Source organism: Gnatocerus cornutus, chromosome 2, assembly GCF_029298725.1.
Source record: "Gnatocerus cornutus isolate USDA-ARS CGAHR chromosome 2, icGnaCorn1.1, whole genome shotgun sequence".
NCBI lineage: Eukaryota > Metazoa > Arthropoda > Insecta > Coleoptera > Tenebrionidae > Gnatocerus > Gnatocerus cornutus.
The window spans coordinates 16,955,820-17,066,847 of record NC_142234.1 but is presented as its reverse complement, the minus strand read 5'-3'; the positions used below and the strand labels follow the sequence as shown (position 1 = coordinate 17,066,847).

Sequence of the window (111,028 nt, the reverse complement as noted above, 5' to 3'; positions counted from 1 at the left end):
TGGTGGATGCGCCCAATTTGTAATTTTTATTTTAACTTAAAAACGTTATTCCGCCGTTTTGTTGTAAATTTATCTCATAACAGTAAATTAGATTTCATCTGTACAAATTCTAAAACTGGAAAAATATCAAAAATCTGAGAATTAAAAACGACAAAATATTTTTTTGCAAAACTGGTGGATGCGCAAAATATTAAATTACACTACATCCAATATTTTTATTAATCAGCAGCTTTTTCTTCGAGAATAATAAAACAAATAATATAAACGAATACTTTGAAGAAATTTGCAGCTCAATTTAGAGCTGGACACCAAAATAATGTAGTTTTTGTTCCATTCGCACATTGTCCCTAATTGACCGTCATTTTACGGGATAAATGAGTGTGGAGACAAATGGGAATTTTTTATCTGAAAAAAACTTTTAAGGTTTAGGGATCAAGTGGACATGAGGTCGATCAATGATTAATTAGCCTTTTTTTGTTTTTTTTTTTCAAGTTTGAGCAAAAACATAATGAAGAACATCATCTCTTTGAAACTAATTTTACACAATAGAGTTTATTACACATTAACGTTAACAAAGAATGTGTAGTATACAGAAGCAGCATTAGATACATTAATAAGTAAATATAGAGTACTTTGTGAAATACACTGTATTTGTGAGTACATAAACTGTAATCTTATATACACAATCGTAATAACAAATCCTCATTGAACTTTTAAACTATTTTAAATGTGTACTTAGAGTGCTGAAGATTTGTGCAAAATACAATTATTGTAAAAATTACATGGCAATTTACTTAAAAATATACAGTCGTTTAAAATCCAAAGTTAGATGTTCAGTAACCAACAATGGAGAATTTTATTGTCTCTCTTAGTCCCCCCGTATACAACTAGCGCAGTGGGCGGAATCAACCCATCATGGGTACATTTTGAAATTATTTACAAACATGAAATTACAAGTAACAGTACCCATGAGACCCACATCCTAGTAAAATATTGATAGAAATTCTACATGCGCTGCTAATACGAAACAATTGACCACCTTTAGAGACCAACAATTTTAAAATTTTCAGCAAGTAACGTTTAGCTAATTTTGGACAGATTAATACCAATTGATCTTTTTTATCATACGTATAGTCTAACAATAATTTAATAATATAAATATGGATAACAAACAAAAATATAAAGAAAACATCTTAGAACCACTACTGAAGCCATTATAAAAAATTTATAGATATGAAAATCATCACATTTGTAATATTGGATATGTACATCATTATAACTATTATTGTACCCTCGATTGTAACACTTTAATTTTATTTACAACAATGATGGCATTTAGTGGAACAGCAGCGATTGTTGGCCCATCTGACTCGAGGCATTTGGTACAACGCCCAATGGGCTCATTTGAGGAATCATCGCTGGGGCTGCAACAAGAGGGCGCATTCCCTAAAAATCACAATCTTAGTACCCGTCAGATACCAAAAACCACTGTACCATCATTGGTGGCAGTTGCGGGTACATCTGAGGCTGTAATGTTTGCATGCTCAACGGTGGACTTGACATGGATTGATTCATGGGTTTGTATCCAGCACCTGTGGTAGCCGACATTGGTTGAGGAGTCCAATTGTTAGCCTTTGAGCCGTTTTTCGGGGAGTTCCATTGCCTTAAATAAAAAATTATCACGTCCCGAAAAAAAAACAAGAGTTTTTACTTCATGGAACCCGTTCTACTGTTAATAGTGAGATTCTCAGCCAACGACGCTAGACTAGACTCCAAATCCCCTGTCAGTAGCGGCGATCCTGTCTGTTGATTCAACGTGTTATTGTTGGTATTAATGTTGTTATTGTTAGGAGTGGTCGAAGTTGGTTGCCCTGCAGACACGGGTTGGAGGACTCCACCCAGCGCGTCGAAGCCTGCATCTGAAATAAATTACACTCAATGGATTGCTTATTTTAGAAAGGTTTCATAACAATTCTTAAATAAGCGAGTGGAAAATGAAAAATGCATGAGAAAAAATCCTAGACAATTACAATGAGTCATACGTAACTGGAGGCCACAACCAGAGTTGTCACCTTAATAAACGTAATCAGAATGATTAAATTTCTTTTCTCATGCAACATCAAACGTGTAATTACAATTATCATGCACAACCATCATTCCTAACTCTATGCAAAGTAACATTGTCTTCTGGTTATGAAGACGAAGGGCGTTTCGTTCTATCGGGTCAAGATTCAGGAAAATTCTTATAATTTTCCAATTTGTTAGCACAGGTTTGAAATCTGCATAAACGACATTATCGCAAACTGAACGGCAATTTTAACACTTTATGAGCGCTCATAAAATCTCATAAAATCGATTTATTTTTAGCTCAACTGCTGCATTCAATGTTATTACATGAATCCAATTCCCACCTGTTTTGCGTGTACTGAAGAAAATTTAGCACACATGTTTAAAACTGCCTTGAAGCTATGTGCAAAATTTGCATAATACTCTCGAAACTTGGAATTTTATAGCATGGAAATTTAAACAGCAACCTCATTAATCATTACTGTGTGCATAAATCGTTACTTTGACTTCAAGCGTATTTATTTGAGTTGTGCTCGTTTAGGTTGATATTCCACGAAATTGATCGTAAACACGTTAGGAAATTAATATATTCAGATCCCCAGGTAGTCATCACTCTTGGAATTAATTCCATTAAACGTGGTTCGATACTAAATTATAAGATAACAACAAAAAACTCCAGGAAAATGTAATTGAATAAAAACAATTGTATTGACGAAAAAGTTCTGGTAGTCAACGTATTTGAAATAGCCGTTGGATTCGTTTATAAATATTAATTCGCAGTCATGCATATTCAAGTAATATTTCAGCAAGTTGTGAGTCAAATCAAAGCAGACAGTGAATACCGAACGGTGTCGTATTATTTTACCATAAGATTAATTGATATTCGTGACAAAGGAAAGTCCGCTATCGCATAGATTTCCAAGCAAACGTCAATTTAAAGAACAGAATTCTACTCAAGCAAGTTAATAACGAACTCCACATTTACACCAACAATACACTCTCATACTCCCACACGAATAACAACACATTTAAATTCACCTGCCATTTGCTTATAACCATCTATTATGTGTGAAACTACGGGCAGTCCATCAGTAGCAGTGAACACACAGGGTATATTATTGTCAATGATGTGACGGTGGTTATTGTCATAGGAAACGAGCAAAAAAATTGCCAATCAAACTAAATTCTTTCTACTTTCGGCGCTTTTGATAAAATTCGGAGCAGCTTTGTCGTCGACTTTCTCAGCGACAGTTTGCTGTCCAGAATTTTGTGAATTCGTTTCGGAAAAGTTACTGTTTTTTTGGAAATAGCTGAGCACGTGTTGGATGGGATTCGGGTCGGGAGAGCCGATGTCGAGGAGAAGAGGAGGCTCGGAATCTTCTACTAAGAAAGGATTAAATGAGGAAGCTTTAGTCTCTTCAGCAGCTTGCGAAAAACATAAAAGCGTTCGTTAGTCATGTTACATAATGCACACCACAATGTTAGACGTTTTAAGTTTTGAAAGGAAATGTAAAGAGGACGCGGGAATTCAAGAACAACTTTATAGTTGATAACGATGAATAACGGTCCGGTATTAATCACGACTTGACTTTTATAGAATGTGGAACAAACGCCTTGTAAATTGTCCTTGAATCCTTAAAAATGGAAACCGCTCTACTACAAGTATCTCGATGAAAGTGTAGAGAGAAAGCACAGATTTCATTGTGTACATGTAGTCTTGTGCAACAGCACATGCTAATCAATCATCACAGTGGTGATCGCTCCTGTACATTTAGATTGGCAAAGAAAAACACCTCAAAACAAGTACAACTTACTCTTCGTTTCCGTGTTCCCAAAAACTGAAGCGAAATTGTTTTCCGAAACGAACGCTCCGTTTGACACTACAGGACTTGGGGGCTGCGCTGTAAAAGCTACAAAACCGGTAAAAATATCTTATGATGCTCCAAGGAATTACCATTTCCATTAGCCATCCAAATATTGTTACTTTGCATGAAAGGCTGGTTGACAGCAGGCTGAGGCTGTGTGAACGCATCTGCGAAAGGATTTGATAACTGTAACAAATCATCAGAAGCTCTCAGATGAGCAGGTGCGACTGGTTCCGGTGCAAACAGATCAATTTCGGATGCTGATTGTGGCGTCTTGATTGAAGACGACGAATTGCTCAAGAAAGGATTGACGGATGTATTGACTTTCGACTAAAAGAAACCCATTAGATGGGAAACTCGAGATTGTGGACAAACCTTGAATTGGTTCATGGCGGCCTCCTCTTCCGCGAGCATTTGAAGTTTAAGGCTCTCGTCGATGCCGTTAGAAGGAGCGTCGAAACGGCCGTTGGCGACCACGTTTCCGAAGGCGTTACTAGTCGAGGACAAGGCTGTTACCCCAGATTTGACGTTCTTCTGATTACTAAAACAAACCGATCGTTTACACCATTCAGGAATTTTTACATGCTCACCTTGTTGACTGAGTTGAACTCGCTTGGGAACTCTTCTTCCCATCGAGATGATTCAGATGTTGCTCTAAGGCATCTAGTAAACTGCTAGGTGCTTTCGTGAGGTCAGGAATGTCACCTTTATCGATGCCGACGTTCTAAAACCACAATAATTTATCTTTCCCATCCGATTAGATAAAATATCGATTTTGACTCACTTCTGCTACTTTCAGAAATTCTGCCACTTTATCCATTCTAATGAGGAACTTTTTGTATATGTCCAGGGCTTCCTTGCACTGTTTCTTATTCATATCGAAGAATTTCTCTGTAAAGCACACGTTGAGAAATCTGTGAGACCTTCACCACAATACGCACCTAATAAATTAATAATACCATCATTATAGCATGCGAAAAGTCTTATAAGGTCCTTGAAAAGTAACATAAAACACATATTAATAACGCCGTTTGTAAGGTCATTGGCGGAACATTCAAACTCTAAAAGAGCATCCAACTGGTTCTGCAGAACGGGTAAAGTTTTAAGGAGTTTATCAGCATTCATTGTTCTCAACATTCCATCTTCTTTCCTATAAAACAAAACGTGAAAAACGAACAAAATCACGATGAGAACTCACCCTCTTTTGACTTTGCAAAAATCGAAGGCCACGGTTCTGTACGACAACGCCTTCTCATTTAAATATCTCGAATAACGTCGGATAAACGGCGACATGTCGTAGCCTATAAAATATACACAGGTTAAATTTGCATTGTTGTTGCTCTGAAAAGCAAAAGTAGGGTGCAAAAAGCAAACACTTAAATTTTATCACAACACAAGGAAGTTGAAATTAATATTGCAAAGACAGAATGAGAGTCGATAAATCCAACACAAAAGCCCATTCCACCTCACATGGAAGTCTTACTTACCGGTCCTAACATTCAGAATCCCTTTGGAAAAACAAAATGACAAGTTAGTAACTTCTTGTTTAAAATTTAGGAAAATGGGAAAAGTCGCATCGTCTGTTTAAATAGTTCCCAGTAATATCCGACGGCTTTGGCCTGATAAAATATCGAAACATGACTTTTACATGGGTCACGACATTTGAAACGTGCTATTCATTGGAAAAGCCTTTTACATCGTAACTTTTTAAACAGGCAATTGCAAAGTGCGAAAAACATCGTTCGTTTTAGGAAGTGTAGAAATGTTTTCAGAATCAAAAATTGAAAGGTCACTTGCATAACAATGCATTGAATTGTGCCTACACTTTCTAAAATAACTATCCTAGAGACGAGAAGCTGAAAATTGGCCAATACCGCCAAAAATAACTCTCGTATATGAATTTAGAATTTCCTCTAAAAATAACCCTTAATATCAATTGTCTTAGTCACAAGAGTTCCATGAATGAAGCGATTAGTGCGTCATCGCTGCAGTTTTGCGTGCAGAAAAAATCGTGAGGGTGTAGGTTGGTAATTCATTAAAGATCAATAAACTCACCTTGAACACCACTTTTATCAAGAAAATTGCTTAGTTGGAAGGTGCTGTTACTGGACGCTAAATATTGTGTGAATCTCTGAAAAATAAAAAATTAATTAGATCATTTATCACACGCTTTAACACGAGTGCCTTTAATTAAGATAATTACGTTTTCATCATGTCAAAATATTAATCGCGAAATAAACAATGATGACATAACTGTACAGAGGTCGTAGACTTTAATTATCTATTCGTTATTAAACCGTGATTAATTTAATTTTTGCATTGCTGCAAGACTTCCAGTTGAACTCCGGGAATCCTCGACGTTTCCCAATACACCAAAATAGTAGTGAATCAAAGCATTCCTCGAAGTTTGAACTATTCGATTTTAAAATAGCATAAATAAATAAATTACGTTCATCGCACTATACCGTGACTCACATCCGTTGGTTAGTTTATGCAGACTTGTTATATCATGTAATTATTATGAATTTCAAAGTACTTTCAATACACTTCAAACCACGTATTACAACACGTATTGCCTTTAAATTGTGGTATTTCTTTGATATGCCAACCTGTTATCAAGTTCTTTGAAATACTTACTTCGTTTCCGTAACACATCATGTGATGAACTGTGATGAGGGCTTTATAGACAACAACCCAATTTGTGTTTTGTGATCTTTCTATGAGTAAATTTGCTAATTGTGGGATGGACACGTTGGGTTCGTTCGTGCAGTGTACTAAATCTGAAAAATAAAAAAAACACTAAAGGTTAACATCGTAAATAATTTAAATGGCACACACCCACTCAAAAATTGCACGCAAGTGTTCATTTAATAAAACAAGATTTAAAAAATAGTACAGTCATTGCGAGTGTAACAAACTTCAGAGTGATGACCGTGGAGTTTACAGTTTTAGCCAAATTTTCGCTCTCATTCATTAGTGGTAAATTCCATTAATTAAAATACGATAGCGTGGAAATAGAGGTTATTACGTAGTAATTCCATGCTTATGATCAATTGTAATGTGTTGAGCATTCATTAGCAATGTTTGTTTTGATAATTCAGTTCAGTGCGTTTAAAAAATGCGATCGATATTTCTTTACGTCAATTCAACAAACGTTTTTAATTTAATTACAAAATCGATTCTTTAGTTAATTGTTTTTCCGACAAAAAAGTGCTAACGCTGATTACAACTGATGCCTGATAAAAAACAGCACATTTTAAAATGTAAAATTGCGAGGGGAAATCAGGGGAGGTCGTTGGAAAATCTCTAGAAAATCAAGGGAATCATTAGGACATCAGAGACAATCAGTAGGAAATTAGAGGAATTTAGACGAAATCACAAGAAAATCAGGAAAATTTAGACGAAATCACAAAAAAATAAGAAGAGGTTAGACGAAATCACAAAGAAATTAGGAAAATTTAGACAAAATAATAAGAAAATAAGGAGAGGTTGGACAAAATCATAAGGAAATAAGGGGAAGATGAACGAAATCACCATAAAATCAGGAGAAGTTTTATGAAATTACAAGAAAATAAGAAGTTGGACGAAATAACAAAGAAATCAGGGGAAGTCAGGTCTAGGCCATTTTTGAGAAGTACCATTATCCCTGGTAAACTTGTCTTTCGAAAATCTGTTTTGTCATTAGAAGTAACTAAAGTATACGAAAACAATTGCACAAAACAATAGTTGCAATTAATAGGTACCTCATTTTTTTAGTATTTATCGTTGTTGTCTACCGGTGAAAATACAATATAAATTGCATGTTTAAGAACAGTATTTCCGATTTCTCAACATTCAACGTCGTAGAGCTTTTAACTTTCCGGAAGCCATACAAGCTAAAGAAGATTATTCACTAATAAAAAATCGTTAAAAAGATTCGAGGCAAAAAACCAAAATCCACACAATAATCCAGAAATTATGTAGAAAAACCTATTAGAAAATATTAAATAAAAGTACAAGGTATCAGTTCTACAGCTCGTTTATTGAATTGTTTCTGTAGTCGTTTCTGTTTCTGTTTCTGTAGAGCTACTTATTTATACATATAACTTAAGTAGAGCACAAGAAAATAAATATTTATAGAGTAAATAAAAAATATTTATAGAAAAAAAATTAAGAATTTTTTAATAAATCCGGACCTGATGGAACAACATGAGGTTAAAAATCAATTCCTGCCCACTTCTCTTGTACAAATTTTGAACCAGTGCTAATTTTTGTTTCTCCGTCCTAATAAATATTTCGCAAGTCATTTTAAGCAAATTTCAGTTCCTGCAAAAGTCAGTGTTTGCCCTTCGAGCTTCAGGAAATGTACGTAACAGTTCTGTGTGCGCAATAACAACTCTAGGACAATATTTGAAAAAATGAGCCTCAATTTCCGGAGGATTCGTAAAAACTCCTCTATATAGAAATCTGACAATTCAATTATTAAGTTTAATACACCTGCGATTTTCTGAAATTCCCATCTGAAAAAAGTCCGCTTCCTGTTAACAACAAAAACTCGAATCCAACTAATCCTTTTCAAAGCGGCTGCAACAACACATCAATCTCCAGCTATATACGGTCATGACATAAATTGTTTAGATCTCGTAAATACCGCCGTTTTTACAGAGTTCATAAAATTCAAACTCTTGTTGGAGTTAAGTAACATAGTGCGTAAATGAAATTTGCATGGATATATAAAATGCCACCTTTTGTTGGCAAAATAATGGATATACATTTGTTTTACCTCATTCTCAAAATCAATACAAAACACCAGAATAGCTTCGCAACGTACACCTACATCCTTCTAACGTATTGTTGTTTCAGTACCATTCGTGAAATCTCGTTTCACATTAGATTAACGAGTTTCCTTCCAATTGTTGGTAATTAAACGAATTTTCATATTCCGGTGAACAAGTCATGACAGGCGGTGGATGGAAACAGAATTGCTTCATCGGAAATCAATATTTCAATGTTCATTTCCAACTTGTTAAAATCCAGATAAATAAAAACCATATGTAAGTGACACAAACCAGAAGCTGTTAAAACTAAGATAAAATTTTAAACAAACAAGCCTGCATTGTACGATAACCACAGTGATAACTATAATATCATATTGGGGCCGGAATACTCCCCCTAAAACTGATTAGTTTTTGGTTGCGAATCCACAGAACCTTTTGGAACTGTTGACTTTTTGATAGCACTGATAGTCGTTTAATCGAGGAAATCGGACCGCCAAGTGGGCGTCCAAATTCATGAATTCAAAATTACGTTTCATGAACACCGCAATTATTAGGTGCACAATCTCTGCTTGTCAACTTCAATATTCAACGCTTAGTCAACTTGTTGACCTACACGTTCAGATGTGTTGTTAACCTTTCTTAAAAATTATCTTGTAAGTTCTACCGTTCTACTCATGGAGGTAGGTGTTTGAACCTTCAAGGTTCCATTCTTTAGCCGCTGAGTATACAGAAGAATACTCTATTTGGCAAAGCAGCAAACCATCCTCAATGCCAACAAAAGGACAAATCAAACTCGCTCAACTTCGATATTCTAAATAACTTTCGAAACGGAATACAGTTGCACAAAACAACAGTGTTTCCATAAATCGTTACGCAATCAATTATGAAATTTCTAATTGTCCCACATTGTCGACATGTCGAGTTGGCACTTTATTTTCGGTTTTCCGAGCCAGACGCAGTTTAACGAGGAAATTTAAATGTCAAAGCTAAATCTAAAACTGCAATATCAGTTTAATTAAATGAGCCTTCATTAGAATTAATTGCAAGAGTGAAGAGGCGTGAGTATATCGCATGGCAGAACACAATCATCCGTCACAGCGAATTGAAAACGAACGTGCACCTCCTTAATACCACTGTATGCAATCGTGGAAAGGTAAAAGTTGGAGAGTGGTTTTTGAAAATTAAAACGCTCGGATTACATAACTGGTCTTCCGCGTGGTTAAATTGGTGAATTCTTTCAGGAGCGACAATTCGAAAATTTTTATACGTGGGTCAAAAGCGCGGCGCAACTGGGTCATGGATGTTCGGCGAAACAAATGGAACTTGACCACAAAATGCGAATTTATTACAACTGAGGTTAGACGTCATAAGAGGAAACAAATTGAAATAACAAGACCATGGCTCCAGAATTAACGAGATAAATGAGACTCAACTCCTCTGTTTTACATTTACAATCTCTCGCCATTAATTAAAAAGATGCGTCTGGTGAAACTCTTACTACTGGAATTTTCTCTTCGCCCAAGACAAAAACGGGAATTTCCATAACATCAAAAAAAAAAAATCCAATTAATCTCTACACAGATCGTTGTCCTTTAATTGCGATAGCAAACTGTTTTCGCCGATCAAAACTGTTTAATTCGATTAGTACTTTTCACAACACGATAAGAACAGAGAGATAAATATTTACTCTTCGAAAATAGGATTGGCGAATTGGCGATTGAATCACTTTTTGGGCTTCAGACTTAGATTACCCTTCCAAGTTCAAATGCAAGTCACTCAGTTCTCACGGACCTTGCTGGAAGCGTTGAGTCACTGTAACACGCCATCAGCTTTTATAATGCAAAGTATTTTTCAATGTTTGTATTCAGAAAAGGGTTTCAAAGCACACGTGCTCTAAGCTACACCCACAAAGCACGCAAGCTTTCATCCCCTCGTCCCACGCCACGTGTTTTTCTTAGCGAAAAAAATAGACGTTCCGCATTTCAATTTCACTGCTTTTATTTTGTAAAAATTATACAACTTGGCAAATTTGCATAAAGTGGGCTCAGGAAGGATTACTTTATAAATTGGAGCTTACGAACGAAGCTCACGTTGATTAAACGGTTTAACTAAAAATGATGAAGTAGGAGCAACAAATGTCTTGGTCTTATTACTCGTAGATTTCGCTGGATTTTAATATTAGGACAGATGCTGGATTTTAGTGCCAGTTAGGAATTCTAGCGTTCTGCTCGTGATCATCGTGAACTGTAAGGTTGGTCGTTACCTTACCTTTGCGGATCACGTTTACACGAAGAGTTAACTGACTACTACAAGAAACATTCGTTGTAATGATGGTCTCGGAATATTAAATTCAGACACAATAAATCATTGTAATCACGTGGCAATTTCCTGTGACAACCGATGTTTGATTTTGCTTATAGGGAAACCCATCTTTCGGTTTCTGGGGTAGATAAGCGGTGACAAAAATGGCAATTCCAGACCAAGTGCTTCGCAGAAAAAATAATGTTATCACATTCCTGACAACCACTCATTCGTTCATTAGCGCTGGATTTCGTTATCAAAATTATAGATTGCGGCTACAAATTACCTTCACCCGCATCGGTATTGTTTCATAGTCATAATAATAACATTATCGGTTCACTGGACACAAAAATTACAACCAACACCTGCTCGTTAAAACTCCACCCCATCTGAAAAGTGTCTCGCCACCTGAGCGGATGCGAAACGAATTCCCCAAGAATCATTACATCCATTGCAGTTTCCTCTTGCTCGTGACCTCTCCTTAATTAGTAAATCAAATGCAACTAGTTTCTCTTTCTTGAATGGTAAAAAGTGAAATTAGAATGATGTTGCATCGTGGGACTGTATTTCACTTAATTTGATATTTGGCATCGAAGTTTCATAATCAAAACGGAAACGACGACGCTTGTGAGAATCTGCAGAATCTCACAAAACGAAGGTGAAGGTAATTTTGCACAAATCGAAAAAAAAAGTTGTGCAACACTTCCTATACGAGAATGATTTAACAAAAACGGAAGCTGTGTCCAACCAGATACAAAATTACACATAATAACAAAGTTCGTTGCAAATGAATAGCTTTCACTAGTTGCCACGTGCACCATTCGGAAAGAAATGACAAAATGTGGAGCTTCTTGGACAGGGCAATGACACGGTAAAATAAACAAAATTTATTTATTTAAAACGCTCATTGTCTTAATTGCGTTCATAAAAATAGAAAGTCATAAAACTAAGACGAGTAGCCATTAAAAACTAAATTTATCAAAAAGAGATACCCTGCGAAACTCCCAACACTCCATACTGAATGTCAATACATGTATCGATTTTCCCAGTTCAATGAAGTTGATTTTAGATTAGAAATATTTAATTAAAAAGAGGACAAAAATATCCCCGCACGCGTTTCCGAAGGTGACGGTTGTTTACAAGGATGTACTTAAATTTAGAACCACTATAAATACGTTACACGTGAAAATTCACGACATGTTTGAACCGCCGTGTTGAAAAATCTATAATCCAACTAATTCACTACGAACACGCTAGGGGATTATCACTATTATCGCTAATAACGTCGCCTAGTCTCCAAGTGCACAAATATCAACAAATTTTCTTTGTGCACTTGTTTGTTTATTCAAATAGCTTGGGCAAATATTTTGTTAAAGAGTTTTAGAGATTGTACCAACAGATTACACGGCGGGTCCAAAAAATAATTAATAAAGTTAAAACAAAAAATAGAACAGCCACTTAAAGCGAAGTTCATTAAATCGTTAAAGTTATTAGAAATTATCGAGTCCCTTTTCGCGACTTTCTCGCTTAATCTGAATAATTAGTGTCGTAATCTTTTTTGAACTTTCTTTGCGTGGAAAATTTAAATGACCTTCCAAAACAAAATGTGGAATTATGAAAAAGCTGAGATAAGTTGACTGATATTTTTTGGTATGATAAAGTAATGACCTTATAACGCTATTATTCAACAAAATTGATAATAAACATAACTGTATAAATTGTGGTTTTAGTCGAGACACATTTATCTTCGAAAACAGGCACCTCTGGCTAATTTGCATCCACGATCTTTATCACCTTAATGCTTAAAATCAATACAATTTCAGCGCAGCTACTGTAAGGTCGTTAGCTTAAATCCGTCTGATCCGTAATTACACAAGCAATTATGTCCTATAAGTTGAAAAGACAAGTTTTCGGACGTGATCATCTATAGTCAAATTAACACCGCCACTTATGAAAACCGCTCATCATGTTTTTGTAACCTTATAAGTTGTTTACTTGTCAAGGCCATCCTCAACAAAAAGAAAAGTTGATACTTTGTTACTTGATATAATTTTATATAATTAAGATTCAAAGATCTCATTTGTTCCTCCGGTTATCTCCATCTGCCAACAACCAAGCACTTGAACAATAAATTTATTGTAATGACTGGGAATGGTACTTGATTCGAAATCAGCAACCAACGCCAAAGACTCAACTTCGTATTTTATGCACATGTGAAAGTGAAATGTACGGTCTTCCTGATCCGTCAATCAGTTCTGGTTTTTTAAATTGTTATAAAATAGGCACCAGTAGCGATCAAATTGATTGGAGAACGTGTCGGCTTTAGAAGCAATCGATCGAGTTACGTGACACAATTATTTCATGTTCGGGACTAGTCAACATTCACACTCAAAAAATAGGTCTCTCCAAAATAGAGTATTTATTAAATTGGTTATTTATTATTACTGCAAGATATTGCAACGAATCAGAGTATGAGTTTAAAAGGTGACCTTAATGGAACATTTTTTTATATAAATACTTTATCACCGTTATCTCGCCGCTATCACCACAAATGACTTGTGATTGTTATCTATGACAGCACATTTTCTATCCGCATATCGTAGTTTTATTTATACCTCCAAGTAGACTCAACCATTGGAACCACCATTTGATAAAATCTTTTTAGCATAGAATACGAACAATTTTGCATTAACGTTTTTTACCTAAATTTGCATCGAAGCTTGTACAAAGAGCTAAGACTCAAGAAATTTTTATTGTAATTTTCATAGAGCACACAGACCGAACTGTAACTGGAAAAGAAATTCCTTTACTTTATACAAGTAGTAAATAAAAAGTTCAAATATTCCTTTACTGTATAAAAATAGTATGTACTGCTAAATAAAAAGTTCAAGTTCATGTTCAACAATCCTCGTTCATTTTAAGAATTTGTATGAGCTTTCTTTTTTAACATTGAGAATAGCGAATTTAGAATAATCCTAAAAATCTCATAAAATTTCAGAGGCTTTCAAACAAGTGTAGGAACTCCTGAATAATGTAAAAATGTCTCAGAATTCCACAGGAACACCAGAAAATCCCGGAGGTTCTCCAGAAAATTCCCAACAATGTGTGAGCATCCCTTGAAATTCTAAAAAATCGTGAATTGAGACTACTACACAGAATAATCTGTAGGAACCAAAAGAATTCCATCATAAGTGTACAAAACAGCAAAACAGTCTATTCACGAGTTTTACTAGATCCTATCTAGAACCTTTGATTATTTAGCATTTTCCCAAAATTGTCGCTCTAGTTTCTGAAATGACAGCATTAAAATTCAAAAACCGATTTAAAATCAGCACTTTTAGTTTGTTCCGTTAGTTGCTGAACAGAATGCAAAATTCAGATCGCGGTAAACACGGATAATTTGCCTTTGCAATATGCCCCCATTTCAGTAATAGCTTGCATTTACCTCGGCATTTACATAACATCCTCAGCTTTTTGTGCATAGTGTTGAACTGCAACAAGAAGTACTTTCCGGTGAGTTCTTTCTGCTTTAACGCACTTCTTTTAATTGTAGATTATTTTACACACTTCGCCAATCACTTTACCGGTGATATACAAGAACTGTTAAATCTCTTGATGGCAATTAAAATAAATTACTTTGTACATTCGTGTATAATTAAAAACACATTTTTGTAAAACTTGTTTTTTATTTTCGATTATCTAAATTCCAATTAAGCAAGAATTTTGGGTGCATACCCATCTGATTTAACGGTCAGTTGGAGAAAAAATAACGTTTTTTACCCTAGATGCATGAGTCAACATAGTGTACTGTACCAAGAGTACCCATTGTGTAAACGTCTGCACAGATCATAATAACAATTAAGGTATGAGTCATTTTTTCTAGGAGTGCAGAAATCCTCTCGTGGTTTTTCCCGGGATACAGTTTTTGTCGGCTTTTTTTCCGTTATCAGGTGATTAAAACCCGCGATAATTTATGATTTTTGACTGAAATCATCCTTATCAAAAACGTCACAATTTGCACCCAAAAAACAAACAAAAAAGTCATAAGATACAACTGTCTTTTGGAGGTGAGTCGAGTTAGGCCTATCGGCTCCACAGACCCCGACACAAAAACCACATTCCAAAGAGCAGGTAAATAATTTCCACTCCTACAGGTGCCTAATAACAGCTTATCACTCTGGACAACTGTTTGTTCCCGACAAGCGCCCAGAAATTCGTGTAGGAAAATCTATTCACTTACAATCTAAATGTTTCTTTTTGGGGCCAATCATCTCCTCTGTCGTAGCTTTACAAACGGACTTGGCTAATCCCTGACCGGCTAGACTGTGCTTGGCCGCCAGCAGTCTGTCGTTTATAGTCTGGCCTGCCATTCTCCCCGTCATATTGCACGATTTTTCACTTTTCTAATTTTTCAACATAAAAACCACTAATTGCACTTCACTTTACCCCAAACACAGGCACAGGTCTTCCGATCCCCCTTGATTCGTACAAACTGGACGAACTTCCAACGTCGGACCGCGAACTGTCACTTTACGATTGCGTCAAACTTCAAGCACAAAGCGGCGTTGCCACATTGCCTAGCAACGTGTCAGCCAATGAGCCAATGAGCTTGTGACGGCGGTTGGCGGTCATAGTCGGGTGAAGTTTAAATTTTTTAAGGAAATTTTTTTCAAATTATGAACAAGTATTGAAGCAAATAAAGTGCATATGCTGAAGTGAAACTGACTTGCTAATGCACAAATTATGTAATCTGAGCTAAATATTCAGTCACCTTGAGTGGTTTCGACGGGTTCTCGAATTCGGAACAGTGACGTAGACTAAAAGAGGGCGATGGGTCACATTCCCCTCAAATTTGGATACCGGTTTTTGCGGAATTTTTAAGAAAAGGTGCACAATACGGATCGTTTTATTTGAGGTTTTAGAACGGTTTCGTTCATTCGTGTACAGAAATAGTCTGCTATTACTTAATACTTAAATATGCAAGTGTCATAAATTACCTTTTATCGTTTCGATTAATGTAATTTTTAAGATTGTATCGTATCGTCAGGACGAGTTAAAAAATTTGATATTTTTTTTCAGATATACACTTTTGTATGACCTTATGATAAACAAAATATGTGTAGTAACACCATTATATCAGTTAATACAACTAAATATACATACATCAATAAAACGAAAATGATCACTCATAAAAAAGATTAGATAAAATTCTTTTAATGAAAAACATTCACAGAAATAAATGAAGACGGATATTGGATTAGTTTAATGCAATCAAAAATGATTAATTTTAATCAATATCACTTTTTACCAATGACAAGTGCTCTGACCTCTACTGCAGTGAAATCCCAATTTTGTATTATATATTATTTTGTTCTACTATTAATGATCATTGTTTTGGAGAAATATCAAAACTTTGTGAAACAATAATGCCTTCAAATTTGTCAGCCTCAAGTATTTGATAAAAACCGGTTGATTACTGATACGAAATTCGAGTTTCAAGCGATAATATTTATTTTGAGTTGTATTTTTTTACATACATTTTTCAGTTAATTTTTATAACTTGAAGCAGCCGTTTTTGAAACTAATCGAAAAAGATTCCTTTAGATATAAGGGTCTATTCGTTTGGCCCATTTACTATAATTAAAAATTAATTTTCATTTTATAACTCCAAAACTCACAGGTGGCAAAATAAAATAATCATAATTTTCGAGGAGAACGAAGATAAACTTGTATCTATCACTTGATATAGGCAACCAACAATATATACGCCGTTCAATGTCATGTTTTTTCCGTTCCAACCCGACGATTTTCTGGATATAAAAAAAACTTTCACCCATTTATTACATAAACTCGTTTAATTGTCTTATCCACTGTACATCTAACGTTTTTTCCAAGTAAACTTCTTTCTGGCTTTTTCCTGTCCCGGCTTCTTCCTTTCTTTGGTGCGGTAGTCCCTCGTCAACAATCCAGCTAGCGAAAATCAGTAAATCAGTACACTTTCAAGTCAAAAACGGGCACAAACCTAATCGCATTTTTTCGATGGAATCCTGATCCACGAAGCTTCTCAAACTCCAGGCAATACCCCACCTGATCGCTCCAGCTTGGCTTGAGAAGCCGCCGCCTTCCACCACTGCTTCGACATCGACTTTGTTATGCATATTTGTGAACAAGAGGGGGAATAAGATCTAGAAAATAAATAATGTTGTTGGTAAGTTTGAAGAAGGAAGAGTTTTCGGGCGAGGGAAAAAAGACAACTTAGAAAGACAAGCCATTTAATGTTAAAAACAATACATGTTATTGTCTCTAGAGGCACTTGAATTGACTTAATACTGTAATATCAAGCATTATAAAACTAAGTATGACAATATGAGACGGCGCTATTTGTATAACAAACATAATCTCACAACCACTATTTCACTAATATCACACATTGCTTAATGGCAAGATAAAATTAACAGCTAAATAAAGAATTAAATAATATCTTTTGCGTACGTACTCCTAATCCTAAGTCTTAACACCTAAACTAAAATCTGAGTAATCAAGATTATCAATATAATAAAAATCACAGACTGTACAAACCTAACAATTTGAGCTATTCTTTTTATTAACTAGAGAATGCAACAATTGTTCCATTATTTTTTGATTATTTTGAAGAGCCAGCTTCAATTCCCTAACTTCCTTACATAAATGTTCGATCTGTTCGGTACTTTTCTCGACCTTACTTTGCAACATTGGGAAAGCACTTGGAAACTCCAAAATCTCACTATTCTGATCCATGTTGTTATTGATAATTTTCCGGGAAGCAGTCCCCTGACTTCCATGCGAAGAAATAGTGTGACTATGATGTTTCCTCTTTTTTGCGATCTCATGTGCAGCCTTCAAAATATCCCGAGGTAACCGCTTTTCGCGCGGATTCAACGGTTTTACGTTCAACACCACTCGGTACGCTTTCGGAGACACCAAAGCAGTCCAATGTAACAAATTCAGTAAATACCGCGGCAAGTATCCGTTGAACAACGCTAACTCCATGTACGAAATTAGCTTAGTTTGTCGAACTAACTTAGACAGACCTGCTGTTTTCTGTAGTCCTTGGATGTCGTGAACGGCGATACCCACCAAGAGATTCATTAAAATTACAGTTACGAATAAAAGAAACAGAATGTAGGTAACCTGAGCGCTAATTTCAAGTAGAAAAGGCGGATCCTCCGGATCGTCATCTACCAGTAAATCTAAACTTAACTCGCCCGTCATCATGACAAGAACTGTTATTAACCCGATAAAGGGATTAGCAAAAGTCGATGAATCGGGGAAAATAACACAAAAACTTATTGTAAAACCTATCAGCAAACAGGAATAAGCGAGGAGGAGTTTGGCAAACTCTCCTTGCACTCTCGTATACATAGCGACGTAAGAACCGAAAACCGGCAGTTGGCCGATCATCAGCATGAGGTTGGTCCAACCGAACAAAACTGCGAAGGCACCAATGTGGTTTTGCCAGGTGTATGTTCTTCCGGTGTAAATGAAAGAAATGACAAACACACTTACAATTACAGTCCATTCGATTATGTTTTCTGGGTGCGAAAGATATTGTTTTACTGTCGGATACCCAGCGATACCATACACTTTCCTTAAAATTTCACAACATGTAATTCCAACCAACACAAACCATTGCATTTCGATAACAAACGGATTAGTCCTCAACATGTGACCCATCATTGACTTTTTCTCACACAGCTCTATAACATTTTGAGGCTGAGTGTCATTCATATTCTTCCCATGGTTGTAACAGTTGTGTGCCAGAGCTGTAAGAACATACAGTGACAGACTTAGCACGAAAATGAAGCAGAATAACATCCGAGCGATGTAGTACTTTCGGATTTTCTCCCATTTGAGGTACAAGAACGCGGAACAGAGAGGGTGGAGAAGAATTTCCTTTTGGCCTTCATCGACGAACGTGTTCAAAAAACTGATTTCTCTAGGGTGACAATGTTGGAGGATGCTTCGGAAATCTAGTCTTAATTCCACTTCTCTGTTCGAAGACTCTGGATGGTGGTGCAGAGTGATGGCCGAGTCGAGTTTGTGCGTCACCATTGCTAGAGAAGCTGGAGTTTTTCTTGTAATAATCCCAAGCGCCGTCATTCCAAATTTTGATTTAGCAGTAACATCAGCTCCGTGAAAAATCAAAATTTCGACACACTGTGATAGCTCGTTTAGAGCGGCTATGTGAAGAGGTGTGTAGCCGTATTGGTCTCTTGTATTCACGTCAGCGCCCCAACTTACTAGAATTTCTATGATGTCATAAGATCGCGCTGATTTTACCACAGCGGCGTGTAGCGGAGTTCTTTTATCGAGGTCTCCAATATTGGGGTCGGCATTCCCTTTTCTGAGCAGCATCTCCACACAGTCATACGCTTGGGCTCTTGCTGCTAGATGCAGTGGAGTTTGACCTCTGTGGTTGCGGATATTCGCGTCGGCGTTCTTGTCGAGAAGGGTTTCCACACACTCGACATATCCTCCTTCAGCCGCTAGATGCAGAGGAGTCAACTCTTTTTCTTTAGTCCGAGCGTTCACGTTATTCCCTTTTGCTTCTAACATGATTTTCAAACATTGTGGATGCCCCAAATCCGCAGCCAAGTGAACCGGAGACAATCCTGAGAATTCTACTTGTCCGACGTCTGCTCCTTCCGCTGTAAACAACCGAACACACCCTATAGCGTTGGCTCTGACAGCACAATGTAGGACACTTTCATGACAATTGTTCGGACTGTTGGTCAAAGCTTGAACCTTAGCGCCGTTATTCAGAAGAATCATTGCAGTCTCTGGACTGTCGCCAAAGGCGGAACAGTGTAAAGGTGCGTAACACTTGAAGATGGCATTGACATCGCATCCTTGAGCCAGCAAAAACTCAGTTCCAGGCATGCACCCACTGAACGACGCAAGATGTAGCGCACTCAACCCCTGACTCGGCTCATAATACCGCAATTGGGCACCCATTTTCAACAAACCGTCTAGAAGATCCCACCTCTTCATGAAGGCCGCGTAAAGAAAAGCAATGTTGATTTCGAACTTGGAGGCCCCTTGAAAGGCCTCATTTAAGTTTTCTTGTACGGTTTTCTTGCTCTCGATGTCATCGAGGAGTTGGTGTCTTCCTGAGGTAACTTTCATGTGTTCCAGAAGGTTCATTCGAATAGTCTCTTGACATATCTGCACCGTCAACTCAGTTCGGCAGAACTCTTCAAAACTTTCGTAAATGTTGGGCGTGTGGTCTGCTGGAGGCGACGGTCCACATTCCATATACTCGAAGTCGTCAGAAGGAAACTCTTCTTCCACTACAAATTCGGGGTCTTCTCGAGGTCGACGCCATCTTAAAGCATTCGGAAGAGTGTGAGTTTTGTATAAAGGAAAACTCTCAACTTCCACGTTTACACTGACGGATCTGCCAAGTTTACGCGAGTTGGTCGAATCTTGGAAACCCATATTTTCCATGTTTACAGTTTTTGTGTGGTTCTCAGAGGCGGAAACCATTTACCTACAAAACACTTCTGTTAATGTGACATGATGAAAACGCACTGACGACATTCTTCTGATAAAGATGTTTGTTTTTTAATGCAACTGCTATAAACAGATTTCTGGATTTTGATAATTGTATTCAAAAAAAAAATCTTCCACGGCTTAACTGATAAGAATTTACCTCAGAGTTAATCCGGTAAACATAGAATCAAATGCCACGTAGTAAAAAAGTGAAGCTGGTGCTGCATTAAGTAAATAAAGGTCACTACAGTGAAGAAAATTTCTGAGAAACTACGTAGATATTTATATCGTTATATGCGATTATATTTGAACAATTCGCAACAGTCCTACATTAATTAGCATTACTTTCGTTAGGTATATCTCTTTTGACCTTTGTGTCATCAGCGTTGGAAATAAATGGTTACAGATGCTGACGATGCTTTCTATTAGGTAATTAAAATTTCAAAACACTTCATGTTCAATTTTTCTATTGAACAGGAAATTAATTTTGAAACGTCCAAAAGAGCTCAAAATGTGTTGCGTAAGATATCTGGCTCGTCCAACACTGCCCTAATAACACTGATTGCTTCTGAATTGGTACATTAGATGTTTACAAGCGACAATACTAGCAACAGACGCGTATAGTGTGCTAAAAACTGATCTACAGTTAGGTAACATTCGATTGATGTGAGTCATGCCGAAACAAAAAATCATACTCTTTTATAAGCAATTCAAGGTTCAAGTCACGAAAAAATTCGCCTGTGTTTTTGGTAATTCCGAAATGAAGAGTATTCGTGCCGGAATACATTAACCGCAACCGCTGGTTTAATGAAAGGAATTATGAGTGTTACCGGTTCCAGACTGAAAACTTTACAAAACTGTGTTTTTATTTATTTATAAGTGTGTTTTCCGAACGTAAACAAATTTCTATAAAAAATTTGCTGGAAATTTTGCAGATTTGCTCGAAATGAGGTGGCAATGAACTATAACTTCCTGTCCATTAAGTCAACCGTATCACAAAAAACTGTAAATTAAAATTATTGTTAGAAAACTTTGATGGCAATAAGAAAATTAACTAAGCATTTTGTTCGACCACCTAAAATTTGCTTACTTCTTGAACATTATTCCTTTCTAGGAACTGATATTGTTGAACAGAACTTCACTTGTTACAAAAATCTATTTAAAATGCTTACTTTTGTGATCAGAGTGTCATTTATGTGTCCTTAAAACCAAAAAAAAACTCCCACTACCTGTGTGCAGTATGAAGTCATCAGGACAAATTTTTGAATACTTTTCCGTTAATTTAAGCAACCCAAAACTGGCAGGTGTTAATTGAAACTACAGTTTTTAAACAAAGTATGATTGCTTTTCAAACGTGGACGCATACTAATCGTTTTACGGGATAACGGAAGCGCTTTTATTTATTGAAACTACTCATAACTTTATTATTTTCATGACACGAATTGACATACCTACGACTAACTGCTTTATGATTTGTTTCTTGTTTTGGTCAAAAATAACACTTACAAAGTACTAATCTTTCTACCTGTCACATCTTAAAAAGCCCCTTTTTGATGACTCATCACCCAATCTTTCACCAATTTCATAATTTATTGTTTATTAGCTCTAAGGTCAACTTGTACTCCGAGAAGAATGGAAGAGTACAACCATGACGTACGAGCGGTGAAGATTTTTTTGTTTTAATTTGACTACGTCTTCGCAAGGCGGAAGTTTAATTAATAGTTTGATTTCGATGGCCACATCATTCATGAACAATGCAATTTATGACAAAGTATGTGAAAGCAAGTCGATAAAAACAGTACGTAACATTACAGAAGGAATTCCGAGTGATCTCACTCAGATGGAGACAAAACGAGAGAATTTCAAAGTGAACACAATGTAGGAATTATAATCATATAATGACTCGGCCAAAAATCTGCTTTGCAATAAAAATTTAAGTGGAACGCATAATGTGAAAATAATAAAATGTCTTCCGTTTTCTCACGGATTTAGGTGTTTCTAGAATAATTTCAGAAGCAGTTCCTGGTGGTTGAGTATAATGGTTTCATCGTTTATCAGAAGTGTGTAAAAACGAGGGAAAAAAAATAATAAAAAATTACTTACCATCCGCACCTTCTAAATTTGCCTTCCCACATAAAAATTCCACATGCGATCGCTTAACTAGAGTTGGACACATTAGTTGAGGCCTTTGTAATTGTCGATGCCGTACAATACACTTACACAATTAGATGAAATCATGACAGTAACTGAATCACATGGTTCACCACACCGTTCGTTTAAAAAGCAGCAAAAAAATGTAACACCGGAGAAGCGACCGCAATTGAACCACTAACAGTTCTTGGATTCCTTAGAAAAATCCAACCGGTAAATTCGCAGCCTTTCAAGTTGCGTAGGCGACAGACTGGCATAACTACTGCGAATAACGCAAATTGTTAAATTGCTTCGTAAAGAGTCTCTTTGAACCTCCTAGGAGAAGGGAGCTGGCTAAACGTCGACTACACGTGAGTTCGGAATGATAATGATGTTTATGGGATTGGATCTTCAACGCGATCAAAGAGGAGGATTTTGTGGTCCCCCTCTTCTTCGTGCAAGAAACTGGTTACTTTGAGATGCACTGTCCTTGCATTTGTTTTTTGTTATGTAAGAGAGCTGACCTCTTTCAAAATACACTTCCACGGCAAAAGAAAATTAGACTATCACAACATAGACTCGATTGCGTTATAATGCGTTTAATTTGACCTAAATAAAATAACTTACAAAATGCATCACGCATTATAATGCATCTAGTTCTTAGACACCGTTTCCGGGCCGGTCTGTTAAGGTCGCACATTCGGGATTCGTGGTAATGACCATCAAAGTCAGACTCTTGGATCAGACTTTCTCGCAAAATTCTTGGAATTAGTTAAAGATGTATGCAAATTTGGCAAAAACTGATGGTGAAGGATTCAACCTTGTTTCTTTTTTATACGCCAGGTTTTTGTTACTAGAATTTAAAAAAGCGGATGTAAATAATTAACCACAAATGAGAGATTGATGAATAAAAACTCCGCCTCGTAGACACAAACTAGTTCCGCCCGAAAATCCTTCTGAATTTCATTCAAACTTGTCAACAAAAAACCGGATAAACACGAAAAAACCAACGGAATTATAACAACAATCGGTGACGATGACACATTTTTTCTGGTGAATTAGATAAGACTCACCTGATCTCTTGACTGAGTTTCTTTAAAGTACAAGAGGTCTTCATTATTTACGGTGATTTTTCCCGTTCCAGGAGATCTTATGGTTACATGACCCCGCGCCCGTTTTCTCAAGCACTCTAAGAATAATAAACAATGTAAAAGACATAAAAATGATTTACGTGCCGATTTCAAATTGATTTGCGTCGCAGCAACTGGCAACTGAAATCGGCCCGTTTAAAAAAAGTTACCGTAAGTTGTAATAAAGGCTCTTCCATCAGCGTCGTACTGTGGCTTTGGTGCCTGATAAGTTTGTTCATGACTCATTAAGGGCCTCCTGTATTTGTAAATAAAATCTTTCGCTCTGTAGGAGTATGGTAATTTAAACAGTCTTTCCATGGTGCCCACAAAACACTCGTAATCTTTATCAGTGATATTTTCCACAAGCTCTGTTTCTAAAGACTGTTTATCCAGCCACTGATACCCTGACATGTCCCTATAAATATCCACTTTTTCATTCAGAGATTTGATCACTTAATCATGACTTACAAGGCCAAATTTGGATCTGGTTTTATTCCCTTTCTAATCATTGTATCCTCGAATTTATATTCATCATTCATATGTTCAACAATATCCTAGAAAAAAAAATACAAACACTATCCAAATTCTGCTATCACCTACATGCAGGAGCTTAGAAAAATTGGCTCTTCCAGTGTAAAACAAAAATTGATAAGGTCTCCCTGTTTCATCAAATTCTGCCGCTTTTCTCTGAGGAAACACTTCTTCAGGAGGGCGCAGAAAAGGTCTCGCCTTTTTTTCAAACAGTCCTGAAGGGAACAAATAGTTTATCGCGCTCTAAAACCATTCAAATAAAATTTAAACTAAATAACAACTACTAAAACCTACATCAATATCCTGTTGTGTAAAAGTATCGGGGTTTTCACCCATCATGTTGGCTAAATGCCTCTTCCCAATCTGAAACTCTACAGTCTGTTGTTTCATAAATTCGTCGTGTTCTTTTGCACGTTCAAGGTAGGCTTTCATGGCTTTGCTGACATTTTTCTTGACTTGAGACTCTGAATTTGCAGGGGTTGCAGTACAGAATGTTTTCGGCTAAAACAAACGTGTTTAAACTGAAAATGGGGCTGCCGTAAATATAACCTTAAATCGTGTAGACAGAACACCCATCCATTGGACATTTTGACTTTGTAAAAATTTTATAGAGGGTTCAGCAACGGCGTTGATGTGTCGGAACATCTCTCTGACTTTAAAGGGGGCTAAAAACTGCAGAAAATAAGACTAACCTGACATAACCTCAAAATTGTCGCAATCGCTACCAACTGTTTTACCAACATACGACGTGAAAGTTCCTAATTTTGAAATTTCAAATTAATTCAATTTTTTCATTATTCTAGAATATTTTGAGAGTACAACAATCTATAGTGTCTGTTTAGCAACGAGTCGATATAATATCAATGGTTTAAAAAGAAATAAAAAATATTTCAAAAAAATTTATTTGTTGTGGGTTGGTTGATTTTTGACATTTTTCAAATTTGCTCGAATTTGAAGTAGGCCATGATGTGACCATTATATTCGTTGCAGAAATAAAAATACCATAAAAACAACCCATTGTTAGCCCATCAATTTTACCATTTTGATAGAAAACAGCGGTGGATCCTCCACCCAAACTACCATGGATCTCTTAGAGACGACTTTTAAAGTGATAGAAAAAAAGGTATCGAATTTATTTCACACCTAATAAAACATTAATCTCAACTATGTTTTAGATTCTTACCAAGGAGAATGTATCTGCATTCAAAGAGAATTTAAATCAACATGAACAGTACATAAATCATCTCAAAGAAATTTTAGAAGAAGCACAAGCCATAAACAGTGAAAATGCGGGATTTCTAGAAATCAATAACTTGAGCAAAAACGCTTTCAATGAGAATTTTAAAGAATCAAAATCACTGTGTGGGCAAATTTATGGCTACGTGCAACAGATTGAAGAAAATTTGGAAAATTTGTCTCGGAGAGAAAATTCTTTGAATGATTTGTACACTGAAAACAATGAGCACTTGAAAAAACTAGAGGCCATATTTGCCAGTATTTTACAAATAAGAAACGAGGAAATTATGGATATTTCTGCTGGATTTTTAGAAGAATTCAATAAAACTAAAGAAGAACTAGATAGTGTTATTTCTGCAAGACATGATTCTGAGCAATTGTATGAGAATCTTGCAGAACAACAACAGGATAAACAAAATACATCACAGTCCTTGAAACTAGAAATTGAACTGCTTGAAGACAAACTGGAAAATGAAAATGAAGAGACGGAGAAAATTCAAGAAAAAAATGATTTCAATAAAAACATTTCTGACGTAATTAACAGAAACACTGAGATAAAGGATAAGTAAATGACGCAATCAATTCATTACGTTTTTCTACTATGCATTTTTAGAGTTCTCCTGGCTGAAGAAAGTCTTTTGAATTCACTCCAGAATTTTAAAGAACTCATGGAACAAAAAAATAAGGTTTTTCAAAAACAAAACGAATCAATAGAAATTCTGAAAAATTTAAATGAAGAATTCTCTGCTCTTGAATTCAGTCTTAAAGACTACGAAATAAAGCAAAGAAATATACTGGAAAATTTCACGAGTAGAATTGACGAAAAGAATGACTTATTAAAACAAAATCAAAACATTTTTACAGCTAATCAAGAGAAGATTTTTCATGTTAAAGAAGTACCAATAACAAAATTGAACAGACAGTCAATAAAAAATATTTATTCTAGGAAATCGAACAACTTAGATTAAAGCTAATGGTCGTTGACGAAAAACTTGCATCTCTTCAACAAATCTTTGAAACCGAAGATTTCAAGATGCAAGAAAATAACAACTTGGAGCAACTCGACTCTGAATTCGAAGTTTTGGTGGAGAGTTCGAAAAAAATGTTGAATTTAACATCCGAAAACGAAAATAAAATTAAAGCACTACGAGAAGAACTAGCGATTTTAAAATCTCCAAATCCTGAAGTTGTTGAATTAAAAGACAAACTGCAGGCATTAGAAAAAGAATTTCAGAATAACGCAGCGGAAAAAGAAATTGAAGACATCGAAATGACCAATAAGAATTTACAAAAAAATATAGAACATTATGAAACAACTCTGAAAGAGCTAACTTTCCAAGATTTGAAGTTAGAGTTGGATCTAAAAGAGAATGAAGAAAAACTAAGTGTTTTAACAGTCAAGTGCGAAAACAAAGCGAAGGAGATACTGAGTTTGGAAACTGCAAAACAAGAAAGTGCAAAATTGTTTCCTAAACCAACTTCAAAACGCCAAGAAACACCACCACAAAAACGCACAGCTGTAAAACGCCAAGAAACACCACCAAAAAAACGCGCTGCTATGGATTTTGAAAGTGATAGTAGTAGTGTGGATGGAGAAAAACTCAGCTATGCCGAGTTTATGGCAAAAAAGAGACGACAGAAACAGCGGCAAAAAAGGTAAAATTACATTTATGTAACAGGATTAAAATATTTGGATTATCTTTTTAGGGCTGATAGATCTTCAGACAGTCTAAAACATACGTAAAAATTTATTGAAACAATTACATTAAGAGTTCGTTTGATTTAACCAATTTTATTAATTCGTAGCGGCGGTTTTTGAATCCAAAGTTTTTGTGACGCAATCACAACGTTCACATAGTTCATTGTCATTTTTCGATTGGACCCGTCTGCACCTGGCACACGTAAATAAGTTAGATTTGCGAATATTTATTTTATAGTCTGTTTGTGAGTCACTATTAGTAATTAAAACTTCTGAAACTTGAAAAATATCTTCTAATTCCGTTTGAAAGTTCCTCGGCGTTATAATTTCCTGTAAACACCACAAAAAAGTCATGAAACAGTTAGTTTATACACTTACTTGAAAAGATGGTTGTAACTTTCGAGATAAATTAATTTGGACAACGGAATCCAAAGTACCAGCTCCAATTTCTTTGTTGATGTCTTTTTTCATTTCCAAGATGACATTCATTAGTTTTTCCACTGTTTCATTGTTCCAACATTCTTCAGGTTTGCTGTGTGTTGCTGTAAAATACGTTTTACTGTTTCTTTGTGGGAAGTGTTGATACATTTCTTCAACGAGGTGGGGCACAATTGGAGCAATAGCTTGAGTTACGATCTCAAAAATTTGGAGTAAAACATATTGCGATGACTTCCGTGAAACTGAATCCAAACTATCACAATACAGGCGGTCCTTTATCGCATTGTAATACAGAGCGGAAACTGGAGTAGTCAAAAGATTTAAAACAGCTTTACAAACGTGTTGAAACTGGTAGTTATCCACAGCCTCATTAATCTAAAAAAAAATATTGTTATCGGGAAAGAAAAATTTGGCCCGTACTTGTTGTTGGAATAAATATAACAAGTTGAGCATGTACTTGTCCAATAACGATAAGTCGTTGTAGTTCACAGGAGAGTTTCGGTAATCATAGAGAGAGCCTAGTGCGAAACGCATCGCACTTCGAATCTTTTGTAATTCGTCCGCACTGGCTTGAAGAACATTTTTGCTAATGTAGGCTAATGAGTCTTGGTTCGCATGACAAGCCACCCACCAACGGAGAGTATCGACTCCCAAAGGTTTTGCTTGTTTGGTCCCTTTGACTATATCTATCGGATCAATAACATTTCCAAGAGATTTCGACATTTTCATTCCTCCTTCATCCACCACAAAACCGTGGACGTAAATGGTTTTGTACGGAGCTTTATCTCTTAACGCGACGGAAGTTAGTAACGACGACTGAAACCAGCCTGTAAACTGGTCTACTCCTTCCAAGTACATGTCGGCTATTTTATCGCCTTCCAGGGCGTTTGCCCAGGATATTCCGCTGTCAAACCAGATATCCAAGATGTCCTGTCCCTGTTCGAGGTGTTCCACTTGAGCGCCCTTCCGTAGTTCTTCAGGAACAAGTTGCCCCATAGGCGTCTGCCACCAAAAATCAGTTCCGTGCTTATCAATCAGTCCGCAATAATGTCTAATCAGATCTCTACAAACACAATATGAATACAAAACTCGACTAATCATTACTCGTACTCGGTTATCAAAACCTCATCGTTTAATTTATTAAAGAAGACAGGGATGGGCACGCCCCACTTGCGTTGTCTGCTGATACACCAATACGGTCTCTTCTGTATCTGACTTATTAAATTACGTTTATACATGTCACTCTTTGACCGAGGAATAACTTCAACATCTTCTAGTAAATCCTGCAAAACCACCAGATTAATTTTTTGCTCGTTATGTATATTAAAGAAACGTACAATTGCCCTGCTTTTTATAGAATCGGTGTCGAGGAACCATTGCTGGCTCGCCCGAATAATGACGGGTTTTTTGGTCCTCCAATCGTACGGATAACTGTGTTCATACTCATGTAAATGCACGACATCATTTTTTATCATGTCTAAAACTGCCTGTGTTCCTTCTTTCAACACGAATTTACCTTCAAGAGCGTCTCCGGCGTTCGAATTGAAGCAACCCAGTTCGTTTACCATGTTGTCCTAAATAAAAAATTACAGATTTTGTTGATAAACAGTGGGACATACAATTTGAATTTTGTTACTGATGGCGACCAGAAAGTCTTCAGGACCATGTGCTGGTGCGGTGTGCACCAACCCTGTACCTTTCGCCGCGGTGGCATGCATTGCTGGGAGAAACTTCAATACTTTCTCGTTATAAATGGGGTGCAAATAGGTGACTTCTGATAACTCTTCACTTGGTATTTGGTCAACAATTTGAAGTTGACAATTTAGAGTTTGCGAAAGAGTTTCAATAACATCAGTAGCTATAATATACTGGCAGTTATCTTTGGTGTTTTTCACTAAACTGTAGGGCAAAGTGGGATTGTAGCACACGGTTTGGTTTGCTGGTAAGGTCCAGGGGGTGGTGGTCCAAATTAGAGCATAAATCCTTGAAATTCAACGTTAACAACGACATCAATTAATATTTTAGTTAGTACCCGTCGCTTGGTCTCTTTGGTAGATTTTTTACTTTGAAGCGCACAAAAGAACTTTGACTCTTGTGGTGCTCATTGTACTCCAATTCAGCTTCAGCTAAAGCTGTTCTAAAAAATTAATTTTTGTTAATAAAACCTCGTTAAAAAAAGCTCTTTTTGCAAACCTTGACGATGGTGACCAATAAATGGGTTTAACATCTCTATAAATGAGCTTCTTTTGGTACAATTTATTGAACAATTTGATCTGAATCTTGACATAATCAGGATTGTATGTTGCATAATATTTTTTCCAATCCCCAAGGACTCCCCAAGATTTAAAAATTTCCTTTTGTTCATTTATGGTGCTACTTGCAAAATTCCTTGCTAGAATCTTAAATGAGTAACAGTTAAATTTTAAATTTATTAACCACCTTTTGATCTAATTTCCAAAGGGGTAGCATCAAACTTTGATAAAGCTTTTAATTCAATAGGTAGACCATGACAGTCCCATCCTGGCACATAATGAACCTTATTGCCTTTTAATATTTGGTATCTTAAAATTGTGTCTTTCAATATCTAAAAAAATACAATCACCTAAGCTCAGAAGTAGTCCATAAAACTTACTTTGTTCAGGGCGTGCCCCATGTGAAGTTTACCATTAGCATAAGGGGGCCCATCATGAAGTACAAACTCTGGTTCAGACAGATGACTTCTTTGCCATTTATACAGTTGATCAAATTGTGCGGCCTACATGTAAAATTCATAAATAAACGAGATTTAGTTGGTTATTTACGTACGGCAGTGATTGTTTCATCTCGATCTATCAATTTTTTGTTTTCTAACCTTAGAGGAAATGCAGTTTTTGGTAGGAATATAGTATTACTGTACTTCTTTTTATTTGCAGCTTGTGTGCAGTAATACAAAGTGTTTACACTGCTTCTTTTAAAAGGTAACAGTCGAATTAACATTTTTTTAAATTTTGGTCATAACCTCAAACCACCCTCATGGCAGATGACTAATTATCTACGACAACAAAACTTTGAACTACCCGCCTTAAAGAGCCTGTTTTATTATTAAATATGCCAACAATTAAATTACATAATTGTTGTAAATCGGAAACTACGGTAAAAACTGACACTCTAAATTTAATTAATTAGCATAAATTTGTAATGAACTGTTTTTTGTCGCCAGTAGTAGATAAGTCTGCTCAACCCGGTAGGTCAAACAGCTAATCAGATGACGTAAACGTCAAATTAGTTGACAACTCCTTCTAATTAAAATCGTTATAAAATTAAGAATTTGTGAGACTATTGTTGTTTGTAAACTCTAAATTATTTATTCAACTCTTTAAGAACACGTGAAACTAAGTGTCAAAATGAATGTCATCGCTGCCGTGAAAGCATATGTTACAAAAATGACCGAAGAAAGCGAACCCGGTATGAAAATATTGTTAATGGATAAAGAGACCACTAGTGTTATCAGTATGGTGTACGGCCAGTCAGAAATTCAACAAAAAGAGGTATTTTTACTTGAGCGATTAGATTCACCCAATCAAAGTAATTCCATGGGTCTGCGCTACTTGAAATGTCTTGTATTCTTACGCCCAACTCAAGAAAATATTGAACGGTTGTGTAATGAATTGCGATATCCAAAGTACGGGGCTTATTACATCTACTTTAGTAATATCATTGCTAAAGCTGATATAAAAATCTTAGCAGAGCATGATGAACAAGAAGTTGTTAAGGAGGTCCAAGAGTTGTACATGGATTATCTAGCAGTGAATCCACACTTGTTTTCTATTGGCTTGCACACTTGTATGAATGGACTCTCTTGGAATCCTGCAGCCTTACAAAGAAGTGTACATGGGATTGTCGCAGTGCTACTGTCTTTAAAAAAGAGTCCAGCAATTAGGTATCAAGCTAATTCAAAGCTTTGTAAAGATTTGGGGACGAGAATAGATGAAGTTATGAGTAAGGAGTCGTCACTTTTTGCTTTTGGACAAAACAGTCAACCACTTCTTCTTATTTTGGATAGAAGAGATGATCCTATGACTCCTTTACTAAACCAGTGGACTTACCAAGCCATGGTTCATGAACTGTTGACAATAAGTAACAACCGCGTCAATTTATCAAGCATTCCAGGAGTCAGTAAGGAGTTATCTGAGGTCGTTTTATCAGCAGAACAGGACCCTTTCTACGCTAAAAACATCTTCCTGAACTATGGCGAGATTGGGCAGAACATCAAACTGTTAATGGACCAGTTTCAAGCCAAAGCAAAAAGTCACCAGAAAATTGAAAGCATCGCGGACATGAAAAACTTTGTTGAAGCGTATCCACAGTTCAAGAAACTCTCAGGAAATGTTACCAAACATGTGACTGTGGTCGGAGAGTTGAGTTCCATGGTAAACAGATTCCAGCTGCTTGATGTTTCGGAGATTGAACAAGAGATCTCGTCACAAAACGACCACTCCTCTCACTTGCAAAATATAAAGAAACTGATGAATAACGAGAAAGTTCGAAACACAGATTTGGCGAAATTGGTAATGTTGTACGCTCTACGTTACCAAAACCACAGTAACAACGACGTGGTTGGATTAATTGAGATGTTAAAGAAGAAAGGAGTCCCTGAACGTCTAGTCAAGAACATTGTCAACATCCTAGAATATGCAGGATCTCACGCGCGACAAAGCGATTTTCTCAATGTTGAAAATGCGCTGCAGAGCACCAAACGATTCTTCAAAGGACTCAGTGGAGTTGATAATGTATACACGCAGCACAAGCCGTTGATCCATGAAACGTTGGAAGAACTGGTCAAAGGAAGATTTAAAGACAATCTTTACCCGTATGTTGGAAACCATTTCATTAGTGGGAGGCCACAAGATATAATTATTTTTATTGTTGGCGGCGCTACGTACGAAGAATCTCTAACTGTACATTCCTTTAACAAGAGCAATCCCAGCTTTAACATAGTCTTAGGGGGGACGACGATCCATAATTCCACGAGTTTCTTCGCGGAAGTCGAACAAGCCACCAAAAACGTACCTAGAAAACATACGAGGAATATCCGAAATGTTAGGTTCGATTAGGAAATTATAATTTGTAAGAGAAGTTGTTTATTTATATTTATTTGTATATAATGAGTATTATTAAATAAATGTTTAAAGGAAAAAGCCTTTAGCCCGGCGCATCCACCATTTTTATTCCACCAAAAAACACAATATTGTCAGAATGATGGACCGTAATGTCAAGTGTCGAATTAAAATAAAACGCCGCATTTTGCAGAATCAACTGCGCGGAAGAGTTGTTATCGTCTCACCTCAACCTCTAGCAATCAAAAACGCCTTCATCGAAGTACGTAAACTTCGCTATAATTTTAAAGTGATGAGTGATCTGCATTTTAGATCTCCGGGATTGCCAATTGCAGCTGGCAGACAACCATCCCGGTTTGTAAATTTCCAAGATTCTATGGCGAAAACACTTTTTTTAAAGGTTTTCAACAGTTTTATTATACGCGACATACACTGTGCGGGGGCGAGCTCGCCCATCAACATGAAGGATTAGACTCTTACTCATTTTCGTGTTATTGGCCTTCCCGACTTCCGGGAACGTGGTTTGGAGACTACGGCAGCATCGAGTAATAAATAATTGCTCCCACAAATATCTTTAGACGAGTTTGCAGGTATATAACTAAAGTAACTGTACTGGTAGAAAACGAGACGAGTTTTTATACCCATTCTCAGTTTCTGTTGGTGCGATTTAGAAGACATTTGAACTCTGAAAAGCACCTTCTCTTTGAAGAAAGAGTTGATGTCTCTCGAAGCTTTAACAGCACAAGAAGTACCGGAAAAGTCACTGTGAGCTTGTGGGTGCCTTTAGCTGGAATTGCGGCCGGTCAATCTTTGCCAATATTGTGCTCTGTGATTAACCGCTCAAAACTTCACTTTGGAGGTCTCATATTCGTCTTAACACGGATAGATATTTACAGGTATTATCTATCCTAAGTTTAATTTTTTGGATAAAATTTAAAATTTCAGGAGTAACACTCCTTTTCACGCGACAAAAACCGTACGAACTGACGTTTGTCGCGTCGCCCGATTAGTTAATATCCATCGTGGACGGTACGACTTTTATTCTGTGTTACAAACTGATGAAGACACAGTCCCTACTAATCAATTTTATAAGTGTACATGTTGTCAAACTATTTACGAAGCTTGGGTGTCCGTTCAAGGTTCATTCAAAAGGTATAAACTCTATGGGTATCCCAACATCGACACGCCAGGAATCCCCATCATTATTGGGACGAAACCGTTGAGAGACTACAATCAGTTCGAAATTAGTACCGAAGTTTTCAAAAAGATGTACGCGTTCGATGCCCCAATATTTTTGGACGAGTTACCTGAAGACTTTAAGAAAATTATAGACACGACGGAGGAAGAGTTAAGTAAAGAAGCTGTGGATAATTTGGAGAGGCAATTGTTGCTAAACAAGCAACAGATGTTACATACTCTCAAACCAAAAAGGTTAACTCCGTTATATGACAATTGATTTGTTATATAAGTTTTTATTGCAATCATATTTACAAATCAATTACTAAAAAAATAAATTGTAAACGAGTATCATGAGCGTAAAAATCCTCCTTGCACCAGTACCTGTCGCGCCGCATTGTTTATGTGTTTAAACCGATCAGGTCCCAAATGAATACCGCCGTACCTACAAGAAAATACCAATAAAAGTTGAACGAATTGGGAAATTAATTTACCATCTTGAAATTACAACCATAACATCAGTCAAGTCAAGAATTTGTAATAAATGTAAAACTCGTCCTCCTGCATGAGTTTCCCCATCATCGTCACAGTCCTGCAAAACTGTCCTCTTTTCAGTTAATATTCTATAGGCTGAGATATTATGTGTTGCTTGAGCAATTTTTTTATTTTCCAACAAAAAATTAAGAAAAGCCCTAAAATATCCAATTTAAACCCACAACAGTTTGCTATTTTTGCATGTTTACTTTGTATCTTCCAAGGACTTTACTTTGGCCGCATGTCCTTGAAATGCGCTTTTTCTGTCTTGTATAACATCCCCATGAATCACCTCCAAATTAAATTCTCTTGGAGGTACTGTAACTGTTACATTACAAATTTCCGTTTGCGCTTCATCAGGCAGTGAAGTATTGTCTTGTGCAATTTCTTTTAGTTTTTCTATCCACTGAAATAAAACTGGTCCCCCCATGTTACTTCTAAAAGTGAATTTCAGCTACCATATGTTTTAGTTATTTGGTATTTTTTACTCGTAAATTTGATGAAATTCAGTGGCAATTTGCTCCTTTTGTGTTGCTGTTAACGTGGGTGCTAATAATTCGAAACTTGGGGGTGAGGCAGAAGGGTAGTTTTCGTTTAAAGTAATAAACAACTTTACATTTTTGGTCACTTGCATTGAATAGGCCGTCTCGGTCTCCATTTTAAAGTTATTATCGTAAATTGACTTTAAGGCCTCAATTTCCTCGCACTGTTCTGCTAAATTATCCATTTTTGAATAAATAACTTTCAAAATAACACAAAAAGTGGGGTTATCCGTAAACTGTCATAACAAAATTTTCGGAGGTTTCTCTAAAATCCCTAAACAATAAAAGATTGCAGTCAGAGCTTCTCAAAATGTTTCAATTTCTTTTGTTTAATAAAAAATATTACCAAGAACTCCACATTGTTAAATTCTGAAAGTTCTTCAGTGTTAATACATCGTTATTATGTAATACTTATGTTCCATATCACATTTTAAATGCCACTAATACAGGAGGCAATTGAAATTAAGGGTTTGATAGCCACTGTTTGTTGTCAGGCAACCATGTGGGAGCGAATGTAGGTTATGTTTGTTGTCAGTTTGTGACTTTCCTTTTAACTTCAACATGCAGAATTTTCCAAAGTTAATGGAATTGCGCCCCGACCGATCACTGCTAAACTCCAACTTCGAAGGCTACAAACTGTCTTTAACTCAGATTCCCACAATCACGGAACAACTCAAGGTACCGGTTGATAGATTAGTACCAGACGTGAATCAGTACTCTTTATTGCACGCGAAACTGTATGCTCTCCACAACCATCTAATCGGAGAAAGCGATGAAGTAGAGTCTGTCTATTTTATTGACAAAGAACTGAACATCCAGAAGTTCACTGTAGAGTCTCTTACAAATCAGTTTGCAAGTACAGTTCTCTGGAAAGTACCACTTCAAAGAGACCAGGCACCTGGTGACTACAACGTGTCGTTAAAATTTGCTTCAGATAAAATTGCCGTGGTTGGCGATGGAATGGGATTTTTGTATGTTTTAGATCGAGGTTCAAAAGATATAGACGATAAATGGAAAATATTGTTTTCTGGAGATGTAACAGGTTCTGATCAAAAGTTCGTACTTACAGACGTGGTTTATAAGGATATACAAAAACCACAGTTGCATTTATTACTAACAACTATAAGACAAAAAGGTGAGAATGAAAGACATTCCACTATTTTATATTGGGTAACATTGGAGAAAGACGAGTCGTGGAATCAAGTAGCGTTAAGAGAACTCACAGTGAATGGTTTCGTTCAGTACGCCAACTTGGAGCGTACTTGTGAAGCTGTACATGTAGTAAGCGATGCCGGCTGTAAGTTCACGCTAGATTCAGAAAACGCAATTCAAGAAGTCCAAGAAGTTGAAGTTACCAAAAAGTATAAGTGGACGCAAAGACAGGAAGATGTCACTGTTACATTTACATTCCCCAACACTGTGTGTAAAGATTCAATAAATGTCCGTGCTCAAAACACTCATTTAAGTGTCCAATATGAAAATCAAACACTACTTGAAGGTGATTTGTACCAACGAATAGACCCAGACACGACCTGCTGGACATGCAAAGACACAAGCTTTGCAGTTGTTTTACAAAAAGCTGAAACTGGAGTGATGTGGCCTGAAATTGTTAAAGGAGACAGATTTGGAGAGTACGTTACTAATCCAGCACAAGTGGATGAAATAGCAGAGCGGTTGGCACCTTTAACTAGCAGTGAGGAGGTAAAGCTTCTGATGTTGTATTGTGATCATATTTTACTTATAAGTTTCAGGCGGATCCTCCATCAGGGACCACATTCAACAGTCAACAAGTTGAGGAATGTGACTTTGAAAGCGACAGATTGACGATTTTTGAACGCTTGTCGTGCAGTTCCCATCATATCACTCATAAAATGAATTTAGGCTCACATCAAGTTTTGTTGACTGTTAAGTTGAACAAAGACTCGGCTCTAGCCTTGGGAGTGCGCAGTGATGTAGACACCTGCATTTGGCAGTCAGTCAACTCCTCTGACTTCAAATTGGAGCACAAGGGCACCTTACTAGCGTTAGGGTACATTCAGGTATTTTTGTCAAAAAAGTAGCGACTTCTTTTTACTACAGTTTGATTTACAGGCTTCTAAACAACAAATGAAATTTTTTGTGTGCTCCCCTGACTTGAACTATTGCGTAATTTGTGAATCAACGCGACACGTTTTTCTATATTGTCAGAATAAGGGGATAACATCCAACGAATTACGCAATCGAGTTACGGGACGAAGAGTAACGACGATTGCTCAACAACTGGTGTACAGTTTACCGACAAACGACGAAATTTTGGGTATTTACGCCTCAAATAGTTACGTTTATGTGCTGGGTGAGAATTTCATAACAGCACTCAAATTATAATTTTTATTTTTTGTAACAACATAAATTCTTTACCTTAACAAGAAATCAACGCTTTGTTACTAATTCTCTACAGGCTGATGTAATATCAGGATATTTGTATTGGAATCCTAAACTTGTAGTTCTTTTGGGTAAGACCTTTTGTCCTTGCGTTAACATATTAGCCCTTTCTTCATTAAGTAACAAATTTAAAACAATCTTTGGAACGGGGAATACGGCGGGGCGCCTCATCGCTTTGGCAAAAGCCTGTAAACAAAATTGTAACTTTGCAACAAAATTAGGAAACATACATCTGTGAATTCCTTGTTGGTAACGTGCTGTGGAGCCACTCCATTGAGCGTCCCATGAACTTTCTCATTCCTAATAGCAAAAAGAATTAATTCTACCAAGTCTTGGATGTGTATCCACGGCAAATACTGATCGCCTGGCATCACAGGCCCGCCCACCCCCAAAAAGAACGGCAAATAAAGTTGTTTGATCATCCCTCCGCCGCGCCCCAATACAACCCCGCTTCTTATTGTCACTTGTCTCGTAGAATCATCAGGAAGCTTAGCTGCCTCTTCCCATTTATGACACAAATGGGACAAGAAATCAAATTCTTCTTCGACACAATCTTCATCATACACCTTAGTTTTATCAGGTTTGTAGATACCCACCCCTGAGAAAGTCAGAAAGATGCAGGGCTTCGTTTTGGCTTTGCTAATAGCAGCAGCCAGAGACGAAGTGGTGTTAATACGTGAATTGAAAACGTTTTGTTTGAAGCCAGCATTCCATCGCTGCTTGAAGTCTAGGACGTTTTGGCCGGCTAAATTGATCACAGTCGTTGTTCCTTCAGGAAGTCCGTTGTGGTTTAAGTCATTCCATGTCATTCTCTGGGGGCCCGGCATGCGGGATAGGATGGTTACTCCATAGCCTTGGGCTTTAAGCGCGGCGCAAAGGTGGCTACCTATGAAGCCCGTGCCGCCCCCTGGAAATTTACTAGTCATATTAGTGCTCCCTTTAAAATTAATTGTGTAAACGCACCTACAAGAGCGGTACCTAACACAGACTTCGACATTTTGTGCTTTTTGATCAGTGTTGAGTGAAAATCATTATAACCTAAAACACACTCTACTAAATTTGATTCTGGAAGTTACCGGGATAATTCCTACTTTTTCACCGGGAAGAAAACCACACTGAGGGGCTATAAATCATTCAAAATAAAAGATATTTACATTTTACATAACGTTGTTTATAAATAAAATTCTCCGTCTTCTTCTATACCACAACTTTCACATAAGTCTTACTTCGTTTAATTTGACAGAAGCTACGACTATTATGTTGGTGCACCTGTCGGCACATAACCTAAAAAAGTTTGCAAGAAGTCGTAGTTTATGTTGGTTAGTTATTTAAACGTGCTTTTAATAGTGTAAACAGTATGTTAAAACTTCGTTAATTACAATGTCGGACGTCGTGGAACTTCTCTTCTTTGACACCTTTGCCCACGACAACACTGAGGTAAATCTTTATCTCCCCGTCATTTATTTTTCTCATTGTTTTGTACTAGGAGTTGAATTTGGATTTAGTACAATTTCCCAAGCCCGTGTATGTCACCGAGGTACGGATTATTCCTTTGGGGGCTCGCGTGCAAGCGGACTTTCCAGGGGGCGTTCGGTTAGGAGCCACCAATCCTAGCCAATTTCAGATCGAATTTTTCGTAAACGATTTAGGAAAGCCAGGTGCAAGCACCTTTGAAAGTCTGGGAGGCTTCGAGTACAACCAAAACGGGTGTATCAACCTCAACTGTATTCCCGAGGATACTGTAAGGAAGATTCCAACAGATGGGTTAGTACTAAGAGGATGGTACACCACCATAACACTAGCGGTGTATGGGACCCTTACAAACAACATCACTGAACAAATCATTCAACCTGTAGTTAATCCGGCTTTACCTGCGCAGCCCAACACCATCGCCGACGCCCAACAAATAATTTCTGCAAATACCATTGAGAATGAATGGAATCAAGACAATATAACTAATGTTCCTATTGAGTATAACCAGAACGCTGCATCGTACCAGCAAACATACAACCAGTCGGAAAACTATTCCCAAGAATATGGCGAGTATTACAGCGATGTTCCTAAAGACCCGAGAGGATACCACCACGGCGAAGGAGAATGGGACCCGAAGGTTCGACCTCGAGGCACAGACGCTGAACGTGAACGAGACCGGGAACGAGACCGCGAGCGTGAACGACCTAGGGAAGTCGGGTACCAAAAAACTGGAAGTACCGAGCGTGATCACGCTCGCGTTGATTCCGATCGCCGTGACCGAGACCGCGATAAAAATTATCCGAGGTCTCATAGCAGAGATAGACAATCGCGGGATTATAGTCGGGATGTGAGCCGCGAACGAGATTGGGACCATGAGCGCCCGGACTATCGCAACGAACGAGATTGGGACCGCGATAGAACCAGAGAACGCGACAGGGAGAGAGACCGCGACCGATCGTACAAACATGATGAGAATTACCGAAGATCGTATTCTAGAGACGAACGAGATGAAAGGAAAAGACCGAGAACTCCTCCTATACAGTCACCGAAAAGACCACACACTCCGCACGGCGATAGGAAGGAAACTTCACCACCAGAACCTGATAGTTTTAGCGAAGAAGAAGTGGTTGAAAAACAGAGAAGAGAGAAGGAACAACGGGAAGAACCACCACCACCACCACAGAAGAGTCCTGTTAAAGAAGTGCGCGAAACAGTTACACCTCCTGCTGAGGAAGCTGCACCGATGGATGTAGAGGAGTTTGAGCCAATTTTGAGCGACGAAGAAATCGTAGATGAAGAAATGGACGACGACTTGGGGGCATACACAAACAACGATGACTTAATCAAGTTGTTTATCCCGGGAGTAACAAACTTGCGAAAATTTGATAAAGTACCACCTTTTACTGTGACTAGCGATGGTATCAGTATCGACGAGAATTTGAAAACCACCATTGGCATCGCTGACGATTATTTCAAGTCGAGCATCACGAAGTACGTTTTGGAAGACTTCACCAAACTGAACACTGAAATCAAAGAAGAGTTCATTCATTTGTGCGAAAAACTGATTAGTACATTCGGCAGCGTTGAGCAGTTTTCGGAAATTATGCAACTTCATGTGATTATTAAATCGTTGAAAGATCGCAGGTTCAACGCAGACGATAAAGAACTGGTCGACCAAATTAACACCATTACGAGTACTCTTCTTGATTGGCTTAAAATCGCACTGAATTACGACATGGCAAACATTCAAGACCAACCCGTTTACAAAATTCGTCACATCAAATGTGGAGTCCGACTCGCTGAATGGTGCTGCAGTAGTTCCGAATTTGTGAAACTTCTTTGGGAGTCAGGGTTTAATATCCACGAGGTACTCTTCAATTTGTATGACCAAGAATACATGGCTTTGTCCATAAAGTTAATGATAATCAAGGCGTTGGACACGTACTTACTCCATAAATTTGCTATCGAAAAGTTCTTACTAGGAAGCACAAACAGTTGTCGAGAAAACGGCTTTCACGATTCTCTTTGCATTTCCAAGAACAACGGTTACAAGACTTTGGTAGAAAAACTAAGAAAGAATCCTTCAGTTCGCTTGAAGTTTGCTTTGAACTCTATTTTAAAGAAGATCAATTTGTATGAAATCTTTAATAAGTTGCATTCAGTGTTGAGAGAGATGCGCAATTGTCCTTCGGAGCTCAGCCCAGAAGACATCAATCTAATCGTGAACTCTTTGGAACAAATTTTAAATGCTTCACAAAACGGACAGTTTGTGTTCTCTCAACCTAAGAGATTTTTACCAGTGTCTGCTCAATTTGAGATTGTACGCGGTGACACGAAGAATGTCCTAGTCGAGTACTTTCAAATGTTTGACTTGCTTCAGTGCATTTTCTTGTTGCTAACTTGCCCCAGCACTTTGAATTTACCAGCAGTGAAAACTCCAATTTTCGAGATTTTGTTTGATCTGTTAAAAACACCCGAGGGCTTAGAATATCTGTCTGAAAATCACCAGATCCTGCAACCCCTATTGAGGTGCTTACTAAGAACAGACGAGGAGTTGCAGTACACACTTCAGGATTATGTTGAAATTAAGTCTCACAACTTGGGACTTGAAGCGGCGTATAAAATTGAAGCTCTTTACTGTGTGGACAGTCTGATTAGTATAGGAGAGAAGCAAAATCAAGACTATGATGCTCTTGAAGTTGTTGATCATCTTCACAGTTTGTTTTGCCTGACGTTCACGCATATAGGGCGCATTTGCGTGGCTGAAGTTCTCGGAATGAAAGACAATATCAAATGTTTACTCCAGTTTCTGGGGGATCTAAACCTGAAGGATAAATCCGAAGCTCAGTTGAACAAAATTAAGAAGGCCCCATCGATTGCCTACATTATAGATTTAATAACTTGTGCTGTAACAGCGGTCCCAAACGTGCAGTTCTTGGAGTCGTACTTCAAGCAGATTTCTCAGTTAGTGGAACAATCGGACGTTTTCGACGAGTCACTCCTGCCGAAGCTTACTGAAGTTAAGTTATACTTGTCCCCTCTGGAGAGCATTACGCTGAACTACGACAATATTTCTCACTTCATTGATATCGTTAACAAGCAAATTGACAACGTGACGGCATTTCCTGGGCAATTGATAACAGCATTGAGGGTGATCCATCACTTGGGTATTTCCTCGCACGCTGGTGGCTCTGTGTTATCCGATAATCCGTTGAGCAACTACGTTGAGCTTAAGTATAAACATGTTATTTTACAATTGTTTTCTCTGGATGGTACTACCATCTTGACGAAGCTGTTGCAGAGGATCTGTGAGCATTACGAGCAACCAAGTTTACACACTGCAGTTTTTACGTCTTCGCAAGGTTTTCTGATCCTCAGCGTCACCAGCACGTGCTTAGAACTCTTGAAACAAATGTTAACTTATGTGATACAGTGTCGAAACACGAATTTCAAAGACTTGACGGCAGTACCGGTGTTGTTGCAAACTTACAATTTGCTTAATTCTTTTCCGAACACTTCCGCTGCGTACCATCAAGCGCAAGAAGCTTGTAAAATCATCATAGACACTCTACTGGTGTACACCCAACCTGTATCTGATGAAATCCACGAAAAAGACTCTTTGAACAAGACTCTGTGGACTCTCATGTGTGGCGAAGTCATCAAATACGTAACTTCAGCTCCTTACACATTCATCCCAGGACTGCTTGTTTTATCCGAACTGTTACCACTGCCTTTACCCATCCAGACCACTGAAGAATTATCAAAGGACGAGGTCGCTTGGGCTGTCAATTTAAGGAAGTTATGGTCAGCGCATTTACATCCACATGGTGGAAGCATTCAAGAACTGATCAGTAAGCTGTGTACCACGTCACATTCTCAACTTATCAATTTATTACGAAGAGTTTGTGTGCAGTTGGCGGATTTGGCAGCTAATTCAGCCATCATGATTGCTCGAGGAATTCTAGATTCGGTATATAAAGCTCTTGTCCCGAACGAAGAGAGTAAAGTGGGTGTCTGCAACAATCATGTGACTCGACTGTTAAATTTCTTAGCGTGTCTGGTGACTCATGGAACGCTTAAATGTGCCGTGTTGTATCTAATCCACAGTTCCAACGCAAAGACTGATGAGAAGTACCCGGGTCTTGTACAAATTTTTGCACAAGTTTTAAAAGTGAACAACGGTAGTACCGCTCACATCCAAGCTCAAGAATGTATTTTAAGTATCATTCAAAGTTTCTGCGACATCGAAATCACTCTTTTGCAAAATAGAATTGAAAAGAGCGAAATGAGCTCCGATTTGTATCTAACTAACGCTCTACCAGTGAAGGAGCATATTTTAAGTTTTACTGCCATGATTTTGGACTACTTACAAGTAGATAGTTCTTTTGTTACGTATCTACCAACGGTACGGACGCTATTGTTGTTAACAGAACACGATTACGGTTTTTATCATTTGCGGGACCAGTTGAACAAACGAGGGGACGTCTTCGGGGTGATACTCAATAAATTGGTCAAAAACTTTTCGAAAGATAACGCCGAGTGCCTATCAACGTTGAATACTCTGGTGGAGTTTATTAGAGTGTGTTCTACAACGGAAGAAGTGGATGCCGCTCTGCCGTACACTCCACGAAAGATGAAGATGTCTTTGGTGGAAATCAGGGGCTTCGTAGGTTGGAAGAGTGAAGAGAGTGAAGAGGAGAAACACCCTCTGATCACCCTTGAAGAAATTTTAAAGGTAAGTCCTCGAAAACTAAACTTTAATAAAACTGGTTTTCTAGAAATTGAAAGACGAAGAAATCACGTTTGAAAGTTTATTGGAAGGAGTCAGTGGAGTGGTAAAATCCTTACAGTCCGACGCCCCTGAAAGCAAGGAGACGTTCTCTGAGCCTATTTTACCAGAGCCCGAGTCTCTATTAGTGCAATTTTCCGGTCGGTTGGTCTTCAGTTCGTCCGAAGTTTTCGATGAGAGACTCACAATTCGATACTGGTTATCAATTCCTAATGATGAATCTGAGTATGAAAACATAACTTGTGATCTCGCCGAAATAGCGCGTCAATATTTACCTCAAGACTTCAACATCGCCCGCGAAATCGAAAAGTTGTGCCGAATCTGTCCATCGGAGAACAACAGTGAGAAAGACACCCACGACAATGATCAAAAAACCAAAACGAAGAAGCCGTTCAGTAAGTTACTTCGTATTCCCGAATTAGTGCTTTATGGCGTTTTTTAGTTACTCCAATGAGAGCTAGAGGCTTTCCAAGAACTATTCAACAAAGATCAGATCTGTTTCGTTCAAGACCGCCAAATACTTCACGCCCTCCTTCACTCCACGTTGACGATTTCGTGGCTTTGGAAACTTGCGGGGCACAACCGACTGGACCAACTGGGTACAATAAATTTAGTAGAGAGCTTCTGGCTTCTACACGACTTGCCAGAGGGAGTAGAGGAAGGGCGTTTGTTACGTCGGAACGGTCGGTGCAGTGCCGACAAATGTAAGTTTTCAAGGAAGTTAGTTAAAAAACTGAATTTTAGTTTTCCAGGTCGTGGTGGGGCGTGAATCTTGTTCGCGGGTCCTATTGAGTTTATGTAACATCTGTATTCCAATAAATTTTATTTCTTTGATTGCGTGGCTTATTATTTCTTGTTATCTCCGCTTTTAGAGATGTTATTGAAGATATGTAATCTAAACTCAATTTTTGTACCGCTACAAATAATTTAAAATGTTAGTTTATAGCTGAAACATCTTTAATCGACAAAAAATACTTGAGTGTGCAATGTAGAAATTTTAAAGCAAACAAAACCCGAAACAGCAGTGCAAAGTATTCCAAGTACTTCCTTTAAATGCTGATTATTGATAACTGAGATAAGAATGAAATTTTCTTGCATTTCTTATACTTCTTATTCTTATTTTGTAAGAAAAACATTTGTAAAAACGTAATAATCGGACCCAACACATCTTATCAATTTTTTATTAAAGTATTAATAACGTTTTTGAAATAATCGTTTTTTAAAATTATTCCCGAGCAAACGCAACTCTTAGAGAGCCCAAACTCGTACATAATCAACCTGTAAAGCGGGTTCGTCAGTGTCCACCTTCCACGTCGAATACCACTGCTGTCTTCCGTTCCAGAAATTGGTCCTGGCAGCTTCAGCTGAGTCTGAGTTCGACCATGGCTTTCCGCCCTGATTAATAATTTCATCAGGGAAATAATTCAAACCACCCACAGCCAAATTAATAATAAGATAAAATTCCTTATCGAACGGCGCCAACTTGGATTTGCTCGTCCTCCATGGATTCGGAAGTCCCGTGGATTCAAAATTTCCCCATTCCCAAAAACCACCCGCTGGAGGTTCAAACCTTCCTATAACTTCATCGTCGATTGAAAACTGAATGCTGTTTTGGTCCCAAAATAACTGATAATTATGAAAATCAGAATTGTAACCATTAGGGTTTGATTTTTCCGCGTGGGTTGCCATAAAGCCGTTGACGCTCCAGTCTGGGCCCCAGTGGAGGGTTGAACCGACTACTTGGGTACCAATGTTGACGCCAGAATCGGTGACATAGTCGCGGTTACCACGACTTTCCATGATGTCGATTTCTCCAGACATGGGCCATCCGGAGTATTCGTACCACCGGGGCAACATCCAGATAGCTACAATAGTACCTTGAAGACTGATTCAAAGAAAGGATTTCTTACCGGGCCACAACCAGTCGCCGGCAGGAAGTTTAGCTCTAACTTCCACCTTGCCATATTTAAAATTGAAAGAGTTGACTGTACGGATGCGGGCACTCTTAATAGGGTTTATAATGCTGCTTAGTGTACCATCTCTTATACAACCATTCCACAAAGAATTCGTACATCTAAAAACACAATTGAAAAGACGAATTCAACGAAAAAAAAAAGAATTACTGTTCAGTTGGTACGTCCCCATTGATATCCACATGAGCTGTCGACAAAAATCCTTCGCCACTTTCATCAGCTACGTAAGTAGGCTTAATAAAAAGAAAACCGTTCTCAGCATAACTATTGGTTCTACTATTTGTGTACCATTGAAACTCATAGTTCTGTAAAATTTCTTTATATTAAAAATCTGATTAAAAGACCTTGAAGTATACTTACACCACCACCGCCCATCGTGACTTCATGGTCCCACGTTTTTAAACTCAACTCATCAAAATTGTCTTCAAAAATCAGATCCCCGGAACATATTTTTCCAGTTGGGGCGTTGGTCCCACTAACGGTTGTAGCGCTGGGGGTTGAACAGTCAGCCGCACAGAAGTGCAGAAGCCCCAGTACAAGCGAACTTAGCAACAATATTTTCATGTTAATCAATGATCATTGTCGCAAAACGATATTGTTTATATACTAAAATTTATCTGAATTAAGTCATACTCTTCGCACGTGTATGAATTACTCAAGGTGAATTACCTATCTGTCAAGTGAGCTAGTAACAAGATTAGAAATGAAGAGCACTACTTTGTTTTACAAGAAATAAACTATTCCTAATAGATGATAGCTTCTTCACATTAAGAATTTAAAAATATTACTGGTTTCAAGGCGCCTTCACCAATTTTTATTTTCCTTTGACTTAAATCATAAATAACTGTTTTAAAAATTGACGCTCAGTTTTTCAAATTTACTTTATTTTCACTTTAGCAAATTGCCAACAATCCTTAAATTTCCCTCTACCCATTACAAAAATAGTAAAAATAGACAAACTTCCACAAAACAAAAGTCCGGAAATGCCGGCACACAATAATATTGGAGTCTGAGAAATTGAAGAAAGCACGTTACTTTCATCCAAGGGTAGAATAGGGACAATTATCAACATAAACAGCATATAAAAAATTATCAGTACACTTAACATCAGCATGAACATGCTGTATATCTTATTAGATACTGGCATTTTAAGACGCCATATATTCTTCTTCAAATTTCTTGAAATCTTCTTCAGTAAAGGCAGTTTTCTGTTCTTTCTTCGGCTTCTTTTTGGGTTTCACTGGCCTTCTAGTTACCGCCCTTTCAATAATCTAAAAATGAAGAATGTTAGAGGGTTGTGAGAATTTAAAGATCATACCTTCTCTGTGGTGTCTTTATCAAGCTCAATGGCACACGCTTTTTGTAGTTTCTTCAGCTTTTTTAAGTTGTCTTTAAGAATCTCATCTTTAGTTTTGATCAACTTTCTAGCTTCCTGTATTGTTAACTTTTTAGAAGTAGATAAGAGTGAAACTTTTTCTAAAATTTGAAAAAACTAATCTCCAAATAAACCACCTTTGTTGAATACCTTTCCGTCCTCTCCGTGTTATATTTTTGGTGATTTTTTGGCTCTCTGGCACCAAATTAAATACGTTTTTTGTCTTTTTAATTTTTTTACCACCTGCAACGCAACCATGAGAATTGGTGTCTGGAGATAAAACAATTACCTTGTTTAAACTCTGGGTCTACAAGCTGCAATGCCTTTTGTACTAACAGTGAAGACATTTTATGTTAAATTGTTCCTGAGGGCCTCATTATTGTCAAAAATTGTAGGTTATGTTTCCATTCTGACAGCGTTGCCAACCTGCTAACGTCGAATCCACGTGACAATTTGCGGCGTTGCCATTTAATTTCGGCCATGAATTTTCCTCAACTTTTTGGAAAATACGGATATTTTATGCAAACTCATCATGTTAAATTAACATTGAACGAATAAAAGAAAGCGAGTTAAAAGATTACATAATTCCGCTTTTCTGATCGTATTATTTCGCAATACCGCTCCTTTCACTCTCCTCCACTAAAGTCTAAAAGGAGCTCCATTTTTTGTTACATTTGGAATTTACATGTTTACGACCAATTTCCATGATGTATAATATCAAAGGACCTAGTAAAATCGTTGCAAAAACCACCAGACGAGGTAAATTTCGAAAGAATCCAATTTTCACGAGCTAACCTCCAAGTTCTTAGGTTTGGGGCAAAACATGGATAACATGAGGGAATACACCAGAAATAAGTCAGTTGAAAGTGAAGATAACGAAGTTCCAGCGTAAGTAGAATGTAAAGTTTCATCTCCACAAGTCTGAAATGTGTGCTTTAGGGTTCCCAAGCCCGTTTTTCACAACAAAAAAGTGGCACCACATCAGCACAGACAGGAAGTCATATCACCTCAACACGAGGAAATTATCAAATTTATCAATGACTGTAAGTCATACGGTTGATTTAGAGACATTCTTCAGTTTCTTCTTTCAGCATGGAACAAAGTTTGTGCAGAGATGAGCCCAGAAGATGGTTGTTCAAGCCCAAAAAGTAATACTAGCACCCTTTAAGAGGAGTCTTATCTATTAATTTTTACAGGCGATCATTCGATATACTACGAGGATGAGCCACTCATTTTGGAAGGCTTTAAACCATTTGACCTTGAATCGTGGTGGGGCAAACGCCTGTATGCCTGCATAACAGGTTCTACAAATGGTAAAAATTAATTATTTACTGAAGCAGCTGCGCTACTAGTCACCATTTCGTTAAATTTGTACAATCAAGCCCTTTAATTTTTTAAACTTTTTTTTATCAAATTGTACAGTTTATTATATTATGATTTGTTAAGTGAAAGCCTCTCTGTTGCTATTTTTGAGGTTTTTTCTTTTAAATTTGTAGTGATTAAAAAGAGAAAAAATGTGATATTTGTAATAAATTAAAAACGTTGTTTTATTCCTGTCAATTTGACGATCTCCATTAGTGTCATCCCTCCGCATAAATCGACATTTTTGAGCCCCGCGCAAGATGTCAGGTGTAATTGAAGATGTTAGATTTCCTACTTTTTGTTTCCAGAAGGAGATATTTTAATTTATTCCAGGAAAATAATAAAAAATTAAAATTCCGTGTAAAAGAAATGGAAGAGACTGTCAAATCTCTTGAAGACAACATGAAGGAGTCGGATCGCACAGACAGTCAAATTGTGATGTCCATTCAAAATGATAAAATTAAGTACGAGGGGATAAACAATCAATTACAAGAGGCTTTAAAAGAAAATCAACACCTTTTAAGTGAAACGTTCTCATATCTCTAAAATTGTTTACGTTGAATTCTTTTAGATCTTCTTCAGAAGTGTAGCGAGCAAGACATTTCTCGGACGAATTCTCAAGGGGATGTTGGCCGCTCGTGCTCTACAATGAGCATAGTCCATTTGCAATACAAGTAATTTTATTAAAATTTTTATACTAAATGAAATCGGAGGATTGGAACTTATTATCATTTTATAAATACCTACAGAATGTTACCAGATTTTCTTCAGGTATGAAGAACTTATGGGCAGCCACAGCGGCTTATTGAAGCTCCTAGACATTAAATCCGAAGAAATTAAGAGAGTCCACGATGAGAACGTTAAGTTAAAAGTAGAAATTGAAGAGCTAACACAAAATCTTTCATCGTCCAAAGAGAACTTCTCAAGACTCTCAGACAAATTTTCAAAATTGAAAGGACGAAAAAATGTGAAGGTGAATTATGGTCACATTTCTGAAAATTTCGAGATAATTCTAACTAGTTGTAGATTAACAAGTTAAGGAAACAAAGAGAGACTTTACAAATGGTCCACAATCAGTTGGTCAGCGTTTTGCACAAGCAGTGTATGGAGAAGGACGGTGTTATTTCAAATGAAATTAAAAACTGTATGGACTCGGAAAAAGCATTGTTGCTTCAAGAAGTATAAGTGTGACCGAGAAACGCGATCAGTGACTAAATTTTCTTTCTAGATACGGAAGAATAATATGATGGCTTACGAAAATTTTCAACTTAATCAAAAAGTTGAGTTTCTTAAATCTTTTTTGGGAGAGGACAAACTGAATCATCACTAATTTAATGACTAATTAAATGTGGACATGTTTTATGTCTTGTTTTATTTATTAAAGAATGCTCAAAAAAGTGGAGTTTTTTATATTCCTAAAAAATGATTACATAAAATTTGCATAATCTTTTTTTTTGTTTTAATACATATTTAAGAAAAATACTTAAAAATGGGTATCAATCAGTGTCAGTATCAATTTTTGATAAACCAATAAAGTAATCAGAAAATCAGTTTGCACATTTGAGCATGTTGCCATACTAGATAAGCATCAGCGGAAAAAACTTTATTATCGGGATTCGCAAAATCCGACATTATCCGCTTTTTATACAACTAGGTGAACAATATACAATATCGATATAATTATCAAGAGTTCAAAATATAATGTGATTCAAATAATCGAGAGAAAGAGAAGAAAACATTGAAATAAACGAGAGTTTAAAGGCAAACAGACAATAGTCTGAATAAACAAACCAATCAGAAAAGGACCTAAAATCCACTAACTCCACTTTGAAGAAATATTGTAAAACGAACCTTCCAAAAACCATTTATTAAAAGGCATAAGTCAAAAAAATGTAAAATCTGATTTTAAAGCTATAATGGAATTTTTAAGAATGGCCTGTTCAGAAGTTTTCTGTTTTTCAAATTAACGAGAGTTCGGGAGGGAAAAATTCAAATTATAGAGTGTTGGCGGAAAAAAAGTTTGCGAGTTTACTTCAAATTAACGAGAGGACTAAAATACATTGAAATTTGAAATTAATCGAGAAAAATCGATGGGTTGGAGAAAAAACTTTAAATTATCGAGAGTCTGTACTTTGCACATTAAAAGCAGGTTAAAAATCTGATTAGCATACAGAAGACATTTTCTTTGTTACATCAGTTTTTACACTTCACTCGTTCAATCATGCTATAGTTCTTTTCTATACAATTTTTTTCATATTTTTTTTTACCAGTTTGTTAATTTCAAGAAAATGTATTTAAGGACATTCTAAAAATAAGCGATAAGAATTTAAAAATAATTCAATGTTTAGGTACCTACGTTTTGTACTTTTATTTGTTTTTGATCCAGAATTCCAACTGGAAATTGTAAACACTTCAGCCAAAATATGTATCAGTGATTAAACTTATCAAAGATTTTTTTTAAGCTCCGTTTTTGGAAGTGTGTATTGGCATTGATAGCAATTTTATGTTGAAATATTTTTAATAAAGCAACTTTTATTTTTAATAGCTGCGTATATTTACAAAGTGAATTATAATAGGTACATTATTAACGTTTAGATGGCCCAAACTCGCACATAATCTATCTGGAACGCCGCGGTATCGGTGTCCAACGCCCACGTTGGCAACCACTGATCCCTGCCATTCCAGAAATCAGTAGACGCAGCTGGAGATGTGTTCATCCAGGGTTTACCTCCAGGATTAGTAGCATCATCAGGGAAATACGCCACTCCACCGCAAGCCAAATTAAGGATAATATAATACTCCTGATCAAAAGGAGCTAACTTTGAATTACTCCTCTTCCAAGGGTTATCAAGTCCAGTAGAATCAAAACCTCCCAATTCCCAAAAACCACCCTCTGGAGGTTCAAATCTCCCAATAACTTCATCGTCAATTGAGAACTGTATGCTGGTTTCATCCCAAAGCACTTGGTAATTGTGGAAATCCGTGTCGAAACCGGCGGGGTTCAGTTTTTCGGCGTGAGTCGCCATGTAGCCGTTGAGGTTCCACGCTGGGCCCCAATGGAGGGTTGAACCGACGAGTTGAGTACCAATGTTGACGCCGGAACCGTTTACCAAATCGCGGTTACCACGACTTTCCATGATGTCGATTTCACCAGATATGGGCCATCCAGAGTATTGGTTCCATCTGGGCAACATCCAAATAGCTGAAATTGAAATTAAAAAGTGATCTGGTTAAAAAGATGATTTTCTTACCAGGCCACAACCAGTCACCAGACGGTAGTTTAGCTCGAACTTCCACTTTACCATATTTGAAGCTGAAAGAGTACACAGTACGAATACGAGCGCTTTTAATGGGATTTAACAAATTTGCTGGACTACCATCTCTTGAGCAGCCATACCAAGCTGGATTTGTACATCTAAAATTTCAAATCAAGTTAATATGTTGTTGGATTTGTTGGATTTTACTCGTCGGCTGGTGCACCTCCGTTGATATCCAAATGACCGGATGAGAGGAAATCTTCACCGTTTTCATCTGCTAATAGAGTTGGCTTAAGGAAAAGCATACCATTATCGACGTAACTGTTGTATCTGCTGTTGGTGTACCATTCAAACTCCCAGTTCTGTAAAATTTGATTAAGAAAAGAAGAACTTAATTTTTAATTAACTTACACCACCGCCTCCCAGAGTCATTTCGTGGTTCCACACTTGCATATTCAAGTCATCAAAATTGTCTTCGAAAATCAAATCTCCTGAACATATATCTCCAGTTGGGGCATGGGTACCACTGACTGTAGTAGCGCTAGGGCACTGGGCGATAGAGAACTCTAAAAGCCCCAAAAGAAGGGCACTGATCAATATGACTTTCATCTTGTTGAGGAATCTCAGCTGTTGCGACAGCTAGGTAGTTCTTTTATAGAAAAATTTATCTGAATTTACCCGTGAAGTGCTCCTGTTTTTTAAGTCCACTCAATCAAAGTCAAGATTAGGTTCAAATAAAAATTTCTAGTACACCACAGTGACAATGTAGTTTTGAAATTCATAATAAGAACTTTAAATAGATCTTTCGATTATTGCGTATTGGTGCATACCAGATTTCAAACATTCAAGCGCCTATATCAAATTACAGGATGTATAAAATTCAATAAAAGCTCAAAAAATCAGCACAAATATATATCTTTAATTGCTTGATTTATCATTGAATCCAATCGTGAAAATCTATAATTAGGATTTTGAGAGATATAAGCAGAAAATTAAAAATAAATTTAATTGTTTTTTGCTTGTCCGAAATATAAAAATAATAATAATAGACAATGTAATTGCTGCAAAAACAATTTTGTCATTTGGTAAAGTTAATATAACAAATAACTCAAAAATTGAAATTTCCCCAAATTTCAGAGCTGGAGTACTAAAATTACAAAAACTACGTTTTTTAGTAAACAATATCTAAAATGTTTGTTTCTTTTTCTAAATTTCATAGCTGTAGCAAAAAATTACGGATGTCTGAAATTTTTGCTTTCTTTTGAAAATTAGAATCTCCAAAATTTGTGTCTTTTGTTCTATGAATTTGCAATTTGGTAGGGTTAAGAAACGACTCAAAAACAATAACTTCTCCAAATTTCATAGTTGTGGCACTAAAATTACAAAAATTACGAATTTTCCTTGAAAATCAAAATCTCTCAAATTTGTGTTTTTTCCCCACAATTTTGCAATTTCGTACGACTCAAAAACAGTAACTTCTCCAAATTTCATAGCTGTCGTAGCACCAAAATTATGAAAATTACAAATTTTATTGAAGGACCTACATAGGATAAATTAGTATAAGCAGAAAATAAATTTACTTGTTTTACTCGTCCAAAATATGATAATAAGTTAACATATGTATAGATGTCTAATATAATTGCTGCAAAAACCTTGATTATGTCAAGAACCCAAAGCCCCGAGCAAAATTATTCCAATGAAAATAATAAACGTGCGATTTGCAGAATATAAAAAGTGTATAAAAGAATGTGATTTCAAGAATTTATAAACGTAGATCGTCTACTACAAATTCAAGAAATGCTCAAACTACTCGTTCTCCTGTTATTAAAGTCTCCATTTTCTTCATCAGAATGTGAAAACGTCAGCATTACAACAGTTAGTGGTACCCATGTTCCAAAAGGTCCAATTTGTTCAGGTGACCTTATCTTTGAAGACAATTTTGATGACTTTAATTTGCAAATATGGAATCATGAAATAACTCTCGCGGGAGGAGGAGTGAGTGTACGTTTCTAATTTTCGCCACGCATTCTAATATTTACAGAACTGGGAATTCGAGTGGTACACGAACAGCAGATACAACAGTTACGTCGAAGATGGTTTTCTTTACATTAAACCAACTTTGGTAGCCGATGAATACGGCGAAGACTTGCTTTCATCAGGTCGGTTGGATCTAAACGGAGGAGCACCAGCAGATGCGTAAAACCATACCAATCAAAAATACAGCGAGTATAATCCAAATTTCAGATGTACAAATCCAGCTTATTACGGGTGTATGAGAGAGGGTACCAAAAAAAATTATTTGAATCCTGTTAAAAGTGCTCGAATTCGCACAGTCCATTCTTTTAGTTTTAAATATGGGAAGGTCGAAGTTAGAGCTAGAATACCAGCAGGTGATTGGTTGTGGCCAGGTAAAAAACTCCAGAAAAAAAGTGTTGGTTTTATTGAAAATCCTAGCCATTTGGATGTTGCCCAGATGGAACCAATACTCCTCATGGCCTGTGTCTGGTGAAATCGACATCATGGAAAGTCGTGGTAACCGCGATTACGTCAACGCTTCTGGAGTCAAGATTGGTACCCAGAGGGTGAGCTCGTCTCTTCATTGGGGGCCATCACAGACTTTTGATAAGGTCGCCTTGACGGAAGTTGAAAAATTTAATGATACTGGATTTGATGCCGATTTCCACAACTATCAGTTGCAATGGGATGAAAATAGCGTCCAGTTCTCTATAGACGATCAAGTTTTAGCTAAATATGAACCTCCAACCGGGGGTTTCTGGGAATGGGGTAAATTAAATACGTCAGGAGTTGAAAACCCTTGGAAGAGGAGCAAATCGAAGTTTGCACCCTTTGACCAGGAATTTTACATCATTCTTAATTTGGCTGTTGGTGGCGTTTATTACTTCCCTGATGATGCTAAGAATTCCGGAGGTAAACCGTGGAAAACCTCTTCACTAACTGCTTTCGCTGATTTTTGGAAAGGAAAAGATCAGTGGTTGCCCACGTGGAACTTGCAAAATGACTCTTCCGCCTTCAAAATTGATTATGTTAAAGTTTGGGCCTTGTAGTTTAAAAAAATTGACATGTAAGGAGATAAATAAACGAATAGAAAAATAAAATAAATCGAAGCAAAAAACGAGTTAAATCCGCAGAACGTAAAAATTCTTAAGAACGAATTCAAAGATAAAACGAACAAACGAATGAGTGATCTTAACTTAATTTAAAAAAATAATAAATTTGATTTGAATCTGCATTTGAAGACTCGGAGAATCTTAAGTAGGATCAAAAAGATCGAAATTGAAAGATTTAGAGAATCGTAGAAACTCAGAAATAGGAAAAATTCAAGAAACAAATCAATTTTCAGTTCTTTTCTAGAAGGCAAATTTTCTAGAAAATGATTCCAAGCGTTCGAAACCTTCCATTTGTGTTCTCGAAGTTTCGAAATTCTAGAACATTCAGAGCCATCTAGAAGCTTCCACGCCAGTTACTATAAATCCGCGCGCGCGTTCCATCCACTTCAGTTTGAATTCGACGAGCGCACAGAAAAGCAAGAAGAAAAGTGATCAAAAGTGACCTCTTAATCGTTGAAAAAGTGACCAAAAGTGAAAAAATGGCTCTTTTGTCGTTAATCAGAGACCCCATCGACTATTTCCGCCCATCGCTCATGCTAGACCAGCATTTTGGAATGGGTCTGGACGACGAGGATTTGTTAGCTCCATGCATAAATCGACGACTTCGCCGAACGTTGTCTTCGCCTTACACAAGAAATTGGCGGTCATTGGCGTCCAGAAGAGACAAAGGCTCTACAGTTTCCATCGATAAAGACAAGTTCCAAGTCAGTTTGGACGTTCAACAATTTGCACCGGAAGAACTTACGGTGAAGGTATCAGGGAATACTGTCACTGTTGAGGGCAAACACGAGGAGAAAGAAGACGAGCATGGAGTCATTTCTAGGCATTTTGTAAGGAAATACACATTGCCAGAGGGGCACAACTGTGAGCTTGTGGAGTCAAAACTGTCGAATGATGGAGTTTTGACCATTTCTGCACCGAAAAAGAAAGAAAATAATGCTCTGGAACGTGAGATCCCTATTGCGATTACTGGAGCGCCTTCGCAAGCCTCCATTGAGGTCGGCGGGAACGAGGAGAAACCAGAGAAGAAAGAAAGCAAACGCGAATCGAGGAAGAACTAAACTATTGTGTGGAAAAAATGTCTAATCTATTTTTTTTTGATTTTCTTCAATGTATTGTAGTTTAATAAGTTTCCAATTAAAGTTAATTTATTTTTTTTGACTGAAGACTGAAATTTTTGTATGTAACTATTATTTGTAATAAACTTTTCTTATCTAAAACATTGTTTATTTAATTCACGTGCCCTGAATATTCAGGAGAGAAAATATAACCAAGATTATTTTCTGCGATAAGCAATTTGAATAAATTCCCACGGAAAATTTTCTTTGTGCAGTTGGCAGCGCCCGTTGCATCGTAAACGTCACTAATGTGTCACTTTTGTTGTTTGTCAAAAAACGTCAAATCTAATAAGAAACGAATTAATTTCACTTCTAATACGAAAGTAAACAAAATTTGTGCTTATTTGAGTAAAAATATACAACGTCAGCTATAAAATTGGTCGCTCGCGAAATTAAATCATTTAGCCGAACCCGTAAAGTGGGTGTGCTTAATTACAATAAAAAATACTTTTCCTTTTGAAATGACTTAATTTGCATTTACAATGAATTCCAACAAGTTGAGCCCTACGAGGAATTTTTCTGGTGCGTATTTCATATGTGTTTGTTTATTTTGGGTTAATCTAATCTGTTAATCTTGAAATTTTAGGCAATTTCGTCGATAACAACGACGAACCCTATCCAAGTTTATCGGATTATCACGATTACGAACCTAATCTGGAGTTCGATGATAGCGAACTCCATCAAAATCCTGACGCTGTAGCCCAAACAGGTAAAATATGACCAATTATCTAAATACTTGTAACACGCAGTTTCAACAGCGGAACTGATACAAGTAGAGTCCAACGGTATAACTTCGCCGATCCCAGATTTTACTGATGATAATTTCGAGGAAGAACTTGCTGATCCTAGTGAAGAGACATTAGATAGCTTAATGTATTCCCCTTCATATCCTGAGGTAGATGATTCCCCCACAAGCAAGTTCTCAGAAATTGATAGGTACAAAATTGTCGACGTCAAAGGGGATGATTCTGCCGGAAGAAAAATCATTGTCGTATACGCCCATAGGCTACCACCCATCGCCGAGATCAACCACGGGCTATTTTTAAAGTAATCGCAGCCCGCCCACGCTATTTTTCACTTACAATTTGATTGCAGTTACTTAACCCACACTTTAGACCAGTATGTAGAGCAGGATTACAGTCTAGTCTACTTTCATTATGGCCTGTCCAGTAAAAATAAACCGTCTTTGAGGTGGCTAGTCCAAGCTTACAAAGCTTTTGATAGGAAATACAAAAAGAACTTGAAAGCGCTGTTTTTAGTTCACCCAACTGGGTTCTTGAAGTTTGTTTCCCAGCTTTTCAGACCTCTCATTAGTGCAAAATTTGGGAAGAAACTCAACTATGTCCACAGCTTGAAAGAACTAGATGAGCACATATCTCTGGAAAAGCTGGACATCCCTCAGGAAGTTATTGAGTAAGACTTGTAACTCCCACCATTCCCCACTTACACATTTTTTACAGACATGATAAGAAACTTGGAGGAGCTCCAGTGGTGCCAACAGAACTCGACTCTTCACAGCCTAGATTTCCTACCCAACAATTCGGTGTTACTCTTCCCTTTATTAAAGAGCATTACAAGGTTACACTACCTCCTGTCGTCAAACAGTGCATTGAATATTTGGACCAACCTGATGGTAAGACTTTCTCCATCCCAATTGATTCTAATCCAAAACTTACAGCTTTAGAAACTGAGGGTATATTTAGACGATCCGCTAATACGCTTAAAATAAAACAGCTTAAAGAAGTCGCCAATCAAGGCGAACTTTTAACATTCGCTGACGCCCACGAAGCTGCCGTTCTTCTCAAGACTTTTCTGCGCGAGTTGAAGGAGCCTCTTCTAACGTTTGATCTTTACGACGAGATTATACAATTCCAAAGTAATTAGTTTAAAAGTCGCTTCTACTGACTAAACGCTCCATTTTAGCTTGGCAGAAAGATCAGCAGTTGCGACAAGTTTCGATTTTGGTCATGGAGAAGCTTCCAGAAGACAACTACCAGATATTGAAGTACATTATAAGCTTCCTATCAAGGGTAAGAGATTTAGAAATGAGTTTAGTTTCTGATTGTTTCCACAGGTGATGGAGAGGTCCGACTTGAATAAAATGAACGCACAAAACTTGGCTGTAGTTTTCGGTCCGAATTTAGTTTGGTCCGAAAATGAAACAATGTCGCTCGTGGCTATAGGACCCATAAATAGTTTCACGCAATTTTTATTACAACATTGCAATGCGATATTCATGATTTAAAAATGCTTTAAAGTCTCGATTCTGTGATGTTTATGCATTTTTGTTCAATTCGTTTAAGTACAAAGGTATCTTAATTGTCTGGTTATTGACCATTTAACACAATAACAGGGTTATTTCTACTTATTTCAAAAAAAAGTCAAATCTTGATTAAACTTTAAGCTTACTTGTTGTCACCTCATATAATTAACAATGTTGAATAAAAGAATAGTTGGTCTGGATATATCATGTTAGAATAAAATATGGAAGATTTTTAAGTATCAGAGTGTTGCGTGAAAAGCGACAGTCAGAACATAAGACTTATAGTTGTAGAAATGTAACTGTAAACATGCAGTAACAAATGTAGTAATTTTGTAAATTATATTGCTGGTACATGCCCTTTACTGAATTAGAGTAAAATATTTTATACAAATGTACTTGTTAAAACTTTTCTTTTTCTCTAAAGGTGATGTATCAAATTTTATATATTGAGGAAAATAGTCAAGACGCCAAAGAACCGTATTAAATCCCCGGATTATAAAAAATTGTAGTCTACATTTGTTAAATTCTTTATTCACAACTTGAAAAGTTATAAAATAGTCCCAACTTCTGAGTTAAAATTGTTTCTACCTCCCATATTCATTTAATTACTAACCATTCCATCAAATGTATTAATTTTATTTTTATAATATATTGTGTCTTATAATATCACCAATAAACTATAAAATATCTTCTCATAATTTACTACCATTACCCATTTTCTGTAAAATTTGCTCCACCTGCAAATATTTCCTCATTAACTGAAAAAAAGAAAAGATTTTCTTACAGAAGCAAACCACCACGTGTTTGGCTTGAAAATTAATCTTTGGAGATAAGACATTTCTGCAACTGGTGATATAACATGTAAATGTAAATGAGAAACTGAATTAAAAGGCGGTAAATGGAAGCCTAGACGCAGGTCATCAGTAGTTCCCCCTTTTTCAGTTAAAACTTCTTTTCCTTTGGTAATTAAGTGCTCCACTAAAAAACAACAATTATGTGATTACAAATTCAAGGAACTTTACCCAGCTCAAGGTGATTGGCAGTCAGGTGATTTGCATTTTCTATATGTTCTTTGGGCACTGCTAAAAGATGGAATTGTGTACAAGGTTTAATATCCTTGAAAATAACAATCTTATCGTCTTGGTAAAAAATTTCGGCTGGAGCATCTCCGGCGATTATTTTGCAAAATATACAATTTGACATCTAAAATAACTACTTATTTAAAAAAAAAAACACAATTGCAGTCTTACCTGTCTTAAAAATGTTTTGGAAGCGAAACGAAACGAACTGACGATGACAGGTAATTTATTATTCAAAATGATTGTTGAAACTGTCATTTGAACGTCAACTTGACACCTGTCTGTCAGCCTGACACCAAACAGCTGATTTAAAAAGGAGGTTATATTTACAATTGTGATGGCTTCCGACTATTATTTAGAATTATCGGAGAACCCGGTTCGTTTCGAGGCTGTGAATCAACTAACAAACGTCTTTTTCGATGACTCTAATAAACACGTAAGATAACATTTGCCTTTAAGATAAGTTTCTGATCTCGACCTTTAGGTCTTCGCGGTGCGTTCTGGGGGCGTCATGGGGGTGGTTGTAAAGGGCCCGCGTGAAGTCGACAAACCCCTGAATTTCCGCATGGAAGACCATGGTCCCGTCTTATCAATAAAGTTTTCTTTGGACCAAAAAGTCCTGGCTGTTCAACGCACCAACACCTCAGTTGAGTTCATGAATTTTAACGGTGTTGCTCTCGATTCGGAATACTCGCAGAGTTGTAAGAAAAATTCGAATATTTTGGGGTTCGTTTGGGCACAAAACAACGAAGTGGCGCTCATGACCACTCACGGGATTGAACTTTACATGATTCTGCCTGACAAAAAAGCGTTGAAGTATCTAAAGACTACTTCTGTTACTGTTCAGTGGTTTGTTTGGTGTTCTTTGAATAAAATCGCATTGCTGGCGTCGGCACACGGGTCGCAACTTCAACCGGTGCTTTTTAAACCAGGGTCCATTAGCAAACTACCAAAAGTTGAAAGTAAGTACCTAGAGCGTAACTTGATGTTCTCATTCTCATTTTGAAGCTGAACCTGGACGAATGGCTTTGGAACGCGACGTAACGTTATCTACTTTGTATGGCGTTCCTGCAGTCCTTATTTTACGACATCAAAGTGGCCCCCAGAGCGCTGAAGTTCATATACATACTTTAAGTGGACCTGGACAGACTCCCGTGAAAACGCATGTCTTGAAATTGGGGCTGTCGGGAAGATTTGCGATTAACATCGTCGATGACTTAATTCTGGTCCATCACCAAGTGAGTCTTACAGTTAGTTTTCGACGTAGTCTTGAATTTCGGCCCACTTAATCAATAATTGTGCCAAACTTTGTGTTCATAAATCTCCAAATACCAAAATTATGGCATTTCGAGTATTTTAAGGCGTCGCGGAGTTCCCAAGTCTTTGACACAGCCCTCCCTGGTGAAAGTGATGGAATTGTTAGGTACCACACTACAGTAGCTCCAGCTCGGTCTTTCAAACCAGCGCAAATCACTCTTCCCGGTTTGGTGGAGCCCCAAACTCACATCTGCGAATTATGTACATACGATCAACAATCACTCTGAAATTTTCTTTAATTTGTTCTTTTAAGATTCCCCAAATTGGGTTGTCTTTCAACCGAACATAGTAATAGACGCGAAATTAGGCTGTCTTTGGCACATCAATCTCTGTTTGTCCGAACTCTGTGCCTCCATTCCAGATTTGGCTACCTGTACTCAAGTAGCTCTCAAACGGACCGACGGCAAACAAATTTTAATGAAAGTACGTATAGATTGAACACATGACTGCACACTTTAATTAGATCATTCTAGATGCGGTCAAACAGCCGAAACCTCCTTTGGATAAACTCCAAGAGTCTTTTAATCATATAAATAATGTGTATAGAGATTGTTTGGAGGCGGAATTACAATCCCACACTGCATCTCCTCCAGGAGCACCGTATTTAAAGTCGCCCCCACGTCCCCGAGTCTTGATAGACCAACTAGATATCTACAACGAAATTTTCCAGAAATTGGACATGGAGACTGATTTAGGCAAACTAGAATGGACTTTAATAAGTTACATGACATCACTCTTTGAGCAAGGCATTCCAGCGCAACATAATCTCAACGAACTCTTAATAACTACTCTTGTTAAAAGAAAGAAGTTCACTGCTTTACAACAATTGCTACAATATGGAGTGGTATCAGACTCCAAACCTTTGGCTTGTTTATTACTGTCGTTGGGTAATTTACATTCTGCTGCGACTCAACTCGCTTTGGATATGTTGGCGCGACTCAACGCGAACGAGGAAATACAAGAAATTCTCTTGAGCGAAGGACAAGTTCTCTCGGCGTTGAAGCTGGGGCAAGATAGCGCAAACCCAAGGAAGTTCCTTCAGGCCGCGCAAAATACGGGTGATAACACTTTATTCCACAGCGTTTATAATCACTTTAAAGTTAATTCGTCGTTTGCTGGGTCATTTAACAAAGGTAAGTTACTCCTAATTGTTAACAATTGTTAATTTGAACCCTTCAGATGAAAGACTGAATAGTTTCGTGCAACAGTACAACTCAACGTTTCTAGACAGTTAGATCTGAGTACCAAAGGCTAGTTTGAAACATGTATATATTTTATTTGTACAAATAATAAAAATATAAATATCACAAATTTATACAACAGCATTACATTGATTGCAGGTAGTAAAAGAAACTTCTAGGTCAGTATGACGAATGAGTGAAGGAAGTTGATGGGAAATGTTTTAAAAGTTCTAAATAATACGAGACTAGTAATTAGAAGTGACCTTCTAAATCAGGCCGCGCCTGTGATTTCGACTCACGTGCAGGTTTTTCGATTTTGACTTGTTTTGTTGGAATCTGACTTGCGGTCATTCTACATTGTGGACAAGCGGCGTCATTCTCCGTCATTTTCAAACACGCGACATGAAAACAATGTCCGCAGCCCCATAGAGCAATTGACTGTTCGCCACCAAGATCCTTCTTTACAGCTAAAGCTTTATGACACAGTTTGCAGGAAACGCTTGTGACTGAAACGCCCCTCCCGTTAAGACTCAAAGATCTTGCTAACTCTGTAAAGATAAATTATTAGAAGTTAAACAAGAAACGGAACTTACCATGATGTAGATCTTTGCTTAACAGCTTGAGAGTGGTACTAAACATTTGTACGTCATGGACGTAGTCAATTAACATTCCCTGCAATAAAACTTTTACGTCTCCAAAGCTAGCGTCGGACACCAAACCCAGGAGCTGCGCAGGAGGAACATGAGGAGCCGCGGCATGGAGTAATTGCCTCAGCGACATCGTTTTTGTGCTTTTGTGGTGTTGTAAAAGAGCCAGCCAGAGGGTTTGCGCCCCGTCCGAATCGAGATGTTCAGCTCCTCGGATGCACAAACTTACACCTTCATCTACCATGTCGTGCTGCAAAAGAAGTTGCAACGCTTCCATCCACTCGCCGCCTTGTTCCAAAAGAAGAGCAGTAGCAGAATGGATTTCGTATTTTCTTGTAATTTTTAAAGCTTCGTCAATTCGACAGGAACTCAGCTGCACGTAACTACAGACTTCGGCCCTGTTTTTGACACACAGAAGTTCGAGAAATGTTTCTGCAAGTTCTGGAGGTAGTTTGATATCGCTTGAAACTATACCGCTCAAAAATAAATAGTGCAAATCGGAGTTGTCTTCGACGATCTTACTTAATTGTACTATTAAATCAGGGAAGTGTTCTACTACTATTTCACTAGTTTTTTTGCTATCCGCCGCAACTAAGTCTTTGAAATTGACGATGAATTGTTCTTCCACGCAACGCTCCTTATTACTAATGTAGTTTAGGATATAATTAAAGACATCCAGTTTTCGCACGGGGTCTTTGAGGTAACAAACGATGATGTTTGAATAGTCGTTTTGTATTTCGTACAAATGTTCAGCCACGCGATAACAGTTCGAATCAAGCGCTAGCTTCAGTAAGTTATCAATGGACAAATGTTTCAGTTTCCCGGCATTGAGTAGGTCCAACCAAGCTTGCTCTCTTTCGCTATGGTCTCGAAGACTCAACGGTTCGATCATGTCAGTCAAAGACTTGATTATTGTCTCCAACATTCCCTCATCGATGTTCAAATTATTCGATGTCACCAATCGCGTGATAAAGCAAGCTAAATTGATAATTTGACTCGCTGAAAATTCGGGAGGTATCACAATTTGCATGAGAATTTGTATGAGTCGTTGCCTTTGCAAAAGACCCATTTCTCCGGAAAACTCAGCTTCGGTGAACGCCAATCCGACAACATTCAAAAACTCTCTTATATTGTACTTGAGTAATGCTCGCAAATATGGATAAGTTTGTTCATCATGCGTGCCTTTCATGGAATGAACAGTTTCTAAGCACCTTAGAATCTCGTGTTTGGCTTTGGGAACGTCTCTTTCAGGGATGGACCCGGAAGGATAGCCTAGACCAGCTAGACACGCCGATACGTACACTAAAATTGTATTTCCTAATTTATGGTTGCGTGGAGTTAGTTCGCCCAGAAATTCCGTCAAGGGACTTGCGTAATCTCCGATTGTTTTAGTGGTAATGTGAATCCAAGCGTCGTACAGTTTTCGTTTCTTGCACACACTCAGAGCTTGGTGTAAGTCTAGACATGATATATCCAGAGATAGAAGAACGTGCTCTAACGCTTGGGAATCTCTTTTTTCTAGGTAACTGACTAAAGTTTGCGCCACTATAGGACTTGTGTGTGTTAATAAGCCGTTGCTTATGTGGTCAGTCAAGAGGGTGTAATACCAGTCTTGGTTGCTTTGGTCACTGGAGACGGCCTCCAAAAGCTCGTTGCAAAGAATATCCCTGGAAAATTATCCCTTCATTTACAATAACCCTTCCCCCCTCAACTTACGTCTTATTTAGTTTAACGCAGCAGTTGACGGCGGCCGTGAGGCTATCCTTATCGACAGTGTTTTGGTTGAGATTTTCCAGGTACTTCTTCAGTAAAGTCGAAGTGAAAACCTCTCTATTCATGCCTTCTTCTGCTGCCAAATTAAGAGCCTCCGCCCACCTCCCTTGCTCGCTAAGATACAACAGTCGCTCTGGCCACGACCTTAATTTAATTAGATGCACAGCCTTTGTACCCAAAACCAACAATTGATCTCCGCGACTAGACAAACTGTTGTAGCAGGCTCTCTCGCCTGCTAAAGCGAAGGCTTCGCTGACACCACCCCCTACAGCTAAAGCTTTAAAGTGTGCCGAGCTGTACACCAGACCTGCGTTAGCAAGCTCTAAAACTTCCAATTCTCGTTGATTTCTCACTTCGACCAGTCGCAAGTTCTCACTGGTGTCCAACAACGCCAAATGTCTCGTTCCCAACCAATGCATTGCTGTTAACGTATAATTTAGCTGTAAGTTTCTTAAGGGTAGTAGCCTGACCCGACTGTTGTTACTACTATGAAGAACCACCCTCGTGTAATTCAGTTCGTTGCACCGACCCCATGCCAACACAGGTTGAAAAGTCCGTCCCACTGATACCAACTGCCACGATATCAACGGAAGAGATGTGGAAACTCGAGGTAATTGTTGAGAGAACAGGACTTTTAATCTCGGGCGAATTGATATCACAATTACCTAAAAAACGGAATAGAATATTGCCAACACGTTCGTGAAAAGGTACTTTAGACAGAGTCGCCATCGCGACGAGTACATGATGGCTCAAAAAGTGAATATCGTGTCCCTGGACCAATGGTTCAAAGACACAAACTTCGCCTCTAGCTCCAGAAAAGAGACATTTTGAGTCCCAGCTGCGCACTCCCAGTCTACGGTTGAAAGACAGGGAGAAAACGCAACCCGAAGAGTCTCCACAAAGAGCCAAATTATTGAGGAACGTGAAGCGTAAATGTAAAACGGCAGTTTGTGGGGCGTGGGCGTCGGGCATTCTTCTTATTATGTCACCGTTAGTTGCGTCCACCATGGAGATAAAACCGCGCTCGTATCTGAAACAAATCGTTTTAGCTGTCCTTGTGCTGTAATGTTAATCTGAGTTTTATCTGGCTAAACCATAAACATTTCAGCGGTAAATTAGACGTAATCTTTATCGATATGGCCCCCGCATTTCCTCTGCAGGAAGTGGTTAAAAACCTAAGAAACTAGCAAATTTGTTTTTTGGGAGCAATGGAACCAATTAAAAGCATAAAATAATAACTTTTTTGTTCTCTCTACTTTTTCTAGTTATCTAACTTCATGGGCATAAGACATTAGTTGTCATTTTAAACAATTTTGCGAAGCGTGACGTTACTGAAGAAGTGTAAAGTTTCATGTTTTAACAGGTCTGTGAAAATTACCCTATAAGTAGTCTTGTAGAATCTAGATTAAAGGCTAAAGCTGACACAGCTCCTTGATCACTGAGGTTGGAATCATAACAACACCAACAAAGATTCTGTTCTGAATCAAAATTCAGCACATATCCATGAGATGTACCTATTGCAACATATTTCAGACTATTTGTTATAACAGTTGGTAAACCAGCACCAACTCTTTCCTAAAAAACTGATTCATAGGGGACACCTTTTACAAGTTTTCAAAGTTACCCCCGCTGATGTAAGTTGAGTGGAGACTCCTTGTAATATGCGGTGACACAGCATGGATCTAAACTTTGCTGTCATACTTTGAAATGAGTGTAAAGAGGCACTATCACTGCCCTCCTCTGATTCCATGTCCCACAGGACACTTTCCAGTGAAGGTGCTGCGACATGTGGAATATCAAACTCCAAATCATTGAGCTGAAAGTCCTTTTTATTTCAAGGGAGTATTATTAAGGGCTTGAGTACAGACCTCTCTGATGTCAAGAAGAGAGTCATCTGAATCTTCAACTAAAATCTCCTCACTTTCCGAACCCATGATAGGAATTTTCAGTTAATCTAAAAAGTAGTTTCAAGTAATTATTTGAATACCGAAAACCATGTTTACTGGGGGTGTAACATTTATTTACATTCAATTTAGCTTGCAAATGCAAACAATTTGCAGAGCTACCAACCCAAGTGCACTCCTGTCCAGTTACAAACACACAAAAACTAATCGATAAACCCGCCTCTAACAACACTAAACATTTAATAATCGCATTTTAGTGATAACGATGCCAATTAACGTGAATTTAGCATTGAAATTACCGTAAAATTTGTCACCCAACTTGAGCTTTCCGCATCGTTACGTTGGTAGACGATGACAACTCGTTGACATGTGTCAAGTGAAGTGTCAATCATTTTGATTTTCGTATGCGGTAGACACGCATGAATGTTATTTGAAAAAAATTACCGTTTCCTAAATCTGATTAAATGATGCAGCATCAATACTGGGTGACCAAAAAAAGTGTTTTACGAAAATTGGGCGGTAAAGAAGACGAATGCATCGTTTTATCAGACGCCGAACTCGATGCAAAACTAGAACTGTATAAATCCATCAACGAAAGTTGCGTTCAGTTACAACGAGTGATAGATTTGTACCAAGAAAGATTATGTTATTTGGCTCAAGAGGAAAACGCTCTAGGGCGCTACTTGAAGGAGTACGGTAAAAACGAGAAGAATGCGAGTGCTGGTCAAATTATGTCAACAGCTGGTAAGGCTCTGGCTTATACCGGTCACCAGAGGCTCACTGTTCGCCCCCCACTGGTGCGTTTGCATCACGAAGTCGAAACTTTTCGAGGAAAAGCCGTGTCAGACACCAGAACCACCGTTGTGGAAATGGAAAAGGCTCGCACAGAGTATCGTGCAGCGTTGAGCTGGATGAAGTCTGTATCGTCTCAACTAGATCCTGACACAGGACATGGTTTAGATAGGTTTCGGAAAGCTCAGTCCTACGTAAAAAGCACCAAAACTAAATTTGATAGATTCACATTAGCTTGCCTCCAAAAGGTTGATCTTTTAGCTGCCGGTAGATGTAACATGTTTTCTCAAGCTCTGGTGCCGTACCAAACCGCAGTGTCCACGTTCGCCGCTAAAGCCGCAGAAACATTAACTCTTGCCGCTAGTAAAGTCAGCGACGTGCAACCTTATGATTTCAGCGCCATTGCCGAACTTGCCACCCCACAACACGAGAAAGATAAAAACACCTTTTTCAACGCTGAATATACCGATAAAGAAGCGGCGAAGAAAGAAACGGTCGAAGAAACTAAAGAAGAATCTCAGTTACAAGTCTCCAATTTGTTAGGAGAAGACTTCTCGGCGCCGGTTGCGGAAGCAAATGGGCCTGTGGACGATTCTCCCAGTTCGGCGTTGTTGGATTTGTGTTGGCCGAACAATGCTGACTTTTTAGGGGGCGATTTTATGCCTTCTAAGCTCATTCAGGAAGGGAATTTCGACTTTAGTCAGATCGATCTTGATAAGGCTGAAGACAATACCAAAAAATCTGACGAGAAACCAAAGAAAGGAGGGAAAGGGAATGATAAGAACGGGTCGCAAATGTCTTGGCTCAGCCTCTTTGCCGAATTGGATCCTTTGTCTAATGCCGATCAGGAATTAACCAATTCAGGCGATAGAGCGTAATATTATTTTATACAGTTGTGGTTTTTCTTTAAAAGTATTATCTATACACACTTTAAAGTATTGTATAATGTATATAACATTCCTTTGTGATTTTTTTGCACTAGTCATACTTAAATCTCATTGTTTAAACGTAAGTGAATAAATATACTTAAATATTGAAACATTGTTTTTGTTCAAATTAAAACCAGTTTGTCTCCAACATTGTTCAAATACCGCACTAGAAATTGCAAAGACAAAAAACCATTAAAATGGTAATGAGAATTCCTAGAATAGCGATGAGTATTGACCCAAATTCCATTGACACTTCCACACCTTTGGATTTTCTGAATCAGATAAATGGTGGATGCGCCAGGCCACTTTATAACTCTTAGGATTATGAAACAACGCGTTAACATTGATTAATTTTTAATGTGCTTTTAAATAAGTTTTATAACATAGGATAGGTACTATGTTGTCCGCAATTTGCTGCCTACCATATTTAAAACAATTAAAAAACAAAATGTACATTTTTCAGTCTACACATCACAATAATATCAGAGAGGGGGGTCATGAATCGATAAAACCGAAAATAAACTTCATACATCGGTAAACTGCGTTAAAGCAGTTTTAACTCTGAAACAGACATTTTGTTATCTCGTTATTTAGAGGTCCGAAATTCTCTTACCGGTTGTATAGCACCGTATCAGAAGTACTCAACAACTGTTGTAGAATATTAACAACTCCCATTTCCTTCAACCTCGTTTGCCTTTCCAACGATCCCGGCTCTCCAAGCCTCGACAGATTGTTAATGCAAAAAACTGAAGCTTCTTGTAGACATGGCGCAGGATGGGTCATGTAATCAATCAATTTTTTAAGTACGTCTTCATTCGCCATAATGTGTTCCCTAGCTTTTTCTCCATCTGCTATGTTCCCCAGAATGCACAGAGCTTGCTCTTTGACTTCTGGAGAATGCGAGCCTTCCAGTACCAACACTACACCTTGCATTACTTGAAGACCATGCAGCGACATCATAGTGTCGGTATGTGTCCTCGGAGACACCAAATTTCTGAGTAAACCTAAAGTTTTCATTAAAACTCGAGTATCTGAATCCGCTAGTAATCGAAAAATTTGATCTGTTCCTAAAGTTGTGAGAATTTGGGATTTGACCCGTTGCTCAGCTTGAAACGCAAGATTCATGAGAGCCCAAACGCCATTAAGGCGAAGGGATGGTTCAGGTCGGACCGTCAGAGTGGTCAAGAGTTCCACTACTCCTCGCTGTAACATTGGTTCTTTGGCTGGAGAGAATTCTAGAAGGAGATTGCAAAGGGCCGACGATGCGGCTGTGAGCAGTTCTGTTGATGGGCAGCCTGAAAAAACGGCAACGCTAATCTTTTGCAGAACAGAAAATTCGAATAATTGAAAGACGAGCGGGAACAAAATTTGTCATGGGACAAATTACATAAGAAATGAACAGGGAAAGCACATGGCAGGTCTTCTTTCCAATAAACTTCTTAGCATAGTGAGTCAGCTCCACCAATTTGTGGATAATTGCCAAATATTTTTGCTTTATATTGAAAGAGCCATGAAAAAATTCCGATACCCAGTTCACATTGTCCAAGAATTTAGAGTCCATAAATTACAAAATAAGTTTATTTATCAAAACCTCCGCAGTCTTATCCAATCACAATTAACTATTAAACAATAGTTTTAAATCTAAATAATAACTTATCTAATACGTAACAAACCATTTGATCTTTTTCAATCCGACAATTAACAATTTTTTACATCTTTAAATCCGCGTGATACAACTGGAATGTTTTATTTAGACAAAGCACAAGCAAAAAATCAAAACGAAGTGTTATAATTACCTGTGAGAAGAGCCATCAAAGGGCGCCATACAGAGTGATCTTGAAAAGTTGTGCGCAACTGTTGCACTGACCTACTCAAAGAATGCAGACACCGCACTGCAGCTAATCTGATATTTTCATTTTCATCGTCTAAACCTTCTAGTACACTATCCATAAGACATTTAGTATCGATAATACGTTTCCGTATATCTTCGTCGTTGGCAGCTAAAGAAGCGAACGCCCTGGAATTTAACTTTAGCGATTGCAGTCTTAATAAACAAAGTACCTGAAAGCGGCTTGCCTAGCGGCGACACTGCGACAATTCAATAAATTGACTAAAGCGCTGACTAATTGGTTGCTGATTGCCGCAACTTGTTGTAAATCACTGTCCACTTCTGTTAAGTAGGCTAATGTGTTGGCTGCAGCAGCTCTATGAGGCTCTGAATGTTCAATCTAAAGAAAAATAAATGTTTCTGTTGTTATTCTCGTTTTTAGACATACCTGGCACAGCCTGACTAAACATGGTAGAGTCCTATAAGTAATAATAGGATCATTAGAAGGTATTGCCCCAGCCCTATGAAGATTAGTAAGACATCTTGCAGCCTCCAACTGCATTTCTATCGGTCTATCTCTGCCAATTAGAGTGGCTAAATAATTGGAAACTTTCACGTCTTTATAAGTAGTATTAACAATCATATTTGCTACATTTTGATTATTCCAACACATGGAAGCAAGACACGTTAAAACAGGTATCCTAACAGAACTGTTGTGCACGGAGAGAAGCGCAGCGAGTAGAGTCGGCGCCCCCATGGCACACAATTCGTTTTGTTCCACAGCTGATTTGCATGCTGATCCTAAAATACTGGCTACACAAGCCTGTCTTTGCAAGCTTTCTCCTGGGCTAGCAAAAGTCAGTATTTTCTGCAACCTCTTCACGTCGATTTTATTCTGGTTAGAATCTAACTGGGACAAGGTACGTAAACAGCACAAACAAGCATCTATTAGTCTAGCTTCATTCTCTTCTAGTATATTTAAAAGGAGTTGCATTGTTCCAGAGTTAATCAGAATTTCAACATGATGATTCGTTCCTTTCGCCAGAGAGCCTATAGTCACCGCTGCCTCAACTCGAACCGCCGATTTCGTATTCTTGTCTTGGAGGAGTTGTAAAAGGCGCGGCACTATGCCCTGTGCTATCACACTTTCTTTTTGGCGGTTCGAACCAATTACGGAATTTTTTATGCATATTATGGACGACAAGCATTTATCGGGGTCCGACGAGTACAGATTGTCGACGTAGGACCGGGTACTTTCAACACTCTAAGCATGAAGAAGTGACAGCGGCATTTTTAGGTTAAACTCGTTTACTTACCATAAAAGTCGTAAAAGGCTGCATCGCAAATAACATTATATTCGTACAAGGAAGTTAAATAAAAACCTTCGTTCTAGAATCGAAAAACACGTAAATTATTTACTACACTACTTGAAGCGTATTTAAAAAATTAACCCAAGTTTGACATTTACATAAGCGACATTTTCGGGAATCTCGTTAGCACAAATGCGCATTGGCTCAAATGACATTTAAATGCTGATTTTAAATTTAACCACGAGAATTTCGCAAAAATTCAGAAACTATTCCAATTTCCAAGTCCACTAATACCAGAAATTTAATCCATTTTAATACCAGCAACTATTAATAAAAACACGTTTTAATATGAAATCGCGACCTTGAGTGTTCGATCCAATGACAACTACAATTTTTATTATTGACACCTGTCAAGCTGTCAAAGTGACAATCTGTCTGTCAATTTTACATCGACAATAAATAAACAACGCTTTGGTCAATTTTCTTTACACAAAATTAGCCAGGATGTCTCACAGTGATAGTGAAATTAACAAAACCAAAGGAGATATTCGTAAAAAACTCCATATGGAATTTAAAGGTAAAAATTTAATGAGAGGACTGACGAGTAACCAATACACCAAATTGAAACGAAAAATTCGGACATTAAGGGATGCAAAACTACTGTGTGCTGTTGCTGTGAATAATACAGAAGGGGTAGAAAAGCACCTAGATTTAGGGGCAAGTCCAGATTCTGCAGATATTCATGGAAGGAGCGCCCTTCACATAGCAGCAAGTAAAGGGTACACAGAAATCGTGCGCTTATTACTAGAAAAAGGCGCCGATCCCAATCAAAATGATAAGTTATCCAACACTCCTCTTCATCTGGCAGCATGTACACATAATTTTAACATAATTTCATTATTACTGGCTGCTGGAGCAGATGTAACAAAATTGGACTTTTATGGAAAGAACCCTTTACAGTTAGCTCAAAGCAAATTGCAGCTTCTACAGCGCAGTTGGAGGGAAGGTTCCATAGAAATGATACAGCTAAGAATTGAATTGCAGCTGGTCTGTACCACTGCCTAAACCATCACTTTAATGTAACTGTCTTTTTTTAGATAATAGACATGATGATAGCAGTTTTAAAAAAAGATTCAAAAGTTGGTGTGGATGACCTCCAAATGATGAAACTGTCGCTAAATTCAGAAACACCAGAGACTGTAGACAACCAAATGTCTAAACTACTGAAGGAATTGGAGTGTTTTAAGATATAACACATGGTAACCCAGATGAAATTTATTTAAATATTGCTTTACAATTTATAATCACAGAAATAAGTTTAATACTAGAATGTAACATTTTTACGTTTTACATAAATTTGAGCAAACAAATAAGTGTAACAAATAAACATGGTGAAGTTTCTAAAAAAAGAATTTTTCTGGTAACAATTCACAGCCTTCACCTACAATATTTTTACAACATAATAATTTGTAGATAATCTCACGTTGTCGAGATGATTGTAGGTTTATTGCCTACAAACATGAGCATTTTTGTGCTTTGCACAACTGCACTAATCGCTAACAGTTAAATTACTCTAATCAACAAGTAAATAACAACAGGGCTCTCAGTTTAATGCAAGATATTGACTCTAGACCCCTAAGATACGATTACGACACCTAAGTTCTAAGTCTCAAGTTGAAATTTTTATTTTGAGAGCGCTATAACAATTTTATTGTGAACATTTGTTTTATTACATAATGGTGTTCACAGTATCGTTAAAAAAATGATTGCCCTATTGTTTGGAATCGTTCTAAAATAATATCCAAATTAAACCAAAGTAACTGCATTTTTTAGGAACTGTAGGTTAAAAATATCTTACCTCAAATTTAAGTAGTTTAAAAGCCAGTATGAATGCAACATTCCAGGTAGTATGAATATTCATTTTGGATTAACTTTTTGTTTAATTTGTCGTGTAGTGCGCCGGATTATAGTCTTTGTACACAATAAAAAAATGTCATCTTTTCAAAAAGCCTTAAGTGTTGGAGGATATGATTTTAAAATGGAAGATATTGGAGCACAACTACATTACATAGCACCACATAAATCTCACTGTAACAACAAAATAAAATATAACAAATAAATAAAACAAGTCAGCAAGATCTAACTGGCATAAATTTGACACCATATCTTTATCAGCTCCAAATATTGGAGCGTTTTATATTTACAAATGTTAAATGCTGTCAAGCCTTATAAGTAATGGCTCTAAAGTAGATAAAATCACAACCTTAGATTTATTCTTACTATTAGTGCCCATGGAATGCTCTGATCAGGGAACCATAACTTTCGCCAACTCGGGGAAAATCTCGGCTTGTATGGGCCCATATTCCACATGCTCTCCATCTACCGTCATATATCCCTGCTCATTCATGTCAGGTTCTATCCGAAAAGCGTTCACTGGTATGAGTTCAATAGGCCCGCCTTGAGTCACCATTGCTGTATGGGCCCCCGTACTAAATCCCAAGAGAAAATGCAGCAATTGACTCCGTGTAGTACCACCGTGGACAATGAGCAACCATATCGTACCATCATTGAGTTTTGCGTCAGGAGCAAACAAACAATCTTCCCCTAAATGGGTCTGATAGGATGCATGTACCATCACAAATCTCCCTTCTATGCACTTCCAAGTTGACGGCAGAGGTTGCGTGAGACAAGGCAATTGACTAGCGGGGCCATAAATCCGGGGTTTATCGGGATCACCTCCTGGGTTATCTCCGCCGCCTCCACTATCAGCGGTGGATTGATACGAACTACCAGTCGCCGAAAAGTACGCACTACGTCTAGAAGCTGCACTGTACCAGGAATCCAAACGTTGGCGTCCCGTTTGCGTTTCTAGATGTACTTCGGTGGGTAAGTCAAGAGAACTTCCCGCGTTAACATCAGGTTTGGCTTGCACCAAAGGCACGTTCGCCGGCAAATACCTATCAAAATTACTTTAAAAACTGTTGGACAAATTGAGAAAACCTACCATAACTTCCCACCGTAACTACGCAGTCCTATTAGTTTTGCCACCGACCAAACCGTAAACCTTTGCCCTCCCAACATGCGTAGTCTTTCGCTTTCTATATCGATATCCGACAGAAAGCCCCAACCCACTGATAAAAATGAAAACATTATTTGTGAGGTAGTCTCGACTCGGACGAGGTCCATGGGGGCACAGTGGTGTCGAACAGCTGCCAGAGCCGAAGGTAAAGTTGGTGATGGAAGATACGGTTCTGAACAATGGTAGGCTATACTTCTAGCAAGGCCGTTGCCGGAGCCCCCAGGAATAACTCCGATTGGAATGTTTTTTACCACATCTGCCCAGTCCCAGCGTTCGAAGAGGCCGTTAATGACTTCGAAGACGATGCCATCGCCGCCCACCTGACACAAAAAAAGGCTATTTAAATCACCCAGTTTAGTTTTTACGTAAAAGTCTTACGTAAACTATTTTTTAGATTAGTAAAAGTCGATCGAAAAAGTTACTTCTATGCATACTTTTATAAAATAAAGAGTTGTTTTAATCGTCTGTGTGAAGGTAAAAAAGTGAAACGACAAAGTGTTGTCTGGAAATCTGTTGATATTGGTTTAGTGCAATCTTTAGAGTTGTCTATGTATTTGGTATCATGTAGCTCAATTGCTTGCCATAAAGAATCACTTTCTTATTATTTAATAAATTCTTCTTATAGCATTCATTTACTTAATCACCGTTTATGTAATTTATTACGGCGGATAATTTTCTTATTTAAATCCCTGCCACTTTTGTGTGCCTTTGGTCAGAAAACTTTAAAGTAGGTAATATCTATTCAAAGATTTTGTAAAATAACAAATTTTCCTTCAAACCGAGTTTATGGACACTATATGCTTTTGAGTAGTATATTAACTTTGCCAAATAGCAAAATCATAAAGCGAAAGATACATATTTTAAAATTGTTTATTTTTTTAACAAGGTAAAAATGTTTGTTAAAATTCGGAATTTTGGTTGCTTTATTACTACCGCAACGAAACTTCGGGAAGTTATTATTTTCGAGTCGTGTGTTGTTAACTCTACCAAATTGCAAAATTGTAGAGTGAACGATAAAAAATTTAGAAATTTTAATTTTAAAGACGAGGCAAAAATTTTCGCCTTCCTTCACAAAACCTCGTAATTTTGATAAATTTACTGCTGCAGCTATGAAATTTGGGAAAGGTACTCTTTTTGAATTGTTTATTCAGTCTACGAAATTGCAAAATTGTAGAGCGAAAGATACTAACTTTAGAAATTTTCATTTTAAAGATAAAGTAAAAATTTCACTCTATTCACAAAAATTCGCAATTTTGGTAATTTTTGTGCAGCAGCTATGAAATTTTGGGAGTTACTATTTTTGAGTTGTGTATTGATTCTACCAAATTGTAAAATTGTAAAACAAAAAACACAAATTTTAGAAATTTTCATATTGAAGACGAAGCAAAAATTTCCGACTTCCTTTACTAAAAATCGTAACTTTAACAATTTTAGGGCTACAGCTATGAAATTTGGTTAAGTTACTATTTTTGAATAGTTCATTAATTCTACCAAATTGCAAAATTGTAGAGCAAAAAACTTATATTTTAGAAAATTACATTTTTAAAACGAGGCAAAAATTGCCAAAACTCAGTTTCGATAATTTTTGTGCTACAGGTATGAAATTGGGCAAGGTTACAAATCTCTGTAAACCATCAATTTTTTTCTAGTATTGCAAGCATTTAGTACAGACGTCGGATGTTTTCGGGGTTTATTCCTAAATACGCCGTTTTTATTGATTACATGAACTTCTTTTGTTGGCACAAACTTGCATTTTTTTGTATTGTATAAAACTGCATAGCATTTTTCAATAGATAACTCGCAATGCAATTATTGTGTGCAGCCTTATCGGTATTATTAGTTTAAGTAAAATTTAAATTATTGTAATCTCGAATACCAAATTTTGCAACAAAAAAACAGCCACTTTCGTTTCAGTAAAACCATGCGAAGATATTTCGCATGTAAACAGTAAATTAGTTAATTTTATCAAAGACAGATATCAAATATTATAACAGGTCTTACCGGTAGTGTGGCAAGCAGTCATAAATAATAAATATTACTTCAACCATCGGTGTTATTTTGTAGGACAAAGTTAACATACCAGGCTGACACATATTCAGAATAGAAAAATTCTAAAAAGATGTAAACGAGATGATTATTTACTTCTGTTTGTATCCTTGCATGAACAATAGAAATACGCAGTTGATGATTAATGACACTAAATACAGTCAATTTTCCTTGTACTCTAGGTCAACTTATAAGAAACAAAATAGTCTTCTCGTGAAACTGAATTTCTGTATCAAATAAACAAGCTAACTTTAGCTTCCCTGATCTATTTCTATCAAACTTTCGTTTCAAAACAGAAGCATTAATCTTTATCCATAGAAAAATCCTCCCATTCTCCCATTACATTCCAACCATCCAGAACTACATTATTATCAAATTACGTATCTTATTCACAACAGGATTTTGAAATTATTATGAAACACAATAATACCATGATACTGCACAAGTTTTTTCCTGTCGATAGCCGTGTAATTTGCACAATGCAGTCGCGCATTTTTAGAATGTTTAGTCTTGCACAAGTGCATTAACTTTATATGCTCCATTGAAAAAGTGTTAAAATTTATAAGGTCAACATTGTAAACTTTATGTTCTCCTTCAACTTGGGATAGGTCATTCAACATAAATAAATATTGCTGAGAACTACGATTTCGTGGATGAAAGCAATTACTTTTTAAACACATTAACAAGCACGAATACACATTACTTTACTAGTCCACGTAATTTTTGTTTTTCTTTTTTTAAAAAAAAGGCCTTGAAATGAGTATGTACACGTTTCGTCACGGTAAATTATATTGTTGCTTGTATCTATCGCAAATGTGCAACAATAAAATCTCATTGTCTGCTGTAAATAGGTGCTTCTTTAAGCGTTGAACCCAAGTATACGATTATACCCTTGAAATTATCAATTAGATCTTGAAATATCGATGTTTTAAAGGTCAACTGTAATGTTTTGTAATATTATAATTTATTAGAAATTGATCAGTACGTCATTAGGATCGAACTGACTGAGCAAATAAAATGGGCAAAATTCCTCTTGACAATAAAACAAAATCTCTGTCCCACTTATCTATCTGGAAAGTATGTTATCTATTGGCATTTAGTAGTTTCACGTATGCCACGTTAAGCGATAAGAATTGAATAATTTATGCTTACCACAATAATTCCACTCCACTGGAAAATATTGCTTGTTCTAACAAACTCTCTTGCAAAATTGGCATATTTAGTGATATGTAAATCATATGGGATTTCTGCTTCTTGCAAAATAGGAACGACCTTTTGTTGGAAAATAACTCGCCCTTTTCCAGGTCCACTTTTTGGGTTACATAGCACCAGTAGCCTCCTGCTCTCTTTATATTTGTTAGATACAGAAAAATCAGCAATATGACTTGTAGAAATTGTGTCTCCTTTGATAAGCTTTTTGATGATAGTCCTCCATCTCTGCGCCTCTTTGTTGTTGTCTTCGTACTTATCAAAAGACCGAAATCTCAGGGTAATAATTGTTCTTTCTCTCTTCTTGCTTGACCCTTTGTTACTTGTTAAAATATACGCGTAAATGTATAAGTAGGCGCTGACATCCGTATCGTCTTGATCCCCAGAGTTTTCTTCAACGACTTTCAAATTAGTGGAGCGTGGAATTGACTGACATGCACACGTTTTTGATTGTTTTTTGCTTCGGAGACATCTACAACCTATGATGTCCTGGATGGGAATTATTTGTTCTTTGATGTTATTTTCGCTTTCCTTCACTAGACACAAACCCGTTTTATTCAAACGAACCCGGAAAACACAATTTTTCTTGGTCAAAACGTAGAACGTTTCTTCCAGAAGGACTCTGTTTGGTGCAGCCTCTTCACTTTTGATTTCCATACTCGTGACTTCGTGTTATCTTCCGATTTACCTTCTAACTGAACCCAGTCGAGTTTATGTTTTCATTTTATGTTATGATTTTGCAACCTCAAGGTCTTACTGCTACCAGCACTAAATACAACTTTTCACTCACTGGCGCAATTCATTTTTTAACCAAATTTGTAATGAATTAGCGCAGAGGTACCAACCTAACAAATTTGAAGCGAACAGCTTTTTTCCAAAAAGAGACTATAAAATCTCAAATTGGGAATTAAATGAACACAACTTCTACAAAACGTGTTAGAAGTAGCGAAACAACTTGAAAAAAGATCCAAACTTGCGAAATGAGTGACGACTTTATGTTGTAGGGGTTGCCACCCCTGCTTCATTGATCTATGTTTGTCTTACAGTTTGTAGGTTATTTCAAGCGTCAAAGTTGAAGGTTTCAACAAAAACGAGTTCTTTTGTGTTATTGAACGTTCTCAGTGAAAATAAAATGTCTGGATCGAATCTGTCTAAGGGTACCGCTCTTTTCTCTTCACCCCCGTGGTTTTCTGAAGAGAAATCTGAAGGAGACCCCATTTCGTCGATTTTAAGACAGACGAGGAATTTCGAGATTGTAATGACCAACGCAACGCAAAGTTTACAAGAAATGCACCAAAACAGAATAGTGGCTCTAAGAGAAGAACTTGAACACTTGAAAGAAACAGAGTGGAAATATGAGCCTATTGACAAGTATATAGGGCAGCAGAATAGTTATACATAAGCTAGACTTTCAAAGGTGTTACGTTTTTATTTTTATTTATTAGGTAATTAAATAATAAATTGATGAATTATTTACCTTTCTTGTTCTTATTTTAAAACTCCCGCGTTAAATTATGATGTAAATGACATTTAGTGGTAAACCCAACAAAAAACCAAAATCCCTGTTCTCTAAACGTCGGCATTTGCCATATGCGTGGTTTTTAGTGAAAATTTACTTATTTCTTCGCAAAATAGCACAATAATGGCAGAGTTTGATCTAACATTCCGCATGGGACCGTACCTTGATCGGCATTTGGTATTTCCTTTGCTGGAATTCTTATCAGCTCAAAAGGTGTGTACAAATTTTTAGGTTATGTTGGTTTTTGTGAAGTTAATTTGTCCATAGGTGTACGAAGAAAATGAGCTTCTCAAAGTAAAGTTGGATATTTTGAGTAAGACCAACATGGTCGATTACGCCATTGATATCAGGAAGTTATTATATCCTGATGAAGAAATTCCTGAAGAGTTGAAGAAAAGGCGTATTGATGTGGTAACTCAACTCCACGACCTCCAGGAAGAAGTACATGTAATTATCGAACTTCTAAGGAATGACACCATTGTAAAAAATTTGGAGAACATGAGGGATTCTAAAACTTTAATCAACTTCTTATCAAAAGACTATAATGTAACTAAGAAACTTCTATTTCTTCAGAGTTAACACTTTTTTTTTTAGTTTGATATCGATAAAATTGACGCTTTACAGAAGCTGGCGAAATACAGATATGAGTGTGGTAACTACTCAGTCTCCACTTCTTATCTTTATTTGTGTTTGTTGGTTTTGCCCCCTACTGATAAAAACTACCTCAGTCTTCTCTGGGGGAAGTTCGCCTCTGAAATCTTGTACCAAAATTGGGACTCTGCTTTAGAAGATCTCAACAAATTACGAGACTTCATTGATTCTAACCAGTTTGGCGGAAACAGTCTTCAGTTGTTGCAGCAAAGAACATGGTTGATCCATTGGTCTCTGTTTGTGTTTTTCAATCATGCAATGGGACGCGAATTAATCATCGAAATGTTTTTGTACCGCCCCCATTATCTTAACGCGATACAAACAATGTGTCCCCATATTTTACGTTATTTAGCCACTGCAGTAATAATCAACAGAGTTCGTCGCTCCGCACTTAAAGATCTTGTTAAAGTAATTCAACAGGAAAGCTACACATACCGCGACCCAATCACTGAATTTTTAGAACACCTGTATATCAATTTTGATTTTGACGGCGCAAGGCAGAAGCTCCAAGAATGTCGCAAAGTTCTCTATAACGACTTTTTCTTAATCTCCTGCCTGACGGAATTCGTGGAAAACGCAAGATTGATGATTTTTGAAACATTCTGTAGAATCCATCAGTGTATCAGTATTGGGATGTTGGCTGAGAAGCTTAACATGAAAACTGAAGAAGCAGAGTGTTGGATTGTTAACTTGATCAGAAATGCTCGTCTTGATGCCAAGATTGACTCGAAATTGGGGCACGTTGTCATGGGAGCACAACCGCTATCGCCTTATCAACAATTAATTGAAAAAATTGATACCCTTTCAGTTCGGTCGGAGACTTTATGCGGGTTGATTGACAGGAAACTGAAGGCGAGAACTGATGTAAGAATGATTGTGTAATGACTTGTTTTTACGATTTTTTTGCAGATACGGTGGGGAAATCAGGATTTCTAAGGAAGGGTTTTTACTATGTATTTACATCTAAAATAACAATAAAAACAAATTACATGATCTTGTAAAAAATGTTTCAATGTTGAAGTAGTGGGATAAGTTCGTCTGAGCTACCATAAAATCTTAAACATTTGCGGACAACCGCAACGGGACAGCTTGAATAGATTTTCAAGTGTATATAATGAGGGTTTATTTACCCAAATTTGCACCCTGCGATAAGAACATCATCTCAGGCCAGGGCAGCAGTTTCGTCATAAATATGAAAATACCACAAGCTGTCCAGTTGCGGTACCATTCAAATTTTTATGATTTTATGGTGACTCAGACCAACTTGGTGGAACTATACAAGTTGAATTTCTGGTTTCGCACATTTATTTGATTCATTAAGAGCCCTCTTTAATGCATATCAGCCGAAAAATCATGGATTAATAGGGCCCAAAAACAAACGATCACCCGAAAAACATATTAAGGAATTTATGACAGAAGTTCTATGAGGACGATTCGAAACTCAATTCTTTCCGGTCGAAGAAGTTAATTGCGCATCTGCAATCGTCAAAAATGAACACTCGTCGTAAAAAAGTACGCCTATTTCTTTTATTTTTTTGACTACTTTCGTTACATGAGCTCAATGTTCCGTGCTAAATCCATTTTTTGGGTATTAAATTAATTTTTATTAATAACCACAAATTATAATGATGAAAAATATAAATACAAAACAAATTAACACCTTTAAGTTATCTAACTAGTCTAACTAGATTCCCATCGTAATACAACAGCTATATAAAAACATGTCTATTATAAAATTAAACAAATTTATAATCCCCCCCCCCCATATATGTATACTTCAAAAATTAATATATGAAAAAATCATATTAAAAACCTAGTAAATTACATACATCCCGTTATAGATGACTAATAAGTTCTTTTGTTACCAAGAACAGAGTACATCTGTGTCAGTGCAAATCTAATGAATACATAGTTCTGACTTTGAGTGTCTTTTTCCACCTTTTGAAGATTCTGTATTATATACGGAATTGTACGAATGGCCAATTGCACATCGCCACATTTGACAACTCGTAACATGTTAAAAAAAATTTCTGTGCATTCATCACTTTTATCATTGTTTAGAAGACCACAGGTTGGCCAATCTTCAGTGCACACAATACATGAGCACGTGAAAAAAAAATTGTCTAGAAGAAAACTCTGACGGTTGTTTTTGTCTTCTGATTGGTAATTAGTTCTGAAAATAGTATTATCAATAGTCTTCTTAACTATTGTCGGGTGATTAACTTACCCATAATTAACGTACAGTTGGTCTCCTTTTTTTATAGAGTTGTTGGCCCTCATAACCATAGACGTCCCATGAAAGTAATGTGAAATGTTTTGATGACATGAATGATTGAACATACTAAAGAAGGGATACACTCCCATTCCAAAGGGTTCTTTTTCAAATATTCCTAAATGTTTGCTAAATTCCTCAATACTAACTTTGTTCACTTCACAAATTAGAACCATCTTCAAAAGTATTAGTTTAAATTGGTCCTCATCTATTCCCGTCTCAAAATACGCACTGTGGTTTTTAACCAAATGAAATGCTCCCGCAACTAAAGCCAGCTTTGAAAGAACACGCATTGGGTCCTTCAAGTCCCAGTAGATTTGAAGATTTGAAACTTCTTTCCAGCGATCTGAACGATACAAGTTATCTTTGATTTCGTCTTTTTCGGGCCATTTTTGGAACAAGATCCTTAAAGGAAATGTGATTCGATCAGCAGCGTTGGGAATCGTTGACTTCAGGGTGAATAATAACGGACATTCGTACTTGTGGTATGACTGTGAGGCTTTCTCTTTGCATTTGGTGCCGCAGAAATAGACCTGAGTACAGCCATCACATGGGATCATATTATAGCACACTCTAAGACACTCGTGGCAGCACCAATATTCATAGTGCCAAATCTGATAAGAAAAAGGACGTTCAACTGCAATAACTTCTCCGATTTGAATATCTTTTGTGGCTATGACATGCCTCCCAAACTGCCTATTTGTGCAGATTTCAAGACAGTTTTTTGCGCAATGAACCTCGGGACTCCTTTCTGAACTTTTTATTTTCGGAATTTTCTCGTAATCTGGAGAACGTGGCTTCTTTCTTTCTTGACATTCTTTTCGACGGGAAAATAACTTTGAGCGAATGTTTCTGGGGCAACCTATATTAAGTGCCCTATCGATGTCCTATAAGAATCCAATTAAATTCAACACGTCAAATCTCATTCCTACCTCTAACCTCAAGACATTCTGGATAATACTCCTCTTTAAGCAAAACCGCAGATCTCCCAGCATATGCCAAGGCCAACATTTCTTTACTTTTGGCAGAGGCAAGACTATGCGTGTAAAAATTACGGCTATCCACAAGTCTGCCCTCCTGCAAAGACCTTTCGGCGTTCTGCCGAACTCCAGTGCATCCCACGTCGCATTTTATGTCTTCTTGGAACGCGGGTAAAACATTGTGGGTTCTCAACTGGTTATAAACATAGTTGATCCGTTCAAGATCTGTGGGAATTCCATCGAGTTTTTTGAGATATTTGTCTTGGTTAAAATCAAGGTTTTGGGAGAGCTTCTCCAAGAGAACTGCGTGGAGGTCGCTGGTTTCGGTCATCGCTCAATACCTATGAAAGGAAAAATGATTACAGTAAAAGTCTTCATATCTATCTTCAGCCCCATTCTGTGTTTAAAACATAAGATAAAACATTAAGATGCAATTGCACCCCTGACTACGCAGAAAGTGACTGAAGACAGAGACAGAGATAACTTCGAGATCGTCAAGTCTTATGGCAAAGTTTACCATCGTGTCAGTCAAACAGGAAACTGTAGTAAAAATTTGCACAAATTTGCAACTAGTTGGCATGCGAATAAAGTTTAAAGAATTAACGGAATTTACAATTAACAACACGTTCTTCAAAATTTTCAAAATGTGGACTTAACGTAAGTTTTCAATTTCAATATCGCTAGTTATATGTTTGTTTTCCAAGTGATCTTTACGTCTTTATCCTTTTTAAGGATACCATTCTAAAATTATAAGTCAAATTTAGTTGATTGGCGTGACCCCGTATAAAACGTTCTGATTCAGACAACTCAGATTCATTATTTCAGTTTTTATTGTTCACTTCTTGTCATATTTCTAGTTATCAAGATTTGCAAATCGCATTCTGGTTTTATGCACTACTACTTGTACAAACGATAATTTCCTTCAATACTCTCCGAGGGGTTCACCGTCAGGACACAAAACCCCTAAAAACTCTGTCCATGATTCACACTGAAAAATGCGAATCCCCTGAGTGTTTTTAAGACGTAATGAAAATTCCTACCTGCGTAACTATATTATTTATGTATGTATATTAAGTCTTAAAAATGTTATTACACAATCATATTGTAGTCTTAAGATCTCTAACTGTGTAATATATGATTTTTTATCAACAAAAAAATAGTCTGTACTTCCTTTGAAATTGAAAATAATTATGTAATAAATTATTTGTTAAACCAAAGAGTTTTATTTACATTAATCTGAATGCGAAGTGGTGTAATTACTTTGAATAATGAATCCCCAGTTCAGTTTTAAAATCGAGCGCCTTTTGACAAGTAGCGGCATCTACACGAACCAGGCCGCAAAGTCGACCAGACAAGTTCTCAGGAGTAGAAAAGTGCCCGTACTTGGGCATCTCGAAGTTATCTCTGCTGAAGAATTATAAAAACGTCTCTCAAAATCTTGGATGTCTGGTCTGGGCTAGACCAAGCAAGTGGAATCGCTCCTTAATAGTATATAGTATAGATAAAATTAACCTCAAAATTGAAAGTATCTGTTGCGCGTTTCTGACTGTTATGCTACATTCACAATGGCGTACTTAAAATTAACACTCGAAATTAGTATGTATTCACCAAAATTAGTTCGAGTTTGCCACATTGGTTTCAATGAAATCATTCACAATCTTAAAATTAATATGCTCACTTGAAATTAGTCGTCAAAGTTTGCAGCACGGGGTAAAAGCTTTAGCTGGCTTTAGCAGTTTTACACTGAAAGTAGGTTTCTACGCATGCGTTAGATCTTAAAAGCGGAAGTAATTTCTGGTATTGACGTTTGCTGTAGAGTTACTGCAGTAACTCTAGTCTGCTGCTAAGCGATACGCGCTCTGGTGGCACTTTCTGAACGTCACACTTATGGGCCCAGTCTGGTGTTGTCAAATTTATAACCTAAAAGTGTGTTAATTTTTAAACATCTAAGATGGAAACAAAAGCTGTTCGTTGTTACAAAATTGATAATTCTGTAATAAATATAACTTCGTCGTTTTAGGAAAAAGTTGAAGAATCACCGTCATGCAGTAGAGATTTAGAGCCTGCAGCTGAGCCCACAGAAGACAGCGAGAGTGAATGCGAGATCCCCTCAATTTTAGACAGCATTTCGCAGAAACTTATTGATGACTTCCAACCTTTCCATGTCCGTTATTTTGAAAAAAAATATTGTACAAAATTCAGTTCAGATTCTATGAATTTGGACACATGCATCAGAATTCACACAAACAAAATTTGTCTCGTCTACATCTCCGAAAAGCACGCCATACTGAAAAACCAACAAAGAATTGAATCTATTAATTTTCAAGTTAGTAAAAAAGTAAATAGATTAAAGAACCGAATGAGTGGAAAAGGAAAAAGAGGAGCCCAACTTTTACAACCTGAGTCTCTATTGTGTACTCTTCAAACAACTGATGGAGTTGAATATCCAGTATTTTCTGGTGTTTATGGAAAATTGTTGGAGATAAATAATAGACTTCTGACAAATCCAAATTTTCTACTGGAAGATTTAAATGAGGGATTTCTAGCTATAATTTTACCTGAATTGAAAAAACATGAGGAAAATGTAAAGTCATTGAAAAGTGTAGACGAATATAATACGTAATATAATGTTCTATAATATAATTTGTATTTTTATAAGTTATAGTTAAAAATCGACAAATAAATTTTTGAATAAATTCTTACTCATCCCCTCTTATAGCTCTGTATTTACTCAACTCAGTAGGAAACGTTTTACTAAGTTCCAAGAGCATGTTTGCTTTGAATTTGCGGTAAGCATCTATTTTACCCTTGACTTGTTCATTTTTGGCCAACGCTTTTTCAATGCAGTCTTTCGTGTACAGTTGGGGGTTTCGCCCTTGGTCGATATAACTAAAATCGGAAAATTAACACTCAATAGACAAATGTGTTCTACTTACTCAAATACTTCCAAAGGAACATGAACTTCTTGAACTTGAGACTTTAGTTTATCTACTTCTTGTAATCCGTGCACTAACGCCAACCTAAAAATGACCTAAAGTGATGGAGCACGAACCTCAATGGTAACTTACAGCTTTTGATTAAGAACATTTTGACTCTGGGGCTGGAAGTCGCTCACGATAATGTGAATTTGGCGGACATTTTCGATGAACATCTCTAGCTGAGTTTCCAAGTTTTCCAACGACGATGCCATTTTGTACGTGCGGCGCTTAACTTCGTGGAAAATTTAAGTTTTCAAATTGCAGAGAATCTTTAAGAATTCGTCAACAAAAACATCACATTTGACGTTTGACCTCAAATGCCAAACGCGAAATTGCAAATGTCCCTAGAAAAGTGACGTCATTGGAGGCGGTGAATTTGAAATTTGAAGGGCCAATTCATATTGTTCAGTATTGTTATAAATGGCAAAAACTCAGTTTACATTTTACTAAAGAATTTTTAAATGATTATAAAACTGGTCCGAACTCTTTTCTCTTTTTTTATGGCAGCTCCACGTTATCATTGAAGGATTTTTTCCAAACTTAATCTCATATTACTCATGTAACACCCGTTTATTTGGCCTACCCGCCAAGTAGGTCAAGAAAAACTCAATTCATTTAAAATGTATTTTAATTTTTAAGGTCATACAAGTTTATCACATTTCATTTAAAGGTTGTAGTCCTAAAATACTCATTCCTTCTGCTAAAACCTGCCTGGCAGAGACAAACAATAATAATCTTTGCGACGCAATTTCAGGGTCTGCATTTTTCACTTGTAACACTTTCAGTGCTTTATTAATATGATTGCTAAAATTTAAAACTTGTACAATAAATCCGTCTATAATAAACGTTACCAGAGATTGAAGAGATACGCTACAAGAATGCACGCCTCTATTTGTTCGCTTGATCTGTATATAGTTTCATGAAATCGGGCGAGTTCTCGAATTAGAACAATTGCTTCAGGTTCTAACATCATTTGGGGGAGAACTTTCTTAGGGCGAATTGCGCCAGAATTTTTTTCTAGACTGTGTAGACGGCAGTGGGTGTACTGTAGTTTGATTCCCGTGTCCCCTTGGGCCTTTAAAATAAAAATTAAGAAATAAAATAAGCACAAAATTTTGTTAAATGACCTGTAAAACCCTCTCCCAACTAAAGTCATAATCCTTTTGCCTCCTTTGCTTCAAGTCGTTGATAATAACGCAAGAAACACCAAGAACATCTGAGACTTGGTTGTTATCAATAGGCACTCTAGTATCTGGAAAATCGAGCGGTTTTAACGTGTATTTTCATTTGTGAATAATTTACTTGGCGACTCTATTTGTTTCTTAATCATTAAATCTCGGCACTCGTCTAAGATGTCCCTTAAAAAAACCGCTGTTCCCCTTCGCGTGCTCATGCCACGTATCCGCCCAAATTTAACATGATGTAATCTATTAGTCCAAGGCAAATTCATTTTGTATAAAACTGCCTTTAGATTGTTAAAATGATCACTTTGGCTATTATCCACAATGTACAACATCCTATCAAAGTTAAATTTGTTGAATCTGTCAATGGCTGCGGCTATATCTCGCGTTAAATACAAAGTAGAGCCGTCGCTCTTTAAGACGGAGATTTTTTTCTCTTTTTCAATATCCACGACTAGTTTTCCTTCCGAGTCTTTTTGCGCAATGTTTTTACCAGATAAGATATCAATCACGTTTTGAATCTTCTTTGAACTGTACATTGATTCAAAATTGTACTCGTCGAAAACAACTCCGAGTCTTTTGTAAGTTATCTCAAGCTCACTTTTAGTGAACTGCATATATTCTTTCCAATAGTCTGTGGCTTCAGGAGGCCCATTTTCCAGTTTATTAAATTCTTGGCGTGCTTGTTCGGCGATTTTCGGGTTTTTCTCCGCTAGTTTATTTGCGTAAACGTAAGATTCGTACAAGACTTTCAAAGGGTTGCGTTTGATATCGTCTTGAGTGTGTTTGAGTTCATCAACTCCCACTTTAATGAACCCAAACTGTGTTCCCCAGTCCCCCAAATAATTCAGCTTTGTGACTTTATTGTTTAGGAATAGATTTAAATTGCTAATAAAATTTCCGATGATTGTGGATCGTAAATGCCCCATGTGAAAGGGTTTTGCAATATTTGGGGAACTAAAATCCACCACTAGAGTCTTTGGTTTCAAGTTTAAGTCACTGTGGGCACAGTTCTCTATCACATCTTGAATGAAGAATGAATTGTTAATTTCAAAACTGATTTTTCTGTTGGCACGATCCTTTTTTGTAGTTATGTTCTTTATGATCTCATCAGGCTCAATTTTAAGAATTTCATTAATGCTTGGAACTCCTAAATGGTCTTCAAGTATGTTTAACGGTAATTGCAGTTCAAAGCTGGTGGACACGGAAGAACTCCCTACATGGATAAGGGGAAGCAAGTCCGTAGAGGTCAATTTTGTGGGTTTTTTCAAAGAATCTAAAACCTAAAACACAGATTCCAATTTCACACATAAATTGAAGAAAAAAATTGGGCCCGCCTTCAAAATTTGCTAAAAATGTGAGAAATCATACCTTTCTTCCTAAATACAATTTTAGTTTTGTTGACATGATTTCTGTTAGAATTTAGAGTGAAAAATAAAATGTGATGAAAATTTGAGGTTATGGCAGTGACAGCTGTCACCGGTGTCAACAAGCTACAGGTCCGGCTCAAGCCTTTATTGCTGTACTGTTGGTTGCAGATCTTTAGAAAATGTATATCTTTGATTTATAAAAAGGGTGAAAATCAATAAACGGAATGCTAATCTTTTAAACTTTTATTGTTAGTTAAAAAACCTTACATCTCTACAAAAAATAAGTACAAATAATTTAATAACATAAGACACTTTACAACACATTCCTTAAAATTACTGTATCACAATCTTGTACAAGCTACAGCGAAGCCTTCCGCGAGCGCCCCCCAATCTTCAAATCGCAAACGAGAGAAAAATGATCCGAAGGATACGAAAACGAAGGAACTCTATCTTCTCCAATCTCCTCCCCTGTGGGTAATTCTAAAACAGCCTCAACCTCTAATTTCTCCTTCTGATAAAAAATATAGTCTATAGTATGACAGATTTCCCCTTCATCCCGTATTTTCCAAGTGGTATAAGGAGGTTCGCGTTCCGCCGAATTCTTATTCGAAGTATCACAGTCAGCATAAGCACTACCAAGATTAAACGATTCATCAGTTAACAAAGTGGTGTAGATCGGTTCGACGGGTTCTGCATTAAAGTCCCCGCAAAGAATCACAGGTCTATCACCGCAATGTTGTGCGACGAATTGTAACAAATCTTTGCCTTGCTCGTTTCGCAGAGTTGAAAGAAACGCTCCTTGGCGAGCTTTCAAGTGCGTTGTAGTAACACATATTTCTTGATCGGTTTCTTTGATCCGAAGATTCGCAAGTATAGCTACCTGAAATTGTCATTTTTAGCTCTGTCTGGAGACAATTCGGAGACTTACTTGGTTGCTTTGTACTCGCCAGATCTCCAAAATTCGGGTCTCGATATTGATCACGTCGAATTTGTTCGTGCGGTAAAAAATAGCGCACCCGTCAGGACCGTTGTTACCGGTTATGTAAACACAAGGAGAGTCAGGTTTTGGGTAGAAAACACCTGTGTAACCTTGGGTGCCAAGGACATGTTTCAGGAAGTTGAAGTGATCGACTTCCTGAAAAGAAAATGAACAACTGCGAGGGCGAAAGAATTGACTTACTTGAAGACAGATTATGTCGGGGCAGTACTCCACGATCTCTTCAATGATGCGGAATTTTCGAGAGTTCCATTCCAAGGCTTCGTCCGGGCATTTGACGAAGTTGTCGTTCATTTGGCCAAGAGCTATAAATTAAATTCAGTCTCTTTGTGTAAATACTTAAGGAGAGTACTTACACTGGGATAGCACATTCCACTGGAAGACTCTCAAGGAGTACGGACTAGATACGTAATCACTGCAGCCTGTAAAAAGAAACAGACTTAACAATGTTAAAGAACTAGAAGAGGACGGCTGCGGTGGTCTCAAATCCGAATTTTGTGTTACCTGGAGCCAGTCCTAATCAAACACAGTTTATTTCTCTCGGTTCAGAATATGTCAACGCATACCTTTAGTGACGGCATTCAATTTCCGGTACTTGAATGCGTAAGACTCATCGTTGGGCTCGCCAGATTTTCGAAAAACTCTCTTGACCATGGGCTCCACTTGAGGCTGAGTTTGGCAATACTGTAATAACTCGAAGCGACTGAAGTTGATGGGTATTTTAACGTCAATGTCTTGGATGTCATCATTTTGTATCTTCGGCGTTGAGTTAAAGCTGCCCATTCTAAACCACACAAAAAATTATCAGAAACTGTGTTGTTATCTCAGTTATATTATCAATGGGAAAGTCCACATGTGGACTTACCGCTGGAGGATAACCCTCTGAAGTTTAACATTTTTCAAAATTTTTTCTTCTGAGATGTCAATTTCCAACATTCTACCGACAAACTATCAAGGAGCAGCACGCGCTCGCTTATATCTTTGTGGTAAACTTATGCATATGAAAAGAAATGGTAATATTGCGTTAACATACAAAATATTTGTTTTTTTGTATTTTGCGGATTTTGTTCTTTACGACAAGTCAAAGGTCTAATATGTTTTATCGTACGAGCATCTTATCTGTTGTTTTCATTTTGGCGAGTTTCAATGCCATCGACGAAAAATTAGACTCACGTGTTTATGTTAAAATCACGCATTGTTCAAACAATTAGGACACGATAGCGAGGAGAAAATCGACTTTGCGTGTTCAAATTCGAATTTTTGTATTTAGCGACATCTGGAACTCTAACAGGAGACTATAGAATCCTGCAGCAAATCACGAAGTTTCCTGCTGCCTTTAGACTATCCTTTTACAACTTGCAATATTTGTTCCAGATGTCATTTTATTTTCTAGGTTATTCATCAATATTTCTTCAAGATTAATGATTATTTTATTCAGCAAGCGCCTGTTAAATATATGCACACGTATTTTTTGATTATAGCCTCTGCTTCCGGCTTTCAATAAACAGAATTGTAAATAAACCTAGTAAAACTAAAACGACTCACTGTAAAGGCGTCCCTGGGCAACACAAGCTCACAAATGGATTATTCGAAAATTGTGGCAGCGCTGAACTCATTTTAATTTAAATAAAATTTTAACTACACTAATGAAAAGGTTTCAGCTGAACTAATTCAACGAAATGCTGCTCTAATTTTAGATTTTTTATTGATATAACAATGTAGGATTATATTGATCACCGGAGTTGCTATAAACTTGCAAATTTATTTCTTTAAGCCTGTTTTCACTTAATAACATATCGCTTGTGATCCGACACCTGTATTGCTTCACTTTGTTTAGAAGGAAGTTCTTTTATAGCACTGGCAGGACTGTAATTCTTTTTTCTCCCAAATAATATATCGCAGACTGGTTGGTCCGATAACCCAAAAACCGATTCGTTATTTGGCAGACTTTTCAAGTCTTCAAAAATAACTAATTTGACTTGAAATCAGAAGGAATTTTCCTGAGCCTTGGAACATTCACGAGCGTGTAGGTGACAAAACTCCCTTCATTAATGTAAGAATTCGAACGATCACCATAAATTTCGGTGTTTCAAAGTTGCCACGAACATTTCAAAGTTAAGGTCAAGTTAAAGGTTGCATTGAACACTTCCTCTTACCTTGGTAAAGCCAGCATGCGAGCAAATCTTCGGATCGACAGATTGAAAAATTGACCCCCTCTTACAGCCATCACGTTCACTTTACTTTAACACTAATTACTATAAATTAAAAGGAATAGAATGTCTGTTATAAACTTGCACGATATTCCACATGTAAGGCATCACTTTATCGCGAATATTTTGCTTGGAATTATCCTTTTCCTGGAGAAGATAGTACTGGTTATGAATATTCTAGCCGAGCACATACAACTAATGATTGTCATCTTGTCATCTAATTGTTAACTCTCATTTCATTACAAAGAATTAAGCGAAAAACTGATAAGTTTATGAGAGATAGCGCAAAACTGGAAAGTTCTAGTTCAAAATTTTAACTTACAATCTTATAAATTATAAATATTTCTTGGATGGTATTTATGTATATGAGGATTTTATTATCAAAACTGAGCGTTTTATATGGATGTTATGTCATCGGAGGCAAAAAATTGATGGCGCTGGTCCTACCGCTGCGCAAAATTCTATTATAAGTATTATCGAGATTATCATAAATCAACATATTAGCATACATATAAATTGCATGTTTTGTTTACATCAAATTCTTCCATTTTCAATTTTTTTGATTGAAAACGTTCGACGCAACATCGATAGCTTACCGTTGGAGGAGTTTTTGAAATCGAACTCTGTTTTTAAGAACTTTTTCTTCCCCCATATTCTTTTGCATTTTGAACTCACACTTTTAATCAGTTTCGTGATACTAAATTAACTAATTAATAGTTCGGATATAAATACCTCCCGACTTGTAATTATTAATGGAAAAGAAAAATTAATTGGGTTTTATAATTAAAGAAAACTGATGGCAATAATGATTGAATGTAATTTCTTAATATTTCCCGTCATATTTGTCTATACGCAAATTTTATTTGTCAAACATGCCCGAGAACAAATAAAATTCAGCTCGTCTTCTATAAAAACTTGTTATTGAAGCTATTTTTGATGTTTGTTGTTTCCTGAAATATTCCTTATCTACGTAATTGCTGTTCTAAAAATATGCTAATCTCGTTTACTAATCAAAGGGGTGACCTAAAATTGGAGTGCTACCGAAATTGATCAGTTGCGTAAAAATGTGTAACTTTCTGCTCTTTTTTGGTCTTCCAAAGAGAGCTAAAAGCAGCACAAAAACTGACTGCTATTACCTGAAGCAGAATTTTTACAGCAGCTTGGCTAAACTGTAACAATTTACAAACAATGCAGCATAATATTTCAATGTAATTAGAGATCAAACCTCTTGTTGGGTAGCCTTGGAAATTCGTCGTCAAGGTTGCACCGTACGCCCAAGAATGGAGTAATTTGCCTTATCGAAAACATGATAAAATACACAATGTATGATTTGGGTATTTCTCTTCTAAAGAGGACAACGCACGGAATGCCGCTTTTCGTTTTCACTAACATTAAAAAAATGCAAACGATTAAGTAATGTTTTATGGACATTTCTAAGTATTGCCGATGCTTGATTAAAACTTGTTGGAGTAAAGTACACGAAGTCTGAGTTCAAGCTAAACAACACACTAATAATAATTTTCCATTTTTAAGGCTTTTAAAATAAAATTTTGCGTGAACGCTCACGTTTTTGCCACATAAGATAAATCCGTCCGATCGCACACAATACTAATTTTCGCACGTGGTCGCTATCAGAAGAATTCTTGAGATTACAGAGGCCGTTGCCCGATCGCTGGCGCCTCTCCAACGTCATCATTCTATTTCGGCAGTAAATCAGGTCAAAATTTTTACCTAACGAGATATTGCAGGAACTGCTTTGGAGGAATGAAGGCTCCCGAGTCTTCGTCTAAATGACCGAATTTGAGTTCCATGCTCCTGGCAGCGAGTCTCTTCTTGACGGCTGGAGAGGTCATCAGGCTGATTTTTGAGAGAGTCTCAGCCAAAGCGAGAGATTCGCGGATGTTGATGATTCCATCTTGAGATTCCCATATATCACTCATTTTTGCGGGTTCAACCACCTTTTCACTTCATGTGTTTCACGACAGCGATACGACTAAGTGGAGTTAAGACCACTAAAAGTTTTTTAAACGCCGGTCGGATAGAGGTGGTATGGATGGAGCACCCTCGACCTTAACAGGTGAACAGTCACCGAGAGACGTGTTTACATTAATAATAATAAGTAACTCGGATATAATTTTTAATGATGCGGAAATACACTCGCTGACCTTTATATTGGACTATTATTGAAGGTACCAGCGCTGCTCACGTTGCCTTTATATTTTTGTTTTTAGTCTTGAAACGATACGATTGTGGTGAAAGCACACACATGGAGTTTGCGAAAATGTTACATCATTGAACTAAATTATTCGTTGGAATGGTGCAGCATTTCCAGAAAAACATATTTATATTGGTAATCTTTACATTAGCAATCAATACAAGTTTTTATAAGTGCCTTCTAAAGTGTAACAAGAAATATCAACCTGCATGTGTAGTTCAACAGTCGATCAATCATTAAAGGAAAATCACTACCTTGGAAACACAAAAAACATTTTAATTGCAAACGTGTGGAGCTTATCAAAACAACGGAAAAATTGTTTCTTCGCGGATTTCCGAAACTATTCTTAGTCACTGCAGATTAGATAGTCCACACAACGCTTCCAGTTAGAATATTTTAGCCCATGTAATGTACAATGTAACAAACTATTTGTGTGTTCTCAGCACGAAATATTTTTTGAAGGAGATGACGTTAAAATAAATTAATAGCAATTATAGTGCGGATGTGGATTTCTTCGAAAACGCTCCTGTTAATAAATGTTTATAATTTTAAATCACAAGTGCTTGGGGAAATTCGCACTGATAACAACGTGATGATATCTCTTGAATGTCATGACTATGGCGTGGATTCCACAAAAATCCCGCGTTGATTATGCGATTTTTTCAATACTAAGAACAGTTTATCGTAAATTTACGTCTGTGGATTAAAAATCGTTGTGAATTTTGTACAGTCTATCTAAAATATCTTGGCAAATACTGTGTCTATAAATCAGTTTTATAATTAGAAGAAGCGATTGAATTGGCTTAAATAATTTCAGTAAAATTAAAGAAAACAAATATTTAATGCAGTAATTTCCAATATTCATTCTTTATGATGGGGTTAATTTTTCTGTCATGACTTTGGGTAGAAATAAATTTATTCAATATTTTAAAAAATAAAAAATACATTTTGAAAATTGCAGACTTGGGAATGAACTAAGAAATATAAACCGCAATTTGAACGAGAATTAACGTAAAAAGCGAAATTAAAATTTAATTAAAATTAAATGTGTAATATAATTTGTTATTTACACAGTTTTGAGTAAACTAATTATCTTTATGTAATAACAGTAATAACGATCATTTTATTCACTCCTATCTCTGACTTTAGACTTTCAAAAAAATGGTAGACGCATCCAATTATTCTATCACAAAACCTTTGAACTCGTATTTATAAAATTCCAAGTCTATAAACAATAGAACAATAACAACTTTTAAATAGAGAAAAATGGCCACTTCTGGCTGTTGATCGATTTGTCATACTGTGCCCATTTCAATCGAGACATGATGATCTATTTTGTATCTAAATCAATATCAAAATGACACGGAATGGATGCTTATCATAAGGATTTTTTAATGTTATTATCGAATTAGAGTATTGTAAATTGGTAAAAATAAAGGCAATTTCCACCCTGACATTTTCTTTTTACTCTTTGGTTCCTTGCGTGTGGGCATGATTGTAAACAGTGCCAACATGTGGGTGCAACAAAACACAAACTTGTCTCTTGGCCAAAACACGTCTCGTGCGATGTGTCAAGTGCCAACACCTATTTCTAGCTTCTATTAGACTAAGAGAATTCTTTGTGACTCTTGGTGGACAGTCAACGAACACGTGCCCTCAGGAAATTACGTTAAGTCTTTCGTAATCCGTTTTTTTGGGAGGAAACCGGAATATCCCATTTGAATTAGTCGAAATTCTCAAGTTCCTGTTTACAAACCAATTAATAAAAGTTGATTATCTTGTGAACAAAGCGCGAAGCTCTCAAATTTGTTCTTCGTCGAGTTTGCTTTGTTGTAGTAAACAAACGGAATTAGCATAACTCGTAAACAAATCTGAAAAGGTCATTGCGGCAGTCTAGAATTTTTTTGAAACTGACGCACTTTACAGTCTTCACAATGAATCATTATCGATGAATTAGGCAACGATTAGTTTTTCACCGTTTCAATGGAAGTCCCTTAATTGGATAACTAATTAATCGCAATTTATATAAATTACAAGGTAGCGCGGTACTGATGACTTAACTCGGATCGACAATCATTAGTTGTAAACAAAAAAAGCAATAATTTGTCCGTAAGCTACGTACCAGCATGTCAAGTACCACTTTATTGTTCTTGATTAAGGCCAGATTTAAACCTTGCACGAAATTCAGATCATCAAGTTCTGAGGTAACTACCACATATAGTCAAAGGCTGAACTGAAGAATGCACACCACCAATTTCAATTCGATTCGTCGACGTTCTACCAGAAACTAGTATGAACTAAAAATTCTTATCTACAATATGAAACAAGTCACTTGCCAACGACCGGTCAATGTGCAGTTGTACACAGTTGATTTTTTTTCGGTTACGGTCTACTCTGAATAGTTGATAATGATAGCGAGATGTTGACAATGTTAGGGGGCCACAGGATGCTCCGCTGGTGGGGTGATGACCTTATTGATGTACCATTTTTCGAATAATAAATAAATCACCGACGCAACAGCTTGCCAAGACTGCAGAAGGTGAAATTTCCGACTTAAAATTGTCCCACATTATGATACAAAGTCCATGAGTTGGTGTTTACCGACTCGAGAAGTTTCCGGAAAGATGCTAATATTAAACCAGTTTAAATGCGTTGCAGACAGTGATTTATTGATTGATTGGTAATAATTATCTAACGAAAGTGAAAGTGCATGCATGCATACTGTTGTTTTTAGCCCCAAGACGCTCCTAATGTTGCGGATATTTTGCGCACATCCGCACCTTGCGGATTGAGAGAAAATACGCGTGAAAAGCGAAATTTATAATGCTCGCAATCGAGAGTTAGAGGAACAGAAAACTAATCAGGAAGCACTGATAAAAAATGCAATCATTGTGTAACCTAATTATGATAGATATCTTTCTAGGAAATAAATGTGCGAATTATCGTGACCATTTTTTATGCAGTTTACAAGGTTGACTTTTTTGATTTTACAAAGTTTGCAATTTTGGCGAATTTAGATGAAAATGATTTACTCGGCGACCCTGACCGCCACTAATTCAAGAGATTTTTTAACCTTCAGACTTCAGCAATGATGCGATAGTCGCCGAAATGTTTGGTCTTTTAGAATCCGCATTTGATAGCAAATCGGGTGATAACACAGATGTGCGTTAGTAAAAATTAATGAATGAGATAAAAAACAGATTAAAAGTTTAATAACGTGATGGTGACAAGAGTCAATTTTTTATCACCGCTGCACCAATTTCATAACTAAAATTCGAATGCCAACGAATAATTACTCGACAATGAACCTCAAACGTGTAAGAACCGCCACCGATCAATACTTCGATATCATAACATTAATAACTTTGAATCGAAGGTCAAGAAATCAAAACATCTTTGAACTTGAGAACACCGAAATATCAATCAGGAAATTTTAGATAACTTCGTTTACGTAAAGTCTGAACCCAAGTTGAAGGGGATATTAGATAATTAACTTTTTACTTACAAAATCTTTTATTATATATTATATCTGAGCATTATTGACAACTAATATGATTAATTAAATCTTAACTCGTTTGTAGTGAACAAGGCTGTAAGTAGAATAAAACTGACGGCAGGGAAGACATATGGGTACGCCAAAATCACGTCATATTAGAAGTAAAAGTTCATAATAAATAATAGATGACTAAGAATACAGTACTAATATGAACAGTAATAAACCATAATATACACAATAAAACTATTCAACATATCGAATTTGTTCAATTAAATAGAACTGAATTCGGATCTTCGTTATCCATTTGCTTAATATGACGCAAGACGTCTTTCTTTGTGATGACTCCTAGTAATCTCCTAGAAACATATTCATCAACATTGTAATAAGAAAGTGGGGAATTTTACCCGTTGTGTGTGACTAGTGTTTGTCTCAAGCCCAACTTTCTAAACATATCTACAACAGTCTCCATTGGAGTCTGATCGGTGATGGTAATCGGTGCCATATCTAAGATTTTCTTAAGTTTTAACGGAGGTGGACCTAAAGTTTGTGGCGGATTTCCACTGGTAAAAAGCACGATCGATTGCCCACAGATACCGTCAGCCATCCTCTTTGCGTTAGCTAAAATTGAAGATTAAAACTAAGTTCGATTCGAAATTAAACCCACCGATCGCCAAATTTAGGTCTCGTCTCAGAACGAAACCGACTAAATATTGAGATTCTCTGGATACGATCACGGGGTATCCATTATGTTCCGTTTCTTTCAACAGAGCTTCTATATCATCCACTGTCATGGAATCTTGCGTGATGACACTCAAAGTTTCATTTCGCCTGGAAATGACAATAAAATTAGATAAACTAGCAGCAAGGCCACGGTTTTGATCTTTCCACCGTAGCGAATCTTTCTTCTGACTTACTTAGGTTGCATAACGTCCGCGGCCAAGGACGTATGTTGAAATTCGTCTTTAGAATCCAAGAACGGATATCCGTTGAGCGCTATATGCGCATCGTAGATTCCCTGTCTTCCTAGAGCGTCCCCGACCCATTTGCTGGCCATTGCGGCGGCCATTAAAGGTACAATATACCTCACACCCCCGGTGAGCTCGAACATGATTACCACCAAAGACACTGTCATCCTGGTTACTCCGCCTAACACAGCTGCCGCCCCCACCATGGCGTATAAACCGGGGGTGATGCAGTCGTCGCCCGTTGAACATTCTTCAGTAAAAAGCAAGTTCTTGGGGTAATTGTAGGCGAGCTGTTCCATGCCAATTCCGACTATGCGCCCGACGATGGCGCCTAAACACAGACTTGGGATGAAGAGTCCGCAAGGGACCTTCATGCCGAAGGTGAAGATTGTCATGATCAGCTTGAGAATTAGCGCCAGAATTAGGAGCCAGATCGCCTTGTACACACCGGGGCCGGCGGCGGCGATTTCGATTGCTGAGTTCACGTCGGTGAAATTTCTGTTGTAATCGCTGAAGAAAAAGGTTAACAAAATGAAGAAAAATATATTTCTTACCATAGATCGTCAGAGTTGGAGATGCCACACTGGCTAAATAGTAAGTAGATCAATTGACTGGTATTCATTCGAGTATAAGGGTTGGGATAGGCGATGATGGCTGTTAGTACTGTTACCACAAGAACTTCCGTCACAGGGTATTGACCCAGTTTGGAGTACTTCCTGTACCGGCACCAGTACAAGTTCGCCTTGATGAATATCGTCGCAATTATACCCTTCATTAACAAAGATGAGTCAGAGATTAAATCGCGATTTATATCCGTTCTTACCCCTATAATCCCCAGTCCGATAAAGGGTATAAGCTCGAAGAAAATCCAGGGTTTATTATATTCGACGTAGAACAAAACAGAGTGTTCGTTTCCAAACGGATTAATCGATCTTAGAACGAAAGCGGCAATCAGAGCACAGAAGAAAGATCTCCATAAGGTTTTCAACGGGAAGTAATAGCTGACCTTAACATACAAATAGAATTATTATTGGGATCTGGGTGTGCTGTATTATACGCGACATTGAGGCGTGTTTTTGGCAATGGAAATAAATCTGTTATGCAAGGGTCAATGAAAATGTTATTCTTTTCCAAAGCGAGATTTATTACGGAAGTGGATGGAATTCTTTTGATGAATTAAAAGAGTGCGTCATAACTCGTGCCAATGCCGACGCAGATTGACGATAAAGGAACTACTTAACACCTCTTAAAGCGCGATTGATTGTGAGGTCAAAAGGTAGAGAAAGTCAATTAAATTCTCCCAAGATCACAACGTAATCACGTCACTCACCTCTTCTAAACTGAAAAGGACACCTCCAATTGGTGCCCCAAAGGCTACTGACACTCCGGCTGCCGCTGAAGCCGACAATATTTCTCTTTTCTTGGCTTCATTTCTTCCGTACTTCGGAAAGAGATATGATAAAATATTACCTACAATGTTTTACTACTGTACTTTCTATAACAAGGAAGAGTTGGTATTGACGTCTTCCCAACATGATCGATTTCAATGAATAAAGAAGTATTTACCTATTGCACATGCGATGTGGACCATGGGACCTTCTTTTCCCAAACTCAGCCCCGCGGAGACTGACAGGATCAAACCGACACATTTAATAACGAGCGTCCACTTCCCTAAATATCCCCGGATAATAAATCCGCTGAGAATTGTTTTAATCTGAAACTTTCAATGAAAAACCAAGAACAAGAACTCGTTGTTTTACCTCTGGAATACCAGATCCGCAAGCATAGGGCGCGAACATGCGGACCAAAGAAGCTGACAATGCAGCGAATAAAAGAGCCAACACTATGTAAAACAGATACGAAATTATGTATGCTCCGGCCCCATCCCTGGACTGGCCCAGCACTTCTGGCCATGTCAGCCACTACAAAGAATTTATTAAAAACTTGTTTTTCCCTCAAGAGTTTATTTTGTTGGTCCCAACCTGTGAACAGTTCCCAGAATCGAAGCTTGTTTCGTTAGACGACCAACAACACTGCTCTCTATTTAACCAGAAAGCTTGAGGACATATACCAAACTTGAGGTCTGTCATCCAGCTAGCGCCTATGTCTATACCACCGGCTATCACACCAGTGCACAGTCCTACCAACAGAACGCATAACCATCCTGACCACGCGTCGTGTGCTCCTTCGATTAAGTTCCATATGGAATCTTGTTTCTTTTTAACGATGTGTCTGTGACGCATACGATCTCTAGCAATGTCTCGTTGCCAATCGATGGTGTGGAAATCGTCATATTGGCCAATTCCGGGGATGTCGCCGGACTCTGAAGTGTTATATTAAGAATGATTTTTCAGGGGGGGAGGAAACGTACCTTGCATCCCTCCAAAGGACACTGAGTCTGAAAGGGAAAAATCCGCTTTTATTTACTAAGGGGATTTAAGCTGGGCTCACTATTATGACTTTTTAAAACTGATTAAAATACTTTTTTATTAAATGCTTATTCATTTATATAATATTCTAATATTTATGTTTATCAAAAAAAATGGTTTGTTTTAGAGGTGGTAATGGACGACGCTAATTTTGCAAGTCACGAAGGAATAAAAATAGGCAGTTTGAAAACTTATGAAAATAAACAAATAAATATCTCATTCGAAAATCTGTTACAAAGTAAAATTAGATTTTTTTGACCTCATCATTTTGTTTGTAATTTCTTAATCTAAATTATCTGATAAAAAAGTAATAAACGATTCAAACAAAGAAAATGCGCAAACACCCGTTAAAATTTGAACCAAAAATGAACATTGTGTATACTTTACGATTCATAACAAAATCTTTTGATTAGATCTACGGATGTAAAAAGAGCGCCCACTCCTAAACTACCATAAAATTATAGCATTCCCTCCCACGAAATTCTGCGTTCTAATTTCAGTTTTGCCATAAAAATGATCAATCAAACTTAATTTGAGTGTTTAACTGCACGTAAAAACTATCAAGGTGCGACAAAAATTTCACAGTTTCCGTTTTGTACTTTTCCGTTTTGATTAGCTTGTCAACGAAGCCACTCGTCTGTTTTTAACGTTTATCTCATTGATAGCTTGTTACGACCGAATTCCCATGTTGTTTACATAAAATACTCACAATGCGACGTGCCATCCTCGTCTTCGCCCGTTCTCGTGGTCCGATCACCGCTTCCAGAAGTAGTGATGTCGATCATATCTTCATCCGCCGATGCGACGAAGGTAGCTCTATTGCCGTTCGTGTACTACATATAAACAAATTTAATGTAAAACGTGGAACATAGGGTTGAAGAGGCGTGACAGTCAACACAAGGCTAAGGACATCACATCGCAATTACTCTGACAATTTTAACAGCATGCGCGCAGCCGACAGATCGATACTTTATCGGGTCATTCTGCAACGGGGTTCATGAATGGACGAGTCCGCTTTCTTTTTGTTTTTTACATGTAGGATCATTGTAGTACACAGAACTACTACGACGAGGGGCAATTACGTGTGCCAAATTAAAAAAAAAAGACAGACTGACCTTGTTGTGTGTCGTTACACAAGGGTGAAAAAAGCACTATAAAACGTTTAAACGTTTGTTATTAGTTTATTAGTATTACTAACTGGAGTTTTATCAATAAATGACGAGAAGGACAACAAAAGTAGCGCTCGTTACTGTTGCGTTAGCAACACGTGCATGATGTATTCGGACTTGTAATTATTTTCAATTCGACGTCGACGCTTTGTCGTGTTTTAATGAATGAAGTTTACTGGAAAAGGTACTTAATCGTCTTTCATGTTTCCATTATCAACGGATGAAAATAGCACGATCAAGGTCAGTAATTCAATTTACAAACTTCGTTAAAATTGATATTGATTAGGGTCGAGACTGCGTTCACTTAAGGTGGTTTCCCGACAATTGGAGGCGACCTTTAGAAGAGGTTTGAAAATTATATTATAAAAGGATAATTTTTACATTAAAATGTCATTAAATCTGGTTTTTAAAGAGGAAGGAACGGGGACTCTTACTCTTTTCCGAATTTGGGTTAAAGTGCAACCTTCTAGAATACAGAACTTGAAAGACTGTTCCGTGAATATTAAGCTGTGCACAATAATATAAACAGCTTTCTTTAATTAACTAAAAACTTCTGGTTTTTGTAAATAATTGATTTGTTAAAATTTATAATTACATAGTTAAATATTACTGTGAGAACCTGAAGTCGCGTTTTTTTGTCGCATTATTATAGAAGTTGTTTTATGATCAATAAAATAGACCATTTCTTCAATTTAATAAGATGCAATTTATTTAAATTGATAAATATTTCTACTCATTCTAATTAATTGCATTTTTCAATGATACATAATTTTAATATCTTTGACGAAAAAATATGTTTATTAGTAATAATTTATCGTCATGGTTCAGTTATCCTCTGAAGGTTAAGAGCTCCATTTGGAAGTTTTTTTGAAATATGAGATCTATAAACGTGTCTTACATTTCTGGTTTTTTCAGGACTTATATACCAACAAAATTAGCATCGTAATTAACTCCTGCTAATACTTTCAGCAAATAAAGTGTGTTTAAATTTTCAATTATTCATTCAACTTTAGAACTTTAGCCCATTCTCTAAGAACTCTTTATGCATGTTTATACTTATAACTGCTTAAACAATGCGATAATTATAAAATATTTGCACTAAGACTACAAATACCTGTCACATGCACATTCCAGACAAAACAACTTTTTGTGGTTCTACTTCCATGAACTGTATGAGTAATCTATTTTGCCAACTCCTACAGCATTTCGTCCTTTTGTAAATGAACACGCGTCCACATCATTAATGAAACAGCAGACCTTTATTAGCAAGCATAATTACCTTTTTATCAACAGACTGATAGCTTGGTGAATTTTGTGGAACTGCCGCGCCGGCCTTTTTCAGTGGAAATTTTTCCATTATTCATTTGTACACCTAAAAACGTACTGACAATCACAAATTTTCGTTCACTTTGCAGAAAAAGTGTAACAATTCTTTCACTATTTACAGTTCAATGCTCTTGACAGCAAGTGAAAGTTTTGCAACATGAAAATACTCCGTGTGGTATCACAGTGATAAACTCACCATTTTGTAGTTTTCTTATCCTTATCAGAGTTTAAATCGCATGATAATTCAGATAATGCAACAAAAATTAGTTTCGTTTTAGTAAAACGTCACTTTCTTGAATTATTCCTGTCAATGTCAATTGTGTCAGTTTCGTTTCGTGACTTTGAGTTGGTAGAACTGCAGCGGGAAAATTAAACAACGTCTGGGAAGGATAGCAAATTCTTTATTTTTTTCTTCGACTAAGCTCGTAGAGAAATGAAATGACACTTAATAAATGGCCAAACAAAAGTGTTATAAAAATACCTTGTAAATGATCAAAAGTCAAATTAATCTCTGTTTTAATTTTTTCTTCATGTAGCTTATGAACACTCGTCATTCGTTCTTTTCCTGTCGATAATCCAACTTCTTGGTCAATCAAAACGTTCCTATGAATTTCTTCATAGTACGGAGAGTGCTTTTGGAAAAAATAAACCATGTAGCCCGTCGCAAACGCCTCTTCAATGATGTGATATCCATACAGTTCACTTAAAATGACTGCACGACTGGAAGATTCTATGAAAGCAGTGTTTCCTAAAGGGGCCCCTTTTCTAATGTTTATCATTCTCTCTGCATCAACAAAAACTAGTTGTTTCAGAAGATCATGTTTATCCATTTGTAAAAAATAGTCGCGAAAGTGCTTCGGACACAAAATTTCTATTCCATTGTCTCTAAGATCTTTTAAAGTATCCATTTCTTTATTAAGTTTAGGTTTTGTAAGTGTGCTCATGAAAGAAGATTGAAAAGCTGCACCAAGAATTATAGAGACCAACATCCAAACCGTGACGACGAGCTTAATTGAAAAGTTCCTTTCGTTGAAATTTGATAAGCCACCAGTGCCTATACAACATTTCCAAGAAATTACCACCCAGTAGGAAAACCCCACAGGTTTCTTCATGAAGTCTGATGACTTTTTTAGTAGATAAGCTATTACGACCACTGTTACTAAAATGGCTATGACTGTTATATCACCGTAGATCAAAAACAAATATTTTTCTGGTGGAATTTTTGAGTTTTTCGGGACGAGAACAACCAAATCTTCCAATCGACGAGGATACGAGAAATCAATGTCTTCAAAACTCTCCACTCTATAATACGGATTGAAGCTAAAATCGATAGTTCCGTTCAATAAATTTTTGTGAAGAGCTTCAAAATGTTCATTGGAGGGAACTTCTACAATTTCTAAAGTCGCGTTCATCAAGTCAATGATAACTTCTAAGAGATCGTAGTCTGGACCATCCCATTGCCTCTGAGAGTTTTTAAAGTTTCGGGGCTCATCTTCAAAGAATCCAACTCTTATAACGTGACCATTAATGTCCAGAAGTTTGTTAGGAAACATTTTTTTTGTAAATTCTGTAAAGTGTACAACTTGGCCTTTTTTATATCCATTATAAGTCGCCATGTTCACTTTAGAATTCACGTAAACGACAACAAAATTGAACAATTTGTCGGTCCACAGTTTTTTCATAGTATTTTTTAAAAATTCTTCGTTATAAATTTTATCGATAAATATGAAAAAAATGTTAGAGTTTGGAGACCAGACGGCACAATTTTTGATGTTTTCCATGGAATAAACTTTCTGGCTATCTGTTAGTACAAAAATCGTTTTAGAGCTTAAATATTGCGAATTTCTGCAACCAGAAGAGTAGTTATTATTACACTTAGTAAATATTAGATGCTCGCTATGAGTTCTTTGAAAGTACCAGTTGATCGTATCGGTCGCAATGTAATTAGAAGTGCTGACTATTATTGCTATTTTTCTTTCGAAGTAATTTTGATTAATAAACTTTACAAAAAATGTTTTTAATTCTTTTTCTAACACCGTAGTGTTGAATTTGTTCAAGTCATACTGATTCGTGTTAAGTATAACAATTAATATTAGCAAAAACGGAAGTTGAGAACTAAACATATTGGAGAAGAATGTCTCAAATATTAAAAACAAAATGTTTATGATGAACCCATTACGTCAATTATAGTCAGTTTAGTAATTTATAATTATACCCTTTTATTTTGTTGTGGAGGCAGTCCATTACCGATAAAAAGTTTCTGAATAACAAAATTTGTTTCTCGGCATTATCCTGTTTATAACATAACAGTCGTTACGAATTCTTTTTTATCCTTCTTAGTAATGAACAAAGCGATACAGTTTAATTGTGTTATTAAAAGCAAAAATATAAAATCTAATTAAGAGTCATAAAGTTTAAAAGCGCGCTCCAAAGTACAGTAGACTCTCGATAATTTGAACCTCGATAATTTGAATTTCTCGATAATTTGAAGTTTTCTTCCGGCCTCTCCGATAAATTGAAAAGTTTTAACGTATTTTGGTCCTCTCGTTAATTTGAAGTGAAATCCAAATTTTTTTTCCGCCAACACTATAATTGAAAAACTAAAACTTCTGAACAAGGCCAGGTCCTTTGAGTTTCAAATTATCGAGAGTCTACTGTAGATGGAAACCGGAGTTTGTTTTACCTCCACACGCTCCATGTTTATTCTAACCTCAAAACAAGACAATTGATTTTTAACGATACAAACAAACGTTTTATCATGAACTGGGAGGAGGACGTTGATTTGTTACCCAACAAAAAGGTATTTCAAGGAGTTAAATTGACTTTTTAAACACTTTTGCTTTGATTAGTCTGCTACAAAACATGGAAGACGAGCGAGCAATACTCCGGGATCCCCGGAAGAAGGACACGACAATTCCGGTGCGAACAACAGCCCCCCTGATATTCCCATAAGGACGAGAAAGACAGGGGGCTGGGCTGACGAAGGAACCAAAACAAACAAGTAGGATTTTGAGGATTATACTAATATTTTATCAATTTTTTTTAGATCAAAAGGATCCAACATGATTGAGCAGTAAGTAAGATTAAGTTAAGAAATCTTAGGATTATTGACCTGATTTAGGGAACGGTTTCAAAACGAAAAAGCACCAGAGTCTGAGGATGATATTCCTGTAATTCCTGATATTGATGACATGCCTGAAGACCCTTTGAATTTGCCTGATGTGAAAGTTCCAAAGTAAGCTTGCTTTGAAAGACTTGGAATTTTTACTGTTTTTATTTTGCAGTGTTACAGTGAAAGAGTCGACTTATAAAGAGTTGGATAGTCAATTTGAGGCGGGACAGCCGAATTTTGGGAATATTGGGGATATTGATTTATCTATTTTAACTAGTACTTTGTATCCTGAGAAAGAAGTTCAGCGGTGCACTGAAGTTTGGACCATGGAGTCTCTGTATCAAGATCTTGCAAAGCAATAGTGCCTTGACGCTCATGGTTTTGAGTGAATAATTAACTTTGATCAACAATTTGTTACATGACTTTGGTAGTTTAATTACATCTTAAGAATATTTTTTGCCGCGGAAAATTGATCCCGAATATTAACTAACAATAAGAGGTATTTTCTTTTTTAGCCTTTAATAATTCAAAAGACAAAAATGTCCCGAAAAAGATTTGTTGAAAGATGAAGAACTCAAGTTAGGGAACTACATCTATAAGACCAGTTTCTTTATTGGTCTTATAGGGGGCGCAAGGTTTCGTACACACTAATAAAACTTTCGAATTTAAATCTCTTAAGCTGTTTTATTTCGAATGCACACATATTTTAGACTTATTTAGTAAGAATCAGATGTATTTTATCGATTTTTATTTTATTTTTATATTTTGTTTTAATCCAAAAAACACTCCTTTTTTCACATCTTTAATTATCTCTACCACGATTACGCAAACGAAAAAAAAACGTTTAAACAGACATAATTTCGTTCTGAACTAAAAAAGTTTTCCCGAAACGCTCCATCTGGCGACAGTGTCCGAGCCGTCCAATCATCCGCATTTTGTCCATCATCTGAAGGATAATTACTGCTTGGACTGCTCCTAGCACGGCCTCGAGGTATGCAAAACCTGGCGAAGTGTAAGGACAGGACAAGTTTCCCCGAGTGAGTTACCATGGTGACTGTGAACTCAATATCATCGACAAAGAACCAATTGGGGCCGTAGCGCCTGGGGCATCAGCGGGCATGGCTGTACGAGCGCCTGGAGCTCTTCAGCCGGGACACCTGCGGCGCTAGAAACGGGAGCCTCCAGGCGGTCAGACAATCGACGCCGATGTGGCCTCAGGCTTTCGACTCCCACTCGCGTTCGTTTCAGCTGGCTTGTTTGTACGATTCGTCCACTCATTATTGCAGCATTCTTATTCAGAGCGGGGGTCTGGAGATGTGGCCGACGAATGTAATCACCCACACTAGGCCTGGAGATATACACATTTTGATGGTCCTTCGTTAAAAGATGCCTGGAGTGGGCTTGCGGGAAGGTTTTATCCGCGGCGCGGCGAAGGGCTTCCAAAGTTTTACTTTCATTGGTGTAAACTGAGAAATGTCGTGTTTTTCTTTACTGTTTATCAACAATACAAGGAAATTCTATTTAGTAAGCGAGTTCTATTTCCCCGCGATGTGTATTCAACTAATAATTTCTTTATCGTTTCAACAAACTACTCTTTAATCATCAACGTATACTTTTTAAAATTTCATAAATTAACATACTAAAGCAGTCTACAATTTTTTATTGCCCAAAGGATTTTTCATGTAAATGCAAACGACCTTAACGTTGTAATCAAAAAATATCTGACAGGTGTTTACTAAACAAACATTTTGTTTAATTAATTATATATATACTATTACATCATCTAAAAAGGTGTGAGCACAATTTTCACTAACGTGGCGAGCAAAGATGTTTAACCTTTTCACTGCGCAATGTTTTTTGGAAAATTTTGTAACTCTGCGCGGTTTGTTAGCTCCTGCGACAATATACGTTCCGAGCAGTTGATCGGTGATCTGCCTTAGCGCATATTAACGTCTTGAGCACTTGGCCGATTAACTAGTTTTACAAATGTTCATAGAGATTTTAATTTTCCATAACGTCAATATATTAAACAAGGTAACATTGAGATGAGAGCTGATTATTATGGTAATATTACCTGGCCCTTAGTTCTACTTTTAAACTGCGTGGATAAAAAGATGCATGGAATAGATTTCAAATGAATTTTAGTCGTAGACGGATATATACGCTCTGAGCAGGGAACGGTAAAAAAAATGTATTTAAAAAAATTAAAGCCATTGTGACTATGTATTCCTCTGAGGTAGATAACCATACTTGCGTCTTCAAAAAATTACGTTTTGAGCAGTTGACCACTTGTTAATCAATGCGAATATATCCGCTCGGAGCAGTTTGAGCGAATTATTATTTTGCGGATTTTTCCGGGCCGAGCAGTGTAAAGGTTAAATAGGTGCATATGCGCGTAAACTCTGAATAAAATCCTCCATGGAACGAAAAATAAAACACAACGCAGCCTCGCAAAAGTTTGCATTTTACCCATACAAACAGACTTTGACAACACTCAACAGTTCTCGTCGTAACAAAAGCTCACCACAACAATACCCCTTTTCCACGAAAATATTATAAAATCCGTCGCCTGGAGCCGAGTTTTTGAAATGTGCGGTTGATGAGAAGAAGTGTGCTTTAAGGCACGACAAAGTCCACGGCTGGTCCCGCTCCAGGCTCAAAACGCTTTCTATCCTTGAAGCCAGAGGCGGCGGTTGTTCTGCATGGAAGAATTCTAAAGCACGTTAGGTTGTGACCTATTGATCTGGGCCCGGGGGTAGTTTTGTGTACTGGGCGCACCAGTATAGACAAAGAGTCCCGAGTTCTAATCCCGGGGGCCCATCTGCATAGATAATGACGTTGCCTCCGGGGGGCCGCATAAATATAGAGAGACTGCCTTCGTTCGTTTTACTTTTACTCAGATAAGAATATTTTCTTTGTGGTCGTCGACATCGTGTTTTACCCGTCATTAGCGGACGAAATCGGATCTAATTTATTCCGAACGGAAAGCTTTAGCATCAGCAATTTCGGTTTTGTTTTTTGGGGTCGTTATGTTAATGTAAGGTAAATAATTACCAAGCGAAATAAATTGAATTGCAGTGAATAAATATACAATGTGGTATTATTGTATGACGATTATTGATTGAAATGTAATGGTATATTGTGAAGTGTATGAACATTGTTAGTGCAAACCATTTATCTCCATGACGTGTAAATATCTCCATTATGTTAATTACACCAACCATTTATCTCTGTTTTTCAACGTTGACAGACCCTGGGGGTTCGAAAAATAACAATGCATGGACGAACCCTCGGGGCTAAAAAATATTCACTTGCTTACACGAACAACAATAACAATACACATATTTGAAAAGATTTTTGTGCTACGAGTAACTAACTAAAAGAAGTGGATATTGCCAATATTTTAACTAGGGTTCGAATTTGAGCGTTTTGTATGAAATGGATAAATTCCATCAGTCAAAATAGTTTCGATTAGCAAAGGTCATTTCTTCAGAATTCAACAGAATTTACTTTGGTAGTTGTTTTAAAAAATTTAGGTATTTGTTACGCATTTTATTTTCAAGATTTTTTTGCACTTTCAGTGTTTTAATTTTTTACATTCAGATTCTGAGAATTTTTTCTAATCGTAAATGTAAATTAAATTTTCTTTCTTTTAAACATTATTTTTAGCTTTTTTAGTGTGTTTGGAAGATTCTCAATATCTTAAAAACCAATTTCCATCTTAGCTTTAAATTTTTTAGATTTTCCAGCTTTCATACTTTCAAGTTGTCAGACTCTTCGATTTTCATAGTGCAGCTTCAGTTTTAATTTCTGTAGCTTTTTAAGGCTAGTCTTTAGACTTCCTTTGCTTCTTTGAGATGAAAAAAGCTTGTCTTAGGGCGATCCGCTTAACAATTCCTTTTCTTCGTTTTTCGTTCGAACTTAAAATTACGAGACTGTAAATTTGATAGAAGCGATGAGTTTTACAGCGTATTAAAAAAATCTCAAATATCTTTCTAATTTGGCAAGTTGAAGGTAAAAATAAATGTTAATAATAGTCCATTTCATTTATTTTAAATTTCTTATCCTATTGTTTTTTATTCCGCATGAAATTAAAACTATTTCTAACAAGACTGATTTATTATGTCAACGGAAAGTTTTTAAATTAAAAAATAATAGAGAATACTAAATCAATATTCCACAATTAAGTCAGTTCTTTGTCCACTGACGGCCTATATTATACACGAATTGTATTTACTCTCCTGTAAGTTTTATTTTCATTTCTCTGAGTGAACTGTCAACGAATACAAGCGTGTGCTCTTTTATCACATTTATATAAATAAATTTTTCATCAAATAGAATTGACAATGGAAAGCACCTTTGTTGCTTTAAAGTAAATTTTTATTAGATGTAACACTCTTTTTCCATTAATATGACAGTCCGAAGCTTCTACTGGAATTGATGGAAAATTTTCATACCAAACTCATCACTAATTCTAAACGATTCCGTCTGCTAACATCATTAATAACGCTGAAACATTCAATAAGAAATGCTGCTTCTACTGGTGTTAACACTTACATCTTTAACTAACTGTGATTTAAACATTTCATCGAATGATACAGTTTTGGCAGAGCTATATCGTTACATTGTTAGTTATAAGTACCAGATGACGAGAAATTATTCATCCTGCAGTTACATTAACGTCCACTTGCCTTATACAAGAGATATCTCGAGTTGGTTCATCGAACACAACGAATGTCCTTCTATGATAGCCACAGCGTTTGTTGATGTTCCAGAATATGTTACAAGCTCAGGAAATTTTATTTTTCTGGAGACAGTTTCTGATATGAACAGGACTATATCTCAGTTGTACCAATATTCATTTTGGAGCAG

General features: G+C 37.0%; 33 protein-coding genes, 1 long non-coding RNA gene and 1 pseudogene across 46 annotated transcripts; 17 read left to right on the top strand and 18 right to left on the bottom strand.

The window, feature by feature from the left end:
* Positions 1–523: 523 nt before the first annotated feature.
* lap (phosphatidylinositol-binding clathrin assembly protein lap) lies at positions 524–15,574 on the bottom strand. Of its 3 annotated transcripts, XM_088050788.1 has the most exons (15): positions 15,231–15,574; positions 6,570–6,712; positions 5,988–6,063; positions 5,420–5,440; positions 5,131–5,233; positions 4,874–5,082; positions 4,717–4,823; positions 4,523–4,656; positions 4,308–4,473; positions 4,022–4,262; positions 3,882–3,977; positions 3,262–3,492; positions 1,712–1,919; positions 1,495–1,663; positions 524–1,446 (listed from the first exon to the last, which is right to left on the bottom strand). In XM_088050788.1, exons 1-15 carry the CDS (start codon positions 15,370–15,372, stop codon positions 1,336–1,338), a joined length of 2,157 nt encoding a protein of 718 aa, XP_087906914.1. In that variant the 5' UTR covers positions 15,373–15,574; the 3' UTR covers positions 524–1,335. The 3 variants fall into 3 exon arrangements, with proteins under 3 accessions (XP_087906914.1, XP_087906912.1, XP_087906913.1); XM_088050786.1 differs by lacking the exon at positions 3,262–3,492 and having other exon boundaries at positions 15,231–15,572; XM_088050787.1 differs by lacking the exons at positions 3,262–3,492; positions 5,420–5,440 and having other exon boundaries at positions 15,231–15,571.
* A 1,252-nt stretch (positions 15,575–16,826) lies between these two features.
* On the bottom strand, positions 16,827–25,057 carry mRpS9 (mitochondrial ribosomal protein S9). The gene is made up of 8 exons (XM_088029340.1): positions 24,862–25,057; positions 24,607–24,813; positions 24,382–24,555; positions 24,250–24,335; positions 23,952–24,196; positions 23,725–23,840; positions 17,013–17,175; positions 16,827–16,960 (listed from the first exon to the last, which is right to left on the bottom strand). The coding sequence occupies exons 1-8, from the start codon at positions 24,955–24,957 to the stop codon at positions 16,869–16,871; spliced, it is 1,179 nt and encodes a 392-aa protein (XP_087885466.1). The 5' UTR covers positions 24,958–25,057; the 3' UTR covers positions 16,827–16,868.
* wtrw (ankyrin repeat domain 61 water witch) lies at positions 17,246–23,116 on the bottom strand. 2 transcript variants are annotated; one of them, XM_088029339.1, is made up of 2 exons: positions 22,625–23,116; positions 17,246–20,529 (listed from the first exon to the last, which is right to left on the bottom strand). In XM_088029339.1, the coding sequence occupies exon 2, from the start codon at positions 20,513–20,515 to the stop codon at positions 17,570–17,572; it is 2,946 nt and encodes a 981-aa protein (XP_087885465.1). In that variant the 5' UTR covers positions 20,516–20,529; positions 22,625–23,116; the 3' UTR covers positions 17,246–17,569. The 2 variants fall into 2 exon arrangements, with proteins under 2 accessions (XP_087885465.1, XP_087885464.1); XM_088029338.1 differs by having other exon boundaries at positions 17,246–20,519; positions 22,625–23,114.
* Positions 25,058–25,344: 287 nt separating the features above from the next.
* Positions 25,345–27,292, top strand: LOC148179609 (uncharacterized). The gene is made up of 5 exons (XM_088029559.1): positions 25,345–25,435; positions 25,488–26,113; positions 26,162–26,444; positions 26,495–27,204; positions 27,256–27,292. The coding sequence occupies exons 1-5, from the start codon at positions 25,394–25,396 to the stop codon at positions 27,290–27,292; spliced, it is 1,698 nt and encodes a 565-aa protein (XP_087885685.1). The 5' UTR covers positions 25,345–25,393.
* IleRS-m (Isoleucyl-tRNA synthetase, mitochondrial) lies at positions 27,279–30,789 on the bottom strand. Its single transcript, XM_088030806.1, has 11 exons — positions 30,491–30,789; positions 30,318–30,440; positions 30,125–30,269; positions 29,879–30,077; positions 29,718–29,822; positions 29,305–29,668; positions 29,023–29,259; positions 28,796–28,968; positions 28,106–28,748; positions 27,626–28,060; positions 27,279–27,577 (listed from the first exon to the last, which is right to left on the bottom strand). The coding sequence occupies exons 1-11, from the start codon at positions 30,659–30,661 to the stop codon at positions 27,344–27,346; spliced, it is 2,829 nt and encodes a 942-aa protein (XP_087886932.1). The 5' UTR covers positions 30,662–30,789; the 3' UTR covers positions 27,279–27,343.
* Positions 30,790–30,921: 132 nt separating this feature from the next.
* Positions 30,922–32,869, top strand: Vps45 (vacuolar protein sorting 45). Its single transcript, XM_088031457.1, has one exon. It carries the CDS (start codon positions 31,069–31,071, stop codon positions 32,776–32,778), a length of 1,710 nt encoding a protein of 569 aa, XP_087887583.1. The 5' UTR covers positions 30,922–31,068; the 3' UTR covers positions 32,779–32,869.
* Positions 32,870–32,919: 50 nt separating this feature from the next.
* LOC148179606 (uncharacterized) lies at positions 32,920–34,237 on the top strand. The gene is made up of 4 exons (XM_088029558.1): positions 32,920–33,043; positions 33,094–33,326; positions 33,372–33,677; positions 33,727–34,237. The coding sequence occupies exons 1-4, from the start codon at positions 32,921–32,923 to the stop codon at positions 34,235–34,237; spliced, it is 1,173 nt and encodes a 390-aa protein (XP_087885684.1). The 5' UTR covers position 32,920.
* On the bottom strand, positions 34,238–35,280 carry LOC148179605 (protein IMPACT-A-like). The gene is made up of 4 exons (XM_088030051.1): positions 34,980–35,280; positions 34,701–34,928; positions 34,452–34,649; positions 34,238–34,402 (listed from the first exon to the last, which is right to left on the bottom strand). The coding sequence occupies exons 1-4, from the start codon at positions 35,216–35,218 to the stop codon at positions 34,309–34,311; spliced, it is 759 nt and encodes a 252-aa protein (XP_087886177.1). The 5' UTR covers positions 35,219–35,280; the 3' UTR covers positions 34,238–34,308.
* Positions 35,281–35,436: 156 nt separating this feature from the next.
* On the top strand, positions 35,437–37,509 carry LOC148179604 (nudC domain-containing protein 1). Its single transcript, XM_088031458.1, has 3 exons — positions 35,437–36,734; positions 36,785–37,072; positions 37,125–37,509. The coding sequence occupies exons 1-3, from the start codon at positions 35,595–35,597 to the stop codon at positions 37,395–37,397; spliced, it is 1,701 nt and encodes a 566-aa protein (XP_087887584.1). The 5' UTR covers positions 35,437–35,594; the 3' UTR covers positions 37,398–37,509.
* On the bottom strand, positions 37,387–38,709 carry LOC148179603 (epimerase family protein SDR39U1). Its single transcript, XM_088031460.1, has 4 exons — positions 38,546–38,709; positions 38,418–38,492; positions 37,685–38,361; positions 37,387–37,640 (listed from the first exon to the last, which is right to left on the bottom strand). The coding sequence occupies exons 2-4, from the start codon at positions 38,449–38,451 to the stop codon at positions 37,443–37,445; spliced, it is 909 nt and encodes a 302-aa protein (XP_087887586.1). The 5' UTR covers positions 38,452–38,492; positions 38,546–38,709; the 3' UTR covers positions 37,387–37,442.
* A 12-nt stretch (positions 38,710–38,721) lies between these two features.
* Positions 38,722–44,551, top strand: vir (VIR_N domain-containing protein). 2 transcript variants are annotated; one of them, XM_088031455.1, is made up of 5 exons: positions 38,722–38,891; positions 38,941–43,662; positions 43,706–44,111; positions 44,159–44,420; positions 44,469–44,551. In XM_088031455.1, exons 1-5 carry the CDS (start codon positions 38,835–38,837, stop codon positions 44,506–44,508), a joined length of 5,487 nt encoding a protein of 1,828 aa, XP_087887581.1. In that variant the 5' UTR covers positions 38,722–38,834; the 3' UTR covers positions 44,509–44,551. The 2 variants fall into 2 exon arrangements, with proteins under 2 accessions (XP_087887581.1, XP_087887582.1); XM_088031456.1 differs by having other exon boundaries at positions 44,461–44,551.
* A 332-nt stretch (positions 44,552–44,883) lies between these two features.
* On the bottom strand, positions 44,884–46,302 carry LOC148179601 (beta-1,3-glucan-binding protein-like). Its single transcript, XM_088029693.1, has 4 exons — positions 46,050–46,302; positions 45,840–45,994; positions 45,627–45,790; positions 44,884–45,581 (listed from the first exon to the last, which is right to left on the bottom strand). The coding sequence occupies exons 1-4, from the start codon at positions 46,251–46,253 to the stop codon at positions 44,965–44,967; spliced, it is 1,140 nt and encodes a 379-aa protein (XP_087885819.1). The 5' UTR covers positions 46,254–46,302; the 3' UTR covers positions 44,884–44,964.
* A 446-nt stretch (positions 46,303–46,748) lies between these two features.
* On the bottom strand, positions 46,749–47,509 carry LOC148179600 (uncharacterized). Its single transcript, XM_088029366.1, has 4 exons — positions 47,354–47,509; positions 47,215–47,307; positions 47,008–47,165; positions 46,749–46,960 (listed from the first exon to the last, which is right to left on the bottom strand). The coding sequence occupies exons 1-4, from the start codon at positions 47,409–47,411 to the stop codon at positions 46,838–46,840; spliced, it is 432 nt and encodes a 143-aa protein (XP_087885492.1). The 5' UTR covers positions 47,412–47,509; the 3' UTR covers positions 46,749–46,837.
* Positions 47,510–47,614: 105 nt separating this feature from the next.
* Positions 47,615–48,614, top strand: LOC148179599 (uncharacterized). The gene is made up of 5 exons (XM_088029367.1): positions 47,615–47,823; positions 47,874–47,952; positions 48,004–48,107; positions 48,156–48,212; positions 48,261–48,614. Exons 1-5 carry the CDS (start codon positions 47,769–47,771, stop codon positions 48,386–48,388), a joined length of 423 nt encoding a protein of 140 aa, XP_087885493.1. The 5' UTR covers positions 47,615–47,768; the 3' UTR covers positions 48,389–48,614.
* Positions 48,615–48,664: 50 nt separating this feature from the next.
* LOC148179598 (uncharacterized) lies at positions 48,665–49,756 on the top strand. The gene is made up of 6 exons (XM_088029557.1): positions 48,665–48,707; positions 48,760–48,949; positions 48,998–49,100; positions 49,198–49,399; positions 49,453–49,605; positions 49,655–49,756. Exons 1-6 carry the CDS (start codon positions 48,687–48,689, stop codon positions 49,754–49,756), a joined length of 771 nt encoding a protein of 256 aa, XP_087885683.1. The 5' UTR covers positions 48,665–48,686.
* A 1,261-nt stretch (positions 49,757–51,017) lies between these two features.
* Positions 51,018–52,293, bottom strand: LOC148179597 (beta-1,3-glucan-binding protein-like). Its single transcript, XM_088029365.1, has 4 exons — positions 52,095–52,293; positions 51,891–52,045; positions 51,678–51,841; positions 51,018–51,628 (listed from the first exon to the last, which is right to left on the bottom strand). The coding sequence occupies exons 1-4, from the start codon at positions 52,290–52,292 to the stop codon at positions 51,018–51,020; spliced, it is 1,128 nt and encodes a 375-aa protein (XP_087885491.1). The 5' UTR covers position 52,293.
* A 1,100-nt stretch (positions 52,294–53,393) lies between these two features.
* On the top strand, positions 53,394–54,810 carry LOC148179596 (beta-1,3-glucan-binding protein-like). The gene is made up of 4 exons (XM_088029364.1): positions 53,394–53,678; positions 53,725–53,879; positions 53,928–54,091; positions 54,138–54,810. The coding sequence occupies exons 1-4, from the start codon at positions 53,481–53,483 to the stop codon at positions 54,746–54,748; spliced, it is 1,128 nt and encodes a 375-aa protein (XP_087885490.1). The 5' UTR covers positions 53,394–53,480; the 3' UTR covers positions 54,749–54,810.
* A 230-nt stretch (positions 54,811–55,040) lies between these two features.
* LOC148179595 (protein lethal(2)essential for life pseudogene) lies at positions 55,041–55,949 on the top strand (annotated as a pseudogene).
* Positions 55,950–56,146: 197 nt separating this feature from the next.
* LOC148179594 (rho GTPase-activating protein 1-like) lies at positions 56,147–58,881 on the top strand. Its single transcript, XM_088031142.1, has 8 exons — positions 56,147–56,451; positions 56,516–56,638; positions 56,688–56,976; positions 57,025–57,342; positions 57,390–57,562; positions 57,608–57,805; positions 57,853–57,959; positions 58,004–58,881. Exons 1-8 carry the CDS (start codon positions 56,412–56,414, stop codon positions 58,172–58,174), a joined length of 1,419 nt encoding a protein of 472 aa, XP_087887268.1. The 5' UTR covers positions 56,147–56,411; the 3' UTR covers positions 58,175–58,881.
* Positions 58,708–59,529, bottom strand: LOC148179593 (adenosine 5'-monophosphoramidase HINT3-like). The gene is made up of 4 exons (XM_088031144.1): positions 59,443–59,529; positions 59,215–59,395; positions 58,977–59,170; positions 58,708–58,929 (listed from the first exon to the last, which is right to left on the bottom strand). The coding sequence occupies exons 1-4, from the start codon at positions 59,527–59,529 to the stop codon at positions 58,885–58,887; spliced, it is 507 nt and encodes a 168-aa protein (XP_087887270.1). The 3' UTR covers positions 58,708–58,884.
* A 79-nt stretch (positions 59,530–59,608) lies between these two features.
* Positions 59,609–61,899, top strand: Bulli (regulator of MON1-CCZ1 complex protein bulli). 2 transcript variants are annotated; one of them, XM_088031141.1, is made up of 7 exons: positions 59,609–59,707; positions 59,756–60,233; positions 60,280–60,509; positions 60,633–60,789; positions 60,842–61,011; positions 61,052–61,721; positions 61,768–61,899. In XM_088031141.1, exons 1-7 carry the CDS (start codon positions 59,609–59,611, stop codon positions 61,821–61,823), a joined length of 1,860 nt encoding a protein of 619 aa, XP_087887267.1. In that variant the 3' UTR covers positions 61,824–61,899. The 2 variants fall into 2 exon arrangements, with proteins under 2 accessions (XP_087887267.1, XP_087887266.1); XM_088031140.1 differs by having other exon boundaries at positions 60,624–60,789.
* A 14-nt stretch (positions 61,900–61,913) lies between these two features.
* Vps8 (vacuolar protein sorting 8) lies at positions 61,914–66,454 on the bottom strand. Of its 2 annotated transcripts, none has more exons than XM_088031138.1 (8): positions 66,393–66,454; positions 66,058–66,143; positions 65,814–66,005; positions 65,568–65,764; positions 64,901–65,219; positions 64,133–64,854; positions 62,363–64,083; positions 61,914–62,317 (listed from the first exon to the last, which is right to left on the bottom strand). In XM_088031138.1, the coding sequence occupies exons 2-8, from the start codon at positions 66,121–66,123 to the stop codon at positions 62,022–62,024; spliced, it is 3,513 nt and encodes a 1,170-aa protein (XP_087887264.1). In that variant the 5' UTR covers positions 66,124–66,143; positions 66,393–66,454; the 3' UTR covers positions 61,914–62,021. The 2 variants fall into 2 exon arrangements, with proteins under 2 accessions (XP_087887264.1, XP_087887263.1); XM_088031137.1 differs by lacking the exon at positions 66,393–66,454 and adding an exon at positions 66,215–66,372.
* ICA69 (islet cell autoantigen 1-like protein) lies at positions 66,433–67,924 on the top strand. Its single transcript, XM_088031143.1, has one exon. It carries the CDS (start codon positions 66,558–66,560, stop codon positions 67,761–67,763), a length of 1,206 nt encoding a protein of 401 aa, XP_087887269.1. The 5' UTR covers positions 66,433–66,557; the 3' UTR covers positions 67,764–67,924.
* A 227-nt stretch (positions 67,925–68,151) lies between these two features.
* On the bottom strand, positions 68,152–71,171 carry LOC148179589 (armadillo repeat-containing protein 8-like). Its single transcript, XM_088031139.1, has 6 exons — positions 70,959–71,171; positions 70,091–70,906; positions 69,876–70,042; positions 69,611–69,831; positions 68,428–69,109; positions 68,152–68,375 (listed from the first exon to the last, which is right to left on the bottom strand). Exons 1-6 carry the CDS (start codon positions 70,992–70,994, stop codon positions 68,339–68,341), a joined length of 1,959 nt encoding a protein of 652 aa, XP_087887265.1. The 5' UTR covers positions 70,995–71,171; the 3' UTR covers positions 68,152–68,338.
* Positions 71,172–71,336: 165 nt separating this feature from the next.
* Positions 71,337–72,364, top strand: LOC148179588 (uncharacterized). The gene is made up of 2 exons (XM_088031174.1): positions 71,337–71,999; positions 72,050–72,364. The coding sequence occupies exons 1-2, from the start codon at positions 71,457–71,459 to the stop codon at positions 72,203–72,205; spliced, it is 699 nt and encodes a 232-aa protein (XP_087887300.1). The 5' UTR covers positions 71,337–71,456; the 3' UTR covers positions 72,206–72,364.
* Positions 72,213–78,120, bottom strand: LOC148179587 (sphingosine kinase 1-like). The gene is made up of 3 exons (XM_088031170.1): positions 77,230–78,120; positions 73,957–74,351; positions 72,213–73,909 (listed from the first exon to the last, which is right to left on the bottom strand). The coding sequence occupies exons 1-3, from the start codon at positions 77,941–77,943 to the stop codon at positions 73,258–73,260; spliced, it is 1,761 nt and encodes a 586-aa protein (XP_087887296.1). The 5' UTR covers positions 77,944–78,120; the 3' UTR covers positions 72,213–73,257.
* Positions 78,121–78,824: 704 nt separating this feature from the next.
* Positions 78,825–80,461, top strand: eIF3e (eukaryotic translation initiation factor 3 subunit e). Its single transcript, XM_088031173.1, has 4 exons — positions 78,825–79,018; positions 79,073–79,351; positions 79,400–80,320; positions 80,366–80,461. The coding sequence occupies exons 1-4, from the start codon at positions 78,929–78,931 to the stop codon at positions 80,390–80,392; spliced, it is 1,317 nt and encodes a 438-aa protein (XP_087887299.1). The 5' UTR covers positions 78,825–78,928; the 3' UTR covers positions 80,393–80,461.
* Positions 80,462–80,516: 55 nt separating this feature from the next.
* LOC148179585 (SET and MYND domain-containing protein DDB_G0273589-like) lies at positions 80,517–84,432 on the bottom strand. The gene is made up of 4 exons (XM_088031171.1): positions 84,387–84,432; positions 82,668–83,049; positions 81,684–82,615; positions 80,517–81,629 (listed from the first exon to the last, which is right to left on the bottom strand). The coding sequence occupies exons 2-4, from the start codon at positions 83,037–83,039 to the stop codon at positions 81,302–81,304; spliced, it is 1,632 nt and encodes a 543-aa protein (XP_087887297.1). The 5' UTR covers positions 83,040–83,049; positions 84,387–84,432; the 3' UTR covers positions 80,517–81,301.
* Positions 84,433–84,440: 8 nt separating this feature from the next.
* On the top strand, positions 84,441–85,392 carry LOC148179584 (protein Abitram). The gene is made up of 2 exons (XM_088031168.1): positions 84,441–84,674; positions 84,729–85,392. Exons 1-2 carry the CDS (start codon positions 84,660–84,662, stop codon positions 85,329–85,331), a joined length of 618 nt encoding a protein of 205 aa, XP_087887294.1. The 5' UTR covers positions 84,441–84,659; the 3' UTR covers positions 85,332–85,392.
* On the bottom strand, positions 85,306–86,034 carry MED10 (mediator complex subunit 10). The gene is made up of 3 exons (XM_088031169.1): positions 85,777–86,034; positions 85,645–85,728; positions 85,306–85,597 (listed from the first exon to the last, which is right to left on the bottom strand). The coding sequence occupies exons 1-3, from the start codon at positions 85,896–85,898 to the stop codon at positions 85,408–85,410; spliced, it is 396 nt and encodes a 131-aa protein (XP_087887295.1). The 5' UTR covers positions 85,899–86,034; the 3' UTR covers positions 85,306–85,407.
* A 262-nt stretch (positions 86,035–86,296) lies between these two features.
* ArgRS-m (arginyl-tRNA synthetase, mitochondrial) lies at positions 86,297–88,356 on the bottom strand. Its single transcript, XM_088029403.1, has 5 exons — positions 88,239–88,356; positions 86,989–88,150; positions 86,814–86,938; positions 86,538–86,761; positions 86,297–86,490 (listed from the first exon to the last, which is right to left on the bottom strand). The coding sequence occupies exons 1-5, from the start codon at positions 88,272–88,274 to the stop codon at positions 86,340–86,342; spliced, it is 1,698 nt and encodes a 565-aa protein (XP_087885529.1). The 5' UTR covers positions 88,275–88,356; the 3' UTR covers positions 86,297–86,339.
* Positions 88,357–88,465: 109 nt separating this feature from the next.
* Positions 88,466–96,077, bottom strand: cu (NADP/NADPH phosphatase nocturnin). 7 transcript variants are annotated; one of them, XM_088029654.1, is made up of 9 exons: positions 92,041–92,055; positions 91,530–91,591; positions 91,391–91,482; positions 89,801–90,018; positions 89,739–89,750; positions 89,591–89,656; positions 89,418–89,539; positions 89,166–89,372; positions 88,466–89,117 (listed from the first exon to the last, which is right to left on the bottom strand). In XM_088029654.1, the coding sequence occupies exons 3-9, from the start codon at positions 91,459–91,461 to the stop codon at positions 88,596–88,598; spliced, it is 1,218 nt and encodes a 405-aa protein (XP_087885780.1). In that variant the 5' UTR covers positions 91,462–91,482; positions 91,530–91,591; positions 92,041–92,055; the 3' UTR covers positions 88,466–88,595. The 7 variants fall into 7 exon arrangements, with proteins under 7 accessions (XP_087885780.1, XP_087885779.1, XP_087885783.1 ...); XM_088029653.1 differs by lacking the exon at positions 92,041–92,055 and adding an exon at positions 95,782–96,076 and having other exon boundaries at positions 91,391–91,591; XM_088029657.1 differs by lacking the exons at positions 91,391–91,482; positions 91,530–91,591; positions 92,041–92,055 and adding an exon at positions 95,782–96,077.
* On the top strand, positions 96,053–96,607 carry LOC148179580 (uncharacterized). Its single transcript, XR_015769588.1, has 2 exons — positions 96,053–96,339; positions 96,394–96,607. It is a non-coding gene; the product is annotated as an uncharacterized LOC148179580 (long non-coding RNA).
* Positions 96,608–97,153: 546 nt separating this feature from the next.
* Positions 97,154–103,384, bottom strand: ClC-c (chloride channel protein 3). Its single transcript, XM_088029261.1, has 14 exons — positions 103,241–103,384; positions 102,998–103,090; positions 101,259–101,382; positions 100,492–100,518; positions 100,103–100,443; positions 99,881–100,042; positions 99,687–99,834; positions 99,451–99,590; positions 98,944–99,126; positions 98,675–98,889; positions 98,070–98,630; positions 97,820–97,983; positions 97,560–97,773; positions 97,154–97,511 (listed from the first exon to the last, which is right to left on the bottom strand). Exons 2-14 carry the CDS (start codon positions 103,073–103,075, stop codon positions 97,421–97,423), a joined length of 2,448 nt encoding a protein of 815 aa, XP_087885387.1. The 5' UTR covers positions 103,076–103,090; positions 103,241–103,384; the 3' UTR covers positions 97,154–97,420.
* A 2,278-nt stretch (positions 103,385–105,662) lies between these two features.
* On the top strand, positions 105,663–106,826 carry IFT43 (intraflagellar transport 43). The gene is made up of 5 exons (XM_088029833.1): positions 105,663–105,844; positions 105,894–106,045; positions 106,091–106,117; positions 106,166–106,279; positions 106,329–106,826. The coding sequence occupies exons 1-5, from the start codon at positions 105,803–105,805 to the stop codon at positions 106,516–106,518; spliced, it is 525 nt and encodes a 174-aa protein (XP_087885959.1). The 5' UTR covers positions 105,663–105,802; the 3' UTR covers positions 106,519–106,826.
* Positions 106,827–111,028: the final 4,202 nt, after the last annotated feature.

What these genes read in the sequence shown, in the direction of transcription:
- LOC148179597 (XM_088029365.1), bottom strand. Translation starts at nt 52,292, where the DNA reads ATGAAAGTCATATTGATCAGTGCCCTTCTTTTGGGGCTTTTAGAGTTC. An exon ending in GGAGGTGCACCAGCCGACGA is followed by an intron (nt 51,842 to 51,890) that starts GTAAAATCCAAC and finishes TTGAAATTTTAG; the next exon opens with ATGTACAAATCCAGCTTGGT. An exon ending in TGGTGACTGGTTGTGGCCTG is followed by an intron (nt 51,629 to 51,677) that starts GTAAGAAAATCA and finishes TTTCAATTTCAG; the next exon opens with CTATTTGGATGTTGCCCAGA.
- lap (XM_088050788.1), bottom strand. Translation starts at nt 15,372, where the DNA reads ATGACGGGGAGAATGGCAGGCCAGACTATAAACGACAGACTGCTGGCG. An exon ending in GATTCTGAATGTTAGGACCG is followed by an intron (nt 5,234 to 5,419) that starts GTAAGTAAGACT and finishes TATATTTTATAG; the next exon opens with GCTACGACATGTCGCCGTTT. An exon ending in CGCAACTGCCACCAATGATG is followed by an intron (nt 1,447 to 1,494) that starts GTACAGTGGTTT and finishes TGTGATTTTTAG; the next exon opens with GGAATGCGCCCTCTTGTTGC.
- ClC-c (XM_088029261.1), bottom strand. Translation starts at nt 103,075, where the DNA reads ATGGAAAAATTTCCACTGAAAAAGGCCGGCGCGGCAGTTCCACAAAAT. An exon ending in ATCAGTCTGTTGATAAAAAG is followed by an intron (nt 101,383 to 102,997) that starts GTAATTATGCTT and finishes GTTTATATGTAG; the next exon opens with TACACGAACGGCAATAGAGC. An exon ending in AGACCTAAATTTGGCGATCG is followed by an intron (nt 97,774 to 97,819) that starts GTGGGTTTAATT and finishes CTTCAATTTTAG; the next exon opens with CTAACGCAAAGAGGATGGCT.
- LOC148179600 (XM_088029366.1), bottom strand. Translation starts at nt 47,411, where the DNA reads ATGTCTTCACTGTTAGTACAAAAGGCATTGCAGCTTGTAGACCCAGAG. An exon ending in AGACCCAGAGTTTAAACAAG is followed by an intron (nt 47,308 to 47,353) that starts GTAATTGTTTTA and finishes GTTGCGTTGCAG; the next exon opens with GTGGTAAAAAAATTAAAAAG. An exon ending in ATAAAGACACCACAGAGAAG is followed by an intron (nt 46,961 to 47,007) that starts GTATGATCTTTA and finishes CTTCATTTTTAG; the next exon opens with ATTATTGAAAGGGCGGTAAC.
- cu (XM_088029651.1), bottom strand. Translation starts at nt 93,384, where the DNA reads ATGAGTGATATATGGGAATCTCAAGATGGAATCATCAACATCCGCGAA. An exon ending in TTCCTGCAATATCTCGTTAG is followed by an intron (nt 90,019 to 93,175) that starts GTAAAAATTTTG and finishes TGTGTGGTTTAG; the next exon opens with AATGGGCAGCTTTAACTCAA. An exon ending in GTGGAATGTGCTATCCCAGT is followed by an intron (nt 89,540 to 89,590) that starts GTAAGTACTCTC and finishes TTTAATTTATAG; the next exon opens with CTCTTGGCCAAATGAACGAC.
- IFT43 (XM_088029833.1), top strand. Translation starts at nt 105,803, where the DNA reads ATGAACTGGGAGGAGGACGTTGATTTGTTACCCAACAAAAAG. An exon ending in ATTTGTTACCCAACAAAAAG is followed by an intron (nt 105,845 to 105,893) that starts GTATTTCAAGGA and finishes TGCTTTGATTAG; the next exon opens with TCTGCTACAAAACATGGAAG. An exon ending in GGATCCAACATGATTGAGCA is followed by an intron (nt 106,118 to 106,165) that starts GTAAGTAAGATT and finishes GACCTGATTTAG; the next exon opens with GGAACGGTTTCAAAACGAAA.
- LOC148179605 (XM_088030051.1), bottom strand. Translation starts at nt 35,218, where the DNA reads ATGGATAATTTAGCAGAACAGTGCGAGGAAATTGAGGCCTTAAAGTCA. An exon ending in GAATTTCATCAAATTTACGA is followed by an intron (nt 34,929 to 34,979) that starts GTAAAAAATACC and finishes ATTCACTTTTAG; the next exon opens with AAGTAACATGGGGGGACCAG. An exon ending in AAGTCCTTGGAAGATACAAA is followed by an intron (nt 34,650 to 34,700) that starts GTAAACATGCAA and finishes TGGATATTTTAG; the next exon opens with GGCTTTTCTTAATTTTTTGT.
- LOC148179609 (XM_088029559.1), top strand. Translation starts at nt 25,394, where the DNA reads ATGGATCTCTTAGAGACGACTTTTAAAGTGATAGAAAAAAAG. An exon ending in AACACTGAGATAAAGGATAA is followed by an intron (nt 26,114 to 26,161) that starts GTAAATGACGCA and finishes ATGCATTTTTAG; the next exon opens with AGTTCTCCTGGCTGAAGAAA. An exon ending in CAGAAACAGCGGCAAAAAAG is followed by an intron (nt 27,205 to 27,255) that starts GTAAAATTACAT and finishes TTATCTTTTTAG; the next exon opens with GGCTGATAGATCTTCAGACA.
- LOC148179604 (XM_088031458.1), top strand. Translation starts at nt 35,595, where the DNA reads ATGCAGAATTTTCCAAAGTTAATGGAATTGCGCCCCGACCGATCACTG. An exon ending in CTTTAACTAGCAGTGAGGAG is followed by an intron (nt 36,735 to 36,784) that starts GTAAAGCTTCTG and finishes TATAAGTTTCAG; the next exon opens with GCGGATCCTCCATCAGGGAC. An exon ending in TAGCGTTAGGGTACATTCAG is followed by an intron (nt 37,073 to 37,124) that starts GTATTTTTGTCA and finishes TTTGATTTACAG; the next exon opens with GCTTCTAAACAACAAATGAA.
- vir (XM_088031455.1), top strand. Translation starts at nt 38,835, where the DNA reads ATGTCGGACGTCGTGGAACTTCTCTTCTTTGACACCTTTGCCCACGAC. An exon ending in CAAAACGAAGAAGCCGTTCA is followed by an intron (nt 44,112 to 44,158) that starts GTAAGTTACTTC and finishes GGCGTTTTTTAG; the next exon opens with TTACTCCAATGAGAGCTAGA. An exon ending in TCGGTGCAGTGCCGACAAAT is followed by an intron (nt 44,421 to 44,468) that starts GTAAGTTTTCAA and finishes TTAGTTTTCCAG; the next exon opens with GTCGTGGTGGGGCGTGAATC.
- LOC148179598 (XM_088029557.1), top strand. Translation starts at nt 48,687, where the DNA reads ATGTCAGGTGTAATTGAAGAT. An exon ending in AAGGACGAAAAAATGTGAAG is followed by an intron (nt 49,400 to 49,452) that starts GTGAATTATGGT and finishes AACTAGTTGTAG; the next exon opens with ATTAACAAGTTAAGGAAACA. An exon ending in AAGCATTGTTGCTTCAAGAA is followed by an intron (nt 49,606 to 49,654) that starts GTATAAGTGTGA and finishes TTTTCTTTCTAG; the next exon opens with ATACGGAAGAATAATATGAT.
- ICA69 (XM_088031143.1), top strand. Translation starts at nt 66,558, where the DNA reads ATGATGCAGCATCAATACTGGGTGACCAAAAAAAGTGTTTTACGAAAA.
- LOC148179606 (XM_088029558.1), top strand. Translation starts at nt 32,921, where the DNA reads ATGATGGACCGTAATGTCAAGTGTCGAATTAAAATAAAACGCCGCATT. An exon ending in TCAAAAACGCCTTCATCGAA is followed by an intron (nt 33,044 to 33,093) that starts GTACGTAAACTT and finishes TCTGCATTTTAG; the next exon opens with ATCTCCGGGATTGCCAATTG. An exon ending in ACACGGATAGATATTTACAG is followed by an intron (nt 33,678 to 33,726) that starts GTATTATCTATC and finishes TTAAAATTTCAG; the next exon opens with GAGTAACACTCCTTTTCACG.
- eIF3e (XM_088031173.1), top strand. Translation starts at nt 78,929, where the DNA reads ATGGCAGAGTTTGATCTAACATTCCGCATGGGACCGTACCTTGATCGG. An exon ending in AATTCTTATCAGCTCAAAAG is followed by an intron (nt 79,019 to 79,072) that starts GTGTGTACAAAT and finishes ATTTGTCCATAG; the next exon opens with GTGTACGAAGAAAATGAGCT. An exon ending in TCTTATCAAAAGACTATAAT is followed by an intron (nt 79,352 to 79,399) that starts GTAACTAAGAAA and finishes TTTTTTTTTTAG; the next exon opens with TTTGATATCGATAAAATTGA.
- LOC148179585 (XM_088031171.1), bottom strand. Translation starts at nt 83,039, where the DNA reads ATGACCGAAACCAGCGACCTCCACGCAGTTCTCTTGGAGAAGCTCTCC. An exon ending in ATTATCCAGAATGTCTTGAG is followed by an intron (nt 82,616 to 82,667) that starts GTTAGAGGTAGG and finishes GGATTCTTATAG; the next exon opens with GACATCGATAGGGCACTTAA. An exon ending in CAACTGTACGTTAATTATGG is followed by an intron (nt 81,630 to 81,683) that starts GTAAGTTAATCA and finishes TACTATTTTCAG; the next exon opens with AACTAATTACCAATCAGAAG.
- IleRS-m (XM_088030806.1), bottom strand. Translation starts at nt 30,661, where the DNA reads ATGTTAATTCGACTGTTACCTTTTAAAAGAAGCAGTGTAAACACTTTG. An exon ending in TTTGGAAATTAGATCAAAAG is followed by an intron (nt 30,078 to 30,124) that starts GTGGTTAATAAA and finishes TTAAGATTCTAG; the next exon opens with CAAGGAATTTTGCAAGTAGC. An exon ending in CTATAAAAAGCAGGGCAATT is followed by an intron (nt 28,969 to 29,022) that starts GTACGTTTCTTT and finishes GTGGTTTTGCAG; the next exon opens with GATTTACTAGAAGATGTTGA.
- mRpS9 (XM_088029340.1), bottom strand. Translation starts at nt 24,957, where the DNA reads ATGTTCCGACACATCAACGCCGTTGCTGAACCCTCTATAAAATTTTTA. An exon ending in TTACACAACAGGATATTGAT is followed by an intron (nt 24,556 to 24,606) that starts GTAGGTTTTAGT and finishes GAATGGTTTTAG; the next exon opens with AGCGCGATAAACTATTTGTT. An exon ending in ATTTTTCTAAGCTCCTGCAT is followed by an intron (nt 24,336 to 24,381) that starts GTAGGTGATAGC and finishes TTTTTTTTCTAG; the next exon opens with GATATTGTTGAACATATGAA.
- LOC148179594 (XM_088031142.1), top strand. Translation starts at nt 56,412, where the DNA reads ATGAATTCCAACAAGTTGAGCCCTACGAGGAATTTTTCTG. An exon ending in CCCTACGAGGAATTTTTCTG is followed by an intron (nt 56,452 to 56,515) that starts GTGCGTATTTCA and finishes TTGAAATTTTAG; the next exon opens with GCAATTTCGTCGATAACAAC. An exon ending in TGACGCTGTAGCCCAAACAG is followed by an intron (nt 56,639 to 56,687) that starts GTAAAATATGAC and finishes CAGTTTCAACAG; the next exon opens with CGGAACTGATACAAGTAGAG.
- Bulli (XM_088031140.1), top strand. Translation starts at nt 59,609, where the DNA reads ATGGCTTCCGACTATTATTTAGAATTATCGGAGAACCCGGTTCGTTTC. An exon ending in TCGATGACTCTAATAAACAC is followed by an intron (nt 59,708 to 59,755) that starts GTAAGATAACAT and finishes CTCGACCTTTAG; the next exon opens with GTCTTCGCGGTGCGTTCTGG. An exon ending in AACTCACATCTGCGAATTAT is followed by an intron (nt 60,790 to 60,841) that starts GTACATACGATC and finishes TGTTCTTTTAAG; the next exon opens with ATTCCCCAAATTGGGTTGTC.
- LOC148179589 (XM_088031139.1), bottom strand. Translation starts at nt 70,994, where the DNA reads ATGTTATTTGCGATGCAGCCTTTTACGACTTTTATG. An exon ending in GCTAGGCAAGCCGCTTTCAG is followed by an intron (nt 69,832 to 69,875) that starts GTACTTTGTTTA and finishes GTTAAATTCCAG; the next exon opens with GGCGTTCGCTTCTTTAGCTG. An exon ending in GATACGGTGCTATACAACCG is followed by an intron (nt 68,376 to 68,427) that starts GTAAGAGAATTT and finishes TGTCTGTTTCAG; the next exon opens with AGTTAAAACTGCTTTAACGC.
- LOC148179588 (XM_088031174.1), top strand. Translation starts at nt 71,457, where the DNA reads ATGTCTCACAGTGATAGTGAAATTAACAAAACCAAAGGAGATATTCGT. An exon ending in TAAGAATTGAATTGCAGCTG is followed by an intron (nt 72,000 to 72,049) that starts GTCTGTACCACT and finishes GTCTTTTTTTAG; the next exon opens with ATAATAGACATGATGATAGC.
- wtrw (XM_088029339.1), bottom strand. Translation starts at nt 20,515, where the DNA reads ATGGTTTCCGCCTCTGAGAACCACACAAAAACTGTAAACATGGAAAAT.
- Vps45 (XM_088031457.1), top strand. Translation starts at nt 31,069, where the DNA reads ATGAATGTCATCGCTGCCGTGAAAGCATATGTTACAAAAATGACCGAA.
- LOC148179593 (XM_088031144.1), bottom strand. Translation starts at nt 59,529, where the DNA reads ATGACAGTTTCAACAATCATTTTGAATAATAAATTACCTGTCATCGTC. An exon ending in CCAAAACATTTTTAAGACAG is followed by an intron (nt 59,396 to 59,442) that starts GTAAGACTGCAA and finishes TAGTTATTTTAG; the next exon opens with ATGTCAAATTGTATATTTTG. An exon ending in ACACGTGGTGGTTTGCTTCT is followed by an intron (nt 58,930 to 58,976) that starts GTAAGAAAATCT and finishes AAATATTTGCAG; the next exon opens with GTGGAGCAAATTTTACAGAA.
- LOC148179596 (XM_088029364.1), top strand. Translation starts at nt 53,481, where the DNA reads ATGCTCAAACTACTCGTTCTCCTGTTATTAAAGTCTCCATTTTCTTCA. An exon ending in TAACTCTCGCGGGAGGAGGA is followed by an intron (nt 53,679 to 53,724) that starts GTGAGTGTACGT and finishes TAATATTTACAG; the next exon opens with AACTGGGAATTCGAGTGGTA. An exon ending in AGGTGATTGGTTGTGGCCAG is followed by an intron (nt 54,092 to 54,137) that starts GTAAAAAACTCC and finishes TGAAAATCCTAG; the next exon opens with CCATTTGGATGTTGCCCAGA.
- LOC148179599 (XM_088029367.1), top strand. Translation starts at nt 47,769, where the DNA reads ATGATGTATAATATCAAAGGACCTAGTAAAATCGTTGCAAAAACCACC. An exon ending in TGCAAAAACCACCAGACGAG is followed by an intron (nt 47,824 to 47,873) that starts GTAAATTTCGAA and finishes CCAAGTTCTTAG; the next exon opens with GTTTGGGGCAAAACATGGAT. An exon ending in TATCAAATTTATCAATGACT is followed by an intron (nt 48,108 to 48,155) that starts GTAAGTCATACG and finishes TTCTTCTTTCAG; the next exon opens with CATGGAACAAAGTTTGTGCA.
- MED10 (XM_088031169.1), bottom strand. Translation starts at nt 85,898, where the DNA reads ATGGCATCGTCGTTGGAAAACTTGGAAACTCAGCTAGAGATGTTCATC. An exon ending in AATGTTCTTAATCAAAAGCT is followed by an intron (nt 85,729 to 85,776) that starts GTAAGTTACCAT and finishes GGTCATTTTTAG; the next exon opens with GTTGGCGTTAGTGCACGGAT. An exon ending in GTTCCTTTGGAAGTATTTGA is followed by an intron (nt 85,598 to 85,644) that starts GTAAGTAGAACA and finishes TTCCGATTTTAG; the next exon opens with TTATATCGACCAAGGGCGAA.
- Vps8 (XM_088031138.1), bottom strand. Translation starts at nt 66,123, where the DNA reads ATGGGTTCGGAAAGTGAGGAGATTTTAGTTGAAGATTCAGATGACTCT. An exon ending in CTCAACTTACATCAGCGGGG is followed by an intron (nt 65,765 to 65,813) that starts GTAACTTTGAAA and finishes TCAGTTTTTTAG; the next exon opens with GAAAGAGTTGGTGCTGGTTT. An exon ending in TGCGTTAAACTAAATAAGAC is followed by an intron (nt 64,084 to 64,132) that starts GTAAGTTGAGGG and finishes ATAATTTTCCAG; the next exon opens with GGATATTCTTTGCAACGAGC.
- LOC148179603 (XM_088031460.1), bottom strand. Translation starts at nt 38,451, where the DNA reads ATGTCGAAGTCTGTGTTAGGTACCGCTCTTGTAG. An exon ending in GTTAGGTACCGCTCTTGTAG is followed by an intron (nt 38,362 to 38,417) that starts GTGCGTTTACAC and finishes GTAAATTTCCAG; the next exon opens with GGGGCGGCACGGGCTTCATA. An exon ending in CCAACAAGGAATTCACAGAT is followed by an intron (nt 37,641 to 37,684) that starts GTATGTTTCCTA and finishes TTTTGTTTACAG; the next exon opens with GCTTTTGCCAAAGCGATGAG.
- LOC148179601 (XM_088029693.1), bottom strand. Translation starts at nt 46,253, where the DNA reads ATGAAAATATTGTTGCTAAGTTCGCTTGTACTGGGGCTTCTGCACTTC. An exon ending in TCACGATGGGCGGTGGTGGT is followed by an intron (nt 45,995 to 46,049) that starts GTAAGTATACTT and finishes GAAATTTTACAG; the next exon opens with AACTATGAGTTTCAATGGTA. An exon ending in CGGCGACTGGTTGTGGCCCG is followed by an intron (nt 45,582 to 45,626) that starts GTAAGAAATCCT and finishes GTACTATTGTAG; the next exon opens with CTATCTGGATGTTGCCCCGG.
- ArgRS-m (XM_088029403.1), bottom strand. Translation starts at nt 88,274, where the DNA reads ATGTCAACAAAACTAAAATTGTATTTAGGAAGAAAG. An exon ending in GAAACAAATAGAGTCGCCAA is followed by an intron (nt 86,939 to 86,988) that starts GTAAATTATTCA and finishes TCGATTTTCCAG; the next exon opens with ATACTAGAGTGCCTATTGAT. An exon ending in GTTGGGAGAGGGTTTTACAG is followed by an intron (nt 86,762 to 86,813) that starts GTCATTTAACAA and finishes TTTATTTTAAAG; the next exon opens with GCCCAAGGGGACACGGGAAT.
- LOC148179587 (XM_088031170.1), bottom strand. Translation starts at nt 77,943, where the DNA reads ATGGAAATCAAAAGTGAAGAGGCTGCACCAAACAGAGTCCTTCTGGAA. An exon ending in AGTGGAGTGGAATTATTGTG is followed by an intron (nt 74,352 to 77,229) that starts GTAAGCATAAAT and finishes TTTTTGTGTCAG; the next exon opens with GTGGGCGGCGATGGCATCGT. An exon ending in AGTTACGGTGGGAAGTTATG is followed by an intron (nt 73,910 to 73,956) that starts GTAGGTTTTCTC and finishes TAATTTTGATAG; the next exon opens with GTATTTGCCGGCGAACGTGC.